The 109,769-nt window shown below is 43.6% G+C and overlaps 4 protein-coding genes and 1 long non-coding RNA gene across 9 annotated transcripts; 3 read left to right on the forward strand and 2 right to left on the reverse strand.

Annotated features, from left to right (window-relative positions):
- Positions 1-7,827: 7,827 nt before the first annotated feature.
- On the forward strand, positions 7,828-35,445 carry EPHX1 (epoxide hydrolase 1). 4 transcript variants are annotated; one of them, XM_069009272.1, is made up of 9 exons: positions 7,828-8,139; positions 20,074-20,258; positions 21,674-21,854; positions 24,052-24,279; positions 25,321-25,450; positions 26,080-26,294; positions 28,344-28,452; positions 29,405-29,530; positions 31,036-35,445. In XM_069009272.1, the coding sequence occupies exons 2-9, from the start codon at positions 20,079-20,081 to the stop codon at positions 31,259-31,261; spliced, it is 1,395 nt and encodes a 464-aa protein (XP_068865373.1). In that variant the 5' UTR covers positions 7,828-8,139; positions 20,074-20,078; the 3' UTR covers positions 31,262-35,445. The 4 variants fall into 4 exon arrangements, with proteins under 4 accessions (XP_068865373.1, XP_068865374.1, XP_068865375.1 ...); XM_069009273.1 differs by lacking the exon at positions 7,828-8,139 and adding an exon at positions 19,333-19,397; XM_069009274.1 differs by lacking the exon at positions 7,828-8,139 and adding an exon at positions 19,560-19,588.
- Positions 35,446-42,160: 6,715 nt separating this feature from the next.
- Positions 42,161-73,780, reverse strand: TMEM63A (transmembrane protein 63A). 2 transcript variants are annotated; one of them, XM_069009275.1, is made up of 24 exons: positions 73,697-73,780; positions 72,483-72,823; positions 71,596-71,792; positions 69,278-69,357; positions 67,707-67,770; positions 66,513-66,550; positions 65,238-65,380; positions 62,661-62,712; positions 61,421-61,529; positions 60,958-61,028; positions 60,113-60,193; positions 59,363-59,486; positions 58,876-59,009; positions 56,542-56,679; positions 54,616-54,769; positions 53,774-53,880; positions 52,080-52,166; positions 51,390-51,452; positions 50,367-50,529; positions 49,415-49,520; positions 48,291-48,458; positions 44,897-45,012; positions 43,869-43,931; positions 42,161-43,267 (listed from the first exon to the last, which is right to left on the reverse strand). In XM_069009275.1, exons 3-24 carry the CDS (start codon positions 71,779-71,781, stop codon positions 43,097-43,099), a joined length of 2,418 nt encoding a protein of 805 aa, XP_068865376.1. In that variant the 5' UTR covers positions 71,782-71,792; positions 72,483-72,823; positions 73,697-73,780; the 3' UTR covers positions 42,161-43,096. The 2 variants fall into 2 exon arrangements, with proteins under 2 accessions (XP_068865376.1, XP_068865377.1); XM_069009276.1 differs by lacking the exon at positions 73,697-73,780 and adding an exon at positions 73,631-73,688.
- A 2,835-nt stretch (positions 73,781-76,615) lies between these two features.
- Positions 76,616-82,179, forward strand: LOC138107154 (uncharacterized). The gene is made up of 3 exons (XR_011149261.1): positions 76,616-76,703; positions 80,692-80,743; positions 82,103-82,179. It is a non-coding gene; the product is annotated as an uncharacterized lncRNA (long non-coding RNA).
- A 6,574-nt stretch (positions 82,180-88,753) lies between these two features.
- Positions 88,754-92,883, forward strand: LOC138107155 (left-right determination factor 2-like). Its single transcript, XM_069008464.1, has 4 exons — positions 88,754-89,265; positions 90,142-90,379; positions 91,160-91,399; positions 91,700-92,883. Exons 1-4 carry the CDS (start codon positions 89,001-89,003, stop codon positions 92,037-92,039), a joined length of 1,083 nt encoding a protein of 360 aa, XP_068864565.1. The 5' UTR covers positions 88,754-89,000; the 3' UTR covers positions 92,040-92,883.
- A 7,957-nt stretch (positions 92,884-100,840) lies between these two features.
- SDE2 (SDE2 telomere maintenance homolog) lies at positions 100,841-107,270 on the reverse strand. The gene is made up of 7 exons (XM_069009278.1): positions 107,108-107,270; positions 106,138-106,255; positions 105,030-105,141; positions 104,339-104,508; positions 103,542-103,653; positions 102,543-102,936; positions 100,841-101,131 (listed from the first exon to the last, which is right to left on the reverse strand). The coding sequence occupies exons 1-7, from the start codon at positions 107,231-107,233 to the stop codon at positions 100,913-100,915; spliced, it is 1,251 nt and encodes a 416-aa protein (XP_068865379.1). The 5' UTR covers positions 107,234-107,270; the 3' UTR covers positions 100,841-100,912.
- Positions 107,271-109,769: the final 2,499 nt, after the last annotated feature.

A 109,769-nucleotide genomic window follows, 5' to 3' on the forward strand; every position in this document is an offset into this window, starting at 1 on the left:
ATCTCTGCATTGGGCAGCTCAGCTTGCCAGAGACTCCTGCTCTCCAGCCAGGAGCTGGTGCTAGGAATTACAGGCTGCAGCCAGGCAGGGCAGGAGCACATGGGCAGCCTGTGCTGTGACAGAATGGTGACCTTTGCAGAGGTGGAATGGTTAAAAAAAAGAGGATGCTTTCCCCTGCTACAGCTAATTTTTTTGCTACCTGTTAGTTATCTTCAGTAATTGTTCTGTTTTGTGAGATTAGTTTAATAAAAAGATACAGGCCTTGTTATTGTTCCAAGAAATTGGGTTAGTTTACCCATGGAATTTATTCCATTTTTCTGGTGTTCTCACCTCCTGGATTCCCTGAGTGTCTTGATTTCAATTCTTTCTTTGTGCAAGGCATTTAGACTGCCTTTGTGCCTGAGCTCTCTCTTATGTGCAGCTTCACTGCTTCTGTTTCCAATTTTAGGGGTTTGAACCCTGAGCTGCTCCATATTTAATCCATTGTGGCAGTGGATTCTGGAGTGCAGGAAGATTTTACAGTTATGTGTAGAAGTGAGAAGTTTGGTCCCAGGTCTTTGTTTTAGAGAGCCTTATGAAAGAGGCCTTCCCATTAAAGTCCTGACCTAACTTCTGGGAGTGACAGGTTTAATCTGGAAAACTGGATGCTTTGGTGCCGGAGTCTGTCAAAGTGGGAAATGGAACTGAAGCCAAGCAGGTGCTTTTAAAAATGTTTTAACTTGTCAAAATAATTATGTTTTATCTCCATAAGTTTCTTCCTGCAGTATAAAAGTGGGTAATACTCAACATTTTGCTGTAACAAATGTGAAGAAACCCTGCTTTCTGCCAGATGTGGTCAGTAGGACTGGGATGATCACTTGTTACTGTAAGCTGATCTTAAAGGATTAAGTCATTTTAGGTGTTCATCCTGCTATAGGCAGGTTGAATCCCCTCACTTTGATCCCCCAGAAGAAGGATGGGTGTTACCTTACCCACCTGTGCTTTTTCACTTCTGGCTTGGGGCAGGACAAACCTCTCACAGGAAATAAGGAAATAACTGTAACCACCTTTTAAGTTAAGTTTGGATCTGAAGTGGAAGTATATAGAAAATAGGTGGGGGTTTTTTTCTGTAAACTTAGCCAGGGTGCAGATTACACACAAGAACAGATCCTTCATGATTCTGTGAGCATTAGTGGATGTCCTTGGGGAGTAGGAGCTTAGCTGCAAACTGGTATTCTTTGTACAGTGCTGTGTGCTGGGGGACCTCCCAATTGACTGAAACAAAACTGTTTTGATCAAACAAATCTAAGGAGTCCTTTTGTTAGATAACTGTCTTAAAGGATCTTCACTTTCTTTTTTTTTTTTTTTTGAGAGGAAACTAGTCTATGAAGAGCTGAAACTAACTCCTTGCTTAGGTTAATAGTGATCTGCTTTTCAAGACATGGGGGTGTCTATTCTGAAATGCTGATACTACTTTAAAGATAGATGCTGTGTGACTCAGCACAACTTTTGTTTATAAAGATATTATCTGTTATAAGAGCTTTGAGAGTTCAAGGATTGGTATTTAAATACAAGCAAGGGTTGAGTTGTCTTTGTTGCTGGGGCTGACATAAAAACATGCCTTTCATCTCATTACTTTCACATAAGTAGATCTTTAGTGTAAGTAGACTCTTCAGACTGGCTTTCAGATAAACCTCCCCACCCTGATGCTGGGCTGAAGTGTTTGAGTCACTTCAGACTGGAGACAGATGTGGGCTTTTTAGTCTGTAGAAATGTTATTTCTGAGATGAGAATGATGCCGCAGTACTTTAGCAGCAATTAGTTACTCAGCAGAATGCAAAGCATGGTAGTTTGTCAACCCCTGCTTAGTATGCAAGCCTGTGTGTGTGCCCTGTGACTGCTCCACGTGAATAAATGCTCCTGGGAGAATGTGAGCTTGAACTGGACCATGTAAAACTGGAGTCTGTGGGAACCGAGCAAACAAAAACATGGTCGTGGCATGATAGCAGAGTTAACTGCCTTCATGCAAGTCCAGGCCCATGTTGTTGAACATAATCTTTGTTTCTGGTGAAGGTAAGTCCTTCTACTGTGCCAAAGTTAGCTGTAGGGGTGTGGTCTTGGAGCCCTGTGATGGGAATGCAATTACTTTCTGCCATTCTAAAAGAGTCTTAAGTGCTGAGTGCCATCTCTGAGTGCTCTTATGTGAAAATGCCTGGTCTCTTAGCAGGAGACAGTGTGCTCGACCCCTTATGTCTCCTCAAACAGACAGTTCCTGGGTGTTGTGAATATTGGGATTATAAAACTAAGAGTATAGAGTTTCCCTTAAACTGTAATGCTGGTTTTTATGAAAGTGTTTTCCGTTTAATCAAGACCAGCTCTGAGGATATTTTGCTTTATTTAGCAAGTGTTGATTTTGTGCTGACGTTCTTTAGTCACCTTTTTGGTGACAATTCTTAGTAACTTTTTTAGAACTTAAAACATCTGTCATGCCGGGAGGTCTGGGATAGATTGATTTTTTTTTTTTTTTTTAAGTTTCCTTTGAAGTTCGTGCTTGTTGGGTTCTTTTCTTGTCTAGAAGAAGTGGTACCCGTCCATGAAAGGACTGGTCTGCATTGTCCTGCTTCTCCTGAGAACCTTCCTGAGTTACAGGCGTGTGTTTACAGCAAGATTCCAAAGACTGGCTCCTTGGAGAGCGGGTTGAGTTTTCTGGACACCTCCTGAATGGCTGTGCTGGCTGGTAATGAGCAAATGAGAGTTCGGGTAGCTGAAATATGCATTTTAACTGGGTTGCTCATGCATGTAAATACAGCCACCTCTACTGCAGCTCTGCTATCATTGTGTGGCTGCGAGATGAAAGGGTCGCCTCGGGGCGCTGACAAATGAGGTCTGGCAAACTGTGTGTGGCTCAAAATGTTACTTTCCAAAGGCATCTGCTCCGGTAAGGAGTCAGCAAGGCAGGGGGATGAACTAATGCCTCAGACACGTCCGTGTGAAATTCAGTGTCTCACTTTAAATTGCCTTAAAAGATAGCTTTTAAATTTGGGGGCAGGAGGGAAACTGACCTTTCAGTGACTGACAGTTCGGGGGTGGTTTTTTTTTAAGCACATTTTCTGCGGCAGTGCTCCCATATAGCTGAGGTCAGGGACCAAAGGAGTAAACAAATTTCATCAGGGATTGTTGATTTGTGCCCAGAGGTGAACCTTCTGTGCTTGGTCACACAGCAGAGCCGGGTGACACGTGAGTAAAACCGTGCAAATAACCAGCCATGGTTTTAGCAGAACAAACAGCTGCTCTGCAAATAGCTCCGTACCCACCACAGATGTTGATCATCCCATGAATGTTCAGACTGGGATTCCGCAGCAGCTTTGGTCCATGGAACAGCTGGCTGCTGGTCCCTCTTGCCTCTAGCACCAATTCCAGTGTATCTCTGAGCCTCAGCTGAGCTGTTCCCATTCACCAGTGCATCAGGAAACTCCTTGATGTTCTGGAGAGCTGCTGGTGTGGTAGTCCACCTGGTTAGTGTGCTGAGATGGCTTCACAAAAGGTCTGCTGAGTGCTACAGGGAGTGAAATGGAAGGATTGAGAGCTCCCAAAGGGGTGTGGAGAACGATGGGAGTGAAAGAACCAGTTAGATTGGCTTAGGTTGCCATGGTACCAGAGCCTAAAAAACTCTCATATTGGAATTTCCCTGATTTGGTTATAAAAACCTCCTGTCTGTCCCATTAAACACCCTGTAATGTGCATGCTATACCATATTTACCTAAAAACTAGATATGTCTGAATTTGTTTCTGTATTGTTCTAGTTCGTATGGATGATACAGAAAGTGTGGAACCAAGGATTGTAGATTATATTCTTCCTAGAAGACTGTAACACTGGTAGCCTCTCAAACAGAGTAGCCAGACCTGAACACATGGTACAAGGTGTAAATTATATCATGGATTTATGAAACTGTGTTGCAATTCCTAACATTCTTTAAGTGCCGATGTTGGGGCAGGGGTTTAAGAAGGGATCAGCATTTAAAGGCTCACTCCAGCAGTAATGGTTCAGTGAGCTGTAGCTGCTCCAAACCAATAAATTCTTAAGATGCCTCCAGAATGCATCCAGGTGACCAACCCTCGAAACACAAATACTGAAACACCTCCTGGATATGATTTTGCTGGTGGTGAGAATGGGCTATTTTGATTTCACAGAGAAGGGTGTTTTCTTTTCTCATTCTTTGGCTCCTGTATTAAGCATCCTTCTTTTCTGACTCTTCAGTCCCTTCTTCTTTTTCATTTGTTTTAAGCTTATTTTTTCTCTCTAGGTCTTTCATGCTCCCCTTATTTTCCTCTCTACAGTTGATCATAGTGATGTTATAATTGGCTTAGAGGAAGAGGATTGTTACACAGTTGCAGCTTTACCTTCTACTTGTGGGTGTTCATAAAGGATTTTGTTCTCCAAGTTGAGCTTCAGTAGAGGGACATTCTGCTTCGTCACACTTGGGAAGAGCATGTGTGTAGGTGTCACTGGAGCATTAATAGTAAACTGCATGGTCACCTTCCTCAGCCAAAAATAGTATAAGAAAATGGTTTTACTGCATATAGACAAATAACACTTGGACTTTAGCAAATAAAAAGATCCTTCTGCTCATACTCTGTGTTGAAGTATCTACTTCGACTGTAGCAATTAATTTACTTTCCTATAGTGCAAATTGCATATGTTATATTTTATTTCCATGAAGACTACTATTGATGTCAGCCAGCCTACAACTTGTAAAAGATTAGATATCAGCAATTCTCAGTAATAATATTTCATCAATATCTGTCTTACAATATAAAGAGTGACTTTTAAGGACAACCATTTTTTATCTGTTGTTGTCTGTTTTTCTGTGCTTGTATGAATCTTTGCTTGAGCTCTCTGCAGTTCCCCTCACACCAGCAGTCCCATAAGTCTCTATCATGGCCAAATCCTCCCCCTAATTTCTGTAACAAGCTCCAGCTGCTTTGAAGGTGGATATTGCGTGTATTGTTCCTCTACCTTAGCCCGATGCTAAAGCAAAAATAACTTAGAGGAATGCCAGACCATGGAGTTGCTAATGTTTTCCATTTGCTTTATTTAGAATCACAGAATATCTCAAACTGGGAGGAACCTTTAAGGATCATCAATTCCAACTCCCACTCCTCACAGGACTACCTAAAGCTAAACTATATGATCAAGATCATTGTCCAGATGCTCCTTGAACTCTGACAGGCTGGATGCCACGAGCACTTCCCTGGTCCAGTGACTGACCACTCAGTGAAGAACCTATTCCTAATGTCTGATCTGAATTGCCTTTGATGCAGCTTCATTCCATTTTCTTGTGTCCTGCTGCTGATCACCAGAGGGAGGAGATCAGCATCTCCTCTGTGAGGAAACTGCTGGGCTGTGATGAGTTCACCCCTCAGACTTCTCCAAGCTGAACAAACCAAGTGACCTCAGCTGCTCCTACTGAGTCTTCTCCCTGAGGCCTTTCACCAGATTGGTTGCCCTCCTCTGAACACACTTTAATAGTTTTATGTCCTTCTTATATTGTGGTGCCCAAAACAGCAAACAGGACTCAAGGTGAGGCTGCACCAGCACTGAGTAGGGCAGTCATCCCCCTTGACCAGCTGGTGATGCTGTGCAAGATGCACCCCAGGACATGGTTGGCCTTTTGCCTTTAGTGGTATTTGCATCTCTGTGTTGTCCTCTGATAGGCTGTGGGATTTGTATGATTTTTGCAATAAACAGCCAAACCAGTTCCAGTTAGGAGGGATCCACGTAAAGAACTAAACCTGGTGTAATCTGTTCTCTGTCTGTTTGAGGTACCTACTTTGCTCATTGCTCTTTACTGCTGCTGCTGCTATAAGGGATCACAGAATTGTTTAGGTTGGAAAAGAGCCTCTAAGATCATCAGGTCCAACCATTGACCCAACACTGCCAACCCCACCACTAAACTATGTTTCCTAAGTGTTCAGTGCTGCTAAAGCACAGAGAAAAAACTACTGTGAAGTTGTCAATTTAAGAGGGTGGACACTCACAGGAAAATGTGTTTGTCAGAGGGATATCTCCACAACAGGGACTTTGAACTACCCTGTCCACTTCAAAAGAGGAAGAACTGGGAGGCCCTCAGTGGTAACAGGGTGCTTTCCTGGATGACTGAACACACCTGTTTTCAGAGCATGGGACAGGATGAAGTATGACACTACCTCTTCAGCAAGTTACAGAGGCTGGAGTTACTAACTAGAGATTGGAACTGGCATCCTTATAACAAATAGAGGACAGAAGAAATGCAAATTTTCATTAGTTAAAATAGTCAAATAGAGTATTGTGCTGGCTTTGGCTGGAGTAATTTTCTTTGCAGCTGGTATGGAGTTATGTTTTGGATTTGTGCTGAAAACAGTGTTGATAATAGAGAGATGTTACTGTTTTGTTATTGTTTAGCAGAATTTGCACACAGTCAAGGCCTTTTCTGCTCCTCACCTCACCCCAGCAGTGAGCAGGCTAGGGGTGCAAAAGGAGCTGGGAGGGGACACAGCCAGGACAGCTGACCCCCACTGACCAAGGGGACATTCCACACCATGGGGCGTCATGTTCAGCATATAAAGCTGGGGGAAGAAGGAGGAAGGGGGGGATGTTTGGAGTTGCTGTTTTCCCCAGTAACTGCTATGTGTGATGGAGCCTTTCTTTCCAGGCTGAACACCTGCCTGCCCATGGGAAGCAAGGAGTTAATTCCTTGGTTTGCCTTCCTTGTGCACACGGCTTTTGCTTTACTTCTTAAAGTGTCTTTATTTCTAACCATGAGTTTTCTGACTTCTACTCCTCTGATTCTCACCCCCATCCCACTGGTGGGGGAGTGAGTGAGTGAGTGAGTGAGTGAGTGAGTGAGTGAGTGAGTGAGTGAGTGAGTGAGTGAGTGGTACTTGGCTGCCAGCTGGGGTTAAACCGTGACAAGTATCTGGGTGGTAGCTGTAATAAAGGGTTATGACCTTGGCACACAGCACGGTTGCATTTTTAATTTTAATCCTATAGAAGTTATGTTTACCATGAAATTCATCACAGTCTTGTGTGTAAGTGAAATCCCTGTAGTCCTACAGAAGAAAGATGGACTGCTACTAAAGCTTTTGGTGTCTCAAGAAAAACAGTACGGAACAGTTTGTGAAAACAGATGTCCCAAAAGGGGTAGAAATCAGCACATTTGGTGTGGAAGAATAAAACAACAAAAAAGGGCAAAACTTGCTTACAGAACAGTTTAGGGATATGTTACTTTAAAGAAGACTAGTTTTTAATTTAGGTACTATTGCTGCTCATAACAAAAGAGCCTGAGAGCTGCACCAAAGGCTCTGGGCAAAGGACTGCTTGAGCAGACTGTGATGATTGGGCAAAAGAGGTTGAAAGATGTGAAAGGAATCATTATCTGTGATCACAAGTTTGTCTGTTGAGACCCCAACAATCCAAATGGGAGCTGAGATGGAGCGGAGGCGATGAAAAAAGAAGATTGGATCTTAGGAGTGAAGTGATAGGTGAAAGCTGAGATTGAATGGAAAAACCTCAGAGATGATGAAGAATTTAATACTTGCTTGTTATGTTTTTCCTGGTGGGATGAGTTGCTACAGCTTGACCTTCTGGGGCTTGTTTAGATCTCTCTGCCCAAGTTTGGAAGACAGGCCTGGGAGAACACAGGTTCAGGGAAAAAAAGCAGCCCTGTTAGGCGCGTTTTCAGCGCCTTCCTTCTGTTGGGCACAGTCGTGCTGCCCAGGACAGCAGCTGCGGATGGGCAGCACTCTGTGTTTCCCTTGACTTCTACTCCCACGCAGCGAGCGCTGCTGAGCCCGGCTGAGAAGCCACTTGGGAAGCTCACAGGTGGTACCACACACGGCGGCTGTGCCCTAATCCCGGCAGGGCAGCTGGCAGCCAGCGTTTGCAGCCCGGGGCACTCGGGGAGCGCCGCGCCTCGGGAGCCCGGCGCTCGGCGGGGGCTGAGGGGACAAAGCCTGCGCCACAGCAGCGGCTCTGTGCCCTGCCCCGGAGCTCCCGGCCCGGGCAGAACTACAGCTCCCGGCGGGCTGCGGAGGGAGGGCACGGCCGGGGGTGGCCCCGGAGGCTCGGGAGGCTCGGGGAGCGCGGTGCCCGCTCCGGCCCGGCCCGGCCCGGCCCAGCAGGTGAGAGCGGCGGGCGCGGTCCCGGGATGGGGGGGCCGCGGTGCGGCGGGACGGGCTGGGCTTGGGATGTTCCCCGGCGGGATGCGAGCGGTGCCCCGGCGGGGAGAGGAGCCTCAGCTTCCCATGCAGTAAAGGGAATCCGCTTGCAGCTTCCCATGCAGTAAAGGGAATCCGCTTTTTCAAGCGATTCCGTGTGCCCAAGCCCGCGGGCGCTGCGCCGACGGCCCGTAAATGCCAGGGATTTAAAGGGAGCGCGGTACTGCGCGTATTCCTAACAATGGGAATTGTTCAAGTCTGAATAACGCAGTGGGTCGTCTGGGGACTTTTTGTTGGTTTTGGGAACAGGAAGGCCCTAATCTGCATTCCTGGTGGGGGAGTGAATGTGGCATTCCCAACTGCTTGCTGGAGCCAGGGGTGCTTTTCCAGCGTAAGGTCCCTGATAAGCGGGATTTACCAGTGCTTATGGAAACAACAATTTTAGTTAGCGTTCCTTGGGAATGTGGCCAGGTTTCCCTGTTTAGTTCGAGTAAGTGGCTTGAACTATTGGCATGTAAATGGTTTCTGTTTGGTTTATTTACTAATTTCTAAATGGGGATATGAAATCGAAGTTTTCTTTATTTACGGATAATTTTGCCAGACCTGAGAATGGTTTGATTGAGTACTTTATACATAATTCCCTTTGCTGAACAAGCGTTTTAGGCATGAGAAGAAAACCTTTTAATGCACGTATTTTGTTGCATAATTGAGCAATCTGCAAAGACTAAGCAAATTGTGTACTCTCTGCTCAAGCTGGATTCAGTTTGTCAGAATTCAGTTGGGATTTCGACTGCCCAGCAGTTAAAACATACCATTATCGAATGCATTGCTTAATTTTCCAGCTCTATTGAGTTAGGCTGCTTTCTCTTCCCTTCTTTTCCTAGCATAACTTCATCTAAAGGAAGAGAACTTGCCTAGTTATTTTAGGTGAACCTACAAGATAGGATCAGTTTTAGAAGCCAATGTCTCAAAGCTACGTAGAGAGCCACAAATACAGGGTTCACATTTTGGTTGGCACTGCTCTTTGCAGATGCTGTGCTTCTCCCCTGAAGCGGATATTACTCCTGTTTGAAGTAAGCTAAAACTGAGGCTTGAGTGCACAGATTGCTAATGTTTACTGAAAATCGATGGAAGATAGCCCCAAAAGCAATTAAGCAGCTTTGAAAATCAATCCACAGTTGAAGTTGTCCAAGGACAGGATTAGATCTTTGTCAGAGCTGAAGTCTTTGTGGGGAAGGTCCTGGCACAGTGTCAAGTTCATGGCTCTTTGTTCAACATCTTTTCCAGTCTGAATTCATATAAAAACTTGTGTGTGATTTTCTTAAACTCTACTGGCTTGTTATTTCTTTCAGAGTTTGTTATTTTATTTCGTGTGATCATAGTTTTGAAGTAAATAATTTGAAATAGAGCACGGTTGGTAATAACCAGTGCAGCCAGAATCCACATGCAATTTCTCTGTACGAATTGCCCAAAATAGGTATTGGATTACTGGGTGTTTTCAAATGCTTTTTTGCCCCCTGTTGATTTACTGTACTTCAAGTATTTGGTCATCCTGTAGGGCAATATCATTCTTTTCAGCCCATTTGTTTATCCAGGGTTTCAGCAAAGCTTTCAGGCCTACCTACTATTTTTAGGCATAAAATGGCAATGTTTTAATCTTGTAAGCACTGTGAAACAAGCTCAGGCTCCTTGGTGGAAGGACCAATTTGTTCTGAGTAATTACAACAGGTAAATGAAAAGGTTTGGGGTAATAATTCTGGAATGGTGATACTCCCAGAAAGACTTGTTGCTTCAGTAATAGTTTGTCAAGTAATTTGTCAGTGAAGAAGTAACAAAGCAGGGCTGGGGGTGGTAGGTGAGGTACATCTTATAGCTCTAGGCAAAGTAAATTGATTATCTTACATATTCCTGTGCACATTTCTTGCATTATAGTTGGAGTATTCAAATTCTGTGGCCAGATGAGAAGAGGTAAAGCCTTACCTTTGTGGTGGAGTGTCCACTACTTCTTTGAGCCTGCAAGAGTATTTTCTTCATGGCATGCACAATCCCAGATCCAGGGCAGTCTTCTTTAAAGTGCAAGTTCCAAATGTGGCAACTAGATCTCTAATTACTGTGTAAGTCCCTGAAGAAAAGTCACTTGGAAAGTAGAGCATCTTGCTTCTCTCTGAAGAGCTTTGGTCTGCTTGTAATTAATGTTGAAAATACTTCTTTCCCTTCTGAATACTACTGCTGAAAAAGTCCTGGATTCTTCCTCTGAACACATTATTTTTAATTAAAAGCATCATTGTGTGTGTAAATAGGTATTTACATAAATAGTAAAGCACAAAACATCTTCTAAAGCAACATTTGCTTTAATATCTTGGTCATGCTAGACATAGCAGGATGGCTGACAGTGATGTGAATATACCCTGGGGTTTATGGTTGGTTTTTTGAAGCAGCATTCTCAGTTTTTATATGTATTTAAGTGCACTGTTATTGATTAAATGCTTTCTGATTGGCAGGCCTAGGAATATTTTAGTGGGAATTGTGGTGGCCATGCTTTGTTAGTTGCTTTTTTCAATAGTGTATTTGCTACAATGAAGAAATTACATGTGATCCTGTTTATGAAGGGATCCTGCTGGATTAAGGAACAGGAGCTGTTTGCTAGGTTTCCTGTCTTAAAAGTGAGCTGTTTTCCAACATTCCTCCAACTTTTTTTTTTTTTTTTAAACATCTCAGTGGGAGATTTTTAGGTGTGATCCATGGGACAAGAAAGGGCTCAGCAAAGTATTGGGGTTTGTTGTTCTTTCTCTGTCTCAAGCAATTCTTCTCACATTTATTGCACCCAGCAGTCAAATTTTGTTCATCTTGTGAATTCTGTAGTGAAGACACATAACTCTTGCTCTCCCTGTTTGTTCTGTATCTGCAGCCTGGGTGTGCTTTGCTGTCTGATAGAAGACAAGTCTTCCTCTCAGATAAAACACCATGTATGATGAATCAGAACCCAAGCTCTGTTGAAGGACCTCTTGGGTGCTTCATCCAGAGTGTTAATTGCTCTAATCTGGTGGGTACAGGTAGTGCACTTTTCTAGATGAAGGCCATGAATCCAAAACAGAACTTAAACATTTGTTATTAAGAGAGAGATAAAGTAGTAAGAATTGTTCTTGTTACATGTTTACTCTGGCACATCCTTTTGGTGTTGCAGTTATTTGACAGAAAATGATGACTACCATCTGTTCCCCTCCTCTGGCATCATTCAAAGTTCCTTTCCTTGTTGGGAATGAAGTCTTCATAGAGAGATAACAAGTTTTGATCTCTTCCTGTTTCCATAGTCACAATTAATATTCCTTTTTCCTTTTACACTTATGGCTCTAGGCAAAATGAATTGATTGTCTTATGTATGATTTTGCACATTTCTTGCATTATACTTGGAGTATTCAGGTTTTGTGGCAAGGGAGTCTTGTCTCCTAGAAAAAGAAGGAAATCTGAAATAATAGATGAGGTAAGGAGTCTCATCATAGAGGTAAGAGGGAGTCAGACACTGTCAAGGAAGGAGGAATTGTGGCATGAGAGAAAAAGAAGGAAATGTGGAAAAGTTGGGCATTACAGAGGACTGAGGTCATCTCACACTGAGGAAGGAGAGAGTCTCACACACAGGGAAGAGCAAGTCTGGCACCATGAAGAAAGAAAAGAGTCTGGCATCACAGAGGGATGGTAGATTTGGACATCTCAGAGATAAGAGGGAGTGTGGCATCACATATGAAAGGTGAGTCTGGCATCAAAAAAAAGCAGGAAATCTGCAGTAGTAGAGGGAGGAAGGAGTCTCATCATGGAGGTAAGAGGGGTTGTGAAGGAAGGAGAGTCTCATCAAAGAGGAAGGAAGGAAGGAAGGAAGGAAGGAAGGAAGGAAGGAAGGAAGGAAGGAAGGAAGGAAGGAAGGAAGGAAGGAAGGAAGGAAGGAAGGAAGGAAGGAAGGAAGGAAGGAAGGAAGGAAGGAAGGAAGGAAGGAAGGAAGGAAGGAAGGAAGGAAGTCTGTCATCACAGAGGTGACGGGGAATCTGACATCACAGAGGAAGGAGAGAGTTTGACAGCCTAGAGGGTGGAGGTCATGTCAGCACAGAGGCAGAGGTAAGAGTGAGTCTGGCATTGTGAAGGAAGAAGAGAGTGGCATCATTGAGGAGAGCAGGGAGGAGTGGCATCACAGAGCTATGAAGGAGCTGGACATCATAGAGGTAAGAGGGAATGTGGCTTCTTGTAGGAAGGAGGGAGTCTGGTATCGAAGAGTCTGGCATTGCTGAGAAAGGAAGGAATCATCATAGAGATAAGAGAGAGTGTGATATCACAGAGGAAAGAAATAATCTGATGCCATAGAAAAAAGCAGGAAATCTTCACAAATGGAGGAAGGAGTCTCATCATAAAGGTAAGAGGGATACTGGTGTCAGAGGTAAGAGGAAGTCTGGCATCGTAGAAGATGAAAGTCATCTTGCGTCACAGCCGAAGGAGGGAGTCACATCACAGGGGAAGGAGCACATTTTCATTCATGCTGCCCTTATTACTTGGAGTCATGATCCTGATTTAAATTCACAATGTGCACCTCATCTGTCTTGCAGTTTGCCAGAAAATTCCTCTGGCAGTCTTTATATTCATCGTTTCCTTCTCTACACCTTCTTTTAACTGCAGGGTTGTCATGTACTTTGTTCTTACATACCTCAAACTACTTGCACTCTTTTTTTTCCCCTCTAAAGCACCACATATACGTCAATTCTGCATGTTTTAATAATTAAAGGTTTCAGTAACACAGTTTTCTAACAGTGCTAATACAAAAAGCTTGTAAATCTGCTAGCTGAAAGATCTTTCCCTCCCTGATTCCATGGAAGAATCTTCAGAGACTTAGACTAATGGAAGATCCTGCAGTAAAGTGAAGTACCACCAAGCAGCTTGGGATGAAAACAAGTCTTATCTGGAGATCAGGGTGGGCAACACATTGGCAATAATACCATGGCAGGGAAGGAGGGTAACTTTTTACTCTTCAGTACTGGAGGATTTGGTGAAGCTAAAAATAGAGCCCTAATTTGCCTTAAGACCTGAGGTGCAATTACCTCAATCTCGTTTCCTTATCTGTAATATCTCACTCTTTTGGTTCTATATCTTCATATATATCTTTCCACCCCTTCTGTAAAATGCAGATACTAGCATAGGATGAGGAGGTTAACCTCATTATTGCTAGAAATTCTAGTGGAAGGCAAAACAGAACCATGTGCTGTTCATAATTTCTTTTCAGACACTAGGAATGAAATGTTGAAGTAAAGCTCAAGATGTTGTTTGGACTCTGTTGGACTGTGTCATTTAGTTGGCTGGATAGTGGCTAAGAACTGTTTAAAAAACTTGTTGCTGGCATGGTATCCTTCTCTCTTTTAACTGTTAGATGGAATTTGAGAGAGCACTGAGAGCACTTCAGCTCTGTTCACCCTCCATTGTATGCCAGGCTACTGTCACTTCTCTGCACCTGTGCAAAAAACCTGTTCTTGCTGGGATTTGAGGGTCATTAAATATGAGTTAGGGCTGGATAAGATAAATAGGATAAAATCTTTGCATGATCTAACCTTAATGCATTATTATGGTAGTTTGAACAGTTCTTTCACCCTTAATCATCGTGACTGAACAGTGCTGATTTAAGAATCCTTTCATGGCTTTTCTGTCTGCAGAGTCTTAAAGAGAAATTACTGCAGATGGAGAGTGCATCTCCTTTCTCCTGAATCATGCACACAGCCATTAGATCACAATAATGGGCATCACACAGATCCCAAGCTGGATTCTGTCAGTTTGAGTTTATGTAGCCCAAAGGCTTTTTTTAGACTCTTGAAAGGGAGTGGGTTTGTTCAAGCATAATAGAAGCAAAATAAGGAAAATTGAGATAAACAAATCATGTTTTTAAGGAGCACAAAAAAAAAAATCTGTGGGGCATGGCTTTGAAAGAGCAAGTAATGTTTCTTAAATATGTGTTCTTGTAAATTGACTTTCTTCCTCTTAAGAACGTGGTAATGCAGTATTTTAAATAGTGATTGGGATACCAGCTTTGACTGGCCAGTGGTTACATAAATATGCTGCCCCTGGGTGAGGCAAAGTGGACAACAGTGAACTTGGTCCCATACAGCTTTTCTTTTATACTTAGCTAGACTTGGGTCTCAGTGCCTGTGGGCTTTCTGTGTAGTACTGGAGAGTTAACAGTTGATTGTCATTGTAGGAAAAATGAGGTGGCAGCGTGTTGTGTAAGGTGCTCAACCACTCCCCTGGAATCACGTGCCTGGAGGACTAGTGCTGTAAGTGCAAGTTCTGGGTGATGCATTTGGGCACCCCCAGAGCCTAAACTGGCCCTGTTGCTTGTTCCTGTTGTCCAAGGGACAAAGCAGGTGAAGAGCTGCACGGGAGCAGTGCCTCAGTGCCACAGGCATGGGGTGTTCCTCAGCAGTGTACCCCCAACCCTGTCCTGGGAGCAGCATGCCCCACTCCTGGCAGAGGCCTGAGAGAGTGTGGTTTCCCCTCTTTTGGCGACGTGACCTCACTCCTTGCTTGTAGCCTTCCAATTAGGTTCCTTCTGTACTGGCTAATTTCTGATTGTGAACAGTCTCGAAAAAAAACTGTAAAATAGGACGATATCATCTCTTCCTGCTGTTTTGGAGATAGCATTGTGTGCCACCTCCCTGTGGCAATAAAAAAATGTAAATGCTAAATTTCTTATCGAGACAAGCCAGAAACTCTGTTGGATTTGTAGTTCCTGTCTTTGATTTGCTTTCCTGAGTAGGACGCTTTATTTCATCCCATGCCTGCCTCCCCTCCTCCCCTACAATGTTAATGTATCATTTCATGTTCACCTGGGAGATGTTATCACTTGTATGCAAAGCAATTTCAGCATTGCTAAGCTATTTTCAAGCTTGTCATAACGCTCCATAAACGACAGAAGTAGGAAGGTTTTTTTCTACAAGTGACTTGATGGTTTTCTGTCTGTTTCTGGTGCTACATCGTGGCAAAAATGTGATGCCCAGAGATGGTAGGACGTAGACTGAGGGTGAAGCTGTGGGGGCTGTGCCATGTCTTAGTCCCTTTTAGGCTGTGGCAGTCCTCAGGGACCCTGTTACAGGTGCCATAAGTTTTTGAAGTCCTTCAGTGGGGTTATTGTTCCTTCAGGTCTCTTGGGAAGAGTAACCTGCAATTGCTGCTCTTCGGGCAAACCGATGTGTAAACAAAGACACTGCAGCAGAGAGGTGCCTTTTTGGTAAAGCCTGATGTGGGACTTTATGTAAGAGAACAAAAATAAACAGAAAAATCACTTCTAAATTGAGCTGTTCTCTCTCCTGCAGAGTAATTATTAATCAATAAACCCTGTATCTCTGAGAGTGTGCCAAGTGCTCTAAGCTCCCTTGCAGTGTGCTGGTAAACCAGTCTTGGAGAGAAAATGTTATTAACCCTAAGCTGTGATTAACTGTGGCATGTGTCTGAAAGCAGCACAGTCTTGATGCCTTTTCCTGGTCTTAAAATCAAGAATCAAACACGGTTAGAAGGGAAAAAGGGGTTTTACCTCAGTATTTATTTTCAGGATCCTTAGGTGCACCATGTCCGGGTGGAATGCGCTGAGATGCACACCACAGTGCACACCCACGATGGATCTGGTATAACATTATAGGTCTCACTAATTAGCCTATCTGTCAAAGATTCCCCAGTGAGAGGCTTGAGTGAGCCCCCTCCCCAAGGAGCCTTCCCCCTGGATGGTCCTATCTTAGTTTACAAAGTGTGTTGTGGAGAGGACCTTGGGGTCTGGGGCCTTCTGATCCCTAACTACGAGGCTTCTAAGATGTTCAGTCTCCTAGCTTGACAAAGTAAGTCTAAGAATGTAGGCTAAAAAACCACTAATACAAAAAGCTATAAAAGGTATATAAAAGGGGTATAAAAGAAAAAGCAAAAAATCATCATGACATCAGTCTCACAGCCTTGCTTCACCCATGCAGCAGCAGTTTTGCACTGGCAGAGCTTGGCAGCACCCCTCAGAGCTGCGGGTCACAGCAGCTGGGTTGTGTTTGGGCCAGAACGCGTTTCCAGCGTTAGGTTGAAGGTCTGCACAGTTGCTTATTCCTCCAACAACGTGTTTGAGATGGGTTCTAATGCTGCAAGGCAAAGATGAGTGTTTGCTTGTAGAAGGAGGTGGGGATTTTACTGTTAAGCTGTTTCATAGATGACCTCTCTGAAAATAAAGAGCGCTGTTCTCTCGGGCATCTACTCTTGTGTATTGATGCAGACAAAGCAAGAGACAGGACATAGTTTTGATGTAAATAATAATTGCTCTGTTCCTGTGAGCCCCTTAGCTCTGATGTTAATGCACAGACAGAGGACAAATCAAAATGCAAAAAGGTGCTGAAAACCAGGACTATTTCCTGAAAAACTATTTCCAGTAGGGAACAGTAAGACACTGTAAGGAAGTTTTGGGGTTTTCTTGCAAACATATTTCTTGAGATGTGCTTGGCCTTCTTCAAGAGGAGCTTGTTTTTGGGCTGTTTACTGGGCCCATTGCATTTCAACATTTTTCTTTCAAAACATGTTTTTAAAGCAGCAAACCAAAAGCATTCTTCCTTGAACTCTTTAGGATAAAAGTACTTTCTAAAGTGTTTAAGTGCTGTCTGTAAACAATATCCACCCTGGGGTACAGCAAAGTCTCGGAGCCCAAGGACCATGGAATAAATGGAAGTATTTCCTTCTAAGGTCTTGCCTTTGGTCACAAAAAAAGAGGGAAAAGCCAAACCAAAACATGAACTCCCTTTGAAGTACTGGTTTATGAAGGCAACGTGCCAGTGTGGGTGCATCAAGAGACTTCAGACAACAAAACCACCAGCTTTGTTGTTGACATCTCTGAAAACTGAGGGTAGAAAAGTGTTACGGTACCTGTTTGTCCTTCCACACTCGTGGTGCTGTATTGCTGCAGCTGAAACAAGTGTTAAGGAGCTGATAACTTCCATTTCACCACTGATCTCAGCAGTGATTAGCGGGGGAAATTCTGGTGCAGATGCATCACGACTGAGGTTGCTTTGTGCTGCTCAAACAACACACAAGAGTTCTAGAGAAGTAGCTTGAATAGTGAACATGGGAAATCACTGCTCTGAGTGGCCTCCTCTGGGCCCAGGCTGGAGCTGTTGGTTGGAACATGCTGCATCCCAGCAGCTCATCCCTCACAAAACAATCCCCTCGAGTGCGCTGTGAACTGGTGCGAGTCAAAATACTGCTGACGCACTTGGCCCTTCCCTTCCTGGGCACTCAGAGAAAAATGTGACATAGTTAGAGCTCTGGGTCCCGTGTTCATTATAATCAGGAATTATACTGGCACTTTCAAGGGAACTGAGAGAGATTGAATACAGAGGGTCTCTGTGTTAGCAAAGAATAATCCAACCGATATCAGAGCCAGCTGCTTCCAAGTCAGGATGACATCTCATGCAAATCAGTTTGTCACCAGCTCAAACTCTCTGCAATAGAAGACAGGATTCTTGTGAGACCTGAAGCTGATTTTGGCACTTACTACTGGATTGTAAACAAGCTCGTCCTCAAGTGTGTTTGGAATTCACTGCAAAAATGGGTGTCTGTTCACACAGCGCGTTCTTTCCACATGCAGTCCAGGGCGAGTGCAAAATACACACATTTGCACACAACCCCTCCCCAGGTCTTCTGCTGAGAAAATTCCGCTTTCTCAAGTGTCCTCCAGAGCAGATGGGGGGAGCAGAAATGGTTCTGTAGCTCTGGGTACTCCAGTGCCTTAGGACATGAGGGTTTCTTGCTGAGGAAGGGGCTGAGGTTCTGTTCCTGGGCAGAGCAGTTCCGTGGTGGGTGCTGTGCCTCTGTCGCTGTGCTGGCAGAGGCTGTGGTGCTGATGCAGCAGGAGCCAGCAGAAAGAGTGCTCTGGTTTTGTAGGTAGCCCAGCCATTGTGCCTGCCCAGCGGGGCTGGCACTGACAGCAGCACTACTGCTTGTCGGGGGGCTTTGCAAACAGATTGGAGTTTGGATTTTTCTGTGTGGTGTTTACATAGTTCTGGTGGTGACCCTTTCCAGTCTAGACACGGCCTGAGTTGTGTTGTGATTTCAGGGAAGTTGCTGGTTTTCTCCGTGAAGGCTTAGGAGTAGAAATGTTGCAAAATACTGTGGTAGGTAAAAATAATTTCTGTGCAAAGTGCTCTGAGGTTTTTAGAAGCCCCTCCAGTTCTGCTTTGCAGTAAAATTTAATTGTGCTCAGGATGCTCCTAAACTGCATTGGTTTGTGTGCTGAGGCAAGCTGAAATTGGATAAACTTCTTAATTCTAAGGTAAGTTATGGCCTGGGTGTTGTAAAGGTGGGAAAAGAGTGTTTTCTTGCGCTCCAGGTAACATTGTGAAGAAAAACAAGTGGCAGAAATTATGGAAGCACCAGTGAAACAAATAAATCAAATTTTCTCAGTGCCTATCATTCCCAATAGCTCCAGCCTCTGAGGATTCAGGCACTTTCAAGGCTGTAGCACTTGCATGTGTGAAAAATAGTTGGGGTTTTTTTTTGGTAGCTTGTCCAATCTGCACAGGGCTTGGCTTCTGTGCAAATGTTTTAATGCGTGCTTATCTTGACTCATTATTTATTTATTTATTGTCAGCCATTAGAAAATTAAACTCAAGAAGTTGACTAAAACCTGAGCTGTCACAGAAAGGCACTTAAATGATTTCATTCAGTTTCATTCCTGCTCTAATCCTGTGAATTCCCATTAACTTGTGTTAAAATTCCTGTTTAGATCCAGGAGTAAAGTTGGTGCATTCTGATGACTCTTTGAGCCATTCCAGAGCATCAAATTACTCTGCAGCAGCAAAACCAACAAAACCTTCTGGCTCTACAGAGAATGAAGACGTTCTGGGTCATAAACAATCCTTGCCCTACAGAAGTTTTTAAATACTTGATGTCTTAGCAATTTCCCAGCAAACGAGTGTTTGAAGCACGACATTCTTTAAAATTATGCATTAAAATGATGACAGTACTGTTCCCCAAACCACCTTACAAACGTTTCTTATACTTAAAGGCATGCTTGAAAACATTAATTATTAAAGGGAGTCTAAGTGTTTTTTCTACTTGCAGCATGAAATAGTCCAAATACATTCAAAATGGATTTTTTTCCTTTTTTTTAAGGTGTTCTGTTTGACTGAAACACAGCAGCCCTGCAGCAGGGTTATGCAGATGTGCTGCGAAATCAGGTTGTTCTTCACCTTGACAGAATTTTATCACTTGGGAATGTGATCACATTTTAGAGCATGGGCTTTTGTTTTCTCTTTAAAATAGTTCACAGGGAGAAGGAAGGGGAAGGTCCCACTACCCTTTGCACTGCTGTTCAAGGGTTATGCAAATATATCCCTGCTCCACTTCCTGGCTGACTGGGAGGTACAAGGTGGCTGCCCTCACACTGTTCACTTTTTATTCTGTGTATACGTGTTGTTTTTCTTTCCCTCCAAATCTACAGCAGTAGGTGTGTAAGCCTTGCTGAAGGGATGCTCTGCTTTGGGATTTGTTGGGAATCTAGGGCTTCAGAGGAAGAGAAAGCATTAAATGTGAATTACATAATTATAATTATTAAGTTATGTTATGTTTGTTGTATTTACATTATAATGACTATTGAATTGCCACATAATCTCTTTACTTGCTCTGAGTTCTGTTTTTATTATATGTCTTTTTATTTAAAACAATTCTTCCCCATCTGAGTAGGTTAAAACATTCTATTTCAGAAATTTCACAGAAGTATCGATTTCATGTGAGTGCCAGAAGATCCTGTAGCTGGAATCCTGTCTAAAAAGGGAAAACCTTTGTAGTCTTCACAAAGAATGTGTGTCTCCCTGAGCTGATCGGACTTAACAGAGTTCTGCTCTTCTCTTGCAGGCATTATGCTGCTCGAGGTGGTCCTGGTCCTGGGGACACTCCTCATCTACTTCTTGTTTTCCAAAAAGAAAGAAGAGACACTGCCCTTTAAAGATGGGTGGTGGGGCAAGGGACAAAAGCCCGTGACTCAAGAAGACACAAGTGTTCGGCCATTTAAGGTGGAGACTACAGAGGAAGAGCTGAGTGTAAGCAAATCTCTGTGCTGGGGGGAGGGAAGGAAGAAATGGCCAAATAAATGCAGGATGTGTTTGGAAGTAATTTTTAAATTGAACCAATTGAGTGCCTGTGATGTCCAGGTCTTGGGGGAAGGGATTTTCCAGTACTTCAGAAGATAGGTATGAATAGGCAGATCTCACTGTGTCATTTTGTTCTCAGCTGGCTCTTGCAAGATTGATGGTAAATAAACCTACTCTGCAAAGCCCAATAAACATAAAAATGATATTACAGATTACTCAACTCTGTTTTTCTGTTTGTGCATTTTCCTCAGTTTGTGTAGACCAGAATAAGAACAATGTCGTTTTTCCCCCCTTTCTTTCCAAAGCAATTACAAATACCTCATTTTCTTGACTGCTTTATGCTTGCAGCTGTGTTGGATGCTGATTCTTCTGTAATTAATAGTCTACTTTGGTCAACACTAAATTACTGTGGTAATTACAGTAAACACATACGTTGCAGAATTTGTTGGATAGAAAGATTTTGATTGTGCGTGTTTAAGCCAGGGATTGAACGATTTCATAGGTCTTTTTGGAGTCATGGTTCAAACAATACTCATGGGATTGCTCATATTATTAGTTTACAATAGATTCCTAATTTCTCAGCAAGGCTTGGGTTTTTTAACACTTTGCTTGCCCTTCTTAGTAATATCAAGGGACACTGATCTCTGTTATGTTTTCCCATTACACTGCAGACACTAAGCTGGATAATTTCTAACTTTAAAATGTTGGAGCAGGGTTAGATTTCCAGACCTGCCTTTCACCCTCAGCTACTCTGTGGTTCTGTTTATGGTAGGAAGGGGCAGTCCATCCCTGCTGAGTGATTTTAGAGTGATCTTGCAGCATCATTAGCAGCCCCTGTACCCCTGAAGTGCAGTGGGAAGGTGACTGTCATTGTTATTCCAGATTGGCAAATTATAATAGCAGTCTAGTTTCACCAACTTTGTCTATGCAAAATCCTTCCAAGTGTTTCCCAGAGAAGACCTCTCACCCCTGAGTCCGGGAAGGAAAGCAAAAGATTTGGGCCAGATTCATGTGTTGATTGTGAGGAAAGTACCCTGGAAATGCAGCAAGACTTAAAACGTGAAGACACAGCAGTGCCAGCAGAGCGTCTTGCCCTCTGTGGTTGTCAGCCTGGCAGACAGGTTAGGCAGCCCTGCAGAACAAAGGCTGAGAACAGCTGTGAATGGAAGAGGAAGGAGGCCATCTGGAGGAGGAAAGGAATTGGAACAGCTGATGGAGCATCAGCAAAAGGCACAGGTGTCTAATTAGAGATGTTATTTCCATTGTTTCCATTTCACTTGGGAATAACTAGAAACCATACACAGTAGAGCCCAAGGCAGCAGACACAAGTGCTTTTAATGTCTGTTCTTTCTTTTTCCCTGTAGGACTTATTTAGGAGACTTGACCAGGCTCGATTCACTGAGCCACTGGAGAACAGTTGCTTCCATTATGGGACTAACTCAGTGCATCTCAGGAAGGTTGTGTCCTACTGGAAAAACCAGTTCAATTGGAAGAAACAAGTTGAAGTCCTCAACAAGTACCCACAATTCAAAACAAAGATTCAAGGTGTGTAGCTTTTACCCTTAAAATATAAACAGTAATAGATACATTTGTCTGCAAGGGAACTTGGTGGGAAGAAGGCTCTGGTTGTGTCACGTGGGCCTTCCCTCTCTGGCTGCCATAGCCTGGATCACTGGCATCACTGCCGAAGCAGCAAGGAACTCCTTCACTGTAACCGAGGCCTTTAGGACGAGGCATGACAAATAGAATTCCCTGTGCTTGAGTGGGCTGTCAGCTGGTGTTAGCAGGAGCCAGGCACAGGTGTTTGGAAGCAGAAGTGGATCTTAAGATGTACACATGTTCCCTGGCTCGCATGCAGTCGTGCAAACATTCCCACAGATGTCTCCTGATGCTCTGTGGAGCTGCCCAGCTGCCGCTGTCACAGTGAAGCCATCAGCCTGGCAGCCCTCTTCAGCTGGGCAGGATGTCCCTGCCTGGCAGGGCAGATGTGCTCTGCCACACCTCTTCAAGCATTCCCAGGCCTAGGAATGCACAGTGCCTTTCCCCTGGGGCTGGTGTGCTGCCAGGTGTGAGAGGATGGTTCTTCATTCAGAGCACGCTGCACCTTTCCAAAGAGTTCATTCAGCCAAGCTCTGCTGGTGCTGGAGCTTGGTCAGATTGGGCTTTTTCAAATGCCTGATTTAGGGTGGTGCTTGGGTCTTTTGGGGCTGCAGTTGTAGATCTAGAACACAGCAGGCAATTGTCTGACATGATAGCAAAATTTAACCTTACCAGAATATTTAGTTACATTTTTACTTGCACCCGTAATTGTGTGTTATTTCAAATGGTGCAGTTTGCCACAATATGTTAAATGGATTTGGGACAATAAATGGTGTTACATAGTGGTTAGAGCATAAAGCATTTATTTAAGTGATGTTAGTGCTGAAAAAGATAAAACCAAAAAGCCTTCCCTTAAAAAAAGAAAAAAAAAAAAGCACCGTCTGAGACAAGAAAGGGTGAAGCAGCTAAGGACAATGCACTATGTATAGCAATGGGAAGGGAAATGTCAGTGTTGGGAAAGATTACAGAGGGGAGATATGAAAAGACAAGGTCAGACATGCTGTGTATCAGATTCCTACCTTCTGTCATCACTTGAAAGCTTTTCAGAGAATACAGAGATTCACAGAAGTGTCAAGGATGGGGAAATCTCAAGTCAGTGAAAGAGGGTGGGATTGCTGGTGAACTGGAGTTGATGTGAGTAAAATATGCTAAAATACATCAAGAAATGAGGCATTCAGGCTCTGCTGGGAACAAATTCCTGTTTCCTGGAAAATGAAGCCCTGAGTTAGTTTGAGGAAGAGCAGTTCACCTGAAGCAGGTAGTGCAGTGCTGTGTGAAACTTTCCTGCTGGAAAGGACCACAATGGAAACCACACTGCAGTTTTTACCTTCATACTGAACAAGCAGGAGACTTTCCCATTTTGGTTTACTCAGAGAGATACTGAAAGACCGGGATTTCCTACCCTACAAAGGGTAGGAAAGAACTACAAAAATGAACACTTTAACTCTCTTTTAGCCAGGCATAAAATCCTTGATTCGGCATGACTGGCTTATCAGCAGTTAAGATGTGTGACCTGATTACAGGAGGCTTCCACAGGCAGAGAATACTTACTGATGGCTTTTAAAATGCCTTTTGCTGTAGCATTTAGGGTCAGTGGCTGGGGATACAAGCCAGACATGTTCAAATGGAAAGTAAGGCATGAACAAAATGAGGAAAGTGATTAATGCCCCCGAACCAACAGCTGCAAGTTGTGATGGATTCCCTATCTCTTGGTGCCTTCAAGCTGCTGTTGTAGGCCTTTCAGGAAGAAAAATCTGTGGCTGACTGAGGCCTATCCCATGCCATGTAGGGACATTTGGGTAAGATTTAAGGGCACTTGGACTAAATGATGTAATTTTGTCCTCTGCCTGTAAGCTGTGTGAATCAATGTGATACCGTTGGTAGATTGCTTCACTTCTATGTCTTAATTTGCCAATTTATTTTAAAACAGAAATAGCCAACCTCATTTGGCTGCTGTGATGCTTAATTGCCTGTTATAAAGTACTATAAGGTCCTTGGATAAATGTATCCAGGGAGGTGCAGTGTGTTTGCACGCTCACAAAAAAAAAGAGTGGAGAAAAGCTTTATTCGTAATCTGTTCTGTGATTAGTTTCAGTGTCATGGTAAATTTGGGCATGCTAATTAATGATTTTATTTTTTACAGGCATTGATATCCATTTTGTTCACGTAAAGCCTCCTCGTTTGCCTGAAGGCCAGGCTGCAAAGCCACTGCTAATGGTTCATGGTTGGCCTGGCTCATTTTACGAGTTTTACAAAATTATCCCTCTCCTGACGGATCCTGCAAGCCATGGCCTCAGTGATGAGCACATTTTTGAGGTCATTTGCCCATCTATCCCTGGTTATGGTTTCTCAGAAGCACCCCACAAACAAGGTATGTCACATGAGAAGAAACTGAACCCCCACAAGCCCAGTCTCACAGTGAGACTGCCTCTATTAGCAGAACAGCAATTCCTGTTACACACTTCTTGTTTTCCCAGTGAGGAAAGAGAGATCCTGTGTGTCGTGTGGGAGGAGGGAGATAGGGGCGTGATTTTGGGTGACATCACTGGCTAGTTTCTGGAGCAATGTGTAGATGGATAATTTTAAAAGCACCATAAAAAGCTATGAAGTGACAACTCAAGAATTGTAGTTGCATCCACGAATTGTCTGTGAGTGAGCAGGCAGGGTAATTTAATTTACTGCTGTTCCTTTTGGGTGTTGTGAATCCATATTTGACAGCATTGTACAAGTAGGTGAGAAGGAAGAGGTGAAATGAAGCAGTTCATGTATCCATGTGGCAGATTGCAGCCAAATACCTGCTTGCTCAGCTTGTGCTCTGAGGGATATAAACACAAGCTGCAGCAAATTGAAGCCAGGAAGTGTTTAAAGTGCTACTGAGTTCAGCATTTAATTACATGTGCAGGTGAATGACCAGCAGGGGAAGGTTGGCTTTGCTTTTTCAGCTTCCCTGGCTAAAATTTACATGGTCAGCGTGCAGAAGCAGTGGAGAAGTGCATCACTGGTGGAAACAAGAGTTTCCAACTATCATTAAGAGGAGACTGTGCTCCCAGCAGACAAAACAGAAACACACTCCCTGGGCAACTCTCTTGTGCCTCTGATGGGGCTCAGATGGAGTATGGACAGAGCTGAGTTTAAAGGACTTTGGCAGCCCCATGGTGGGGCAAGTGCATGGACAACGGGGAGAACACCAGTCAGCAACAAAGGCTGGAGTTTGTCATGGTTTCTGCTTGCTCTCTAGACCCTGCCTGGATGCTGAGCAAGGGCTTCCATGCAGTCAGTCAGACAGGCAAGGAGAATTGGACTTGAAGCTTTTGAGGAACTTGACCGTTGCCTTGATGTGGAGAATCGATGCTTCAGGGTCAGAAGTGTGGGTGGAATTAGTACAAAATAGTGTTCTTCTCTTCTAATGCAGACTTCAATTCCGTGAGTGCCGCTTCTGTTTTTTATGAGTTGATGCTCAGACTGGGATTCAACGAGTTCTACACCCAGGGTGGTGACTGGGGCTGGCTCATCTGCACCAACCTGGCCCAGATAGCTCCCAAGTGAGTACCCCATTGGTACAGCTGTTTTACTCTCTGAATAGTTATTTCTTGTGCACTTGGGAGTTCCTGTCCAAGTCCTCACTGTGTAGCTTCTTTCTTTGATGCTCAGTGTTAAGCAATGATCCAAAATTACATACTTTAGTTTATATTAAATGCTTTTTCTTTCAAACAGTTGCGCAGTAGTTTTGTAGTGGCCTTGCTGAGGTCTGGACTGGGACACATACTTGTAAAGAAAAACAAGGGAGGATTTGTGGCTTGGTGCCCTGGAGTGTGTGCTGATTACTGACAGTTGTCCCTCTGACTTGTCATCTTTGTGTGAAAAGCCACACTAAAAGGGCAGCTGAGGTCATGATGTAATTAACAGGCTGGAATTCAAGTATGTCCATTTTAAATGTTACAGGTCACAGCACCAAGCCTGGCAGAGTTCAAGAAGCGTTTGGGCAATGCTCTCAGGCACGTGGTGTGATTCTTGGGGCTGTCCTGTGAAGGGCCAGGAGTTGGACTTTGATGATCCTTGTGGGTCCCTTCCAGGGATATCCTCAGGATATTCTATGACTCTAAATACAACAACTTTGAGCTTTTGTGAACTTTTTGTTGACTTGTGGGGCTTTTTCTGTTTTTGTCTTTAGCCATGTGAAAGGTCTCCATTTAAATATGGCCTCAGTTTCAAAGCTGGGACTCACTCACCTGCTCTCTGTCCTGCTGGGCCGGTACTTCCCAGGGCTCTTTGGATTCCAGGATGAAGATGTCAGGAGGATGTTCCCCTTCTTGAAAAAAGGGCTCTACAGGATCTTGTCGGAGTCTGGCTACGCTCACATACAGGCTACAAAGCCAGATACTGTTGGTAAAACAAACAAAAAAATCCCACAATCTTTTGAGCTCGGAATACTTAAGTCTCTTCACTTTAGTTGCACTTTCATAGAAACAAAATGTACTGCTAAAAATATGCAGAAAATAATTTGGTTTTGCAGTGTATCTGCACATTACAAACTGAGCATGCTCCAAGTGCCACTGACCTCATTTTCCAGTTTTCATAAATAAAATAGATTGTTTAATGTTTTCCCACTTCTGCTATCACTGGGGGCTGCAATTCCATTTCAAATGCAGCTCTGCTGAGAGCAAAAGATAGTTTCTTCTCAGAGAATGGATCACATTCAAATAATGTAAACTACAAGAAGCTTTTAGCTGTCTCAGCACACAATGTAGCTTATTTATTATAGGGATAAGTAATACCTGAGAAGTAAAATCAAATTTCACTTTCACTCATTGTTCTGAATCACTTGGAGACTTTCAAGGAAAAAAAATTGTAGCTATGAGTGTTCTTTCTAGATGAGCTAGTCACTCAGATGGTTTAACTACTCTAAGTATCTGAGTATTAAGTGTTTCTATTTTAAAAACATCTTTTGTGACTGAATTGGACAACTGAGTCAGGAATACTGACTACATTTTAGTTTAGTGCAGCAGCAATTCACTGATGGATTTTATTAAAAACATAGCTAAGGAAAATATTTCGTAATGGTTTTCCATAAACTTACCTCCAGAGGCAGGTATGTTCTTAAAATGTGTAGGCAAAAGGATAATTTTTTGGATTTAAAATAATTTTGCTTCCGTTGAGTTCTAGTTTCTAAAAATTGCCAATCTTTTGTGCTTTAGGGCAGAGAGGGAAGCTAATAGCTGAGAGATGCCGAAGCCATGCTCCTTTGCAATCAGAATAAGGACAAGGAATCTTGTCCTTACCAATCATGTGTGGTCTGTCAGAGCAGACTGTGCAGACTGGGAACCAGCAGCCAGTTCATGCTTTGGGAGCTGGAACATTCCTGCAATTCTCAGGACAAAGAAGAGAGGAGCAGGGCAGTGGCAGGTTCCTGAAAGGAGAGAAAAATGCTTTGAAGACATTTCTGACAGAAATGCCTGTATTCCAAGTGCTCTTAGGAGCAGTATCAGGGTTTTTTCTCTGTAAGCAGATGTACTCTACTCACAGTAAGCAGGTGAGAACAGACTACTGCTTGCCATGTCCAGCAGATCTGGAAAGCGTGCTCAACAGAACTTTTTCAAATACTTGCTATTTCGGTTATCAGTAGTAGTTGCTTAATAACTGAAATTCCACTTCATGTTTAAACAGCAATTACTGATGAAATTCTGCCAGCTGCAGCATTAGGCATCTTCCTGGAAGGCTGGGTTGCATGGGTGGAACTTCAAATGCATTGCTGTTCCTTGGGAACAGCTTTTTCTCATGTTTTACTGAGAAGCTGGGACAGTGTACAGTCCCTGTATTTCACAGCACTGGGATCTGTGTGATCCAAGTTCCAAGTGCAGGTGTGTTTTTTTCTGTCCAAGGAAAGCAAACTGTAAAATCTATGTTAAGGCTTGTTCTACATGAAGGCAGTTTGCTGTTGCTAATTTAGAAGATGGACTGTTTAGTAGAGCCTTGCTGTTCCTTAATGACTTTCTAATAATCCTTAAAATGTTTTTGCTGTTAGATAATGCTGCAAATCCTCTTGGTCATGTGTAGGCATGTGGGGTTTGGTTCTGTAATGCTGTTTAATACATGACAACTTCCAGATTAATGGAAGCAAACCCTCCTTGGCACATAGAGCTTAATCTTATTAGCTTACCAGAAAAAAAGAAAAGGCAGCAGAAATCCAATACTGTTACATCAGTTCAAAAAACGTTCAGTGTGAGCTAATGTGGAGCCTGCTCCTTTGCAGATACTCTCAGTCTGTGATTTGGCATTAAATGGCTCCAACTCATTGTACTACTTTATTTATTTAAGAAAGCAGCTGATGGAACAGCTCTGTAAAGTTACATCCCCTGTATTATAATAGGCAGCTGTTCTAACACTCTCAGTAGTTGCATATCACAATTCTAGTTAAATTTTCCTCCTCCTTTACAGGCTGTGGTTTGAATGACTCTCCTGTAGGACTGGCTGCATACATCTTGGAGAAGTTTTCTTCATGGACTGATATGGAATTCCAGAATCTAGAGGATGGAGGTCTAGAGAGGTAAGCCCTTTCTCTCCTGCCATTTTGGATGAGGTGACTAAGCCCAGTCACAGCTGAAGAGGTTTGTCTGAAGTGGTCACCTCACACCTCAGGGAGCCTGTAGTGACCACAGCTGGTGCAGAGCTGCCCTACAGCACACAGAGAGGCAAACAGGCCATGGAGGGTGGTGAATTCCCTTCCCACTTCGATCTCCTAAGCAAAGAAATACACCCTGCAACTCCTGGGGGAAGAATCTCATTAGGACCAAAAGTTTAGCCCACATTAAAATGCTGGGAACTCATGATTCATTGTAATACTAACAATTAACTCACTGTGAATTGGCTTTGGATTGATTGTTACTGCTTCATCTACCTACCATTTGCTAATAAAGGATTATGTTTAGTGTGCAGCAGAAATCAGAGATGAAACCCCCTTTGAGAACTACCTGGCAGGAATGGAGAGAGGGAGCACGCTATGGAAAGGCCCAGTGGCAGCAGATTTGAATGGACTGTTTGCACTGCATGCAGCTGATGATTTTATATGAAACATGCACTGTTTACAGCACTTGTTGGGGTGTGATGGCTGTGTTGAAGGCTCACAGTAGCATTTCAGATTATCATTAATAAATGGCACCAGCTGTTGCATGTGCTGTTCTGCTCCCACCCTCCCAGTCTGTGGACAGGAGAGACAGCCATGCTGGGGCATAAGGTGCTTGCTGGAATCTGCCCTCCATGTAGGAGTTAAAATGTCACTTCCCAGTCTGTCTGAAAGCCTTTAGCATCCTTAACTGGTCACTGGCAGACAGAGGGGGAGTAGTAACTTCACCTCTCCACTCTTAACCAAGTTAACTGTTTTTTTTTCCTGTAACTTTTTTTTTGTTTCCTTACAACCAAACCAAAGTCAAGTCCCTCCTAAAGTGATGCACATCAGTGCTCAGGTCTAACTAAGCAATCTCTTGGGCTTGCCTCTTCAGGAAGTTCAGCCTGGATGATCTGCTCACCAATGTCATGATCTACTGGGTGTCAGGCTGCATTGTCTCCTCGATGCGTTTCTACAAAGAAAACTTCCAGAAGGGGATAGGCACACAGAAACATGAAAAGTAAGTGTGGCTTCTTCCCTTTAAATATTTTGCCCTGATCTTAATTTTATGGATGGATTGCTCATGCTTTATAGGTTTCTGAATGCTGAGGGAAAAGACTGCTCTATCACAATACTCCTCTGCAAGACAGACCTGCTAGTTGATGTACTGTGTTGTGCTTGCAAAACAGGGTGCTCAGGTAGGAATCCTGAACCATCAGTGAGGAGATCTGACTGGAGGCACTGCTTGAGGGCCTCCCATTCATGGAGCATCCATGTGCTTCCCGATTTTATTTCAGTTACTAAATTAGTCTGTGAGTGAGTCATGCAGTCAGTTTTGTTTTGTTTAGTTGGTTGTAGTTTTTGCCCATTTCTGGACACAGTTTGCCTATTTCTGCAAAAGGCTTAAGTCCTTCCTTTGGAAGCAATTTCAGCCTACTGACAAACTGCATCATTCAGGAGTCAGTGAGACTGATGTGCCTGCTGCTGCTCACACTCTAAAGACAGCAGCTTAGTTGCATATAATTGTGTGAGCTTGAGTATGAGTGAAGGCTTAAACCTGCCCTGAGGTGTTTGCAACCACAGCTTAGTGCCATGGTATTTATTTAGCTGTGAAATGATGCTCCCAGGAAGCTGACTCAGTTCCTGAAGCTGTTGTGGCTATGCTGTGGGCAGTATCTTGCTCTGGTTCTGCCTGCTTGAGATGAGCTGTGTGAGCTTCTACGTGCCTAGAGGACAGAGTCTCAAGGTCTTGTGTAAAATTCTGATCTCAGGCTTCCAGTGGCTACATGTCCAACACTTTTTGTATCTACACTTTAAAGTCTGTCATTTCTGACAATGCAGCTTATGCATATGGGTTATTTAAACCTAGAAAATGTGGCTCTTATAACAAGCACGGATCATTCCACTTTATGAGACTCTTCCCCTCAAATCTGGTCGCTTCCTTATACATCCTAATGTTCAGAATGTTCTGTATTGTGCATTTGTGCCAGTTAAAAGCAAGAGCTACTTTACAAGGTATAGCCTCACATTTAGAAATGTTGCTTCTGAACCAGTCTAGATTATCATTATTCCTCTCCTCTCTCCCCCTTTGAAGTAGTTCTTCTCCTGCCTCCCCTCCAGTTCTCCTGCCAGGATTAGCATATTTGGGTGGTTATCTTCTCTGTAAATCTCTCTCCAGCCCTTACAAATTGTGTGCTTGCCCCTCAATTGGAGCCCTGTGTGCAGCAAGAGGAAATTTGCTGCCCACCACGTCCTAGGGCTCCCCGCTCCGTTTCCATGCTTCTGACCTTCATGCTGTTCCCGAGATCTCTTGCAAAATTGCTTTATTATCACTGTATGCAAAAATAAATACAAGTTTTTTTCCTCAGGAGTTAGAGCGTTGTCTTCACTTTTAGGATATGGAAGTTGAATTTTAATTGCCTAACAACAGCGTGCCCAACTGTTTAAGAGCATTTCCTTGGAACTTTTGATTTGTTGCAGGTTTAAGTGTTTGGAAGATTACAGTGATTCTCTCTCCTCTCTCAGGCTCACAGTACAGGTACCCACTGGCATTGCCTCCTTCCCTAATGAAATCCTGCACTCACCCCAGGCTTGGGCCAAGAAGAAATACACCAACATTGTCTCCTTCCACTTCATGCCTCGAGGTGGCCATTTCGCAGCTTTTGAGGAACCTGAACTTCTTGCTAAAGATATTCTGCAATTTGTGGGGAAAGTAGAGAAAGAGCAACTCTGGAAAAAGAAAGGGGAATAACTTCCCTAAGAAACAGCAGGGTAGTTACTTTTAGCTTAGCACATGTACAGGGCTTACTAAGTGTACTGTAATCCATGTAATTAGATCTTACTATTGACCAGATGTGAGCAAGGACAGCAAGAAAAATGCAGTGTATCTGGATGAGATACTGCCATGGGGGACCAACTGATTTTTGGTTGGGCTTTTTTTTGTTCAGCTAGGCTAAGAAAGTAGCATGAAGAGTACTTGGCTGTCTTCTAAAATGTGTTCTGTAGTATTCTTGACTCTTGCTTTGAGATTGAAAAGTAGACCTCACGACAGCTAACTTACCTAGTAACAGTTTAATTGTTCTGAAAGGCCTTTATTTTCATGGCAGCAGTAAAATTTGAGTTGCTGTAAGTATGAAGTTCCTCACATAAAGGGTGGGGAGCAGCCTGTCAGGACTTAACTTGCATGAGTGAATCAATCAATCAATCAATCAATCAGTCATCATTGATGATCTACAGTACCTTTAAACTGCCTTCTGCTGGCTGCCTTTCTTTTCCAGCCTGGGCTGTGGAGCAGTTTCCTGGCTGTGAAGGAGCTGGAGTGCCCTGTGCCAGGCTCCTTGAATATGTGAGGAGGAGCTGAAGCACACAGGTGTCTGTAGCTCAGACCAGGGGGAGGGGTTGGGTAGGAGTAGCTACCTCTGCTCTGAATTTGTACTCTTAAGTTAAATCATAGCCTTAGGTAGGCTCAACACGCTGTGGCTTTGTACTGCTTTGGCAGGGTATTGTAAATACCTCTTACTAAAGAATAAAAACCTGATTAATGCAAAATTAAAAGAAAAGTGCATTAAATTTTTTAATAACTCCTCTTTGATTCTTTTAATTTTCTTAACAACTGAGATTTTGCTTGGTACCAGCTAACAGAAGCATCAGCTCAGAACCTATCAGTTCTGTACTGCATCTGTCACAAAGGTCAGATTGAAGGCAAACTGCTCAAAGGAAATTGAAGGGCTGTATGGTTTTACCAGCTCCTGTCCCTAGTGTGTGCAGTTGAGCTTCAAACAGGTTTTAAACCATATCCAGATGACTGATTTCAGTGTGGTTTTGTTCTCCAGTCACTTCTGATGTCCTTCTCTACTTCTGAAAGCACAGGGAAATACAATCTATCAATAGCACTTGCATGGATTAGTATTATTTCACAATCTTAATTGAAATGGAAGCTAAGAGCCACTCAGCAGATCCGTGCTCCAGCCCACAAGGCTTTAGACTCTAGTATACCATGTAGTTTGTTTCACAGAAGGCAAGTGGACCCTCCTGCTGGGCACATTCAAATCCTAGTGCTGAAAGCCACCACCAGCCGTGGCAGGAAATCATTAGGGCAGATGGGCTGTGGACCAGCCCAGATCAGTTTTCTGAGCAGAGATGAGACCTCTTGCTCCCTTTCCTCAGCCTGCTGCACCTGGGTGCCAGTAGTGCAAGGCAGAGGAGCTCTCAGGTCTCCCTACTAGATTTGATTCTCAAGCTGTTCTTGAGTTCTTTAAGACAGCTACCTGCTTCCAGAGTAGCAGTGAGCACTAGTTCCATGCTTAATTGCAAATGCTTTCATTCAGTCAAGATTTGTGTTCTCATTTGCAAAATATTGTGTGATGCAGGTCAGTGTGTTTTGAACACTCGGGAAGAAAACACAGAATCATTCCCTTTGAAATAGACTCCCCTTGGAGAAGACCTTCCTCAAACTTCTTTCAGGAGCAGTATAGTGAAAGAGGGTTCCTTATTCAGCAGGAATTAGCTCACCTCTGACAAGAACAGCTGCTACAGGTACCACTACACACCCTCCTGCACAAGTCTCGATTTATGACCCTTTGGTTTTGCCTTTCCTCTGTCCCCTGTGGGGCCTTATATTTCAGAGGTGGAGATCACCCAGCCCCTCTCCTTGCTACTGCACATGCAGACATCTGCTGTGGTGTGAGGGAGCTCTGCCATATTCTGATGTAACTGAACAGTGCCCCAGGGACCGCTCAGCCACAACGCAGATAAAGGAAGGGAGGAGCAAGTTTGCTGTGTGGTATCTGCCAAACCTCTTTTCAGATGGGAGTGAAGCATCTTCTCTCTCCCTTCTGGAGCAGATCTGCTTGAAGGGGCCCAGCCTTGATGAAAGGAGGCATATCAGGACTCTGGTTTGGGATCTGTTGTTACAGCAGCTCAGCCAGGCTCAGTCATCAGCGAGAGCTGGACCAAAAACAAGCACCTGTAAAACCTTTCTATTTTCAAATGTGCCTCACTGTGCTCAGCCCTCCGAGCCAATGACAGTGAGCACAGGCAGTACCTGAGCATGTCCTGCCCTGCTCTGCACACCAGGTAAGTGCTCTTCAGGGTTTGATAAGCTTCTGTCTGAAAGAGAGAAAAATCTGGACCTAAAAGGTGTAGATTTTAGGAGCTTAAAAATTATAATTAAATACCTGATATATAGCAGAGTTTGTTCTGAATTTTGATGTCACACTTCTCAAACCTTAAGCCCACAGCTATCAGCAGCTGTTGCTCATCACCTACTTACCTACACTTAGATAAAAATGCAGTGAAATACTATGACAAAGTGAAAAAGTATGAAATTAGCTATACAGCAGCTGTAAAACCTGCCATCAGTTCCTCTTCCCTTTTCAAAATTACTCTCTGGTTTCAGCAAAACACAGCCAATCCCACCACCTGCAGTGCAAGGTTTAATACTAATGAAGTGTCTGTGAGCCAGTGATAGCATCTGCATCTCAGACTGTAGCGAGCAACTCTCCCAGGAGCCTGAGATCTGGATTTGACAAGCACCTTGAATGAATCCAGATTCACTTCTGATACCCTCTGGTACTGGCTACAGGCAATTATTTGGTACAGAGAACCAGAAATAGTTTTAACATTCCTGTTAGCAAGTAACTGCATTCCAGATTATTGCAATAATAATAATAAGCAGTTGTCATGGGTTAGCAAGCATAGTCCCGGCAGTGATGTTCTTGCAAAGGGGTGCTTACAGCTTCCTCTGTGACCTAACAGAACCTATCAGCTGGCCAGTTTGAATATGGACAATTCTTTAAGCCACTTAAAGTTGTGACCACCTCTGTGGTCCACACTTAAGAATAGGAAACCCCGAGGCAGACTCTCTCTCTCTTGTTTCCAGTGCTGGGACAGGTGGCTGCGGGCCCCGTGCAGGGGACAGCGGGCCCGGCCCAGGCCCTGCTCGGGCCAGGCCGGGCCAGGCCACGGCCATCCTGGAGCCGGTGGGCCCTGTTCCACCCGCAGAACCCCCCCCTCCCCCTTCACAGCAGGGCTGTGGGCAGCCGGAGCGGCTGGGCTCCCCCTCTCCAGTGCTGCCAAGATTCAGCTAAAGCTGCACCGCTTTCTGGCAGAGGTCATGTGACCAACAGTGATAAGCCACATTCCAGCTGCAAGGCCTAGGTGAGATTAAGCCTTTTAGTGCTATGAAGAGCTGAAAACTGGAGGGAAGAGAAAGAGGAGATGCTTAAAGCTAAAATTCTGTTATGAAGCTATGGTAGATCAGAGTACCCCTTGTAATTTCATGCAGGCATGGGGGGTGGAGCGTTCAACTTGTACTTGTGAGCAAAAGCACCTGCGCTGAGATAAGCAGATGCTGACGCAGCTGTAATTTCATGAGAAGTTTGAACAGGGAGAGGTGGAAGCGATGAGGACTTTTGCTCCAAGTGGAAAAGGAGAAAACCTCAGTTCCTAGAGATACTCCCAGAGATAATCCTAAAGAGGAAGATGAGGAAGACCCTTTGCTCCCAGGGAAGGAGAAGGGCCTCTATTCTTAGAGATGAAATGCTCCCAGAGTTGGGTGAAGAGAACTTTTGTTTCTGAACGGCTCAACCTTAAAATTTTACCCCGGTAATTCAGGAGTGGACCCTCAAAAGCAGTTGTGGGAAAAGATGCAAGTCGGGGGGAAGGGACTGGCATGCGAGCAGAGAACCAACGCGGGCGGCTGGCTCGTTGTGATAATGTTTTCATAGCATGGGCAAGAGAGACTCCTCTTCCTAAATGGACTGAACAAGGTTATTATGGAAGTGGTAAACAGACTGAACATCTCAAGGGCTGTCTTTTTACATTGTCAGTGGGAGAAGACAGAAAGGTGGGGGGAGGAGAAGTGTTCTGAAGGTGTGGTATGACTTTTTTTTTCTTCTTTTAGGTCTGTTAATAAACTTCTTTATAGTCTTTCAAGTTTGGTATCTGCTTTTCATTTCTCCTAACTCTTATCTCACAGAAGGTAAACAGTAATGAGTATTTTGGACCAAACCACTACACTAAATTGGTGTTTCTGCCTGGTTACAAACCAAACATGCTACAGCAGTACAAAAGGAGTCCCTGCTCTGTTACAATTGTTCTTACTTACGTCAGCCAGCTGAGGACCTGTCATTCAGCCAGGGAATTTTCTCTAAAAAGGCCAAATGTGATGCTTTTGGGCTGGCTGAGCTGCTTCTTGGGAATAAGGCTCTGAAAGAGTAGCTACAGCCTTCAGGATAGCATAGAATCTGGTGACACTTTGATGCTCAAAACAGTGTGTTTTGCTCCAGGGCCATTTCTTACTGAAGCTTCAATTTGTGGCCCAAAGTCCCTGCTCAAAGAACCTGCTGTCCTAAAAGCCATGCCACATTAAGGTACTCCAAAACATGCATTTATCCCACGCTGAAACCAGAAGTACCTGGCCTAAACCCTGCTATTTAATTATCCAGTCATAGCCCATTAAGAGTTTAGATAAGGGGTTTGGAGCCATGGAGATGCCACTGAAAAGAAACAGCTTGCACTCTGCCTCCCCAGCTGAAGTGGTTTGGGAAGTGTCTGCTTCCAGTATGGAAAAACACAAGTAAGGTCCTAATCTTCTCATACAGCTCCAGCTAAACAAACTCCCACTACAACCAAATTTGACTTCTGATTTTTAAACTGCAAACCATAGTGTCCTGAAAAATCCACATCACCACATGCAGCCTTTGGACATCTTACACAACATGCCAGGACTTCATATACATTAAACAAAAATAACAGGCATTACTCAGATCATGAATGAAAAAAATATGAATAGAAATCACACTTTCGTATGAAAAAGGAGGTGAAACCATCATTTAATGGAAATTAGAATGTGTTAAGCCTATCATCAGAGTTAGCTCTAGATCCGTGAGGGGCACCAGTCATCACCACTAAGGCAGCTGCAATTGCTCGGGGGCAGGACTGAGATTCAAAACAGTCAAATGCACAATTCTGTTTTACAGCAGGTGCAATACATAATATGCACTAAATGAAGATACATTTTTGTCTGAAAGTGGAATGGAAAGCTCCTCCTGGGTGCTGTGGAAAGAGACAAGGAATAAATCCATATTGATTTCAGTGCAGCTTATTTTAAAACACTGAGAAATGATGCCACTTGTTTTACTTGCTGTAATAGCACTTCAAGGAACATAAGTCACACTAAAACTGTCTTGCTCAGGATTAGTTTTCTTTCATGGAAGAAATACCCTGTGCAGCGCCAGACAGCCCTGATGGTGTTATGCCAGTGCTGCTAGAAGAATTAGCCCCATTACAATTGTCAGTTGTCTTCTGGAGAGCAGTATTTATAAACAGAGCTGTGCTGAGTGACAGCTCCTTCCCCTGGCTCGATGCAGTCCAAACCTCAGCCTTCCAAATACCTTCCTGACTGGATTTAAAGATGCTGAGGATGCTTGTGCCCTCCCCACATTTAATAACTGAATGCCTGCGGTTTTGAGGATATGATGAACAGTAAAAGATTTAAATGATGAGTTTCCACCTTCTTAAATGAAAGATAATCCTTTGAAGCAGTAGCTCAAACCACTGCAGGTGATCAGAGGAAGTGCAGCACAGGGAAAGGGTGACCAGGAACAGGAAGGGACAAACTCCAATCAAGCAGCCAGTCAAAGATACCAACAGTTCTTCATCTCTTTTGCAGCCAAGCCTGCATTGTTGGGGTGGTTTTGTGGGCAAACACATTTGTACCTCTCGAGTTCTAGGAATTCTTGTACAGACTTCAGGGAGCTAAGGTTCACCCCTGCATTTTTGTCTCAGTGGAAGTTTTTTTTATCAGCCCAAGTCTTTTGTGGCTCATAAAGCTTTCTGCAGTGATCAGAAGGCAATTCTTAATGTTTCAGAGAAACCAGAGGCAAAGAGGGTTTAAGAAATATCTCACACAAACTGAGCAGAAGAACCCAGTGCAGAACACAGATGATGTCATTCTCCTAATTGCTCCACTCTTTTTCTTTTTGAAGATAAGTAACTTAAATGATTCCTCTTAGAGTTGATTTATTTCTCAATTTTTGCCCTTTTGTTCCCAGCATATTATGATTCCTCATCTCAGAAGGGAATGAATTCTTCCTATTCTAGGAACATTTTTGAAGTTACAAATTTAAAATATGAAAGAACAAGAAAACCCTACTTCATTCTCTAAATCTAGAATCCTATCATAAAAAATTTCAATGCCTGCAACCAAATTATGGTACTTAGCAATTCTTTAAATCACTTCTTTTTCCATTTTCATCTATGGAGATAGCTGCTGCTTTTATTTCTCTATGTCTGTAGATGGAGGGGAAAAAATACTGATAATTTGCCTTAGGGAAAAAAGCCTATTTAGAATTCCAAATAAGTTTTGACATGGAACATCTTCACTTGAAAGAAGCAACTCAGTGCTTTACATTTCAGGAGAGCAGGCTATAAAAAAGCCAGTCAGTCTGAAAATCCAAGCATAAACCACCACCAAATGCATGAAGGATTTTCATACAGAAGGAAGGCCAGCTGTGTACAAAAATACATCTCTCTTACATTCTCACAGCTCTCAGTCTTCCTCCTGAACTGCAACTCTTTTTTTTCTAAATTCCAATGAACATCCAAGAAGCAAAACAGATAGGTACCTTTCAAAACAAACTAACTTCTATCACAAACTTTCACCCTTTTGTGCCACTGCATAAAAATGGGAGGTTCACAACCACACAGCAGTAATGGTATGAGACAGCAACAAAATCTGGCTCCTGTTTTATTTAGGAGCACCTTATGACATACCATACATTGGACTGCTAGAACTCTGTCTTCAACATCACTTTTGAGAAGAGTGCTTTCATTAATTATTAACCAGCACTTAGTTAACCACTGAGTCTGGGAGCAGATACAAAAATTTCCCTCTCTCCTTCTTGGCTATTTACAGTCCCACCCATTCCCACTCGAATATCACACACAGATCCAGGACAGAACGTGCAAGAATATCAGATCTTGCAATCACTGTTCTGTGACTTCTCAGAAAAAGTCTTTTTATTTTATTTCAAGATCTAAACTGAATCATCAGCTTGCAGTCTGAAAGATGAAAGTGCATTAATGCCCCAAGACAACACTGTCATGTCTGTGTTATATGTATCACATATCATTTCCCTAAGATGTGATAGATAAGATGGGAGTGAAGCTCTGGACCCCTGCAGAGCACAAACTCTGTATCAGTGGACCTTTCCAAACCAGAATTGGATGGAAAGAGAACTCCATCCAGAACTGAAGCTGGAAATATAGTTAACTTTTACTTAACACACAGAGTATTACTTCCCACTAGCCATAAAAATTGAAAGAGATTAGTAATGGAGGCACAGAGAGTAGTGAGAAGCAGCTTCCTATGCTACACCAGTTAACTCACAGGGCCACATTCACTCTTTCATCAAAAGAATTAAAAGCTAATTCTGCTACAGCTGGATCTTGATGCATATTCTCTCCAAGCTACAAATGGTTACAGACTCTTCTGACAGAGAAAAGTGAGGATAACCCAGGAGCTCTCTGTTTAAGCACTAAAAACTTGGGAAGTTGTATTTGCTACAGCTGAGATGCTCCATTCTAACCAACAGGATGTGGGATACAGAGAAATGCCAGGACTTGACTGAAGAACCAAAAAATTATAGGGAAGAATGTTCCATTATAATGACCCAGTCTTCAGTCTCTCCACTTTTAGTTGTTTTCTTTCTGTTTTTATCCTTCAGACAGCTGTCCTCAGAAAGAAAAAAACAACTTCTCTACCTCTCAAATAACTCAAAGAGGCACTTGCAGCTGTTACAGACAGGTGACAAGCAGAATCCTTCAAGAAGTCTTGTCTAGATAAGACAGAGAAGGGATTTGCAAGACCACTTTCAGATAAGACACATGACCCTGGCCATCATTTGGAATAAAAAGTGTGTATTTCCTTATATTGTTTCAGTTTTGAGATAAAGTGTGTCTTTTATTTGTAGTCAATAGACTTGGGATAAAGCTCCTTTCTCCTCAAATCTTCTGTGCCTCTCACCTCTCTTTTGCTAAGAGTCAGGACAAAATTTTGTGGTCTGTTGCTTCCAGGACAAGCCCACCTTCTTGAAGAGAAGGCTTCCAAAAGTAAAAGGCTTCCAAAGACTCATAACCAAATTATCTGTAGGAACAGACACAAGAAAGCTTCAGCTGTGCTGCCAGCATGTGTGGGTAAGCAGAGCTGGGAACTGGACCTCTGTAAAGAGGCAGAAAGAACATGGCTTAATGCTACACTGGAGCACTTGGAAGCTTAGCCAGCACAAAGATCAGCTTTTGGCTCAGGGTATGGGAAAAGCCCAGAGGAAAACAAAGCATGAACATGTGCACCTAATGCAAATGAGAAAATGCAATAATTTGGGTGTTGAGGATGTGTTGTAAGAGGGCTGGAGGTGAGCCAGGTTGGCCTGGCACACAGAATACTGGCACAGAGCTCCGTGTATCCAAGCAAGCCAAGGTTTCTGAGCCTCAGCAAACCACGTAGCAGCTTCCTCACTCTGGAAGAAATTCAGCTTCCCCGAAGTCTTTGCAGAAGTGCACCCTGTTGCACAGTGTCAAATGAGCTCCATTCTTCAAAGTGTCAGAGGCTGCCCCCCTCAGCTGTGGCACAGAGAATCCCATCCCAGACCACGCTCTGGGCTTCCTCCTGTGCAGAGTGTCAGATTGTCCGGGATTGCTGCTCCCGGGAGCGCTGCTGGTGGCGGCTGCTGGAATGCCAGGAAGGACTTAGCAAGGAGCAGGGTGGGGGAGGCGCTGCTCCAACTGAGCAATGCAAGGCAAGCAGCAGGCGCTGGATCCCAACAAATATGGCTTCTGGGAGCCACAATCAGCAACTCCAGCTGGGCCATTTGCTTAGGCTGCCTGCCAAAAGGTTTATAAAAAGAACAGTAAAGAATGTGCCATGGCTTTAAATATGAATTTCAAACACAGTGCAGCCAATATCCACATTTGTTGAGGCTTCCATCCCATAGCTTTTCTCTAAGGCTCAGTCAGGAATGCAAGGAGTTTCTCCTGCTGATCTAATTTTATCCCCTCGCAGATATCCACCAGCACGAAGGAATGAAGTAGAGCCAGGGCAGTTTCTTAATTACTTCCAGCTCTCAGAGAGGGACCCAAAAGATAATAGTGAAGCAAAGATACTAAACCAGCCTATAATTTGTGTGTTGCTGTACACAGATCTTGTGATAATTTACTGATAGATGACCCCAGCCTTTTCTCCAGCCGGTGCCTGTCCTAATGCCATAGACATTTCCATGAGTTTCACTGCAACAGAGCACAGCAGCAAACAGGAATGGCTGCTACACAATAAGTGAAATATGCAGGTGGTTTCCCCATCAGACTCATGAACTGGTTCCTCAAATGCCAACAATGACTATTTAGCAAGATGTAACTTTCCATTACCTAGGAGGTTTTGCATATTCTATATCCATAGCACCTTAGCATGACTGGAGTTGGGTTTATTCAAGTTCACAGGAGAGCTGGCCCTGCCTGTACTGAACTTGTGCCAGCAACAAGGAGTGTCACCACCAAGGTTCAGCAACCTCCCAGGCCCCAAAAGGAATCAAATCATTAAGGAGTTTTTGTCCTCGATATGGCACGTAGAATGTCACGGCGAGTATCAGAAGTCATTTGTTCAAAGGTGAGGTGTATCACAGAGCATAAAACCCCCACAGTGCCAGCACAGCAAACAGGTCAAGTGTGCTAGCTGAAAGATTTATTTGATTCTTCAATAAGCACACATGTAAGCATCCCCTGCTGCTGCAAACACCTGGATGGGATGGGGTAGTGCAGCTAGAAATGAGTCAGAACAATCACAGGCTTCTGATCTAATTAACACAACAGGCTGCCTCCTCCTTGTGACCTCACATCTGTATGAGAGACTCAGAGATGAGTAAAAAATGTGGAGTCTGTTAGGTTTTTTTCTTCTTGGTTTGAACACCAACCTGGAATGGCAGTGTGTGCACAAGGTACACACCACCTCTGGTAATGCCACGATCACTAAAAATCAAAACACACACACACACACACACACACATGCAGAAACCCCTGACTAAACTGCACCACTGAAGTGAGAGTGTAAAATAGCCTGACAAATTCATGTGCCCCCCACCAGACAAGACTCCTCACCTGCCTTTTAAGAACTAGGAGTTGCAGCTAACAGGATCAGCTAACAGGATGGGCTTGTCATCAGAGGGATCAGAGCTCCACAGGGTCCTTCTTGCAGTGGGCAGGTCTCATGCTCAGCATTTGTCCGAGTGCTGCTCTTGGGAACTGGAGGTGGCCCTGCAAGGCACTGAACACCTGCACACATTTATGGCACAAAGTCTCCTTCAATCTCAAAATGTTGCTTCTTTACAGACGTGCTAGAAAAGGTCAAATTCAGGAAGTAACAGTTTAACAACAAGCAAGGAAACAGAGGGCCAAAAGATTCTCCTACCCAAAGGTCACCAAGATTCATCCTCTAGAGAAATGCAAAAGTATTCAAATTCCTCATGGGACATACTGTCATTCTAAGGCTTGTGGCAGTGCTCTTATAGAGAGCTCATGACCATGCTGTGAGGCAGCCAGCAAAAGGACTGTTTCAACACACAGAGAAAAGAATAAATAAATCAAGACAGCCTGAAAGTATTCTAAACTCAGTGTTTTATTGCTCTGTGATTATTAGTTACACTTTGACACATTGCACTTCGGAATAGATTAGCACCTACTACATAATTAAAAAACTTAGTATCTTCCAACTCATATAATTGGCACTACAGAGAAAACCCAGAGATCTGTCACTTTAACCCAAGATTAAAAGAGATAAAATGTTTACATCCTTTATTGTTGGCAGGTGAACTTTCATTGTGGAAGGCCCTTAAAAATAGTGAACAGAAACTAACAACCAAAACGCCCTCCAAAAATATATAAAAACAGTATCAGATAAATCACTCCCTTCTTTGCACCAGTCTTTTTGCTTTGGTACTTTTAGTATCCAAGTGCACAGTAGTTCCCTCATCTATTTCAAAGCAAAAAAAAAGTACCATGATCAAGACTACGCTGACTACTTTGGGTGACAAGAGGAGAGACTCCCACACACCGTTCTCAGCACCCACGCAAACAGCATTTTCATCAAAAGTGGCATTGTCTCAGGATTTAACACATCCCAAGGGGTTTATAAATAATAAATGTTGGGGGTTTTTAAAAAGGGAAGAATGATTTTGAATAAATAAATGACAGCTCTAAAGCTGCATTGGCTTTGGTGACCAGTTATCTGTATGCAGCATAAGTTATCTTCATAAGGCAAGTGATGAGATAGCATAAGTGAAGTCCCTGAGGATCAGCATCTCCGTGTTCAACTTGTTTGTTTCACAACGTGTGTAGACAGCCTGGAAAACAATCAGTCCCAAGGCATCTGCTTTTTAATCTCCCAGCACAGCTGCAGACCACACAATGAATTATTTCTGTACCTCTTCTGCAGGCAGGAATACATAAATAACACCTAACTCTTAGTAGGAGGTGGCAGGGAATTAGTTCTCCTAAACCTGGGCCAAGTGCTCCACCTTGTGTTAGTCCTCGGCACTCAGAGCGAAGCTCTCGATGCCTGCTCCGCAATTGCCGGTCCAGTGGCATAGCTCATGATTCCTTCTACCTGGGAGCAAGTGTTGTCCATGGTGCCATACGACTGCTGCTCCGTGGGGGCCAGCACCGTCCTTTCTGTAGGATGAGGACGCAAAACCTGGGGGACGTACATCTGAAATCACAAGTGAAGGGTTTTAGTGGTCTCTCAAAGCACAACGCTGGGATAACTCACCCAGGATAATATTTCCCTTTGTCACTCTTCTTTTCAACCTCCTTTTCCCATTCTTCATCTTAACACCTCAGGCCTTTTGCACCCTGCTGAAGGCTTCCTGGTGCAACACTCACCTGCACCTCTTGACTGTGGCAAAAGGCCTTTCCTTCTACCTCAGTCCTACATCCTTCTCAGTGGCATGGCAAACAACACCTGCTACACGTCACAGCTTTCAGAATCAAAGCAGTGGCCACTGACTGCATTTGGCAGCTGTCCAGATGTGAGGCTCTGTCTGGGGCAGGGCACAGAACACAGCACACAGAGCTGCTGGAAGCAATGTGTCTCAACTACTCCTAAAACGGCAGCCGAAGGTACTTCTGGGACACCACGTGGGAGCAGGCAAGGAGCCCAGCTGCAGAACTCTCTGGTCCCACATGCACATGGCAAATCCCACAGTCCATTCAGACTAATATGTCCTACACAAGCTCTTTGGTAAGCAGGGTGAGAAATTAAGTTTTTTCTAGGAAACATAAGGGAGTATTAGTAACTCTTAGCTTCTTACAGAAGATGTTGGGACTGTTGGTACATCTGTGTCTTTTCCTCTTTCACCTTGTGTGTCGTCTATCTGTAACCAGCAACAGGTGGGGAAAGAAAGAGAGAATATCAAACTGGTGAGTGAAAACCATACACACAGATCATAAGCACCCAAAACCTGCACAGACAGATCTCAGTGCAGTGCTGGTACTCTCTCCTACAATCCTTCTACACAATATCATAGAAAGGTTTGGCTTGGAAGGGGCCTTAAAGATCATCTAGTTCCAACCCTTTGCCATGGGCAGGGATGCCACCAGACCAGGTTGCTCCAAGCTCCATCCACCCTGGCCTTTCATACTTTCAGGGATGGGACATCCACAGCATCACTGGGCAACCTGTGCTAGTGTCTCAGCAACCTCACAGCAAAGAATTTCTTCCCATTACCTGATCTAAACCTACTGTCAGTTTAAAGCCATTCCCCCTTGCCCTGTCACTAAACACTCTTGTAAAAAGTCTCTCTCCACGTTTTTTTTTGTAGGCTCCCTTCAGGTGCTGGAAGGCTGCAATTAGGTCAGCCTGGAGCCTTCTCTTCTCCAGGCTGAACACCCCCACTGCTCTCAGCCTTCCCTCAGAGGTGCTCCATCCCTCTGATCATCTTGGTTGTCTTCTCTGGACTTGCTCCAACAGGTCCCTGTGCTTCCTGTGCTGGGACTCCAGAGCTGGATGCAGCACTGCAGGTGGGGTCTCAGTAGAGCAGAGCAGAGGGGGAGAATCCCCTCCCTCAACCTGCTGCCCATGCTGTTGCGGATGCAGCCCAAGATACTTTTTCCATACTGCTCTTTTCTCTCGAATTCACTGAGAGACTTTCCTGCAGACACTGAGAGACATTCCACTCTTCCAGGCAGCCTACCTGCACTACAGGCCCTCTTTAGCCATCTTACCAAGAACCTTTGTGAAGACACTGCCAGCAGGAAGGCATGGACAACCCCACAGGAACAGCTGGTGCTCTGCCAAGCACACAGGTAGGTGCTGAAAGGTCAGGTATCCATCACTTACCCTATAATTCAGTGGACTCAGGTACTTGAAACAGCCAAAACAAGTGTAAGCCAAGCAAATAACAATAGTGATGTTGACAACAAGCAAGGTAAACATCGTTGTAGGTGCTTTAAAACCTAGAAAAATATTCAGAGAATAAATATAAAAATGCATAGCAGAAAAAACCAACAGAACCAAAGCAAGCCTTTATTTATCTCCCTCTTTTTCAGAAGCCTCATGGATTTTTTATTTTTCCTTAGAGGAGTGGGCAGCCAACTTCCAGCCACAAACAGGAGAATGTCATCATACACAAACTTCTCCCACTTCTCCTAGAGGCCAAGAAATGTTGCTGTAATACTTAAATGATAGACAAGACTCAGAGTGATTCTCCTCCTCCCTCATTCATCTATTCTGCACCCCCTTCTTAAATACTTTCATTAATGATCTGTGAAATATAATATTAATTACATTGATTAATCATGATGGTGGTACCAAGCTGGATGGTTTGCAAACAGCTCAAAGGTATGAAGGGAGGAGAAGAATCAAAATGATCTTGGTAGATAAGACCACCCCACTTGCTTTAAAGGATCAAAACAAAAAAACCAACAGCAAGATAAAACCGTACGCAGAAAACAGCAAGTAAATACAATTTGGAAGGAAAAATGAAATGTAGATGTGAGGGATAGCAATAGCACTGCAGCATACAACTGCTGGAAAGCAGTCAATAGTGGGATGGTATCAAAGAACACAGGAAGAGAGGAAAATGAAAAAAAAAAGACAAGTCTCTGGCACCTATACAAAACAATTCAGTGCTACTGAGCCTTCAGCTGAGTAGCCTTGTCTATAATAAAATAGGGACAGAATTGGGAAGAATCCAAGGAAAAAGATCAAGAGAAGAAACAGTAAATATGAACTAGGCTGAAAGGTAAGTTTTAGTTCAGAGAGTGTGCAAATAAAATTATAGGAAAGGACATGGTTGCCTAGTATGGAAAAAGTATTAAAGATTACAGTGACTTCTTATTTTCCAGATCCACTAGGGGAATATTCTAAAGAAATTAATCTCATTTTGCAGTAAAGATGACATGAATAGGATAGCAGGAAAAAGTAAACATCACTACAAACCCTAGCTGTTTCCAAGCTTCTTCAGACAAAAGAGGCAACACCAACTCTCAGACATTTTTGTGGTAACCCCAGCATAAGCAGTGGCACAGAATAGACAAGTTTTACACTTTAACAGGTTATAGAAGCCCTGCACAGGTCTGCTCACAAGGGGAAAAACACCACACACACACAAAAAAAAAAAAAAAACCACCCAAAACCATGAAAAGCCCTACAAACACATCATTATTCAAACCAAAAAAAAAGGAAGTGAAAAAACCTCCCTATGGGTATTCTGGAATGTCCTTCAGAGGAGGTTGTTTTTGTAAGCACAGGTTACACAAGTATTTACCAGATGGTGAGGTGTGTCTACATCAAAGCCAATGTCTGGTGCAAACCACAAGGCAAACAGCAGAGATTAGGGAATGAAAAGTCTCCTACATCAGTTTTCCCCTGCACTGTGTCCTCAGAACTCCTGCCTGTCAACAGCTCTGGAGAACATGGGATTCAAGTGACTACCCCAGGAGATGGGGGTTGAACTGCAGATAGGACCTCGCTTCCTCTGTGGTGAGAGGCCCAGTGGTGCTGCAGGTGTAGGATGGATGGACAGATGGATGGCATAAGAGCTGAGGAAGAATACAGGCACTGAGAAGGAGAAAGATGACACCAGTACAGCCTATCACCTTCAGTATGCAGGCAGGTGGTATTTGATCCTGAGAATTGGGAGGGGTCTTTCCAGGCTTACACTAATATATAAGGAGTGAGAAACAAGAGTATTGTCACTGGACTCTGCACCCAGACTGAAACACCTGTATCAAGCCAACTATACAAGCCAGTGACCAAGCAGTCAAGCTTTACACCATAAACTGGTCTATTTTGCAGATAAGGAAGCAGAGCTCTCTTACCCTTCCTTCCTTCCTTCTTTTTGGCACTAGAAGGAGCAATGAAATCAATGGCAATGAAATCAAAGTATCAAATTCCTACCTCTCAGACTGCCCTGTGCACTGACAAACCACCAAACAACATCCTGTAAGCAGGGTCCTCTACAGTGCCCAAGCCAAAAACAGTAATCCAGCCTGTGTTTTCCATTATTAAGGTCCCTGACAAATAATGGTTTTACCATGCAGAACTAGAAAACATTATAATAGAAGATTTCATTTTTACTTCACCAGGATTTCCTTCCTAATAATTAAAGAGGTGGATCAGCTGTCGAGCCCTTGGAGGTGATTTTTCTAAAGCATGCTCTAGAAATTACCTGTTAATTTAGAGGACACAGATTTGTTGGTCTTCCTGGTTGCAAAAGCAGCTCTCAAAACAAGGGAAAAAACAAGCTCTCAAACATACATGTAATGCAGAACCTATTCAAATCCAAGGAAGCAATAGTTCCAAGTGCCTCTTACCTCCAAGGGAGCTTTCCCTACCCCTAAAGTTAGATGACAGCCTGCCAACAATACCTTTCTGACTACTGGTATGCTAAAAAGCACCATGCAAACATGATCATTTGCCATGAGGGCACAATGCTGTTAGGTATCAGGAGCTTCCCTCTAAAGAAGGAAAACTTGACTCTTCCACCATCACTGACACCCCCATTCCATGCCAAATGCTTCCTGCTGTATCATGGATAAAAACCCATAAGCTGTTTCCTACCTTTTCTGACATCAAAGGTGTTGGTACAGCACAGCCAATACTATCAATGCCAAGTATTTGCAAAACATAGAATGTCCCTATTTTAAAAATAAATTACACACAAAACCCATGATGTTTTAAACTACAGTGTGGGGAAGAGAGTCACCATCTCACTGCAGTCTTCCATGTAAAATTTGATGGATGATGTAGAACACATGAGGACTAGCATCAGCCAATATTTTAGCATTTTTCCTGAGTGATGGCAGCAGCCAATTCACCCAAGCAAATTAAACTTATGCCCAGGCCACACAAATGCAGGTAGTGAAGCCAGTGATCATCTTACTACGAAGAGCTAATTCTGAATAGATTTTTGCTTTATGTAATTTTTACTGTCTGTCACTTCACAGCCCAACTGGCCAATTCCAAGTATCCTGATTTAAGGAATACATGATGTCCTGTGAAATGAAGGAACATGGAGCCCCATGGTAACAGTTTAATAGATCAGCCATCTCCATCAAAGGCAAATCAAAGGCAAATCTTGTGTAGTTCAGTCCCACAGGCAACTACCATGACCTCCCCTTTAGGGAAGGAAAAAGAAACGTCTGCAAAGCTTGTGAAACTTCACATCTTATTCAGGGAAGCTGGCAAGAGAGCTGGGAGCAGCTTCTAGGTGGAAACAGGTAATACTTACCCAGCCGCACAAAGGAGTAAAAATAGAGCCAGAAAAGGCAGAGGATTGGAGCTGCCAGGGCCTGATTGACAGCTGCAAAGTGCATCTTCTTCTCCAGCTTGGCAGGGAGATAGGCGTAGTAGAGGTTGTGACGGTCCACCATGTGCTTCAGGAGGATGTAGATCAAACCTGGCAGGGAAAGCAGGAGAGCCAAGCAGAGGTTGTTGGAGGTTTGATAAAAAGCAGCAGCTCTGTGAGGAGATCTACACTACCCAAGTGAGGGGAAATGTAGACACCAGTGGTGGGTACAGCCCAAACATGAGGAGGGTACAGCTGCACGACAGCACCTGCTCCTAAGGCTGTTGCACCCCTCTCCACACACTTCTCTGTGGTGCCTCTTGTGCTCCCAGGGAGAGCCCAGGGCTCCTTCTGAGTGCTGGCACATGAGGCCAAGCCAGTAGGTAAAACTTCCTAACTCCCCTTCCACTGTGCTGGTAAGGAAGAATGGCCTGACAGTGGCTTAACCTCTCCCTCTTGGCTTTCACCAGATTCATGACTGGATTTCAAGTCAGCTATTCCTTATCCAAACAAACAGCCAGGAACTGCTGTGGCAGCTATGAATTGCAACAGCTCTGGGATGCAATGGCACATTCAGATTATTTACAACTGCATACAAAACAGAATGGAAGTAAATATCAATTACACTGTTACATAAAAATTGGCCACATTCTCCCAGTAATAAGATTGTTGATTGAACCAGTTCTGAACAGTATCTAATTTAGATAATTATCTTGTATCTAGCTCTGTAAAGTTTTGGATTAGAAAATGAAAATACCAACTATATAAAATTATTTAGTACTACTTATGTCTGATCTAAACCTCTCAACACCAGAGCCAGTACACTCAAATTTGAGAAATAAAATAAACATCTAATAGACATTAAATACACTTTCAACCTCTAAAGGCAATACAAGAGCTAAGGAATTCATCATCTTTTTTGGTGTTCTTCAACAAGAAGGGAAGGAAACTTGGATCCAAGTCCTAAGAATTATCAGCATTTGAACAGGAATAAGAATGCAGAGCTGGGCCTTCCAACCTTCCCACATGCCCCATCTCACTCCCACAGTGCTGACTGGAAAACTTACCAAAAGGGACAATGATGGGACACGTGATGCTATAGGCCATGATGACAGTGAACACACACAGCATCCAGGCATACATTGCTCCAAATTCATATTCAAATGCCTGTTGCTAGGAACAAAAACAAAACACCCAAAACTCTCAAGTCATCCATCAATGTGTCAGGAGTTAAGAATAGATTCACTAAAGCAACAATTCCTTATTATCTCCCCCTGAAAGATCAGTTATTTCCCTAAGAGGCAGAAATGATGTAATTAGATGAAATATTATGTGGTTTTATTATCTGGACATACAGAAAAGATGCTGCTTCTTTCATAGCCTTAAAGTAATTTCTCAGGGAATCTGCATCCACAAGAAGCAGCCCCTTAAAACCACAAGGCAGAAAATAATTGTGCCAGACTCAGAACCTTCACCTCACTGTGGCAGCTGTACACAGGCTTAAGTTCCCATTGTAACACCTGGAATTGCAAGCTATGGGGATGACACATCACCTGGAAGTCCACCTCTTAAAATGGAATATAGGCAAAAAATGCATATTTTGCTAGGTGTATGTTCAGATTAAAGCAAGTTGTTCACACCTGCTGGCTGACAGAAGAAACTAACTCTAGATCGTTTTGAATCAAAAAAACCCCTGAAGTTCAGACTACAAGATAAAATCATCAACTATTCTATAAAATCCAAATCATAAAACTCTGACTTAGAGCTATGAAGAGATTGATACCTGAAGCTCAGAGCTTGGGGTTTGATTTTTGACCATCTCTGACTTGAATAACTCCCTCCCTGTTATCTGTGCTGCAAATGAAGGGAACATGAACCTGTCGTGGACAAGCGAAACAAAGGCTAAAAAACCACCAATGTCAGGAGATGATAGTTAATGGTCTGAAGGATGGGTGCTCCCACTGTTTCTGACAAGGATCAATCACTGAGTTGCCTCCTGCTAAGGAGGGGCTCCAATACCTGTTTGATGTTTTTCCTCTCTGCTGTGGACTTGGCCATGATCATGCGTATGGTGTAAAGGATGAGGCCTGGCAGGCGCAGCAGCTCCATCCCATTGCCCACGAAAGCAGAGGCAATCACGTAGTTCACAAAGAAGGCTCCCTGGTCAGGCAGGAAGACACATCTGCCAGGAAAGACACCAGACACTGACTGGGAGGAAGATAAGCAAGCACAGGAGGTATACAATCTATCCCTATTGCCTTTGGAAATCTCTTACCATCAGGATTAGCACTATATACCTCAGGAAGTGGCCAGAAGAGTTGTGATAACCTTGTTGTAAAAGAATACTGCAGAGCTATAAAAGCAGCCAGTGTAGTATATAAGAGCCTGGCTGAGTTGCAGTTCAGATGAGGAATAAACTGTTCACAAAAAGATGCAGCAGCCTGATGGGTGGCTGACAGCAGACAAGAGCATCATCTGATGTCTGCAACAGCAACCTGCCACAAGATGAAATAAGACTGCAACAGAATAATCATCTCTCCTAACTTAGTAACTCCTAATTGTCCTCCTGTTACTAATTTTGAAACAGCATTTGGAAACCTATATCCTAACAATTGCATTCTCTTCTTTCCCTCCAGGCAGAGGCACAAGAGCTGAAAATAACCAATATCTCCAAATTTGCAATGCAATGTGTGTAAAAACACATTTTCCTTAAAATCAAGATGCACTGGATTACAGAGAGAGAACTGCAGCAGCTATTTGGTCTCACTGTAATCCTTGGGAAGATCCCCTGTCCATGATAGGCAACAATCCTCAGCCAGTTCCAATACCTTACCATCCTTTCTGTGAAGGAATTCTTCCTAATGTCCAACCTTATTGTCTTCTCCCCTTATTCAGCAGCTCAACATCATCCCAGAGTAGCAACCCAGAGCAAATTTTAATAAACACTAACCAAGTTCAGTAAAGAGTAAAAAAAAATTTAAGTCCTAAGTATTCCTTTACAAAGGAATAGCATAGAGGGAACATTATTTAGCTAATACTTACTCCAGCCTAACTGCAGAATCAGACGATTCTCTGTCAAACAGCCAGCGGAAAAAAAAATCAAGGCTGGAAGAAAGATGGTGAATGTAATTCAGTCTCCCACATCTTAGCACTGTCTAAAATAGCTTCTCTTTTCAAGTAGATTAAATCAAGATAGTTGAGAGAATTTAATCAAATAATCTGAACACTACTTTAACTCTGTCACAGGTACTGATAGCTAGAAATAAGACAAAAGGTACAAAATCAAACAGAACAGAAACATCTACTTCATATTAAAGTTTTAATGATTAATTTTTAGCAATTATTATACAGATAGGATAAATACATGCCACCCAGTTAGCCAAGGAAACAGTCAAATACTGTGGAAAGAAAAAGACAACTCCAGCTGTAGTATGGGAAACACTCAGGAAACTTGGTTCTCAGCTATGATTGTGACTATGGGCAACTTTTAATTAGCCATTGGTCTTAAATTTCTTTGTTAAAAGAAAAGTCAGGCTTTGGAAACTTTAAGGGTTCAGAGGACCCCCAAATGTAAGATGAGCATTGAAATCTAATGTGTAATGACAACATAATCACACACACTGGGGGGAGTGAGGGTACACTGACTGTACCTCACAACTAGAAAACACAAGTAAAGATGTCTCATCATATAAGTACTCAGAGCCATTACTTCATTTAACTATGATTCTTTACCTGGTCAGACCAAGGGAGGGCAGAATCAATACCATGAAGATCAAAAATATGTAGACTTTATGCATCATTATTCTGTTCTCTGCAGATCTACCAACATAAAAAGGCACTGAATAAGAAACTCATACAACAAGCTGCCACACATGAAGGATCTTGCCTGGACAATGCCAGCACCTGTCAGACTTCCCCTACCATATCACATTGCTACAAGATAAAAAACAAACATCTTTGAGATATTCACCAATATGGACCAAGCAGACTTTCAGTATCTTCTTGGGCAACAAAAACACTACTGAATGTAAATCCAGACTCTGCATGAGCATCACTACAGGTCTGTACCACAAGCACAGTGGTGTGCAACCACCACAGCCGGTCTCACCCAAAGACACTCAACCTTGCAACAGCTTGTAAACAAACAGCTCTTCAAGTGTCATGCCAGGAGGGATTAAGCAGTTCAGAAAAGGGCACCACTGCCAAGAAACCAGACACTCAGACAACCTCCTTGCCAAGTGTCAAGTCTTGGGGAACAACATGACACTACTAACACTATACCCCTACTGCAGCAGCAGGAACACGGATCTAGTGACACCCTGTTGTCAGAAAAGGGCAGCACTATGAACAATTCAGACTCTTAGAGGTGTAGGGCTTTAAAACCATAGGGGTTTTATTACAGGAACACTTGGGCATGGCAAGACCTATCAGTGTAACTGCACTGAGGCTTGAAATCAGACCTAGGATCTCTAGTGACTTCAGAAAGTTATTTTGACTGATTGAGAAGGGCTCAAAGTTCTTGTGTGTAGCACAACTACCAAAATAGAGTTGATGAAAAGCATACAACTGTGGCAAATAAAAGGTAGACTCTGGACATGTCTTAGAAAGCAATGGTACAAAAATTTGAAAGGAAAAAACCAAAATTGACCTTAGAATAGAAAAACAATCAAACAGAAAAATGGCTACAAGCTTTATTGACAAAGATCAAGTGAAGTTGAGGGAAGCTGGGATTGACTGTGCAGTACTGTGCATTTATCTGACTGTAGGCAAACAGGGCATCAAATCTGGTATTCCAAACCAAGCTGTGCTGAATTCTCCAAGTCAGCAGCACATCAGTGGGCTTGACATCTCTGGGGTGCACCAGTTCTATGTGAAAACCATGCATCAACACATCTGCTGGGCCTTTGGCCCCATAAGCCTGCTCAGATCACCACTAATATCCAACAGAGCTGAGTTGTGCACCACGAGTTACATCCAGACCATTTTGTCATGCCAAACAACAAAAAGATGGATGCCCTTTTTCATAAAGTGTCAGCCTGGAAGGGATCCAAACCCACATGGCCTATCCTCTCAGAGAGTGAGTTAATTATGGGATTAGAGGCACTTTCCATGCTCCTGTTGAAGCGACACCTCCTGAGCCTGCTCATACTTTTTTTTTTTTTTTTTTTTTTTTGATTAAACACAAAGAGGAGCAAAGTGGGAAGCAGGGGAAAGCATAAGCAAATCATGTGGTCAGATTACACTTGCTGTGTGGGTTACAAGTTACCTAAACCCTGAAATGTGGTTATAACACTAGAAAGAGACAAGAACAGGAAATTCCCTGCTACGAGAGGTCTGTGGATTTGACAGTTCTGTAAAAGATCTGCAATTTCCTTTATCTTAGTAATTCAGCTGATAAGGTAAAAAGAGGGGAAAAGGTTGCTTACTTTGTCCAGTGGGACTCCAGCAAAGTTGAATAATACACAATTGTTGGTAGCAAAGCTGAGAAGGACCAGAGCAAGAGTGTTGGGAAAAACTGACTGATGACAGGATTCTAGTGGGGGAGAAAATAAGTATTAAAACACTTTAATGCAGTTGTGGTGGAACAGAGATGGTAGTATTTTGCTTTTTGTAAATTATATCAGGATGAACTGGGAAAATTATATTCAGATAATCTTAAACTGAGTAATAAGTGCTTAGCACTGGCATGCAAGACACAAAACCAAAGTGAGATTGGGAATTAAATTCCATGAAAGTGCAGTCTCACAAGGAGTTTTTTTGTAGTTTGCACTAGCTTGGGGAAATATTTAAAAAGAGCAGCTTGCAAGTTGCTTTAGCTGCAGTCAAACTAGGAACAGATATATATGCCATCTTGCTTTGAACCCTATGAGCAAAATAAAAACATTTTACATCAGAGTTAAAAATCTGAATTTCCTCCCTTCTTATCACAAAAATCAAAATACAAGTTGGACTTGAAATTCCGTTTTTTGCAAAGATTTTTTGATTACACAATTTGGAATTATTTAAGTTTGGATTGCAAATTTTTACCACAAACAAATACATAAATATGTTATAATAATATAAAGCCTCAGATTAAATTACTTCAGACTATTGTCCAGGAACAAAAGAGAGCTAAAGACCTGATTCTGGACTTATGTTTTTAATCAGCAGCTACATAAAACAATCCTGAGAATTTCAACTGAAGGTGTATAGTAAGACAATGAAACTATCAATTCACCAAAACTTTGGTCTGATCCACAGCTATATCCAAACATATGGCAATACTTACATTAAGGTAGTGAATAGGTTTAGTGACATTGAACTTATCCATGGTTGAGATGATTATGGAAGGAGTAGTAAGAAAAAACAGCACAATAAAAAGAAGCAAATTAATGCAAGCCCATCTAAACCACCATTTCAGTCCATGCACTGAAAGATTTTTCCTGGAGAAAGAAGCAAAAATAAAAAGGATATTAAAACAAGCAGCAAGCATTTGCTGTTAAAAAAAGATATATACTATCTGTCAAGTGACAGGTGGCACTGCTTCTTCTAAACTGAGCTTTCAAAGTTATATAACAAAGCACTACACAAGTTCCAGTTGCTGATCCTTATTAGAAGTAAAGAGAACTGTGCAAGCTCTCTTGAATGATAACATAGATCGTGCTTGCAGAAGAACACATTTATTCTTTCATTACACAAACAATGTCTAATGTAGTTAAGGCTTGGGATGAAACATTCCATTGTTCAGTAAAACAGAAGTACTAAACAGAAATGAAACAAGGAGAGACAGAGACAGAAGACACAGAGAATTTCAGCAAGGAGAATACCTATCAGAGGCAGAATCTACCAAAAAACTGTGATGTGAAATGAAATTTCAAATTTACAAACACTGCACCCCTTCCTGCCATATTAAAACAGCAACCATAGATTTTAAACAAGTAAAGTTCCTAAATGTTATTTGAGATGCCTGTCAAAAGGACTGGAATGATTTGAACTCCAGCCAAAGCCAAATATTCAGAACAAACATAACAGGGATACAGAAGCTCAGTAATATCCCTAATTATGACAAGTCTTTTTGTGAACTTGGAAAATCCCTGTGGTTCCTCTTCTTCAAGGTGGGGGGAGGAGAAAAGAAAAAGAACAGAAAAACCCCCAAACAAATAAACCAACCCAAAATATCAAAACCCCCCATTTTTTTCTCTTAGAGATGTTTAGAAAAGTTTTGCAAGTGCTTCAGTGCACTGAGTCTCACAGACCATTTCCTCAGTCCAGTGCTTGAGGAAACGAAGCACACACACAGAAAAAGGCACATTAAATTATCCCTACCTGGAAAGCAGCTTGCAAGAGATTTTTAAAATTCATATCTCAAAATAAGACTGCTGCAAAAGGCACTAAGCTAAGAATCATGGGGTTTTGCCTCATGGTTAAAGATTCTGAACTTTGTTCCCAACTGCAGCATTGTAGTTCTAGAGAAAACCTCACAATTACCAGGAATCAATAGCACAGACACCTTAAAACTCATTTTCTATTAAAACCATTAAGAAAAAAAAGTGATTTTAAAAAAACCTACATACAGGTGAAATACAGTGATTTGTGCATGTTTGTTTTGCAGTTTTGGGTTGGGCAATGGAAATGTCACAACAAGTTTATTATTACAGAAGAAAGGATTATATTGACCCAAACCTAAGGGATTTGCAAAGCAAACAGAAAATGCTAAGATATTTTTTAGCCTATAAGCATGACAGATGATAGCACAGGAACAGTTTAATTCAAAAAGCATTTATCTGGGACATGTACTGAGTCAATAGAGATGTTAGAAGACAGACCAGAGTTTACAGAGTGAATCAAGTTACACTCATCACGTGGCAACTCAGAAAAATATATACATATTTTGAGGATACTCAGCACCAACACCAAGTTGCTTTCCTCAGATCTCAACAGTAGATATGCACACTGAGGGACAGACTTATACAGGATTAGGGTTTTCTTTAAATTTTAGGCAGGAAAAACTCTAGTCCATTACCCCAAGCAATGTCCACAGACCCCAAGGTTAAGAAGAACACCAGTAATGAAAATAAAGAGGCAGATCAGCCACATTCCAACACCACATAAAATTTTAGTTTAGGGTTAAAGAATAACACTCTCATCCCTGTTTCTCCTGTTCCCATTCTAAACCTACATTATCACCAATCAATGGATATAAGACAAATCTTACCAACAAATATTCTCAGGATAAGGAGCATATCTGACCTCCCAGCTGGATACACACAGCTCTCTGCTGTAGGATGATGGCTGGGGTTCTCCTTTACACTTAATGCTCTGACATTTGCAGGCATTGAAGTCCTTAAGGATGCTGTAAGGAAGAAGAGGAAGATTTTTCCAATTTTTCAACACCTGAAAATGCTGAATATGTATTGAGAAAGTCCGGGAATAGTGATAAAGGGTTGTTTTTTATTTTAATGACCCCCAATCAAGAGAGAACTTAAACAACAATGTCACATATTATGCACTAATGACCATTATACAAACAGTTGCTGCCACATGCTTGAGATGTTTTGTTGGAAATAAAAAGCAGTCTTGGTTTAAACTGTTTGCTGTTTCTACCAACATGAACAACAGCAATGAGTCATATTAAAAAAAAAAAAATCAAAGCCTGAGAGCATTGGAAAAAAATTAAAGACAGACAGTTTCCTAAACACATCTTTACATAATACATCTGTTTTCAAATCAAACTAGACTAATGAAATGAGACTGCAGACTAATCCCTTACTATCTAAACCAGCCAATTTTGCCTTGAGTACCAATTCTCAGAAGAATTTTTAGCATGCTGGTATTCTCACAATTCAAAATATTAGCCTCTTTCACCCACTCCTAAAATAATCACAGTGCTTAATTCTATCTTCTAATATTATGAGTTGACTGACACTCAAAATATTTAAAGAAAGTTTAAACATGCCCAGAATAAATACTTTCAAAGATCTCTCAAAGGACAGCAGGACGAGTAGAAGGGCGAGACACACATTCAGAGATTTTATTAGAGTAGCATAGAAACAATAGATATTATATTTAAATGGGGAGATTCTAAAATCTGTGAACATGCTTGTTTCTCAGTTGCATGTAAAGAAGACAGAGAACCACACACACAAACACTAAAGTGTCAAACATAACCCCCAGATCTTTTCCTTACCAGAATTCAAGCAGCGATGTCAGATTGCCAGCATCTTGCAGCAGCAAGTATTTAAGAAAGTTAATTATTCTTTGACAGTTTATTTCAAAAATACATACAGAGCAAGCTTCAGCCATCATTAGCAAGCTTCTACAACCATCTGAGCCCCCAGAACCTCAGTTCTTTCTCCCATCCTATTTCAGGGCTCTGTGGAGCAGAGCATCCTAAGGGCACCAAGTAACTTCCTAATTTGATGGGAGCCTCAGCTTCACACGTAATCTTGTCTAATTTTCCAGGGAATGGAGTCCACCACATTAATTCCAAGCTAAAAAACGAAAATGTTTTCAGGCCTTGATGATTCAACTGAGAGATGCCTGCAGTGCAGCTCAGAACACATGCTCAAGGACAGACTATCACATCAAAATTGTACACAGCACATCAGTAGCTAGAGACGGAACTTCAGTGCTTATTTCTTCTTTCGTTTTCACATCTCAAAATGTTATTTCATTACAAAATTACAAGAGGAGGCAGATTTCGTCACACAGTCACTACTCAGTTAAGGAGTAGCAAGCAAAACTTTCTCCAACACACCAAATTCTTGCAAGAAATTCTGCATCCTGGACTTCCTTGAAAAACAGCCTGGAAGACTCTCCCTCTGACATGACTTGAAGGCCAAAAGAATGCAGACAATTTAAGTGACAGAGGCTAAGAAGAATTTAAAAAGAGCATGATGTGTTATGCTGTGATACAAATATTATTCTGCTTCCCTTTACCCACCTTGTGTTAGCAAAAGATGGTCACAAAGTGCCAACAGAACATGAGAGGCTACACACATTTTCTCTACAAATGACTGAATAAAAGCACAGAACAACTTTGGATATTAGGTCTACACATTTATCTATAACAACAGGTAAGACATGCACAGAATATGTATCTATCACCTGTGGCAAGGTCCCTCACTGACTCTACACTGCTGAGATGACTTAACCAGCAGAGTAATTTACACTCACTCTGATAGCTTGGTAATTGGACCATTTGCACAGTAGAAAATGGAGATATCAATAACTCATATTCAAGAATCAATCAGTCTGGTCTCTTATTAACCTACACTGATGGACTGGATCCCACACAGAAGAGAAAGGCTCTTTATCCCATTAAATGTCCCAAGCCTTTTAGTCCCTTAGGTAATTTCTTCACTCAAAGCATAGAGGCTAAAATGCACACTTACAGGAAAACTCACCAGAAAGCAAAGCAGAGCAAATCCACAGAATGGTGAAAAAGAAGAAAGGAAGAACCAACATAAGCAAACAAGGGACAGAAAGAAGAGATCAGTTGTACTATTTTAGTAAAAAGAGAACAAACACGACAACAGACAAAACTTACTAGGTTGCCATGGATTTCTCTTGAAATGTTACAAAAGCCATTCCCAGCGGGTTACTATGAACAGCTTGTTCCTCTTTTGAATATTCTTCCTCAAGCTCATTTCTAACTTTGGTATAATAATCTACAGCATCCTCCTGTGGGGAAATTGATGACTGTTACACACAAGTACCAGATGGCCAGTATCTTCATCAACACACAGCTTACACAAACCATAGTCACCCTTCCTTATACTATTCCCACAAATTACAGATCAGGTCACAAGACAAACAGGAAGATTCTCTTTTACTTCAGTTTGTGCACTAAGATTACATTTCAAAAGTTTCAGGGAATTCCTCTTTACCACACAGTATGAGAACATGGCAGATGACCTATAGGCAATGAATGAATAAAGAATTTTCTGAAGGTCAGTGAAACATGACACAAAAACTATTTTCTGCTCCTCTAATAACCTACTTAGCCATAACTAAAAAAGAACACTATCTCTTACCCTTTCACATCCTCTCATTTCGCAGCAGCAGAATTGACCACATGGCTTAGGGTTGATTTGGACCCTCTTGCCATACTTCTGATGCAGGTGTTCATAGTAAATCAGGCTTTTTTCTGCCTGTTTTCTGCACAGGAAAATACATCCATAACATTTTGCAAGAAAACAGTATCAAATCAAGCTTTTAAAGATTATAATCCCTGAGAGAACAAGTTATGCCATGGACTGATAGCAAAGTAATCAGTCATCAAAGATATTTACACACACTATTTTGGTTAATCATATAAGTATAATTTATTTTCAAGTCTGGAATATCATTATACAGCCTGCACTTGCAGTGAGGTTACAGGAAAAAGAACACACTAATGCTATTCTTGAGAGCCCAGAAGACAACACTTGTCTCTCCTGTGATCAGCACCTCTCACCAAAGAAGCAGGGTTAACAGAGTTATTAATTCAGGAGTTCAGTTTTTCACATTGCACTGCCTGACTATAAATAACTAAGTACATACATGAATAGATAATCAGCAAGTCAAAACTTAACTTATGCATCACACAACATATCACACCTACAAGAGATGGGCTGAACCCCACAACTCCCATTAAAACACAGCTGAATCTAACTGAAGTCCAGACCAGAGCAGAATTCATCTTTAGTCCACACCAGGTTAGCACTGCTGGTACATGTTGATTAAGGACTAGCAAAACATTAATAAAATTATGCTAAACTCAGGTAGGTTACAAAAACAAGTACCTTTTTTTGAAAAGGTTAATCAGCTTGGCTACATCATAACACAGCTGGACCTCCAGCACTGTGCAGGTTGGGTAGGCATCCCTGAGAGGAAGCAGCACATGAGACCAATAAGAATGGAAAGCACAATGAAGAAACTGTTCCAGAGAGCAGCACTGATATCTAACTGACATCTCATCTCTCATTTAATTTCTGAATGAGGTATCAGAGAGCAGAGACTTCCACAGATAGTTGGGAAGTTACTTTAATATGAGATGTGCAGCTTTATTCCAAGTAAAAGTTGTGTGGGAGCATGAATGGAAAGTGTGGATAAACAGACACTTTCTTAAATTCTGATTTTAAGATCAGCTAACTAACTTTACTGAAATATAGTCTTTTCTCAATTCTGGCTAAGGAATAAAGTATACTTTTACAAGGTGGGTTCTATAATATGAATTTTAAACAATGCAAAATTAAAAAACATTATCTGCTTGGGCAGGTAAAACTACCAGGACAATTTTATATCTCCTATTCCTAAACAAAGATGGAAAGAAACTTTTTACAAGGGCATGTAGTGACAGGGTAAGGGGGAATGACTTCAATCTGAAAGAGAATAGATTTAGATTAGATATTAGAGGAAGTTCTTCACTGTGAGGGTGGTGAGGCGCTGGCACAGGTTGCCCAAAGAAGCTGTGGATGGCCCATCCCTGGAAGTGTTCAAGGCCAGGTTGGATGGGGGTCTGAGCAATCTGGTGTAGTGAAAGGTGTCCCTGCCCATGGCAGGGGGTTGGGACTGGATGATCTGTAAGGTCCCTTTCAACCCAAACCATTCTATGACTCTAATGTTATTGCTCAAGCACAAAACTTACGTGAAATGGTTTTGTATTGTCTCTTCACTCGCATTTTTTGGAAGACCAGTTATGAACAACGTGCACTTAACCTGGGAGAGAAAATGCAAGTCAAATTTGGATAAACCACATCACAAAAGAGAAAACAAGAATATAAGGAAGGCCAAGACACAACACAATTAGCTGTGTAGTGTGTGGGGGGGGGAAGGTAGGAAATTCTGATTTTGGTGGGAGCTGCATCTATTTAAGACAGCACTCTCTATACTGGTAATAGGTTATAGCAAAAATTTCACAAATCCCTCCCCAACCCCCTTCTCTCCATCCATTTTCACAATTCACTCAATAGAGCATTGCTTTCAGTCAATTCCTTCACATTCATGTCACATTCTAGCATGTAGGAGGCACCTTAGCAATTTGCTTTTTTAGCACTATCCCTTAGCAAATAAGCTCTATGGTTTTTTTTCACTCCAACACAGACACTTACTATGTTTTCTTCTTTATATGTGACGTACTTCATGTGATGTCTCATGAAGACAACAGTCAGAATCAGGTAAACAACAGCAAAAACTGTGTGCAGCCAAAGCAGATTATTGCTGTCAGACAAAACGTTAGGAATATGAGCAACATGAAGAAGCAGGTGTCCAACTGATACAAGCAGCTATTAAAATGATAATCAGATCAAAACCTCTCACTGAACACAAAGCAAGAAGAAAAAGGTAGTTACTGGTAGTCAGACACACCTATGCAGATGCCTTGGACAGCCAACAGGATAATTTGCTTATCATAAACTTCTATGGGTCAGGGAGCTACAAAGCAAACAGATACTCTATGACATATTTAGGCAGTGTTTGGCTTTCACTTTTTCATGCAGATGACCTGTAGCACGTATGATGCTATTTGCCAAAATGTTTGTTATTTATTTTTTTATTTACTGTGCTGAGCACATAACTGAACTTTCCTTGAACACAGTCCTTATTCAAATTGAAAACAGACTCATAAAGGGAGTAAATACTGCTTTTCTGATAGCTCCTTCTTCAAAGCTGACAGAAATTCTGTTCAGTGAACAGCTCTTCAGTTTTGCGAAGAGCATTAATTATTGCAATTAAACTAAAATACAGGAACCTATTTTACAGATGAAAAAACCCAACCCAACCAAGAAAAATAATCTCCATTAGTTATTTGGTTTCATAATGTGGTTTAACAAAACAAACTCTGTTGGACATAGTGTCATGGATGGGTGTGGATTGATCAAGTAATAAATTAGAAGACTTGTGCAGCTTCGTGATGCAACTATTTTACAGATTTTTAAAAGACATAGAAGTCATTTTAATTGTAATCTCAGAGACATGCACACACATAAATCTAATGTAAGGGAATTTAAATCATCCCAGTAACACATTCCAGCTATCAGCTTCACCTTCCTTCTGAGGCATGGTTCCTCTTCATGGGGAAATTTCTGAAAATAATATCACTAGGTGTGCAGTCATTAGCCAAGAGAAACATGTTGTGTGAGAAGAGGGAGCTGAGAGACTAGAAACCCAGTCTCAAGATTTCTTATCAGCACTGTAAGTGCACATCCTGAAGCAGAACATATCCCAGTTTAAACTGATGCGGGGGGATTAAGTTATTCTAACCCCATGAGCAATGCTGCAAATAGCAATTCCTGTGTTTAGAGACCATGGCAGGAAACATCAGCATGAAGGGACTCTGCAAGACTTACTTACCTAGTCTGTAAGTTTACTATAGTTGTTCTTCCAAAACTATAGGGATCTTTATCTAAGAAGAACAAAAACAAGTAGGAAAATTAACTGGTGCAACAGTTACTGTCAGAAACCCAGCTTCTATTCTATTTTTTAAAGAAGTTGTTATATTTCTTTTTAATGCTGAGCAAGTTCACTGATAAAAAGACTTAGAATGATAATCAACGTTGGTTTACTCTGCACTGCACTTTAAAGTTGGAAAAAACACCCCCAGATTATACCACCTTCGAGCCATCAAGAAAAACAGTAGATTGTTTTGAAAATCTGAACACTAGATCTTTGAAGCAGTTCCTTTTCTCCCTCCCTTCATGTCCACTAACAACATTGCTTAGGGACTGAACATATTTCCTTCATGTTTTTCTTTCATCTTAACTGATTTCTTATCTCAGGCTTTTAAGATGCATTAATTCAATGTTGACAAAGCAATGCCGATAACCTTGATAAGGTCAAAAATGGGTTTACATGACATTATTTCTCTAGACTGTCAAGTATTTTAAAAAATGATAATGCAAGTGAGGGAAAATTGAGTAAATGTTCATAAAGAAAAAAGAGTTAAGTGTATCTGGAAAGCTAAACAATCCTTCTGGCCCAGACTGTTAAAACACATTGCAAGTTACATTAGCTGTATTTCCTAGACTCACAGAAGTTAATGCAGAAAAACAGAAGCTGTATTGTCCTGCTTTAATAGAAACATTAATATCAATATAAATATTTATTAATATATTATAATTATTAATAAATATTTATTAATATAAATATTTGTTATTTATATAGATATATTATCTTATATTTATATAAATATAATATAATAAATAATAAACATTTATTAATAATTATATAAACAGAGAATTACCAAGAAAGAGCTCATAAAAGGGAAGTCAGAGATGGAAGTTCCACAGGGAAACAATACAAAAAGGAAAAGGTACAATGTATCCTATTACAGACAAGAGCTATGTCACAAAGTTCTTAAAAGCCCTGAACAACACTTTAAACATGATCTTGATGAGACTGATACAAAGCCAGGTATAAAATGGGATTGTAAGGGCCCATTATCAAAAATGGAAGAGTGTATAAACAGGGTTTAACAGAGTCCTCACTCAAAGAACTCAGTATTCCCATCAGCAAACTGAATGGCAGACTAGGAGACATGATTATTGTATTTGTAGGTGCCACACTGGAAGACATAATCAGGACTAGACTGCAAGAAACATGAAATTAACTTTACCTAGTCAGCATTGACAATGTCTCTGCAAGATTTGTCCAACTTTGAGACACAAACCAAGACTTAAAGGAACAATGGGAGACTGTGTAGCTAGATTAAAACAAAAATTCAAGGCATGGCTAATGATTTTATGATCAGCCAAATGGAAAACATTGCTCATTAAAGACCAAATTAACTGGCCAGTTTATGAAAACGAGGAAAAAGCAGACAAACAACCTCATGTTTATAATCCTCAAACAGCTACAAGGATTTTGCAAAGAGGAAAAGAATAATCTATTATGTCCAGTGACAGGTCAAAAAACTGATTTTAAATTAATTGAAGCAAAAGAGGTTCAGACTGGATACTAGAAAAAGATTTCTCAGCAGTGAAGATGTTTTCCATTGACAATCACCACCAATAAAAATCATAATGACAAACACCAGTTAAGAGGACATGGGTAAAGTTAATCCTGCCTTGAGCCTTTTAAGTCTTGTCATCTATGTCTGCACGAGGTCTGCAATCTTGTTTCTGACAACTGTTTAAAGAGCCCCCTACACTCACACAAATTTCCCATCAGACTAAGGGGGTGTGTTGGGTTTGTGTGGCCAGGTTTTGGTAATGGTGGGGCTACACAGGTGGATTCTATGAGAAGCATTCTCCATATTCCATAAGCTAATTCCAGCCAGCTCCAGGACAGACCCACCGCTGGCCAAGGCCAAGCCAGTAAGGAATGATAGTAACACCTCTGTGATAACATATTTAAAAAGGAGAAAAATGTTGTTGTGCAGATCAAATTGCAGTCAGAGTAGAGCAGAGTGAGAATATGTGAGAGGAAGAGCTCTGCAAACACCAAGGTCAGTGCAGAAGGAGGGGCAGGAGGTGCTTCAGGCACCAGAGCAGAGTTTCCCCTGCAGCCCGTGGTGAAGTGTACCATGGGGATCCAGAGCTCCACCTGCAGCCTGTGGAGAAGACCTGCTCTGGAGCAGGGGATGCCTGAGAGGAGGCTGTATTATCCTGTGGGAGGCTTGGGCTGGAGGAGGGTCCTGGCAGGGCCCTGTGGACCCATGGAGAGAAGAGCCCATGCTGGAGCAGGTTTCCTGGCAGCACTTGTGACCCTGTGGGGGACCCACGCTGTGCCTGAAGGACTGCATCCTGTAGAAGAGTGACCTCTGCTGCAGCAGTTTGTGAAGACAGCATCCAGCCAGGGTCAACCCATTACAGTGGTTAAAACACCACCTTATTAAGTCCACCAAAATAAATTTTTTAAAAATCTTAAGAGATTTTACTATTATATAAAATAAAGAATTCTTCTCAGAAGCCAAAAACCGAAAGTTCTTACCGAGTAGATCACCCGATAGGTTGACAGGCAGTATCACACACACGGACAAAATGCTGATAGCAATCAGCAAGCAGATGATGTGACGCTGGAAGGCGAGGTAATGGATGGCATCTTCACCACACCTCTCATGAATCTCATCATCACTGCATCAGACACAGAAAAGCACATGGTCAGCCCACTCAGTCTTCTTGGGAGTGGTTTATGAGCACACATTAAATCCTCACTCTACTCAGTGACATCCCCATCCTCATCAATCCCTACTGGCTTTCAAAATGGCCATGTTCTTTCACGTGTAAATTCAGGTTTCAAAAGGGTATTTTTCTTGTGCAGTACCACCATACAAAAATTAACACTAGGGAATTTAAGACTGAAACACTAATCTGAAAAGCAAATATGAACCCAAATTCTTTTGGACTAGAAAAGGACAAAGCCATTTGCTGTGACCTCCTGCTTTATGACCATCACAAGCCTAGCTCCCCAAATTTAAGATCAGTGACAGTATTCACTCATCTCCATAAAGGCTCCCCTGAGAGGAAAATTACAACAGAATCACCTCACTCTTATGACACCCAGGTAACAGGAGATATAAAAGGCTTTGGAATGAACTCTCACCATCTCTCCACTGTCAGCAGATTAGATCATTAAAACAGGAGAACTTGGAAAAGGAAGGAACTGAACTAGCAAAAATAGACAGGCTTAACCCCTACTCCTTTTATATTTCAGTGTATCCAAGCTAAAAATTGATTTATAAAAATCCTTATCTACTAAGCCCCAAGAAACATAAAGAACACACATCACATTCAGTTTCTGGGATACACTGGGATGGCTAGTTAGTCAATTCCAACTAAAGCCCCAACTAAACCACCAGTTCTCCACAGAAACCCTTGCAGGGAAATCACTCTGCCTGCCTGGGGCCCTACTGGCTTCACAGGGGAACACCCACAAAGTACTCTTTGAAGAGTAAAAACCTAGAGTGTAATTATTAGCTCTGAATCCATGTAAATGCCATAGATGCACTCAGATTCACACACTGTCCCAAGATTGGAAAGTCCCTGGGCTGCTAGCAGGACAAGCATAACCCAAAAAAAAGTATTCCCATAATTGTTTTCACTTTCTTTTTTCACTCAGCCAGAGGCACCTGTATCAGTGCTTGTATTGAAATTCTATCTACTCAAAGGGGGAAAAAACCCCCAAATTTTTGAATGAAAACTGCATTTTCAAATTTAAAAAGATCAAAGCAAACCACAGCTCACTATTTCTGTTTCATATACTTACTGCATCCGAAAAGCAGCTGTTATCCAAGAACAAAACCCCTATAAATAAAGAAAGAAGTTTTTAGGAGATAACATACAAAAACCAGAGTCTAATCCCTCCAATTAAGAGAAGTGTTTCTATTAAGCCAAGCTCTTAGCTAAAAAGCCAGTAGTCTGTTGCTCTGAAATACAAGGCTTTAATACAAGTTAATCAGTTAAATGCTTGTTAGAAACACTGCTGTGATTACATTAACAGAAAGGCTTCTTATTTAGGCTTACAAATCCTCCAGTGAAACTGGATAGCAGAATTCACATCTCTGAGCGTCCCACTGTGGTTCAAAAAACCCCCTTCTTTCTCAAAAGGGCTCTTCTTTCAAGTGAACATTATCCAACTAAATAAACACGTTACTCAACAGCTGAAGTTGCTTTAGGGTTTTAAAAAGATGAAGAAAAGTACACAAATACACAAATAGCAGAGCAATCCTGATCAAATACTAGTATGCTTTTGATGTTCACATAAATAATTAATTTCAAGGCTAGATATTAAGTTGATGCAGGTACAGAATGTTAAAACATAGGATGCCACCAATGGACAGCTCTTGCATGCTTCATTCTGAAGTTACAACATGAAATTATAGAGGTGTACCAATTCAAAGATGCCAGAAAGACCATGGAGGGAGCCATTTAAAAGTTTGGCCAAAATATTACCCTCCACTCCAAACCAATTTGATTATTAAGAGTGCACAGCACTATTATTAGCCTCACACTTGCACCCAGTTTTCTCAACACTGTGAGGAAAACAATGTACTATACAGAGCAACTAGGTATTATTTGCAATGTGAACACAATGTAACTTTTTGAACTGTTATCCAAATACAAATTATTTACTAGTCTTTTTCCACTCTCCCCTCCCCCTTTGAAACATTAACATTTAGTCCCTCTCTAAATTAAAAAAAAAAAACAACAAAACAACAAACCAGACTTAGAAACAATGACACAAGATACTGGTTTATGATATATGGCAATAGTTTGTCAGGAAACAGAGATTATGCGTGGCTCTATAAAAACACAGCAAACGATGCATTAATAACTTTTGCACAGAGATGAATTTCCAGTTTAATGATGGTTCATTGGACTATATGGAATGGCAAATAACTGCAGACTCCATTAAACAGATTCCATTCAGAAAGTATTATCTGAACTCTAGAATACTTACCTTATCATATTCAAGATCTTCAGGTACTGATGATGATGTTGACAATCGGTTGTACCTTGATTCACTAAAATACATTAAATGATACTTTTAATTATCTTTAATGACAGGTGATGGAATTCTACAGAATTATTTCAATTTTAACAATCCTGACTAAGGGAAGTAGTACAAACACACTTTTTCACTTATGAGAGCTGTGGTTTTCACCTTGTAGCACACACTGATTATAGTAACTTGTGGATGTCTCATGTTGAACAGAGAGGACACGTGAGCTCCCGACACAAGAGCACATATTGAACTAGAAAGAAAATAACACTTTGGGGGGATATTAAACCTACAGTGATATAAGAGAATGCAACACAGGTGTGGGAGCCTAGCCAGGATCAGATTTGCAAGCTGGCTTCCTGTTTGGATATTCCTCACTACAAGACAACACCTCTTTTCCCTCCACCTTCCTTCCTTCGGCCACTACTCACAATTTCTCCAATCAATTAAACCCCTGCAAATCACCTCCGTACATAAACAGTCCTGTAGCAAGGCTAGAAACATTTAGAAACTCTGTAGCCCTCAAAAGTAGCAGAGTGCCTGTTTTCAGTTTGTTGCTAAAAAGAAATGTTGCAATGGTAATTACACAACAACAACGTGTTAGAATTGAGTGTCTTCCTAGGTGTCTCTATAATTTTGACCAGCCAGCTCAGCTCGCAGTCCAGCAGGACAAAAACACAGGCTCCTAGGTGTCTGACTGCTCCAGGGCCTGTGGATCCCAGGCCTCCACAGCCCAGTACCAGAGCACCTTCATCACTTCTGCCTCAGCCAGCTGGATTAAAGCCTTCTCAGTTATTGCCCGTTTTATTTTACATCATCTACCTTTCACAACTGTACATGGATTCCTAAAAGCAGGTTTTGAGTTCTTTCCTGTTGCTCAGTTGTGAATTTACCACAACTTGATTGCACCAGGAAGAGGCTCACTGTTAAAGTTTCCCCACTTCGCAGACAGACAGTTTAGATTTTAAACATCCTAACATATCATCTTACAGAAAAAAAAAAAAAAAAAAAAAAAAAAAAAACAAACCCAAAAGATCATTTGAAATGTTACTAAAAATCAGTGAAGAATTTCAGAAACCTGCAACAGTATGTTTTTATTTTTGAGCCCTTGGAAAATTTTGTGGCACGGGCTGTGCAGGGAGCTCAGGGAACAGGGCTTGAGCCAAGATAAACAAAATGGTTAATATCCCTCTGCACAGAAACACACTGCAAACATCAATGTGCAGCATGTCATCTAACATGACAAGCAGCCTACTTCCTTACCCGCACTTCCTTAACTCACAGCTGTGGGATGAAATTCATGGCAATGGCAAACACAGGACTTTGGGCTGAAACCACAAACAGTAACTCTCTGAGGGGGATCTATTCCACACAAAGCAGCGTGAGGGCATTTTTAACAAACAAGTGCATGTGATTACAAACACATCTAATTGATACAAATGCACCTAATGTAAGCCACATTTACTGTACTTTCCTCCCCACCCCCCAAATGGTTTCAACAAGTCAGTCTGATTGCATTTCTTTTTTACCTTTCAACTTCTGACACCAGAGCAACACGACCGTAGTCCCAGAATCTCTTTCTTATAATGGAAAACAGTAATATTAAAATCTAGAAATAAAAAGGAAGATATTCAAATATTTATTTTTCCCATTTCATAATAATTTTTCTTAGGTGTGTAAGAACTGACAAAAAATGCTGTCCTAGCTCCTAAATCAATTATCACATGCCAGCCACCTCAGTGGTGCCCATGCTACAGACCAATCAGTCTGTGACCAAAGGACCAGGACAGCTGCCTTCCTGTTCTAATTTAAAAAGGAGGAGAGCTGCATGCAAAACTATTTCTGAATTGCAAGTGTATGAAGGTTTGTGACAGGAAAAGTAAAAGTAGTACTTGAGAGCAAGTCAAAACTTTCCTGCACATATTTTTACTGTAATTCATTACTTAATGACCAGAACTGTGATGGGACACTTGCAATTTTATTTGCTTTTCAAACAGTGATATAAACAGACTGTAGGGGGCTTAGCTATTTTCTCAAGTTTAAGAATTATTTTTATCTTAAGTAATGTATTATTTTAATTCTCAAACCCCAGAAACTTGTATTTGATCTCTGCAATGTGTTTCTTATCTGCACCCTGTATTTCCCTTTTTGAAAGAGACTAAGAAAACAAGAAAAAGGCTCCATCAGTGAGTATTTCATAGATTCATTTCTTTCCTTTTCTTTTTTTTTTTTTTAAAGAAACAAGTTGCCCTGTAGAAAGTAATGAAGCAACAAAGCCTGTTTTCTATACATGTGTAGCATACGCCCTCACCTTCTGGTTCCTCCTACATCCCATTCCTGTTTGGCTGGAAAGTGGTGTTAGTGATGTAACTTACTGGGATCAAATACTGACTGGCAAGCCAGGATACACGTCCAGATTATCTCTGTGTCAAGATTACACAGCTAATTTCCACATTTCACAATTACTATAACCTTCTTATGAGAGCCTTCCTCCCAACAGGAAGAATTAATGTTGATCTTCCTCCTTCATCTGGTTGTTAAACTTGCTGCAAGCAGGAAAGTTCTCTAGATTCTTTGACAACTTTGGTTGAAATTGGCTATAGTATTCTACAGTTATGAGGTAGGACTGCCAGACAAAACTGGGAAGACAATGAAATATATAAACCTCACTTCCTTTGGAAACCATCCTCAAAATAACATATCAGAAACCCATCAACTGACAGTTACTAAAAGGATATGCAGTAAACATGTCATGAAAATAAGAATACAGGAGTGGATAAGTAATTTTCAGTACTTGGTACTCGAGGAAGAGAGGAGCCTTCTGCACTGCATCCAACTCTCTACCTAACACTGAGTGCAGAGTTCAACAGCAAGGAACTCAAAAGCAGAGACTCAGGGTCTTAAAACTGAGCCACAGCTTAAAAAAAAAACAAAGTCCCTCCAAACACTTCAACTAAATCTTATTAAACGCTGAGATGCTGATCACACAGAGCTGCAAATGCTGTACATCCTCAGAAAATGGATTTATGGTAGCATACACCAAATCAACAGCAAAGAATGCCACTACATAACCATTAGGAACATCCTCTACATTCCTACAGAGCTACCAGCTCAGACCACAGGTACTTTAAGTTTCTTTACAGCAGATTTTGAGAACTAAGAAACTATGTCATACCTTTAGTGTTATTTTACTACCACAGACACTTCTCAGGCCAATTTGCAGGTCTGCAGCCCTGTTTCTGGTGGCTGAAGACCACCTAGACCAAGCTTACAGACATACCCACAAGTTTTATTGCAGTCTCAGGCCTATCCTGGAGCCCCCAGACAGCAATTAATCATATTCCACCTTTAGTCAGGACTGAGCTGGTCAGTACATTATTTCATCTTCATCTACAGCTTCAGGAAATCTAATTTTTAAAAAGTTTGTCTTTCAAAAGGCAGTACAGTATGGAAAATCTGTCATTTCATGATCGAGTTAGTAATGGTGTCTCCTGCCTGAAAATGTACCCAGTACTTAAACCCAAATGTTCTTGCAGGTAAGATAGAACATGAAAATTTGAGTTACAACCACAAAATTCACTGTGAATCCACACACAGACCCGATAACACTGCACTCTCCCTACATCTACACATCCAGCACACAGTGACACCATTATCCCATCTGTGTGCAAACATTTATCAACACTTGCAAAGTGCTTCGATGTTCCCAGGATGGCCTCAACTCATTTCTTATCCCGAACATTCTCAGAAACAAATTCCAACTCGATTAATAAGACAATTCTGAGCAATCTAACTTTTGAGAAGGCCAGAAGTGCTTTGAATACAAGAAACAGAAAACCAGGCTTACAAAAAAGAAGGTTACGTCAAGCAGCAGGACAGTTGGGATTCCACCAAAAGTTACTCCTTGGAGCACCGTGCTGCCCTGGGCAGTGCTGTAGCAGTAAGTCTCATTTGTTCTGTTGAAAGGTTCACTCCTATTCCCGAAGATGCCTAGATGAGACTGTCCAAAACCCAGAAAATAGAAAGGGTTCATTTTGGCTATCCCTTTAAAAGACAAAAAAGAAAAGAAAAGAAAAGGTGAAACCAACCTGTGAAAAGCCTGGTTGGTATTTGTGAGATATACTAATATTACAAGTATAAAAAGTGCAGGAAGATCCAACCAGAAAACTGCTTTGGAAAAGAAGGTGCCTCCTTTGACAATCTCTTCCTTTCACATGTGAAATATTTTGTAATAACTGGCAGGTTCAGGTACCAGCAGTGTCCAGACAAGAATTCCAGACATCCAACAAACCACATCCTCTACAGACATCTGAACACAACAGCAGAAGACCTCTCCCCAAAAAACCTCCCAATCATTTAATCTATGTCATCAAACTACTTATTCCAGCCTGGACTGTGATTCTAGGAATCACACAGGGCATTATATATTCCAACAACAGCAGTTTGAAGATTTTGTTCCTAGTTGATGAGCATGTGCGAATGCACCAGCTTGTGAACTTTGTATTTAAATGTCAAAACCTTGAGATCATTAACAAATTCACCACTAATTCCACAGAAAAGAACTACCTACACAAATACATATGCTCCTTTCTGTTCTTGGAATATTGTGTGATTTTCCTTTTTCAAAATAATTCAACAGAAAGGACAGCACAGTAACTACAGTACGTTTCAAACAAGAAAGAACAAGGAGTATTTCTCAGAGAACAGCCATCTACCTCATTTTAGTCAACTGACCTGATCAGATAATGTAGTAACATACAAGAATGCACGAGATTTGGCTATTGATACAAAGTTCTTTTTATCAGTGCGGGCAATTGCTCTTTTATCTTGGGGCTTTCCACTTCAAACATTTCCTTTCTTGGATCTTATTAACTTGCTGATTCCCAAGTACTGCTTCATGCAGAACACACTTCTGACTGATAAATTCACAAAGAAACCATTTCCCAAATAAAAACTTAATCCTTCAAAAGCAAATATTGTAGGTCCTCATCACACAGGTCCAGGGACACTACTTTTGGGATGTCGTGCCTCTAAGAAGAATGCACATGTTTCTGGCGACAGCACTGTTCTTGATGCTGAAAACAAAACAAAATAAAGAGTACAGATAACTACAAATTCTCCTTTTAAACAGCAGGAAAACAGCATGGAGAATACTCCTCCCAAAACAGCATTTATTTAATGTTGGACCGTGTGACACAGGGAAGAAGAAATTTTGTCTCAGCTGATGTGTTTCATCACAGGGAAAAAAAAAAAAAAAAAAAAAAAAAAGAGAGAGAGAGAACGAAAAAAACCCAACAACGCCCACAAAAGTTGTGCCGTGACTCTATCCTTGATTTCTAAGGACTGAAATTTAGTGCTGACGGAAAAGAAAGTATTTTTGAAGAGCCTTCGGGTATCTCCAGCACAAGCCTGCACGCTAAACTCTAAGTAACACACTGGAGTTTATCTGTCACGGCTTCCAATTCTCGAAAGCTGTTCTTTTTAAACAAGCCAGCTGCCAGGAAGATAAAGGGCAGGGGAAGAGCTCCCACGGGTGGGGCTCCGCCGCAGGAACCCAGCGAGCACAGGCTCCAGAAACGGGGGCCGGCTCCCTGGGAGCTCGGCTGCGCTCCCGGCTCCGGCGGGGACGTGGAGCCGCGGCGGGCGGGGCCGGCTTCCCCAGGAGCGCATTGGAAAGCGCCAGGCTCGCCTCTGGCGCAGGGAGCGGGTCCCTCCGCTCCAGAGCAGGGTGGGCTGGCTCAGCCCCCCGCGGGGAGGGGACGCTGCTCCCGGCGCTGCCCGCCCCGACGCAGCGGCGGGGGTCCCGCTGAGGAGGGGCCGCGCTCGTCTCGCCCGCTGCCCTCCCCGCGGCCCCGCGCAGCGCCGCTCCCGCCCTCGCTTACCTGCGCCGGAGCGGGCTCTCCTATCCCTTCCCTTCCCTTCCCTGCCCTGCCCTCCCGTCCCGTCACCTCACGGACGGTCCCGGCCCCGGAGTTAGGAGCGCCGGCAACAAGTGCCGGGTCTGCGCATGCGTGCGCAGCCCGCGGTCAGCGCTCCCCCGCCCCCGCAGCGCGCTCCCCGCTTCCCGCGGCGGCGCGGCCCCACAGGCCGCTCCCGCCGGGATAGAGCCAGCCCCGCCGGGACAGAGCCGCCCCCGCCGGGACAGAGCCCCTCCGGCCGGGAGAGTGCCGCTCCCACCGGGACAGAGCCACCCCCGCTGGGACAGTGCCCCTCCGGCCGGGACAGAGCCGCTCCCACCGGGACAGGGCCGCCCCCGCGCCTCCCTCACGGAACGGACCCTCAAATAATCGAGGGAAAGCTGCTGTTGCTGTTCAGCCTAGAGAAGAGAAGGCTGCGGGGAGACCTGCTAGCGCCTACCAGTGCCTAAAACCAGAACCAAACAGAGCATTTTATAGCGCAGAAAAAAAAAAATCCTCAAGAAATGTGAGATATGATTTCCAGAGAGATTTCACAACTCCAGGTCTGGTGAAGTGGGCAAGCACGCAGGTGGAAGTGGAGCAGGCCATACACTAAGATCACGGAATCATGGAATACGGTGGTTTGGAAGAGACCTTAAACATCATCCATTTCCAACCCCCCGCCATGGGCAGGGACACCTTCCACTAGAGCAACTTGCTCAGAGCCCCTGGTCTTGAACACTTCCAGGGATGGGCCATCCACAGCTGCTCTGGGCAACCTGTGCCAGTGCCTCACCACCCTCGTAGTGAAGGATTTCTTCCTATTATCTAATCGAAACCTACCTTCTTTCAGTTTGAATCCATTCCCCCATGTCCTATCACTACAGTCCCTCCTTTGCCTGTGTAAAAAGTCCCTCTCCAGCTCTTCTGTAGCCCCCTTCAGGTACTGGAAGGTGTTTTAAGGTCTCCCAGGGGCTTTTCTCCAGGCTGAACAATCCCAGTTCTCTCAGCCCATCTTTGTAGGAGAGGTGCTCCAGCCTTTTGTGCATCTTCATGGTCTCCTCTGCACTTACTCCAACAGGTCCACATCTTTCTTGTGCTGGGGGCCCAAGAGCCAGACTCAGCACTTCTGGTGGGGTCTCATGAGGACAGAGTTGAGGGGGAGAATCACTTTCACTGACCTGCTGGCCACACCTCTTTTGACAGGTAGCCCTGAAATAAATTAATAAATTAATGGTAGTAGCATGAATTTTCCATGAAATATGCATAGCCCCTTGTCTCCACACACCTGTTCATACGCTGTAAATTGGGGAAAAACCCAAGGCCTAGGGAGTTTAAGTTAATGAGTCTATGATAGAGCTGGGATGAGACCCATTCCAAGACATCCTTTACAGGGGTTAATTGTTTCCAGACAACAGGCCAGAAACACTGTACAGCAGGTCCTGCTGTCCACCTCTTCTCTACACTTTATTTTAGTGTTCCCTCAACAGCCATTTGATACCCAGCATTGCCAACCATCCTCATCCTCCTGTGTCTTCATCCTTTGCCCCTGACCGGCATGACTGCCCTCAATGAGCAGCAGGCATACGAGGAAGAAGATTATGGTAATGATGAAAATGTAACTGTTCAGAGGGAACCATGGACCACTTGCCTTCAAAGGTTTGCACCCCTACCTGCAGTCTCATGGATGAAGCAGCAGCGACGTCTTAGACCAGTAACCCACTCTAAAACTAAAAATAATTGGGGCATTGCAAGGTTCTGTCTGATGTTACATTGATCAAAACCTCAGTTATCTGTTGACTTTTATGTTTAAAAGGAATTAATGTCCCAGCTGCCAAGAAGCCACTATCTGCTCTACTTGACAGTCCTGATCCTGCCTCTCCAACTTTAACTCCTTGTGTCCCTGTGTATTCAGACTCCATGGATTACTTAGGGCCCTGCATGCATGGCTGCTGTCCTGCTCCCTGCCATTTTATTAACCCACCATTTTTTTGCTCTGCCAAATCTTTTTTTCACTTTTCAGGAACGCCTGCTCAGTGGAGATCAGTATCTGGCTGTATGTGTGCTATCTGCCTTCTTGCACTGCATCCCACAAGAAGAGAAAAGTCCCAGGTTATCTACAGTCACTGAGAGACATTTCAAGACAGAATTTCATGATTTACCTAGCAGATGCACTGTAGATAATCTGTGGTTTTAAATTGGCTGTAACAATTACACTAGTTAGAAAATGACATGAAAGTTCCCAGCTCAGAGTGGTTCAGATTAATTGCTGGAATAAAGAAATCCCACTGTTTTTGAAGGATGATAATGGTTTTACCTTTAAAGACACTCTCTCCTCTCTAGGGCCATGTTGGTGGGAAAGTTTTTTGGCATGAGTGTAGTAGAGTTATTGTTCCATCCTGCCTTTTCTGTAACAGCTCTTCCTGTGGACAACTTATTTCAAAACAGGATTTCAGAGTGGAATAATTATAATCACTTTCTTTTAAATTAAATTTCACAGATGTAGGTGCAGCAGAGTAGATCTACCATGTAGGTGAAGCCTCAGTGTATGCTTGCAGCTCTTGCACTTCTAGGACCAAAATCTGTTTGCTTGGTTTTCTCACTGATTTCCTAAGCTGTTCATACTCTTGATTCTTGCCAGGTTTTCCAAAATTAAGAAGGCCTTCCTCTGGCTAAATTGTCTTACTCTGTAGTGTAAAATGTGTGATATTCAGTGACCTCAACATTGTAGTCTTGACATTCTTCAGTGTGATGACTTTTGCCTAGCTACAAAATAATTTTTCCCTTTCTTTCTCACAAGAACAGCATCAAGCTTTTGTCATTTGTTTTTGTTCTTCCTCTGTCTAGACAGGCTCTTTAGCTAAGTGGTGTGATTTTGTTTATCTCTAATTTCAACAACAGAGTCACATTTCCCTCCTCCCTACCTCTTGTAAATAGGGTTTTGTTTACCACTGTCTGTTCTTTTGGTGACAAAAGCCACATACTGTCATTAGTTCACAAACGTTTAATTATGTTGCCTAGAGCAGATGGAAAACCACCCTCAGGACCTAGGGAGCAGGTCAGTAGAATCTGAAATCCTTCCATCTTTCTTTTATTTTGCATCCTCCATATCCACTTCAACAGCTCTTTAGCACCAGGTTGAACAAGTGTGCAGTGTATTTACACTTCCATGTGTGACTCTTCCCTTATTTTATTAAATGACCTTATGGCTGAAGAACTCCCTTGTCACTTTAGTTTGATTTATCACAGCAGGAAGTCCCTTGATGGGTGAACTCCCAACAGGACTTCAATAGTCCCTGGAGGTGAGTAGCAGGTGGCCTGATGCTTTGCCATGCGTGGCAGCTCTCGCTGTGGTTTCTTCTCTCTGAAGAAACTCATCAGCCCAGCTTGCTGTTCCTTACTTATCTGCCTATTCAAATATACCTTAATGGATTTAATTCAGGCTTCCAGCCTGGCAGCCCTTTGCTACCTTCTAATCTTTGCCTTCATCTGGCAATCTGTTTACAAGCCTCAGTAGACCACAGGGCTCAGTGCGGGCATTATGGGGTTTTCCTTTGAAAGGTCTGAGCATTAATATGTTTATAATGTAAACAAACAAATAGAAAAACCCAGACAGATAGACAGATTTAAATGTCATAGTGCAAATCAGCAAGCAGCAAGTCTTGATTTAAACTGACAATTTACACTTCTTTTCTCTCTATTCTTTTTAATTGTTTTTGTCATGCTGCTTCTCATTCACAGGTAATATGTTGATTTACAAGGTAGAAATAGCCTTGCATTAAAGTTGGAATGTATTTTTATTAATCAATAGAACTGACTATTATACAAAATATCTAACCTAATATATCTAGCCATGGATGATAGAAATTTGCTTTTCTTTTACATTTTGTGTCAGATAGGAAATGGTGAATGGAGCATTGGTATTGATGCTTGAGCATGATTCATTTTTCTTGTCATCTCCATCAAGTTATACTTGGAATTTTATTAAAATACACAGGAAGCTGCAATCTAAAATAGCAATGCTGAAAAATACAGGAGGAAAAAGCAGGCTTATTGCAACATATTTTGCATAAACTTGATTTATGAAATGATGAATCCGTGAGCTTCCTCATCACTCACCTCTGGGCAGGGTGAGGTTTTAAGCCTTGTTTTTCTGGGATAGTAGCAGGTGTGGAAAATCTCCTCCTGATATATGGGATTGTTAGCTTTATTGTAGCATGCCACAATGCAACCACTGTTGGTGTGACACACTTTGGTACAAAATGAGGGCAAGGTGGCAACGTGGATGACTTCATTGTTCCCTGAACGTACACATTACCTTAATGCTCATCTGTGCATTAACCCCACGTGTATAGAAGCTGAAGGCACCTCATGCATAGGTGGCACAGCACTAGCCATAATTAAGGCAGCTCCCTGAGAGAGAGAGGGAGATGGAGAAACCATCTGTCACAATCTGGTTTGTCCCACTGAAGAGGAGAGCACCTGGCCACACGAGCCATTTATCAGGGACCAGGTGTACTTTTTACCAGTCTGAAATATCAAACCACTCAGAGCTTGTAAAGTTTTCATGTTCCCAGGCACAGCATACATTGGTTTTAGGGAAGAACTCCAGTGTCCTTGAGAGCCTCTGTGCTCCACAGGTGTCCTCACTGTACATAGTGACTCCTGTTTCAACAGTACTGAGGTGAGCCCTGGACAGAATTTAGCATCCTTGCCTTAAGTTCTGCTTTCCCTGGAGCACAAAGACAAGTGGTTGCTTGTGCAGGAGCCATAGAACACTCCAGGAGATCTTGCAGTCTAAACCATTGGTGGGTCAATTCAGCTGGGTTTGCTGCAGCCTTGGATTGAGAGCAAATTTTTGTGAAGCAAGCTCTGAAATCCTGAGTTTGATCCAAATAGGTCAGAAGAGGAACATTAGTTTTTCCCTTTTTATTTTTTTCTTTCCAAACACTACTCTGTCTGACAGCTTTGAAGAAACTGCTCATTAAACTGGTTGGTTTGCTGTATCCACTCTCTATCTGCAGAGAGCCCAGTGAGATTCCCAGCTTTTAGACATAAGAAGTCTGTTCCAAGGCCTTGGTGACAACTCTTCCTGGTTCCCTGGCTTGATTTCCCTTAAAATATCATCATCAAGCATGCTACTTGATCATTTATAAATTTGTAGATTAAATCGTTTTTTCAAGGACTTTTATAATGAGTAGTCTTTTTTTTTTTTTTCTGTTGGGCAAGAATTCCCCCTTCCCACTTCTGGATTTACAGATGAAAAAAATTCCATGTCCAAACTGTGAGGATTTCAAAGAGCTGGAAATGTCTGTGTTACAATTTCCACTGCAGCAGCGACTTGGCTCCTTTGCAGATGGAGCAGACGAGCACAGGGGGCCCCTAATGACTGCAGGATGATCCTGGGGAGCCCAAGCAGGGGGTCAGGTGCCAGGGATGCAAAGGGCAAGTGGCTGGGGTGACTTGGTGTCAGGATGCAAACTGGCTTAAGCAGGAAGCTGTGAAGAGCTGTGGCCGTGGCAAACAGCCACGACCAAGGGCAGTGAGGCCTTTTCCAGCAAGGAAGCTGCTGAACCCGGGGGCCTGGCTTTAACAGAGCGTGAGTGGAAATGGTGGGGAGCAGCAGCATCCACGCAGTTCCAAGTGCATGACAGCTGCTGGAGGCACACCACAGGCACATGGATCCTTGCTGTGGGCTTTCTGGCACCTCCACTTCAGGGAAACAGAGTTGCCTAAATCTGTCCATTCCTTAGTATGTAATTACATGTTGGACATATTACCACCATACTTTCTGATTTTCCCATTCTTGTCCCTCCCTGTCCACTCTTTCCTTCCTCTATCTACTGTATTTTATTTCCTCCCCCCATTCATTCTTTCTCATATTTCCATTTCTTTGATTCTTTTACTTTCTTTTCTTTCTGCTTGATCTTTCTCCTTTCAAATGTATGCAAAGGATATAAAGCTATTTCCTCGCATCTCTTCCAGCTGGGCTTGGCATGTTTGACTTTGCCTCATGAGTGGGAGTGTGGCCTAATCTGTGTAAAAAGGGAAAGTAATGTAGTCACTGCAAGCTGAGCAGCTTGAACACACAGGTGATCTATGGATCACTGGAGAACTTCCTTCCCTGTAACAGATGGCAAGAGGGACATGGCTTGTTTTACTAGCTTGATTACACACAGTAATTATTAGAGTCTATTGGTGATTGGAGTTTTGTTGATAGAAGCTGTGGTTGGCTGGTGCCTTTGAAAATCAGCTTATTTATTTTGGTGTCTAAATATGGACTTGAAAATTTTGGCCAAGGCAATTTGCTCAAGGTCGTAATCCTGACTCAGGGACAGAACTGGGAAGAGAGCCCAGATGTTTTCAGCTCTCCTTTCCTACTGATGTTATGTACCATCTCAGTAAAGCAGATGTTTATAGTTAGATTCACTAAAGTAGATACTCATATATTTGGGTTATATATCCGATTATGATAGAGTGAGTTGTCAGAATTAACCTGGGAGAAGTTAAGAGCAGGTCCAGTAAAGTGGCCCAGTTTCTGGAATGAGATGAACTCCAGGATGGAAGAAAGGGTCAGTGTTACATGGGAATGCCTAGGCAAAATATTCCTGCCTTCACAACATGGTGCACCTTTTCTTTTACACCCTGTCTGGGTCAGTTCCTGGGACTGTGCAGCCACAGCTAAGAGAGTAGGTGCTGCATGCAGAGCCCTGGCATGAGCAGACCTAAGGTTCAAGGAAAAATGTTCTGGGCAACAGTGAGCCAGGTTGATTGTAATTCCTTTACACTGTAGTTCCTGTGAAGATTAGAAGAGTTTCATACATCAATGTAAGATCTTGAACTTACTAATCAAATTATCATCGTGAGAGCATTTCTCAGAGGACATGAAATTGTTAGGGAATTGTTAAGGAACCAGTTCCCATCCACTTAGGAAACAAGACAACTGTATTCTGTTATTGCTGTGGTTTCTAGATCAGTTTCAAGGCAAGCCTAAGCAATAGTATATTTTCATGTCCTGTTATGAATCACAGCATTTTCTCATTCAGGACAGCAAGTGTTCAACAGTTTACCAGCCTGGGAACACAATGAAGGCCAGAGGTAAGCTTTCCTACCACAAGGGACTGAAAACCAATCAAACAGTGAAGCCTTCAAAGAGTTTTAAGAGCACATTTTATGGGTCTGCTTCACATAATGATTTTCAGATTCCTTCTATCAGATTATTCTATCAAACTGAACTTCCTTGCAAACACTGTTTTCATGTAGTCTGCCACTGAGGTGTTCCAACAGATCTGGTCAAAATGATCAAGTGTTTCAAATTAATTCTCAGGTTATCTATGTCTCTGCTCAAATTGTAGTAATTATTTCTAGTTTTGCTGTCACAGGGTAAAATACTCCTTGTTCTATTTTAGAGTCAAAGCAGAGAAAAGGGACTAAGCACCCAAGTTTTGCTCAATGGAAAATGGACTCTAAATTTCTTCTTGTACCTTTGAAAAATCTTCTCTACGTGTATGATTTGTCAAAAGACTCTGAATTCTGAACTGGCAGCTGCTGAAGCTAAGAGCCATGCTGCATAGATAAAATAAATTTTAGTCACCATGTCTTTAGTTATTCGGCCTGGAAGGCTGACAGATGCCAGCTTCAAATACATGGCATTTCCTGCAGAGTCACATGTCAAAGCCAAATTTAAGGTTCAGAAATGCATTTGGTTGCTCTGTGGAAATGTTGGCCATTCCTGGATTAATGGTTTTGAATAAGCAAATGGTAAGGTAAGAAAAGGAGAAAAAAAAAACCCAAGCAACTGAAGTTTGTGTTTCACGCTTCAAGTGACTTGGCCAAGTGTGGCTAAATTCCCTTTTAAAATCAAGTGACCATGATGCATCTCCCAGGGTGCTGCAGTATGAATGCTAAAAGGATTAAAACTGGTCAGGTCACAGAGCTTTATTTTTTTCTCTTTTAAGGGATATGTTATATCCGAGATCTTATACTCCTTTACATAGATATGAGTACATGGCAGGAAATTATATAATTTAACCTGCCTCATGAAGTAAAATACCTTTTTCTGTTCTGTTTTGGAGCCAAATACACAAAAATGGTGTTTTCTTCAGTTCTTTTCTGCTGAATCCTTTTTAATTAAAGAGTAATAACATTAAAGAATGTTACAAATCAATACCACGATAATATAAATATGTAAATGAAAACAGCTTTATTGTAGCTGCTTGAGTAGGAGCAGTCTATCCACACACCCTCCTTTCTGAACATTGCAGTGCTATTTGAAAAGAAAAGAAAATTAGGAGGCTATTTTGATATTCGTTGCTGTGCAATTCTCAAAGGTGTAACGAAGTACCCGAGCCAGACAGAAGGGGAATGAATGAACAGGATAAATAATAAATCACCACTAATAGTAACCAGCTCACTAGATTTTAAAAATGAGTTAATGATTTGAAATTTTATTAACAGCTCTAAAATCTTTTAAAATGCATTTCAAGAAAGCTGCAGGCCTTTAAGACCATTCTCCGAAGACGTGTCAGCACTCTGAAGACAAAGAAAAGCTTCCTGCAAAAGTTCAGTGCAGTGTTTACAGCCAGCCAAGCCTGCCTCTTTCTGCTTAAAAAGAATGGACATTAAACATCAGAATGAGGGATTATAGTCTGATCCAGATCATAATTTCCAAGATTATTTTGTATCTCTTGAAACTCCTGCCTCTTCTGGAAACCTCTCAGACATCTTGTCCCAGTATGAGCCCAGCTCACCCAGAGCTCAGACAAGCAGGCCCGGCGTTGTTGCTGGGCCCCTTCAGAACTCTACCTCAGCATCCTTTTGCTCACAGCCCTGGTGTGCTGTTAACATCAAGGACAAAAGCCATGTGCAAGTAATTATTTTTGAAACTGAATGCATCTGAGTTCCATGGTGTAAAACCCACTGACATGCAATAGCCCCAAGGTCACTTCAGCAACAGATGTTACAGATGGAAAACAACCCTGTGAGTAGTTTAGCTCATTTTCCTGTTGTTGCAGGTATCTTTTTGCCAATCAGTAGGTTTGCTAAGGCACTGCCCAATTTTGAATATCTCAATGAGAACTAGCAGAAGTCTTTGGGCAGCTGCTCTTCACTCCATCTGATATACCAGATTAGAGAAGTCTAAACTATTTATCAATTCTGTCCTGTCATCTCTGTGCTTGTTATCACTTAATTTTGCCTTCTACAATCTTGCATTGGGTTTTGTAATTTTCTGTGCAAGTAACAGCCCTTTTTTAGAGGTTTTTTGCACTCCACTAACAAATTACTGTTTTGCACAACAGCTCGTCATTTTTAGCATAAGAGGTTGCTTTTAGGTCTCATTCATCTTGGCCTTTCTTCCTTATTTTTGGCCTTTGGACAAAAAATATCTTCCAGCAAAGTTAGTAGTGAAAATTATTCAACTTGCATTAACACATACTTCATAATCTTTCTGCCTTTACAGCTTCTTCTGGTAATAGAAATAAATTACAGCTGCTAGAAAACCATGCTATTCTTTCTCTATCTGAGTTGGGGAAAAGTGATTCATTTTCTCTTTTTCTTAGCAAAAGAGGACAGTCTGCTCAGTGAAGCAAAAGTTATTAGAGCTAAAATTAACAGGAGGAAGTACAATCCATAATTAAGCCAGGTTACTCACTGCCACAGATGCAATATGAATACTATTCCAACTGTATCTGCATGACAGGAAAATGGGGACATCACTTAGTTTTTGGAATTCCAATTGCCACACAAACTTGTCACAGAATCAGTAAGGGCTATGGGATGCTGAATTGTTTAGGTGAGAAATGACCTCTAAGATAACCAAGTCCAACCATTAACCCAGCCCTGCCATGTCCACCACTAAACCATGTCCCTGAGTGCCACATATTGGTCACACACGGAGCCCTCACAATGACATTCACTGGAGCACTTTGGTTACAGCCCAGCGTGGCAGCAGGGCAAGTCCCTCCTTGGCAAGGGCAGGGGGAGCCTGGACAGCTTCTCTGAGCCTCACCAGCCCTGCCTAGCCCAGAGGTGGGCATCACTTGCATCATTAAGGCAGGAGCAGCATACTTTTAAAAAAAGCTGATAAACTTCTACAGTGAAAATACAGTTTCAAGGAAAAAGCAGCATTTTAACTAGGCCGATAAATGGGCTCTGATTAGAAATTAAGTGGTGCTCCCACAGAATTCAGCTATTTCTCAGTAATTAGGACATTCTTTAATGAAGTGGACTGTGGTGTAAAGCAAGCAATTTAGGGCTGTATGCTTATTTATCTGATTCAACTGCATTAGCTAAATGTCAGTGTTTTTGCCAGCAGCCTATGCTGCAGCCATCAGAGTGGTGACAAGTCCTGCTTCCCCAGCTACAAAGAAGGAACAGACTGGGGCGGTGGGGAGGAGACTGCTGAAGGCATAGAAAATGTATTTAAACAGTTGTGTTTGCTTTTCTGTTAAAAAAAAATATCTTGAAGATCTTCTTTCTGCCAGAACACTGGCACTTTGCAAACACTGCCAACACAAACCCTGCGAGCGAGCCAGCTGACATCAGCTGACCAAGGACATGAGGGGACTTTGGACATTTTATCCGTTCCTCCTCAGACAGACAGCCTTTTGTCCTGGCCATCTGACCAAAACAAGTTCATGAGTAAAAGCAGAAGCTGCCTGTGGAAGACATGATTATGTCAGTGCAATCTGAGATACACAGCACCAGAAGTTACACAAACCCAGCTCAAGATCAAACCAGGTTTGCAGTATCTCTCTCAGATAAAATTTAGTTTAATATACTGGATACACTGTGGGATAAATGCATAAGGAAACATTATCCCCACTGCTGCCTGGGGCTTCACCACCAGCATTTGTGAAAAGAACCCAATAGGATGTGATCTTTCAGGTATTTCCATTGGAGAAGGCCAGTTCGGTCTGGCCTATACTGGTGATGAGGAAAAACAGTCTCACATCCCTGCCTAGATAAAATGAGCTGGACAATTTCTGTACAGCTCAAGCAGGTGACTGACTGGACCACAAAAGTTGCTACTGAAACTGGCTCCTCAGCAGGAGAGTAAATACTAAGGACTGAGGCTGTGGTTGCAGCATCTTCGGAATGAGATCTGTGCGCTCAGGTCAGAGCAACCACGATTCCCCTCAGATGTGGGACATGAAGTTCTCTTTCCCAGAGTCGTGTTAGTCAGAGCTCACAACACAGATCTAGAGTCCATTTTATGACTTTATACCCACTGGAAGTGGGGAGGGAATGCATGGGAGGCAGGTAGTCAGCTGATACCTGACTGAGCACAAAGCCTTTTGGCACAAAAATTAACACGGCTAAATTTTTGGAACAAATCACAACCAGCAGAAAGATCAACACACTGCTTTGAGTGGCTCTGCCTGTTTTCAGTCTAGCCCTGGGAGACACCCAGATGTCTTGTGTTATCAGGCCTCACCTTCTGGAAACTTTCCCATGCCAGATACTTGTAGAGCAAGCTGAGGCCATGGGGGCAAACTCCAGTGAGCTGTAGTGGCCCCACAGAAGCCCTGGGTTCTTCTATTCTGTCTTTGTAAACTGAGCAAGCTATGCATGCTCTCCTATGAAGTCTGAGAGAGATGGGGCTGTTCAGCCTGGAGAAGAGCTCCTGGGAGACCTTAGATCACCTTCCACTACCTGAGGGGACTTACAAGGGAGCTGGAGAGGGACTTTTTACAAGGGCATGTAGTGACAGGACAAGGGGGAATGGCTTCAAAGTGACAGAGAGAAGGTTTAGATTCAGTATTAGGAGGAAGTTCTTTACTGCCAGGATGGTGAGGCGCTGGAACAGGTTGCCCAGAGAAGTTGTGGATGCCCCATACCTGGAAGTGTTCAAGACCAGGCTGAGCAGGGTTTGGTGAGCTCCATGCTCTCTGTCTACAACTGTGACTCAGGGCCAGTCCCTGCGGCGGAATAGAGGCCCCAGCACCAGCACAGGCCATGACAGCCAAGAAAGAAGCTAAAGATTCCTCCAAGAAAGAAGCTAAAGGAATCCCACTAAAGCTAAAGAAAGCCTGGGTTTGCTGGTGGGAATATTCCGTTTGAAGCACTGTTGGGTGGCTGGTGGGTGCATGGGTGAGGCAGTGAGAGGGGCATGCCTTCATGCATAGCCCACATTTTACATCCAATTTTGAAGCCTCTAAGCCAGCTCTTCACATGACCAGCCTCTTCCTCAGTGTTTTGTTAGCTGTGTAAAACTTGGTGTGCTTGAGGCTGAAAAAGAATATGAAAGAGAACTTGTATTCTTTTTTGACCTGGCATGTTTATACCTGCTTCTTAACCACTCCTGTTTTTACTTCTACACTCCTAGATTCAGAAGGCCCTGACTTCTGGGAAAAACAGACCAAAATCTACATAGAGTTGTGCTCCCATCTCCATAGGACAAATATGTTGCACAAACACGGGCACTTCTTGGAGCACACAGAGATTGTTGCCTTTCACATCACTCAAGCAAGGGCTGTTTGAATATGGGCCCAGCTGTAATACAGAAGAGTTATGTCCATGGCAACTGAAGTCTTGAAAAGTTAAATATTCAGACCCTCAATATTGCAAATACATTTCAAACATTCTTGTTTCCCAGGATAATAGCTACATAATTAGGGTAAGCCTTTCACACTTTCTCTTTGATCCCACTGGATTTATCTACCAAAAATCATCGCATGGATGTGCCCAGCAAATGTCCTACAGAACTGCTTGTAACAAAATTAAAAGCTTAAATGTAGAGATTTTCTCTCCACTAAGTACTGGCTTTTATTAAAACTGGGAGTTGCTCATACTCCATTCCTTGCAGCCTCTTTGAATCCTCTGTTTGATGTTTCAAAAGTGCCATGCAGGTTCTAATACACATTACACAGAAGGAGCTATTATAAAATTCCCGACTTTTTCTTGTTTGCACGACAAAGGGGGAATGGCAAATCCTCCAATTGGACCAGATAATCAGTCTCCTGTGAAAAGCCTGCAATACACATCCTCTGTTTTCTTCTTAGCTGAGCTTCAACTGTGTTTGGTCAATAATTTTATTTCAGGTGTGAAGCCCATAAATCACCTTCCAATACACATTGGACAGTGGAGAGTCCTGGTGGATTTGGCATCAGCCACAGGAGAAATCACATCCGGATACAGGAAAGCTGGGTGCTGCTGGAGAAATCAGGCATTTTCATTTCACATTGTCATGGTCTATTGAAGAACACTCACTGCAGAGTAGGACCACTCTCTGGAGCAAAGACTAATTGGATGGATAAATAATTATGGGATCATGTCTTCTGATATAAGAGAGAGACCATTACAAATCCATGGACTGCAGTTTTATCCAGGTGATCATATAAACATAACAAATTCCCTGCTGGAACTGAGCTGGCCAACACTTAGAGAGCCCACCTGCAGAAAACTTTGTCAGCCACCTGAACATTGCTCAGGTGCAGTTTCCAAGCCTCTGACACAGCTCATTGTGTAACCAGTTCTTTTGCCCCAGCCCCTGGGAATCAGTAATGTGTCATTTGGTTGGGGAGACAGTCCTGAGGGAAGAGCTGGGTGTATGGAGCTTTCCTAAATGGCTGAGGGGTCAAAAAGATTTCAGGAAAAAAACCCTCCCTCTTATTCGAAAGAGCAAGAGTGTTTGACATGAGCAGAGGTTGAAGCAGTGAATATTTTTCACTGCTGTTTGTGTCTTGGGAATGGATGTATTTTGAATTGATATACAAATGCATGTCTGAAACTCATCTCCAGAGAAAGATGCTACACAAAGTGCAGGATTAAAGAATGTACTGCCTTGGGCCATGCACAAGGTGTTACTTTGTAGTCCATTCCATTTTCGTCTTAAAACTCAGTTTAGCTAAATAAGGTGCCCTTTTAACATCTAACAGAGGCTTTATTATGTTTAAGGAGACAAGTTTCTTAAGAGGTTGTAAAGACAAAGTGAGCAGTAACAGAAGTGTTGAGTGGGACTCTTTCAGACGCCTTTATTGCCTTCCCCTGAGTACAAACCAGGCTGCCTCCCTCGGCTGACACTGGTTTTAATGAGGGATGAGCCACAACGGAGTGATTTTGTACAAGTTCATTACATTGCATCCTCCAGCCAGACAGTTCTCAGGGCACACCATTCAGCCTGGGCACTGGATGAAGCTGGACCAATTTCCAATCATTTACAGAGACATATAAAATCCAAAGGGCTTTTGATGCTGAAGACATTTGTATGTAGGCTCAGGTATGTGGCTGCTGGAGAGGATGAGAATCTGCCCCAAGTGCTGTGCTCCTTCATGCTTTTATCAATCACATTTTATGTCTTCAATTCTCCTGGGATTGGTGCCAAAAATAGATTTCCACATCTTGTGCCAGCAAAGGCCAGGGAAGAAAAGGGTGTTAACTTTCGAGTCTAAATGTTAGAAGGTAAACATCCAGCCTTCCCCACCCCAGCCTTCAGGTCAGCTTCACTCTCCAGAGCCAGCACTCCATCGTGGCTGTTAATAGCATTCAAAATACTGATATTCTTCATCCATGTTGGGGAAGAGTGCAGTGGTTTCCCATGTTCACTGAGAAGTGATCTGCCTTTACATAAAGCCTTCTTCTTTTAAGCACGATTATTTTGAAACCCACAGGAATCCATAAAGAGGGATGGGACATTTTTCTAAAATGTCACACCCGTACATCTTCCACCTTCTATGATTCAGAAGCAGCATAAAAGGCCATAAATCATTCAACTGCTGTGATTCACTGCCCTGATTCATACACTTGATACAAATACTCAGAGATCAAAGTGGAACCTAACACCCCCCACCAAAGATTTAAATGATTTTTCAGTGCTTGCCATAAAGATGGACTTCCAGCTAAAGCTAAAGCTTCTCCTGATTGATACTGGCTGTTTTAGGTAGCAAGTTCTCTGCAATAAAGACTGATGTTTCCTTTAAGAATCATATGGCATAGTACATAAAGCAATGTATTCTGCAGGTGTGCCACCTCCCTAGAGAGGCTGAACAGGGAACACTGATTGCTCAGGGGGCTTCTGGGCAAATATTTACAGGGAATTAAAAAACAATGGAAATTTCTTCCCTGTGGAGGAATCTGGGAGCCCCTAAACCTTCTTGTATTAACTTTGCAGTGGATGAAGGTGTTAAACTGGCATGTGTCTACCAACAGGGGAGTGATCCTTTTAAGTCCTTTGCTTCGTCCCCACTTGTGAAATTTGTTGTGCCAGTGGGACGAGGCTGGCTATAAAACCCCAGCACTGGGGACCTCCATCCAGCTCAGGCAGCCTGCCAGCACATCTCTGCCGAGAGCAGCCCCAGGGAGATCCCCCCCTTCATCTCTGCCAGGCAGGGAACTGCTTTGCTGACAGAGGAGGATGGACCTGAGGTGTGCCGGGATGTTCTGCATGCTCTGCCTCGTCCTCACGGTCCAAGCCTTTACCCAGGAAGGGTTCAAGGAGGTGGTGCTGAAGCAGCTGGGGCTGTCTGAGGTCCCTAAACTTCATAAGAGAGACTTGGTGGATCTGGTTATCCCAGAGCACGTCAAGAACAAGTACATGTCCATGCTGAAGCGCCAGAGGGTGAAGCGCCGAGCTCTGCCGAGCCTGGCTGGCATCCTCAGGGGGATCCCGGGACACACAGGTAATGTTTCTTCTGCTGGGAGCATCCCAAGCATCCTGCTGCCGCCAGGGAAATCTGCCAGGGCTCTCCCGGCCGGCCGCAGGATGGGCAAAGGCAAACCCCCGGGGGGAAGGGGGAATGAGGGTCGGGTTTTGCTCCAAAGCTCAGCTGGGCGGAAGAGGTGCATGCAACAGCATCTTAAAGATTAACAAGCACTCTTTGCACCTGGAGAGGGGGTCCCGCAGTCCTTCCGAAGGGCAGGATGCTACTGGAGCTTGATAGAAGCCTGGAAGCAGTCTGGGCAGGTGAGGGGGGAGGAAAAGGGCAGGCCATACAGGTTTTGGGTCAAATCTACAGCAAGTCCTCTAATAGGAATCACACCCGTTGGAGGATGTTTCACTCTCTCTCATCTCTTTTTTGTTTAGATTTTTATTTTAACAGGAAAAATTATCAAGGAGGAAAATAGCCATACAGACACAATGGTGGCTGTACAAGGGCACTTAGAGCTTATTTTGCTTTCAAAGGACATACACAGCACCCTTGGCAGAAAATGAAAATACTTTTCCATTCCAAGTGGTGCCGTTGCTTGCTTTCATGCCCAGCACTGACACAGAGATGCACACCCTTTCAGGTCTGCTCAGTTTGGGGTCATATTGTGTCGGAGATCTCATTCTTCCAGGTTGCAGAGACTCAGACATAGGAGAAGAATTAGAGCATTTGCAAGACACTGATTCAAGTATGCATTAGAAAAGATGTGTGTAGTGGTTGTATCTGCCACTAGGGCTCGACTGGGAGCATGGAAGGAGAGTGTTGTGATGATAATTGTGCACGAAATGTGGGGGCTTTGCTCAGCAGGATGGCAGTGACAGGCCATCTTTTCTGTCCCCAACTGCACAGGTATGACAGGAGAAGTCCTCTACTCCGACACAATCACGCGCCAGAAGCTGATGTTTGACATGGAGGGCAGAATACCTGAAAACACCGAAGTCACAATGGCTGAACTGAAACTCTTCCAAAAGCCTCTGGACAGAGCAAACCTGCCTGCCAAGCAGTCTCACAGGCCCGTCTCCAACGCCAGAGTCAGCGTGTACTGGCTGCACGATGGTACCAACAGGACCTCCCTGATAGATTCCAGGTAAGAAAGGGGCCTCTGCTGGAGCCAGGACTCTAGTTACAGAGTTTGGATCCTCTGAGGTGCATTTGGGTATCATGTGGTTGTGCCTCAGCTCAGTCTGATGGGGTTACATCTGTACAACCAGGTTGTATGGCCTCTGAACCCAGAATGAGCTTGTTAGAGCAGATACTATGCTAAAATGGCAATATATGATGATTCTTTGAAATAATGTATGAAATGATGCCATGTACTGCTACATCTTCCCCTCTAAAATCCCCCACCTGGTTCAATTCTCTGTCACTAACTCAAGCAGGTTACCAGCTGCTGGTATTTCCACTGGCCATTTCATTATATGGTTTAAATAAGTAAATTATGCAAAAAACATCTAATTCTGTAGCCATGAGCTCTTGTGGAATTTTCACAACCCTTGAAGGCAGAATGAGACATGAAACCAATTTCCTGGGTGGGTAGAAACTTATGGCCCTACTGCAGCTCAGACAGGAGCAGGTGGGAGCTCAGGCTGTTCACCAGGCTGTTGTCATCAATACTGAGGCTGCACATGATCCTGCACCGCCTAATTTTTTGTATGAGCTTGTAGAGAGGGTTTTTTCTGGCCCTTCAGTGTCTGCTTCTCTCTGAGGTGGCAATTAACTGCTGTGGGTGCTTGCCCAGAGCAAAAAGGATCATGTAATCAAGGCATGTGACAATCTACAGGAAGTAAAATATTCTGCTGCAATAACAGAGCTGCGAGCCCAGGATTTATCTGATGGGCTTTTCTGATGCCAAGCCCTTGTCACACAGGCTGGTTCCTATATGTGAGTCGGGCTGGAGGAGCTTTGATGTGACCCAGGCTGTGCATTACTGGCTGCGAAACAAGAGGCGGGAGCCGATGTTCCTGGAGGTGTGGATCGAAGGGGAAAGGATGGGCAGCTACGCCTCGGAAATGGCCAAAGCCGTGCGCTTCACCTCACAGGACCCCAAGGATAAAGCCCTAGGCAAGCCTGAGCTGGTGCTTTACACCCTCAACTTGGATGACTATGGGTATGTATGAAGCCTAAATCTGTACTGACTCTGGTGTAATTTTGCCCCTGAATTATTGGGGGAGGGGAAGCTCTTACCCTCACAAGTGTTTACCAGCTGTGAATGGAGGAGTTAGAAAATCGCTGCTTAGTCACACCTCTTGTCTTCCCGTATCTGTTGTCTGAATACTCAAACAAACCCTGAGCACGGCCCAGGTTTCAGGTCTCAGAGCCCACCTGTGCTATTAGCAGCAGGGATTATTTCTCCCGCTTCCCAGTTTCCAGTTACAGCACCCATTCCTGTTTCTCCCTTGGCGTCCAGGAGCCCTGGGGACTGCAGGGAGGAGGCGCTGATGGGGAAATCCACCTGCTGCCGGCAGAAACATTACATCAGCTTCCGCGAGCTGTCCTGGGCGCAGCACTGGATCCTGGAGCCGGCGGGGTTCCAGGCGTACCGCTGCTCCGGGAGCTGCCTGCAGCCGCCCCGCGCCCTGCGCCGCCTCGGCTCCGGGCAGCGCTCCTGCGCCGCGGCCGGGAGCTCCGCGCTGCCCATCATCTACCTCGTCAAGAGGGGCAACAGCACCGAGATTGAGGCGGCCGAGTTCCCCGACATGATCGTGGAGAGATGCAGCTGTGTCACGGATGGCGTGGCGCTGGTGTGACAAATGGGTGGCCTGGGGGGTCACCCACTCCCCGCAGCCCTGCCAAGAGCCACCCCGGCACCCGGCCCCCATCCCCGGGGCCAGTGGTGAAGGCTCTGGGGGGTTCCTGCCTGCAAGGGGCAGCAGCAGCTGGGGCTGGGGCTCCCCTGTGCCCTGCTGCCCTGCAGAGAGAGTGCACTTAGAGGCACTGTCCGTGTAGATGGGCTCAGAGGGGCGGGCATTTCACATATGTGAGGGGTACCTAAGGAGCCTAGTGCTTCTCGGGGCCCCCTCCATGACAGCTGAATTTCACTGAATTTATTTCAGTCCCCACCCTGGAGTATTGCAAACAGCTCCAGGCAAAAGAAGAGTGCCCATCACCAGGTGAAGAACAAATGCATGGGCTCAGCTGTTCATTCCTAGGCTGCTGGGTTTGGTCCTTGTCTATCCAAGCCACGTTTATGGTGAGCTGGAGAGCAGAAGCACTTGTATATGTATATAATACATGTATATAATACACACACACGTGCATCCATGTACAGAGTATATGAATGTATGTGTGTATTGTCTACATACTGGATGCATACATATTGACTATATACACATATATGTACATAAAATATTGCCTAGAGCTCGAAGGAACAGATGTATTGAATGTACATATACATATCTGCATGTACATATAACATTATCTGAAATTCACAGGAGTATATTTTTGGCCCCACAGGCTTAACACAGTTTTAGGCAGAATCAATGGGAACATTAGGACTTAGCTTTGCTTGCATGAATAATAATTTGTTTTTCTGATTCTGTATTACAGTTATTTCAGTTTTGGGATATTTTTGAAGTTGTGTGTGCTTTCAAAATCAAGGAAACAATAAAATACAAGTATTAAAGTAGCCATGTGTTCACTTATATTTATTCTTAGATCTAAAAGTGGAGGGGAAAAGATCTGTCCTACTTCTGAGAGTATCCAGTGCCCGGCTCCTATAAACATACACACAGTAACAGCTCTTCTCAGCTACCTGTGTGATCCCACCTGCTCCTGGTGAAGCTTATCTGCTCCCCCAGGGCCAGGGACTGGGCTGAATCAGCAGGCAGAGCAGAGCCTAAACTGCCGGCATCTCATCCTGAGCTGCTGCAGAGTTTAAGCCAACACTTTCTTAAGCAGAAAACCTAGAATCTTATCTGCCAGCAGGAAGTGATGCTCTCCTCGTGAGCTGCAGCGGTGACAGAACCTGCAGGGGTCAGCTGCAGCTGTAGTGCAGAAAGGGAGGAGCTGCCTCCCCGCCCCCTTCGTCCCCAGGTGAAGCGTTTTAACCCTGACCCTTCCTGTTGGACATCTGACCAACACATCCCCTGGAGAAACGCCATGATAATGTGGTTTAATCCCTTTGTGAACTGATCTGAACTGCCGGCAGATAAGATGCTAATGATTTCCACCTTCATGTCAGACTCCTCTCCTTGGTTCGTAATCCACCGAGATAGCAGCGGCTCTGGGGATGAAATGTTTGCTGCTGACCATCTCTGTTGGACGGTGGGATGTGGTCCCTGAGGCTCTGGTTGAAGCTGCTGCTGGTGCAAGGACTCTGGAATGTATTTGTCTGGCTAGACAGGGTGACCGTGGATCGGGGAAAAGAGGGACCTGTTGACTCTGCAGTGGCTGTGTCATCCATGAGGAAAACGTGAGTGTTCCTGCTGCTCTGCAGGACTCCAAGTCTGAGGTCACCCAGGTGTATCTGCCATCACCTCATGGGGAGGCTGGCACCTCTCACTTGTGTAAACACCTGTGGCAAAAGAGCTTTAAGGGGAGAAAAAAGCCGCAAAAGCACAGACTCACCATTCACCAGCGCTGGGCTGCAGCACCATGGGTGGCTGGAGTCAGAGTTGGATGAGCCGGAATGACCTCAGGCCATTTCCTTCTCATGACTACCTAGTATCTATCTTAATGGCATTGGAATCCGGCCCCAGGTCCTTCGGCAGGGCATAGCCTGAAGGCCAGGAGCTCAGCTACCACCACGAAGAACAAAGCCGATGGTTTAGCCACACGCTGTGCCTGGGGAAGAAAGTGTTCGAGCTGGTTGCTGCCTGAGAACGAAGAGCATTAACCCTGGCTTGCCTCCAGCACTTGCACTTCAGGCGCCATTCATTCTCCATCCGAGGAGAAATTCCATGCAGTGCAATGGGGGCAGGCTGCTGTGGGAAATGGGGAGCAGAGCATCACAGGGGCCGCGCGGTGGACGAGGCTCCTCCCCTCCACCAGGATCCTGTGCTGTGTCCGGCGCCCCTTGCCCTGCGTCTGGCTGCCTTTGCTCGGGTGTCCTGTGGACACGAGGTACGCAGAAGCGAGCGGTGGGTCTGTGTGCGTGTGTGTGACACCTGGAGGGTGGGGAGGGGGAGGCGGTGGCCAAGGAGACCTGGTGTTACTGTGGGGAGAACTGTGGGTATTGCAGGGCAGGGACAGGGCGCAGATCTGTGAGCTATACCTGCCCTGCTGTCGTCATGGACACTTGGATTTATTGCTAGGGGAGCTGCACAGATGTCACAGCATCTCTGCTGGGGCTGGTTTTGAGCTCACATTTGGATTGGAGCTCCCAAACGTTTGGAGCTTTTGGGGAGACAGGACACTACTCCTCTAAACTCCAGCTGGCTTTGCAATGAAAACGTTGCAGACTTGGAGGCCGGGCTGATGTGGAGAAGGCTCCAGAGACTTCTACACTGCAAACTCCTGGGTAGAAGGCTGTGGATGAAATACTGCCACACCCGGGGCTTTTTCAGATATCAGCCCGTGCTACAGAAAATTATCTCCCAGCCTGTCATCTTCAATCCAGGCTGCATTTGCTGTGACACCTTCTGTGTGCTACTTGCATGGGTACAACTTGTAATGCACACAAAGCCTGCCAAGCTGTCATGTTCTCCTTTACATCTGAGCAGCACCACGGTCTCTGAGGAAAGGCAGAACATCTCCCATACCTGGCAGCAGCGTGGTTCAGCACTGTCATTGATGCTGTGCTGTAATAAAATAAAAAGAAAGAGCAGCGCAGGGGCATAATGAACCACAAAAGCCAGAAAAGGTATTAAAAAATGAAAGGTGATTTAAGGCAAAAGCAGCGTTAAACCATTGGGCCTCCTCCTGCACTGCTGAAAGCACAGAGTGCCCCGGTGCTGCCCAAGGAGCAGGAGGTGTGTGCTCTTCATGTGGAGGACTTCAACAGCCCGGTTAGTCCCACACTCCAGGTTAGGCTCTTGTGCGAGTGTTCGCGTGGCAGTGCCTGAACTAAATCTTATCAGAAGCATGAGCTTATCACGAGTGTGAGCTCTGGCTGGCCCTCATGGCACTGCTCACAGGGTGACCTTTAAGGGCCTGCTGTAGTTGATGGAGCCGGACCTGGGGTCTGGAGATGGTCCTATCAGTCCTGGGAAAGCTTTCCTGAAGAGAGAGGTTTGGGCATGCCCAGCAACACTTTCTCCATTATCTCTACCCATTATCTCCATTCTAGGAGAGAGAAAGAAGTTTCAAGCCTCATTAAATGCCACTGCTAGCTGGGCTACATTGCCCTGTGTGATCTTTCCACAGTTTTATTTAAACCAAGGCTGCTTTCCCATTTTCTTTCAAAATCTGTGAGAAGTTGCCGCCTTTCCTAGCTGGTGAGACCTTATTTCCTCTCCCTCTCTTGCTTTTTCCCTTTTGCACTTCACAGACTCCTACCAAGGGTGTCTGACACTTTGCCTTTCAGGGCAGCCTTCTAATTGCCTGTTTAAGTGGAAAGTCAGGTGCCCAATCCACATCCCAGCAAAGGTGATAATCAGGGAGCTCCTCTGGCTTTGGCTGGCAACAGCTGGAGTCTGGGAAAGGGGAAGCCAGGGCAAAAGGGAGGGGGGAAGGTGGGGAGGTGACGGTGACAGGGGTGGCAGGAAGTATGACAGAGATCCTGCAGGACTTTGATGTTTTTAGAGGACCTGAGCTCCTCTGTCCACTCCTGGAGCAGGTGCAGGAGAGCAGCGTGAACAGCATCAGCACATTTCAGAATAAAACAGAATAAAAAGCTCATTGTGACTGGTGCCTCTGGCCTGTGCTCTGGAAATGCTGGGCACTCCAGAGCTGCTGGGTTGCCTTGGTTTCCTATGGTTAAACTAGCAGAATGGCCAAGAAACAGTTTTTAACCATGGCAGGAAATAATAAATTATCTGGAGATACTGGGCACTGGAAAGTCATGTCAACAATCCACAGCTCTCAGTATCCTTTTTTGACAATTGCTAAAAAATGTTTTGGGATATTTTTGTTAGGGTTTTTTTCCAAACCTATTTTTAAATTTTGTTTTAAAGATCCTCCTGATCTTTATTTGTGTGTGGGTGTCACAGGTTGGTTTTGTAACTGGGCAGAAACACCAATTTAGTGTAGTGGTTTGGTCCAAAATACTCATTACTGTTTGCCTTCTGTGAGATAAGAATTAGGAGAAACGCAAAGCAGGCACCAAACTTGAAAGAATATAAAGAAGTTTATTAACAGACCTGAAAGAAGAAAAAAAAAAATTATACCACCTTCAGAACACTTCTCCTCCCCCACCTTTCTCCCTTCTCCCACTGACAATGTAAAAAGACAACCCTTAAGATGTTCAGTCTGTTTACCACTTCCATAATAACCTTGTTCAGTCCATTTAGAAAGAGAAGTCTCTTCTTGCTCGTGCTATGAAAACAGTATCACACCGAGACAGCCACCCACTTCCAGATATTGTTCAGTCCATTTAGGAAGAGGAGTCTCTCTGCTCACAATGTGAGTCCCTTCCCCTGACTTGCAGCTTTTCCCACAACTGCTTTCGAGGGTCCACTCTTGAAGTTTTTTGGGGTACAATTTTAAGGTTGAGCCATTCAGAAACAAAAAACCAGAGGCCCTTCTCCTTCCCTGGGAGCAAAGGGTCTTCCTCATGTTCATCTTTAAGACTATCTCTGGGAGCATCTCTAGGAACTGAGGTCTTCTCCTTTCCCATTTGGAGCAAAAGTCCTCATCTGGTCCATCTCTCCCTGTCCAAACTTCTCATGAAATTACAGCTGTGTCAGCATCTGCTTATCTCAGCGCAGGTGCTTTTGCTCACAAGTACAAGTTGAACGCTCCACCCCCCATGCCTGCATGAAATTACAAGGGGTACTCTGATCTACCATAGCTTCATAACAGAATTTCAGCTTTAAGCATCTCCTCTTTCTCTTCCCTCCAGTTTTCAGCTCTTCAGAGTGATAAAAGGGTTAATCTCACCTCGGCCTTGCATCTTTGCAGCTGGAATGTTGAATTTTTCTTATCGCAGTGGAGAGGGGGGAGAGCCAAGCCGCGAGAGCCGAGCCACTCCGGCTGCCCATGGCAAGGCAGTGAGGGGGGGGTTCCACGGCTGGAACAGGCCCATGGCTTCAGGATGGCTGTGGCCTGGCCCAGCCTGGCCCAAGCAGGGCCTGGCCGGGCCCGCTGGCCCCCACACGGGGCCTGCAGCCACCTGTGCCAGCGCCAGAAACGAGAGAGAGCTTGGGGGGGGAGTTTGTCCATTCTTAAGTGTGGATCACAGAGGTGGTCACAACTTTAAGTGGCTTAAAGAATTGTCCATATTCGAACTGGCCAGCTGATAGGTTCTGTCAGGTCCCAGAGGAAACTGTAAGCACCCCTTAGCAAGGACATCCCTTCTGGGACTATGCTTGCTAACCTATGACAGTGGGTTTTTTCTATTTGCATTTTTCCTTCGAATTTTCTCAGTTATGACAAATCTGCCTCTTTGAAAGCCTGGGATGCCTGTATCCCCTTTGAAGGTCTGTTCTCTGTTTGCTGAAAATGAATGCAATCAGTTCATAATCATTACCTCCCAGGTGACTGCCAACTTCCAGCCCAGTGGTCAATAGCTCTTTCACCCTTAGGAGGTCTCAGCTGGTTACTGTACCACGGATACAGCATCTCACTGGCCATAAGGTGCCATCTATAACCACCAGACCTCAGAGAATTGTTTAGGTTGGAAAAAACCTCCAGGATCATCGAGTCCAACCATTAACCCAGCACTGCCAAGCCCACCACTAAGCCATGAGCCACATCTATCCAGCTTTGGAGTACCTCCAGGGATGGTGATTCAACCCCCTCCCTGGGCAGCCAGTTCATGTTTTCACTGAGATGTCTAATGTTGCCAGCAGACATTTCACAAGCTGGCTGGCTCCTTATAAACATTCCTCTTCTTTCCATACAGCCCCGGCAGGTCCTTCAAGAGCTCCTTGCTCCTTTCTGCCCTGCAAGTTTCGTGCAAATTCCTGATTCCTTGTGCCTGGTTAGAGGCACCCAGTGAAGGCAGCAGGGAGAAGCAGGACAGGCAGCTCGTGCATTCAGGCCACCGGGACACTTTCCAAGCAGGCACAGCTGCTGGCTTTAAACCCAGACTAACTGTCCTGGATTAGCCCAGCCTCTAGCAGTGCTGGAAAACAATGGTGCCTGCCCAGCCCCTCCTCTGCAGCTGGGTGAGGTCAGAGTTGTCACCTCCCTCCCTTCAGGTATCATTAGGCATGTTAATCTGCAAAGCCACTCTAATTGCTCAGCTATAGTCAGAGCCGAGCCAGCTGAGGTGGCAGTGCTAACTAAGAGGGGTGCAGGCACTGCCATTTCCAGTTAAATGTCTTGGAGGAAGCCTTAGGATTTAAAAATAGCACCTTCCCGAGAATAGGCATGGCTACAAATAAACCTTTCAAACGCCAACCTTCTCCAGAAGGCTAAATGTTGCACAAGAATAAGTTGCGGGGGGATCAGAAGGATTGATTGTGACAGTTTCAGGAACGGGCAGAATGGTGTAAAGGTGACCCAGTGTCCCTGCTCCGCAGCAGCACCGTGTGCCTGCACCCGCGGGACGCGGGTCAGGTGCCCTGTGCCGAGGGGCGAGGCTTCGGCAGCGCTGCTGGAGCCGGACACATCCTCCGCGTCAGTCCAGTGCCACCTACAGCAGCGAGAGCAGAAGCTGCAGCACTCGGGAAACCAATGGAAGCAATTCCTGCACGCTCCAGCAAAAGGGGTGTTCACAGGAGTGGCTTTTGAGCAACTTGCTTATTAGCACCGTAGAGGTGAGGACAATGGAATTGGAGCCTTTTGGGTGAAGGCCGGCAGCTGTTGTGTCTGCTGCTGGTGATATTCCTAAACCTCCACCAGTTCTTTCCCTCTGTGACCTGCCCTGTTCCCTGCGGATTTGTGTATTAGATGTACTTCTTTCATTCCAGGGAAGAGATGGATCCGTAGGAAGTGAGGAAAAGCCCTCCCCCGGCCTTGTGCCAGTGTTTTCACTGATTACTTTTTCTCAGTCAGTAACTCTGAAATGCCGGTGAAACACGAGGCAGTGCTTAGGTGTTTGAAATAAATGCATTTAAAATGACACTTCAGAAGTGTGACTGCTCTAAGTCACACCACTTGCTTTTTGGGAAAGTGATTCCGTGGGAGGATGAACCTTTTCTCTGGGAAGATATTCACAGTTTTGGTGCATTTACAACCAGAAACATCTTTGAAATCCAAAGCTACATAAATACTCAGGAAAAGACAGACACAGGCTGCAAACTGCATTATCCTCTGGCCCTGGACCAGTAAGATCACCTCTATTGAGGCCATTCTGTCCTACAGAAATGGCCCATATAACAACATTGGAAACACTGGAACTGTTTCAGTTTACATATTTTTTTTTTCCAACTGTTGACTTTTCTGTTCTTGTCCAAATTCTTAGAAAGCTTCAAGCACTTCACCTACTTGTTTCACGTGTGTTGAAGGATCAGTCCAAGTCCTGTTGTTATCCAGCTGTTTTCAAAAGGATACCCTTTAAACATGTGAAACTGAACTGTCACTGAGCACCCCTCTGGCTCTCCAGACACAATAATGCTCTAGGGTAACCTTTGATGTGGGCACATCCCAGAGCAAGAGCTTGTTCCTTTTTAACTCAGCAGGAACTAAACAATTCCCAAACAAACTTGTCAAAATGTGGAGCTGGCTCAAGGTACAGCTCTTGTCCTCCAAGACAGATGTAGGGCATTTCTTTCAATTCTGGCACTACTGAAGATGCAGATCATCAATGAAGTGTTAGGTGCTACTGGTGGTTTAAAATATTCTGATCTCTCTTCACCAACCGGTGTTTTTACGTAATCCTGCTCCGGTTGTGCTGGCACAAACTTGTTAGAGCCACACCAGGGAACTGATCTGATTTCACAAGGAATCCATAACACTAAAGGCAAGTAGGTGACACATAGGGTAGGCTTGGATGTGGCTGCATCAGTGCAACTGAAGCAAGAGGGCAACTGCAGGGAGGGGAAATAACTTGGGTAAGGGTTGTTGCCCAGACACATCATTAACATGGTCCATTCACTTTTGTCCCACACTACCCACCCCGTACTAGAGGAGTTTCAGTGTGCTCAGAGCTAAAGGCTCTCCTCTCTCTCACTGTCCCTGCCTCTCAGAGAGCTGGTGACATCAAAGGGTTGCTGTCCAGGCAGGGACAGCCAGCATCTACCATCCACAGCCAATGGATCTACACCAGCAAAACTTCATCATGCTAAGGTGACCTCCCAAGCACCCTCCATCCCAGTTTCCTAATGAAACATTCAGTAAACACACCCATTTCCTTTCTACACAGAGTCCACTTGTCCTGTCACAACCTCCACGAGATGTGATTTGCAGGGCCTCAGTGTTTCTCTCCCCCTTCCAGAACACTGTGGAACAGATCCCCAAGCACTGTGTCTATGATGATATCCTTACCACCTGTCCATCCTTTCCATAACTCCTTGGGATGCTAACAAAGCTTGTGGATGTGAGTTTAGAAGCTGGGAATACTCAGTTGAAAGGATACCAAGAGCTTTTATTTAATGACATCAAATACACATGCAAAAAAAGGTAAATATTCTCAAATCTAACCAGAGGTTTTCCCTTTAGGGGGCTTTGCAAATAAGGATGGCTTGATCTGGTCTCTAGACAGACCCCTCACTGAAAATAGCCTTGCTGCTCTTTCCTTCAAAGTGCCTCCACATTTCAGTCCCAAAGACATCAATCCCATCTTCAGCTTCTCTAGACCCAGGGCTTCCAGTTCAGCAGCAGAGTTGAACGCCAGCAGGTCTATCGGTTCTACCTCCTGAAAAGAGAAAAACATTTAAGAAAAACAGGAGTTCAAAAAGCTTTTGGACAACGCTCTCAGGCACATGGTGTGATTATTGGGGCTGTCCTTTGCAGGACCAGGAGTTGGACTTTGATCCCTGTGAGTCCCTCATACCTCAGAAGATTCTATGACTATCCCCAGGAAAGTTCAATACTCCCAGGAAAACTGAATTAAAAACAACAATTCACACTCGTGCCCAGCAGTTCAGTAGCTTAACCTCAGCTTCCAGAGGCACAGCAAAGCTGACAGCCCCTTTTTAGCCTGATGCAGAATATAACCAATATACCTCCAGCAGGAGCAGGAAGGAGGATGACATGGTTTTTCTAATTCAGTTACACTGTAATAAAAGAAAGAGATATAAAAGCACCACTTTTTCAGTAAGACTAACCCAAAGAAGTTCTGAAGTTCACATCTCATTCTGCTGCAAAAAGAAAATATGGATTAAAATTTCATCTGGAAAGGGAATTGGTATATTTGCAAATTGATTGAGGGTAAAAGGGACCTCTGCAGATTGTCTAGTCCAAGCCCAGGGCCTTGTCCACAAAAGAACATGGAATAGATGGGATAATTCAAATGCTGGAATTTACTAACACTAAAAATGACACCAAAATCTAAGCCCATGTTGTTCAATATTTAAATGCACATATTGGTCTTATAGTCTGTACCAGAGAGACTTCAGAGCAAGTAATAACAGCAGTGGGAATGAGTGTACCCCATTATGCACTCAGCAAAAACAATTCTTGCTGGCAGAATCAGAACCTTTGTCCTGCTAAGCATACAAAAACCCAACTGGTTGCCTCATTATTCTCACCTTCTAAAAAAAATATATTCATCAAGGACTCCTATAAAAATATTTCCACCTGCAATAACAATCTGCCACAGCATTGGTGGAGTTTCCTGTTCTAGGAATAAAAAATCTCGCAAATACTGAGCAAAAGGTAAACAGTGAAGAATGGTAAACATCCTGCTTAAAATTTGCCAGCTCTAATAGTACAGTAGATGACAAGGATCTAATTGATCAGATTACATCTTTGGTCTTTTTCCCACTGAACTGTGATATACTTTCACACATCAGAGTTCAGTCACTGCCAGTGGCAGACTTTCCACCCAAGGTGAAAAAAAAAATCCCAGTAACTTGCTAGCCTGAAAAAAAGAGCTACACTTGGTTTTATTGCTAGAGTAAGCTCAGATTCATCACCCTCACAAATCTTTAACAGTAATATCATGCAAGAACCCAAAAAGCACAAGTATTGGCACCCTTTGCTGCCAAGTATCAGTTGGGCTTTCATCAATCCAGTGGTAAAAGCTACATTGCTGGAGCTTGCTTGCTTCTTTGGCTCTAAAAGCAGCTGAGGACGCACCACATTTTGTACTGCTTCATACTTACTGTGCTCTGTGACTGGTTTGTTTCTTGTGCCTTAACAGGAACATTTTCTTGCTCTTCTTTCTGAGCTTGAGTCACTCCATTCTTTCCTTGGGCCTCTTCCTTCGGGGGCTCTGTCATTTTACTGTTTTCTTCAGCCGGAATTTCAGCCTGCCCTGTGCACACCTCTCCTTGCAGATCTCTTCCAGGACCTTCTGGCTGCTCCAGTGGTTTCCTGCTTGCACTGGTAGATGGACTGTCCTCTGCTGAAGCCACAGAGCTGCTTGAACACTCATCTGAATTTCCAACACTTTCATTGGATCTGTTGCCTGATGGACAACTTCTGTCAGATGCACAAGGGGAGTCATCCTTATTGTCATCCTCACAGCCTGAGCCTGTGGCCTCATCCAATCCTGGCCTGGCACAGGGAATATGTTACAAATTAACATGCATCTATTTTAACTTTTTTTCCTTTTAAATAAGTTTTTTAATTGCCACATTTCTCTTTCCAAAACCCACTTCAGAGAGATTTAATGACCTACTCTAACAGCTATTTAGGTTAGTTTAGTTAATGGAAGAGCTGTCGATACTGAACAGGACCTACAAACCCCCAAAACAGGTATTACAGCATTCCCAATACAGAAATGACTGGAATCCTTGACTTCTCTTTCACGTTACATTAGCTGAAAGATGCCAGGGGAGAAAAATAATCTTTTAAAGTTCATTGTAAATATAACTCATTAATGAAGAAAATGACAATGGGAAGTTGTAGAATACAATCATTTATAAGGGGTGGGGGAAGAAAGTGTCTGGTTTTGCAAATGCAATTTATCCACTCCACCTGGGACAGAATTATAGGAATGCAGTAATGTTTACTTTCAGTTCTTTGATTTAATCAGTTCAATTTCCTTATTTCCATTTCAGTCTACATCTCAGACTAGATTCTGCTTACTTGGATGTATCTATAGTTTCATCCTGTTCAAGGCTTAAGACTTGAGTATAAAAACAAGGTGTAACTCTTACCAAGGACATTTTCTTTTCTCAGATTTTGTTTCATTTTTTCCAGGCTCACCGGGACGTTTCCGACTCTTCCCACTTTCTGATGACACTGCTTTGCTGGCAATAACCTGCAAGCCTTCAAAACAGATTTGAAAGTGAACTTCATCAGTACACGATTCATACCTGCTCTAAGTTCTACTTATCTTTTCACTTCAGATGCAATTTAAAACACTAATGGAAAGAATCATTATTGCTGATATAGACTCAAAACTTGAACATAAACTCAGGAGCAGCAAAAGCTTTCCTGCATGGATTTACTAAGGCACAGAGTCAATTAAAATTGGATTCCTGAACTGAACTATCAGGTTCTTCAACCCATTCAGCCTCAAGTTTCACTATCTAGCTGACAGCAAGGGAACAATATGGGGATAAATAAAGTAACTACAAAGACCAGGAAGCGAAACAAGGTATTCTGTAGTTGGATCCAATGTCAAGTTTTTATGTACAACCCCTTTATAGCTTCACTGTGTAATTCTTACAGCTCAACCAGCAACACCACCTTCACAGAATTTGGCTATTAGGAGGTGACCTCGCAAAGCAAGGTGAAGCATCACTTGTATTGTGTCACACTGCTCAATTAAATTTAACACACGCTTCAAGACAAAGCGCAAAAATCAAATCAAACAAATTTCACTGGAACTTAAAATTTCATTCGATTGGAAGAAAGCAATTTTTCTGCAAATTTTCCTACTGGAGTGAGGCTAGAGAGGCTCTTAATCTGCTGTATGTTGTGAGGGCAGAGCGAGGGCAGGCGGCGGTACCGATGCGGAGGGACTCCTCCTGGCGCTCGGCCATCTCGCGGTACTGCCGCTCGTACTCGGGGTCGGTGAACGTGTGCCGCGGCTCCGCCAGCTTCCGCTGCAGCCTCTCCAGGCGCCGCTGCTCCTTCTCCGCCTCCCGCTCCGCCTGCTTCTTCACCCACTCAGCCATCCTGCACGCGACAGAACCACCAAAATGAGTGCTTCCAGCAGCTGCTGCAATAGCAGTTCGCTGCTTTGCAATTACAGAATGCTTCCACCACCTGCTAGCATGGGAGACAATGGGAAAAGACAACGGCACTCAGGGGAAATACCGGAAATACCGAGGGAACAGACATTCTGCTACAGAGAAGAGATTAGAGTTTCTTTTGAAAGCCAGAAACAGCAGTTAAGTTCACACATCCCCAAGGCCATGGTTTTGCAGCTTCAGAGAGAACTGTGAGAATTCCAGACGAGGAATCCAAGAGGTGCAGAACAGTCTCTCAGACACAGGCTGCAGTAAAATCACGTCTATTTTGCCAGGAGAGCCCTGTTGGCTTCCAATCCACCTGCACTTAAGATTTCACTTTTGCTCTTTTTAGTATTCAAAATACCATTCCATTGCTACAACAAGCTGGCATTTGGCCTCTTTTGGTAACAGTGAGCTACAGGATCAGGTTATTTCATGATTTCAGCTTCTGAGAAAATGCCTTACGCTTTTTCGTGGTTGACATCCCGCAGTCTCCTTCCACTGAGATCCCGACATGCCTCTCTGTTTGTCGTCTTCTCAATCTGAGCACCGAGGGCTCGCAGCATCGACCCAAACCCTTTCAGAGAAAGAAAGTAATCAGGAGTTAGCTAAACAGAAACAAAAGGAGATGAGTCGGCACACAACAGAAGAATAATGATGGAAAAAGAATACACAGAATTCAACCCTTTCCCTCAGTGTAACTGAAGTAAAGGGAAAGTTAAAAGTTGCACAGTGTTATGCTAGAGAGCCCCCCCAAACAGATTTCTACACATTCCTCAGCCACTAATTACTCATGGCAAGACTGTTAATTTCTGTCACTCAGTCCCACCTTACGCTGTCTCCAGCTGAAGAAAGACCCTCATTTAACAAGTTCAAAGTGTGGATTAATAGCAACAGAATTCTTCATGCAACTGCAAAGTGTCAAGCACTGTTTTTGAACTGGAAACTGAAAAAATCTGTACTTTTCAGTGCCCTAAAAGGACCTTTAAGGAGTGCTATAAACAGGCCAGGCAGCCTGCTGTACCATGAGGCAAAAAAAGTATTGTGTTCAGCTAATAAACACCTTCAGTAACACAGTTAAAATACTCCATCAATATAACGAGTACAGCTTAGGTTGAATTCTTAATTCTTTGGCTACTTTGGCATGTTGGCTTTTATATGCTTTTTTTAAATAAGAAAAGATAAAGTCAATTAGGTCACAACAGATGCAAATCACAGACTATCTGTGCCTGAAATACTTGTCCTAAGTGACCATGAATGAAACTTCAGAGCCTAAGATGACAGGTCCTTTTCAACACAATTTCAACTCTGAAGTCACTTTGGTGCATGTTACAGATTTCTACTAACAGAGATAAGCTGGAAAGGGATGTGAGGAAGATCTGGACTGCAGCTTCCCTGGTCAATCCTCAGTTTTGCACGTACACTTTGGTTTCACCTCTGAGAATTTGTATCAGTCACACACACAAGAGATCTGCCAATACCTGAGGACTCCTGCTATCAGTATAGACTGTGGCACAGCAGAAGTTTTTTAACCTAAGAATCTAATCACTAAGAAACAGTATAAACAACAAACCTCCTTTTCCACCACAAAGCCTTGGCTCCAGGCTATAAACGACTCCACTCTGCAACTCATCTTCATCACTGGCCAGTTGCCCATTACACTTCACGTACAAGCTTTCCTCTGGGATGTTCTAAAGAAGCAGCAAAATTGAGTCAGATCATCGAGGCAGAGAAAACAAAACATTCTAACATAGCAAATCGTTAAGCAGTCATGTTTTCTTCCTTCCAGAGGGGAGCAAAAATCAGACAATCTGAAAAGCATGAACACTCTCTGTGGTGCTTGTTTTAATTCCTGGTCACCAAAGGATTGAACACAGTCTAAACCAACTTGTAAACATGAACGGGGAAAAGCAATAATATGGGAAAAATTCAGAAACAACTTGTGATGAACTGACCATAACCTTCAATCCCTGTCCTCCAGTGCCACTGGTGGGAAGGAGATAGAGCCTGGGCAAGGGGGAAGGGAGAAGGGAAGGTGTTTTCGGGATTTCTTTTACCTCTCATAATCCTACTCTGATTTTGACTGGTAATAAACTAAGCTCACTTCCCCAAGTCAAGTCTGTTTTGCCCGTGATCTGCTGAGAGATCTCCCCGCCCTTATCTCGACCTCTGACCCCTTTTGTTCCATTTTCTCTCCCTTGTCCAGCTGAGGAGTGAGAGAACGGCTTTGGTGGGCACCTGGCGTCCTGCCAGGGTCAACCCACCACAATGTGAATGTATATATATATACACACACACACATATATAATGTAGATAAGAGGCTACAGGGCTCTCTTACAGCAAACCCTCCTGCTCAGCGACAGCAACGCAAAGCAAGGGCGCACAGGTGGGCATCACCCTTCAGCGGGTGCCGGAGCGGCCTCACGGCGGGCGGGCAGGGCCGCGGGCGGCCTGCGCGGAGCCGCCGACATCGGAAGCGCAGCGCCTCCCGAGGCCGGAGGGCCCCACACCCGCCTCCGGCCCCCCATTCCCCCGGCACTCACCAGCTCCCGGGCGCGGTCGCGGCGGAGGCAGAGCACGGAGCCGCCCCCGGGGGGCAGCGGCAGCGGCCGCACCCGCGGCCCCAGCGGGTCCCGCACCCACAGCGGGCCCGGCCCCGGCGCCGCCATCGCTCCGGCTGCGCGCGGTCACGTGACGCGGAAGCGGGCGGGGCGGACAGGCCCCGCCCCCGCTCCCTCAGCCCCGCCCGGCGCCTCTCGGCCCCGTTTTTATCTCGTTTTACAGTCTGGGGCTTTTTATGTAAACGGTTGAAGGCGAATCCAGGGAGCCCTGCCATTCCAATTCGCGGAATTCGTGCAGCCCGCCAGGTTGTAAAGCCCTTCCACAGCCCGTCACGGACCGAGCAGCGGGAAGCGCGCGCCGTGGCTCCCACTGGCGGCGGCAGCGGGAGAGCGGGAGCGGGAGCGCTCGTGCCCCCTCAGGGAAGGAAAGGGGCAGCGGCGGCACCGCCGACCGCCGCAAGGGCAGGAGATGCAGCGGAGATGCGCAGCCCTGCATTGGCCTGTCAAACACGGTGCGAATTTCACGCAAGGATTTGTAGGGTGATGGAATCAGTCTCCGTGTATTCTTCGCCTTGTTTACTCCCACATGCGGTTTTGCATAGGGATGGGAGCAGGCGCAGAACTCTGGTATCTAAGGACGGTGCGCCTGGGTCGGGGCAATCCCAGGCGTGAGGACAGACCGGGAGATAAATTCATTGGGAGCTGCCCTGCGGAGAAGGACTTGGGGGTTCTTGTGGCTGAAAAGCTGGACATGAGTGTGTACTTCCAGTACACCAAAAGAAACCAAAGACATCCTGGGCTGCATCAGAAGGACAGCTGGCAGGTCAGGGGAGGCGTTTCGCCCCCATTCCCCTCATGACACACCGCCTGAAGGACTGTGCCTGGCTCATCCTCAGCACAAGAAGGGCAGCCTGTTGGAGTGGATCCAGAGGAGGGCAAGGAAGATGCTCAGTGGAGGTGGAGCACCTCAGCTATGAAGACAGGCTGAGAGAGCTGAGGGAGTTCAGCCTGGAGGAGAGCAGGCTCTGGGGAGGCCTCATTGCAGCCTTCCAGGACTTAAAAGAGGCTTATTTAAAAGAGGCAGAGGCAGATAGTGAAAGGACAAGAGGGGATGGTTTTAAACTATCAGAGCAGAGATTTAGATTAGATATTAGGAAGGAGTTCTTTACACAGAGGGTGGTGAGGCACTGGCACAAGTTGCCCAGGGAAGTTGTGGATGCCCATCCCTGGAAGTGTTCAAGGCCTGGTTGGATGGGGCTTTGAGCAACCTGGTCTAGTGGGTGGCATCTCTGCCCATGGCAGGGGGCTGGAAGGAGGTGCTCTTTAAGGTCCCTTCCAGCTCAAGCCTTTCTATGATTCTATGATTTGATTATGTAGGCACATAAAATGTGTTTAAATCAGAGTGAAAGTTGATCTGGAGCAAACTTCACAATCAGCTCTTCAGGGCATATGGTAACTACCTGGAAGCAGGAAACTGAAGAATTGGTTAGGGAAAAAAAATCCCACCTCTACCTGTTCAGGAAAGTTTGTTTACAGAGGTATGATGGTGATCCAGGCAGTGCAACCATTCTACTCCCTGGTGGTTTCAAATCTCCTCCATGTCTTCAATACAACTATCTAGCTAGAGGATATTTTAATGCAGGTTGCTCCCAGATGTCTCTGGGGAGAATTGTTGCAAACAATAGCAAAGGTGTGGTTGGACTGCCCTGAGATCTTCAGTGTGACACACCTGTCACTTTATTTCCAAATAACAATGTTACCTGCAGTGCCTTTTTGTTTAATAGCAGCATGGGCAAGCACTATTGCTCACGGTGTCATCTGCCCACTTCAGGTGTGTCCCCACCCTAGGTGGGGGCTTCCCTGCCAGGGTGGCACCTGGCACCCTGAAAATCCCTGTTAGCAAGTGAGATAAGTTTCTGTGCTGGAGCTTGCAGCTGAATTCAGCTCTTAAGCATGTCTCTGGTGCTGTTTTAGGAAGATGGGGGTTTTGTCTGTGCTCCTTGGCTGTTCCCAAAAGTTTGGTGACATGGCTGTCCCACCTTTTCAGCTTGCTGAAGAGCTGTGCTGCCTGGCCAGGCCTGTGACAGCATGGATAAGTGGCTCTCGTGCTTGGCTGTCTTAAGCTGATGTGATAAAGAAGGAGGAAGCTGAGAAACAAAGAGGCAGAGAGATGACTCGAAGTGGAGACTTCAAAATGTAAACAAATGAGTAATAATTTAATTAAGGGCATCTCCTGATGGGTTTGTCTTGGCCAGCTTGCAAATCAAACATCACCCACCATTTCTTACACTATAATTTTAGCTAAAATAATTTTGTAAAGGATTCTGACCCAGTCCAAACAATCCCTTACTGTCTTTATTTGCTGTAACAAGTTGATATTTCTGAATTATGTGTCATGTTGATACAGTGGAGCCATTCAAGCCCTATGTGTCTGCAGCCTGCAAAAGCTGTGGTTATTTTTTGCTGGATGAGGCCCAAATTCATTTGACATTGTATTTTGAGTCACATGGTACTGCTTGTTTCACTTATAATCAGTGCCATATCTGTGGCATGCCACCTGATGTTAAATTCCACTAGATTTGGGGGTATTTTTATTCATTTGCAGTATCTAATTGAAATGTAATGGGCGAATGTGAGGTATGCA

This window comes from Aphelocoma coerulescens, chromosome 3 (genome assembly GCF_041296385.1).
Source record: "Aphelocoma coerulescens isolate FSJ_1873_10779 chromosome 3, UR_Acoe_1.0, whole genome shotgun sequence".
Taxonomy (NCBI): domain Eukaryota; kingdom Metazoa; phylum Chordata; class Aves; order Passeriformes; family Corvidae; genus Aphelocoma; species Aphelocoma coerulescens.

Excerpts from the sequence above, each read along its gene's own strand:
- SDE2 (XM_069009278.1), bottom strand. The coding sequence starts at position 107,233 with ATGGCGGCGCCGGGGCCGGGCCCGCTGTGGGTGCGGGACCCGCTGGGG. Across the intron at positions 106,256-107,107 it reads GCGACCGCGCCCGGGAGCTG|AACATCCCAGAGGAAAGCTT; the intron begins GTGAGTGCCGGG and ends CTGCTTCTTTAG. Across the intron at positions 105,142-106,137 it reads GCTTTGTGGTGGAAAAGGAG|GGTTTGGGTCGATGCTGCGA; the intron begins GTTTGTTGTTTA and ends TTTCTCTGAAAG.
- TMEM63A (XM_069009275.1), bottom strand. The coding sequence starts at position 71,781 with ATGAACCCTTTCTATTTTCTGGGTTTTGGACAGTCTCATCTAGGCATC. Across the intron at positions 69,358-71,595 it reads TTGACGTAACCTTCTTTTTT|ATTTTAATATTACTGTTTTC; the intron begins GTAAGCCTGGTT and ends TTTTATTTCTAG. Across the intron at positions 60,194-60,957 it reads ACAATACAAAACCATTTCAC|GGATGCCTACCCAACCTGCA; the intron begins GTAAGTTTTGTG and ends GCTTCCTCTCAG.
- LOC138107155 (XM_069008464.1), top strand. The coding sequence starts at position 89,001 with ATGGACCTGAGGTGTGCCGGGATGTTCTGCATGCTCTGCCTCGTCCTC. Across the intron at positions 90,380-91,159 it reads ACCTCCCTGATAGATTCCAG|GCTGGTTCCTATATGTGAGT; the intron begins GTAAGAAAGGGG and ends CTTGTCACACAG. Across the intron at positions 91,400-91,699 it reads CTCAACTTGGATGACTATGG|GAGCCCTGGGGACTGCAGGG; the intron begins GTATGTATGAAG and ends CTTGGCGTCCAG.
- EPHX1 (XM_069009272.1), top strand. The coding sequence starts at position 20,079 with ATGCTGCTCGAGGTGGTCCTGGTCCTGGGGACACTCCTCATCTACTTC. Across the intron at positions 20,259-21,673 it reads CTACAGAGGAAGAGCTGAGT|GACTTATTTAGGAGACTTGA; the intron begins GTAAGCAAATCT and ends TTTTCCCTGTAG. Across the intron at positions 28,453-29,404 it reads GAGGATGGAGGTCTAGAGAG|GAAGTTCAGCCTGGATGATC; the intron begins GTAAGCCCTTTC and ends TTGCCTCTTCAG.